General features: G+C 40.0%; 2 protein-coding genes and 1 long non-coding RNA gene across 9 annotated transcripts; 2 read left to right on the top strand and 1 right to left on the bottom strand.

Annotated features, from left to right (window-relative positions):
• Positions 1–74392: 74392 nt before the first annotated feature.
• kynu (kynureninase) lies at positions 74393–81471 on the bottom strand. 5 transcript variants are annotated; one of them, XM_038297497.1, is made up of 17 exons: positions 81317–81463; positions 80651–80709; positions 80571–80605; positions 80379–80452; positions 80097–80278; positions 79901–80021; positions 79748–79830; positions 79037–79098; positions 78882–78953; positions 78640–78714; positions 78406–78552; positions 78234–78332; positions 78093–78166; positions 75276–75328; positions 75019–75104; positions 74705–74935; positions 74393–74624 (listed from the first exon to the last, which is right to left on the bottom strand). In XM_038297497.1, exons 5-17 carry the CDS (start codon positions 80263–80265, stop codon positions 74505–74507), a joined length of 1392 nt encoding a protein of 463 aa, XP_038153425.1. In that variant the 5' UTR covers positions 80266–80278; positions 80379–80452; positions 80571–80605; positions 80651–80709; positions 81317–81463; the 3' UTR covers positions 74393–74504. The 5 variants fall into 5 exon arrangements, with proteins under 5 accessions (XP_038153425.1, XP_038153423.1, XP_038153424.1 ...); XM_038297495.1 differs by having other exon boundaries at positions 80571–80709; XM_038297496.1 differs by having other exon boundaries at positions 80379–80447; positions 80571–80709.
• A 432-nt stretch (positions 81472–81903) lies between these two features.
• LOC119791426 lies at positions 81904–85198 on the top strand. Its single transcript, XR_005281857.1, has 4 exons — positions 81904–81989; positions 84552–84611; positions 84790–84853; positions 84975–85198. It is a non-coding gene; the product is annotated as an uncharacterized LOC119791426 (long non-coding RNA).
• Positions 85199–95473: 10275 nt separating this feature from the next.
• On the top strand, positions 95474–141457 carry si:ch211-246m6.5 (von Willebrand factor D and EGF domain-containing protein). 3 transcript variants are annotated; one of them, XM_038297519.1, is made up of 33 exons: positions 95474–95726; positions 101539–101723; positions 103549–103777; positions 103863–103919; positions 104008–104240; positions 105066–105155; positions 105236–105377; positions 106766–106983; positions 107842–107915; positions 108000–108273; positions 108368–108570; positions 108691–109547; positions 109658–109794; positions 109873–110034; positions 110113–110217; positions 110748–110862; positions 113301–113566; positions 113636–113855; positions 113936–114073; positions 119419–119763; positions 122403–122573; positions 123245–123576; positions 123645–124101; positions 126440–126535; positions 126633–126728; positions 126860–126955; positions 136782–136877; positions 136946–137041; positions 137108–137203; positions 137292–137387; positions 140772–140867; positions 140956–141073; positions 141122–141457. In XM_038297519.1, the coding sequence occupies exons 1-33, from the start codon at positions 95639–95641 to the stop codon at positions 141177–141179; spliced, it is 6042 nt and encodes a 2013-aa protein (XP_038153447.1). In that variant the 5' UTR covers positions 95474–95638; the 3' UTR covers positions 141180–141457. The 3 variants fall into 3 exon arrangements, with proteins under 3 accessions (XP_038153447.1, XP_038153448.1, XP_038153446.1); XM_038297520.1 differs by having other exon boundaries at positions 103854–103919; positions 140956–141053; positions 141180–141457; XM_038297518.1 differs by having other exon boundaries at positions 103854–103919.
• The last annotated feature ends 2722 nt before the right edge of the window (positions 141458–144179 follow it).

Here is a 144179-nt window from a genome sequence, read left to right as displayed (position 1 = left end):
TTTATCAGCTTCTTTGCTAAAAATGTGCCAGAAAATGAATTGTTTTAGTGCAGCAGCAAAAAAATTACTACATCCATTAAATTAGAAAGAAATTATCAGATTGTTTTTAATCCGTTTTGTAAAAATTATGGGGATGATAATAACTATTTAAAACGAAAGCGTTTTAGATCCGAGCATCTAGAAACTTTGCATCGATAATTCAAGACTTCCTGTTTCGTTTCCCATTTACTCATCAAAGTGGGAAATATGAGAAAACATGTGGTGTAGTTAAGGTGCCAATGTTGATGTGCATAAGTCAGCTAAGAGCTGCAAGAAAACAGCTGTTTACCTACCAACACAAATGTAAACAAGGACTTTAACTATTTTACTTTGATTCTCTGAGTCCTTTTTTTAATCAGCTAAAACTAATAAGTGGTTGATGTTGGGTCTTTTTCTGGATTATTGATCTAAACGTCAGCAAAGGAATGACTCCCCTGATGTTAAACCTTACTGCTTCTTCCACAACCGAAATCTTGTCAAATTTAGATAGTTTAAAGGAGAAGTTCGGTTTTTAACACTTTTAGCCCATTTTCTGTAGTGTCCAGGATGAAATCGAATGATCGACACCAAAATTTTGACAATTGCTCCTGTCTCTGCTTTTTGGCTCATTTAGAATCCACCCCTGGCTGCTTTAGAATGGCTTCCATAGAGCATGTCCGATAATGTCCTTAAAACAACCTTAAACGTTCTTTTTTTTAAATATGCTACTCACCGGGTCGTCAGCGCTGTTCAATGGCGTTCCAAAAAAAGTTTCGTAAAGAAAAAACGTTCCTGTAGTGTTTTATTTAGCATTTTGTAAATCCCATTGAGTTCTGTAGGAATAGTCAATATTCCCCTGCCACCGGAAACGGAAATGGGGCCTGTTTACACAGTGGTAGTCTTTTCGCTTCACTCTGCGTACTCCGACGTCGAGGTGCTAACGTCTCTGTTAAACACTTTAAAAAACTCTGAAAATGGAATACGAAAGGTGGATTCTTGATTCTCGACGTCGGAGTACACAGAGTGAAGCGAAAAGACTACAACTGTGTAAACAGGCCCCATTTCCGTTTCCGGTGGCAGGGGAATATTGACTATTCCAACAGAACTCAATGGGATTTACAAAATGCTAAATAAAACACTACAGGAACGTTTTTTCTTTACGAAACTTTTTTTGGAACGTCATTGAACAGCGCTGACGACCCGGTGAGTAGCATATTTTAAAAAAAGAACGTTTAAGGTTGTTTTAAGGACATTATCTGACATGCACTATGGAAGCCATTCTGAAGCAGCCAGGGGTGGATTCTAAATGAGCCAAAAAGCAGAGACAGGACCAATTGTCAAAATGTTGGTGTCGATCATTCGATTTCATCCTGGACACTACAGAAAATGGGCTAAAAGTGTTAAAAACCGGAATTCTCCTTTAAATCTAAGAAAAACACAAATAATGTCAATAACTGTAAGGAATGTTTTGCTTCTTTACAGGAGGTTCTGATATACTTAAGGCGGGCTTGCACATTTTTTGCCATTTTCGGGGCGACTTTCCAGTCGTGCTAGAATTTTTCGATTTGCCCGACTTTCACCCTGATCGTGCGTTGTGTAGTGTATAGGGGGTAACGAGGGTAAACAAGGATTCTTCTTCTTTCTCTCAGATGAAAAGACCGAAGCATGGCGAAACCACAGGGTTTCGTTGTATGGTGTGAGCTGTAGCTGCGTGCAACGATTGAAAAAAATCGCACAGTGTATGGCCGTCTTTAGACCAGACGGAGCATTGCCTTTCCGTGGGGCAGCAGCTTCCCTATAAACATTAATATTAGGAAATAGTGGAAAACAAGGACTAGTTTTAATAAATTTTTACCGACTTATAAAGGGGAACGCTGTTTTATTTTTACATTAGGCCCTTGATTTTACTTTATTACATCTTGTCCTACTCACTCATATGAGTTTTGTCATTTGGAGCCGTTCTGAAGATATTCTGTTAGGTTATATCCAGTAACATCTTCCTATGGGCAACGAGTTGAAGGCCCAAACTAAACTGTTCATAATTTATTCTTTATGGTACGCCAGCATTCAGAACATGTAGGTGAATCACTGTCCCCCAGACATCCACTGTTATATTTTTTATATTAAAATTTTTTTAGAACAAAGCGGAGTGTGTATGACGTCATCAGTGCTCCAGACTGGAGTTGTGACAGGCAGCCCGGGCCACAGGCGGCTACGCTCTACCTCTTATATATTCTGCGAGCTAATCTGAATCCTTCAATTCCATTTGGAGAGCGAGATCATCTATGGTAGTAGCACTAGACATCTTCCAGGCATGTGAGTAAAACTAGCAGCAGTTCAGCAGACAGGAAGAATAAACGGTAGCTGACGTGTGCGGATGACGTCATACACACTCCGCTTTGTTTTAAAAAAATATAAATATAAAAAATATAACCGCGGATGTCTGGGAGATTCGCCTACATGTTATGGCGTACCATAAAGAACAAGTTATGAACAGTTTAGTTTGTGCCTTCAAGTCGTTGCCCATAGGAAGACGTTACCTGGATATAACCTAACTCAGGCATTCCCAAACTCGGTCCTCAAGGCCCCCTGTCCTGCAGGTTTTAGAGGTTTCTCTGCTTCAGCACAGCTGGTTATAATGATTGCAGTAAACCAAAAGCCTGTTAATCAGCTTTCAATTAAAATCAGCTGTGCTGGAGCAAGGAAACCTCTAACACTTGCAGGACAGGGAGCCTTGAGGACCGAGGTTGGGAATGCCTGACCTAACTGAATATCTTCAGAACAGCTCCAAATGATACAGAGCTAATACGGGTGAGTAGAACATGATATAAAAGCGTAAAATCAAGCACCCAATGTAAAAAACCGTAGCCAGCAGGGTGTGACCAGCAATCCGTGACCTCTGCTCTATAGTTTGCCTCACTGTTTTAGAATGTACCAATAACACTGCCACCTGTGGCCAAAAAAAAAAACTGCAACATTCTTCTCTTGGTTTTCTTAGATTGCACTTGTACTTGACAAAGTTTTTTATTTTTACTTTTTTCACCTTTTAATGATTTGCCATTGACATCTGAGTATATTACAATGATAAACATTGGGGTTCAGATCTCTCATCATTATGCTAGCATGGAAATAATCAATTTGAGATTTGAAAGATTGACATTGAGTACAGTGACTGAAAAAACAACCCACATAGAACAGAAATTAGGCTGAAAGAATCTTCAAATGATATAAGCATCCTTCTTTAAGATAAAAAAAAAAAACAAAAACAAAAAAAACGTATTTTTCTGTAAATATGCTCTAACGAAAACTAAGGTGGGATGTTGCAGTTTTATCACCTGGTTCAAATTCTGTAAAAATGATCTTACGCTGATTATTATCAGATAAATTGATCAAATAAAAACAGTATCGAAGCAGAAATAAGCAGTGGCTGTGGGCATTTTTACCTTAGCACAGCTAGAAAGATAACAGCAATTATCTGGATGCAAATATGTTGAGGATCGTAAAGACTTTGCTTCTTTTGATTATTTTAAGAAATATTTAAAATAACATTTCTTTGGGACAAAATGTAACCATGAAAAAAATCCAACGTATGACTTTAAAACCCTGTTGGGAAGCTGATTATTTTAAAAAAGTATTTCAGTTAGTTTTACTGAAGCCTTAAAACATATTTTATCCCCAATTATTAAAAGAGAAAACTGGACTCTGTCCAGTCGTCTGCAGCTGGACACGCAGCAGTCTGGGGTCAAATGTCTCACCCACGTTCGGCCGAGTAGGAGGAGGTTGAGTCGGAGACGGCGTCCTCATTGGAATGGAGAGGAAACGCTCCTCCCAAACACCACAAAGGCCAAAAGGGGCAGTTGACTGACAGCGGATTTGAATTTTACAAAGTAAAACATTTCAGCTCTAAGGAGAACCCGCTGACATCTTCTGACCTCCAGTGCTTCCAAACCTGCTCCTTAAAAAAAACAAATCCGCAAAAAGGTCATCTTGAAAACGGCAAATTAACTGGAGGAAAACATTTTCATCCAAATATGCAACCTGATGTATCAAAGACCAAGATTAGATGTTAGTTATTTGGTGTTGTGCATTAATGTAGCGATGCTTCGTGACCCTGAGCAGCAAAAGCCTGAATTTGCATCAATTTAGGGGAAAAGAAAATATTGTAAAAGAATTTCAACAGCAAACTTTATTTGATTAGAAGAGTTAAACTGACAATAACTGCTTTAAAAATTAAAAAATCCACTTTAAGTTGAAGGTTACAAGAAAACCAAAGAAGAATACAATTAGTTACTGCTTTATTATTTTGCGAACAAATTACTGAACTGATCTGAGCTAAAACTAAACAGAAGATGCCAGATATTAAAGTAGAAATAGCACAAAATATACCAATACACAGCGCAAAACACATACAGAAATAACGTTGAAATGGGAAAAAAATAGGATTGTGACACGATTACCATAGTATGGAAGTAAATCTGTGTTGCTGGGATTTGAATTAAAATTGCCATTGAAATTTAAATGTTGTATGTTTGTAATTACTGTTTCAATGTTAAAATATATTCAGAACAGAAAAATTTCATTTATTTTCTGTTCAAGCTAAAAATTCACATCACTATTTCAAAGTAATTACATTTTCAATATTTATTTTTTAGTGTTAAAAAAATCTGCATATAAAAAAATTCAACCTTTCAAAATTCAAACAATATTTTTAGCCTTCTGACATTCAACTGGCTCTATTTCACTGTCTTAAGTTCGGCGTCTAAATTCGGTAAGTTTATTACTTTCATTTTTCTGTAGTTAGCTAACGCTAACTCAATGGTGAGTTTATTACTTTCATTTTTCTGTAGTTAGCTAACGCTAACTCAACGGTGAGTTTATTACTTTAATTTTTCTGTAGTTAGCTAACGCTAACTCAACGGTGAGTTTATTACTTTCATTTTTCTGTAGTTAGCTAACGCTAACTCAACGGTGAGTTTATTACTTTCATTTTTCTGTAGTTGAGTTAGCGTTAGCTTGCATGACCGGCTCCGTCATGCTGGTTTTCCTTCAATATGAGCGCCGCAAGCGTCACGTCACGTGACTAAGAAACCGTAACGGGATTGGCTGGGTGTTGGACGCCACAATCCATTGCTAATATCTGTGACCTGAAGTAACCCCTTCCCTTTTTACACTGAATTTAGACGCCGAATTTAAGATGGCGAAATAGAGCCAATTGAATCTCAGGAGGCTGAAAATATTGAGTTTGAATTTTGAAAGGTTGAATTTTTTTATATGCATATTTTTGAAAAATAAGCATTGAAAATGTAATCACTTTGAAATAGTAATGTGAATTTTTAGCTTGAAGAGAAAATAAATAAAATTTCAACTGTGTAGAAATAATGACAATGAACTTCTTTTTAGGTCAAAAATGTGTTCTGAATATATTTTAACACTAAAACAGTAAGTACAAACATACAACATTTAAATTTCATAAATCCCAGAAATCCTAATTTTGTCCTTCAAATGGCTACAAAAACATTTGAAAGGATCAAGAAACAACACCAATAATTAACTTCAAATTATGTTCTGAATACATGCAACACATCAATGGCAACAAAAAGACTCAAAAAAGGCAAAAGAAAGACAAAATAAGGACAACTATGGCGAAAAAAAGGCACACATGACCACAGATTTCACACAATGGCTACAAACAGATACAAATTTGTCAAAAAAGTAAGAAAAATTGCTACAAAATCCACACATTGAGATAATAAAGGTGCAAAGAGCTTTACATTGATAAGATATAAAAAAAAATATCTAGAATGAATTGGGAATGAAAAAAAAAAAATCAAGTTACAATCATCACAATTGTACGGAGCCCGTAAAAGGACATGGAGGGGGGAGGGGGGGGGGGGGGGAGGACTTTTGCGAGATCCCGCAGTACTTTTGCGAGATCTCGCAAAAGTATTGCAGGATCTCGCAAAAGTATATTTTTTTGTGAGATCTCGCAAAAGTTAATTTTTCCTTCCATGTCCCTTTAAGGGCTCCGTAGAATTGCAATACTTTTCGCAATACTTTTGCGAGATACCGCAGTACTTTTGCGAGATCCCGCAAAAGTATTGCAGGATCTCGCAAAAGTATATTTTTTTGCGAGATCTCGCAAAAGTTAATTTTTTCCCTCCATGTCCCTTTAAGGGCCCCGTAGGAGTGCAAACTGACCTTGTCTGTTTTGGGACTTCTCTAGAAATTAAAAACCTCACCAAATCATCCTCCATGGTTGTAGCTTTACACATGGGCGTATTATCCTACCATAGCAGTACACTTTCCACCTCCACTGTTGTGCGTTTTGTTTTACTTACGGTTCGCCGACATGACATGAAGTTTTGCGAGATCTCGCATTAGCTTATTTTTTGCGAGATCTCACAAAACTATTGTGGGATCTCGCAAAGTTTATTTTTTCCTCCATGTCCCTTTAGGGGCTCAATACAAATGACTCCAAATGGTTGGAGAGATAGAAATTCACCACAAAAATATAAATAAAAACCCAAACGTAACGACTACATAAAAACAGGTTTCATCAATAAATAAGCCCTAAATCAGTTAAAATGCTCACAACATAAAGTTAGACATGAATTGTGCAAATAATTCCAGGGCATTTCTCATTTATCATCCTAAACGATGCTTGCATCTGTATTTCCCATAATCCTCAACCTGAAATCTCTAACATCATCCATGGTTTCACCGCCAGCACTGTGTCCGCTCTCCTTGTGCTGTCACCATGTTGGCGTTTCTGCTTCCTCCTCCCTGACACAAATTCCTGCTTTCTTAATGCCGCCTCTCCTTCCTAAAAGCTTCTCTCCCACTCAATTTGTTTTTATTCACTAAAATTAAGGGTTTGGTTTGTTTGAGAGGAGTTCAGCATCAATACGACTTCAATCAAGCAGTGGGGGATTTCGGGGCGCATCCAGGCAAGGTCGGCATCAAATCCCACTAATGTGTCTCGCAAACGGCCGTTATTGAGTGAAGGCTTGTAATTAAAGGCAGGTTCAAGTCGATGAATGTGGTTTATTTAGCTCAAAAGATAATTTCTGCTGATGCTTTACATAATCCTTAAAATATACAAGCTTCTCCTGAGGAGAAAATATAAATGAATTGAAAAGCTAATGGACACGTTGATGACATTTCAGGAAACCTAATAAGAATTGATTGGTGGTTGTGGGAACATTTTCATTCCTCAATCCTCCCCCTCTGCTTTCCATGCGTAATGAACCTGCCGCAGCATTGATCAAAAACAAAAATTGGAGGAGTAAATCTGCTTAAAAAGCTCGTCTCCCCCTTCATCTTCGCCGGGCTTTGTCCTGGCAGCAGGCTGGCCAGCACTTACCGAGGTGCTATATGTCTCTTAAATTACCAAATTGCCTGCCGGCCCCCATGCTTTTCTCCACCAGCGACGGTTTGCGGGCATTAGTCGAAAGTTTTTTCCCGCAAATATTTAATCCTCGCTTTGACTGACAATGTTGTCAGACCTCCGGACGGGTTTTTACGCCGTTATTACAAGTGCTCCTCCGTCCGTGGCGTTTTGGATTACTCAAGATTATGTTGTAATCCCTTTAATCCTCATTGCATTAAGATTTCAGTCAAAATATTGCAACAGTAAAGTAGCACTCAGAGGTCTTAAGCAGGCGTCATGATTGGGCAGCCGCCTTCATTTCCTCCCTGTGTCTCTTTATTTATCCTCCCGTCTCAGCCCGCATTGTCAATAAGCTCAGCAACAGATTTGCTTTTTAGACGCCACAATGGCTCGTTTTATGCAGTCAATCTCCAATCGCAGCAGAGGAAAACACATATTTACCAGTGTCAAGGCGAGGCAAACACAAACTGAGGGTGGGGTGTGTTCATAGGAGTTTGAATGTGGCAACTTTGCTGATGAAATATTTGTCTCTAGCTGTGCATCCAGCAGTTCCTGTTCCACTATTTCTCCCCCTGCTGCTCTATACAACCCTTATCTCTGCTCGCTTGACTTCCCACTGCATTTCCAGAGAGCTTCCAGCAGGCTCCTGTCTGTGTTTTCCGGCTACATGAATAAAACAATGTCCAGCTTTGAATCTATGCCTTTTATTGGTTGTCATGTGTCTTTATGCATCTGTAAAACAAGTAAGCTGCATCATGAATGCAAATGCACGCAAAGAGGGACGGTATGAAAACAAGATAAGGATGCATTGTTTGGAAATAATTGGAAAAGCATGTGGATGGTTATGGAAATGTTATCTCATTTTGCATTAAAGCTCGGTTCTTTGTGATATATTTAAGGAAAAATTGGCTTTAAAACAAAACATAAGACAATCTAAAATCTTTTAAACTCAATAAATAAAAAGTTCCAAAGAAAAACATCTATATAAAATATTTTAAATGTTGATAATCCCTTCAGTAGGAACAGAGGCGATGGTGTGTTTTGGTTGGTTGGTTCTGGGTTTATTGGTTGGTTCGTTGGTCTGTTGGTGAGTTGGTTCTAGGTTGGTTGGTTCTGGGTTTGTTGGTAGGTAGTCGTTTGGTTCTGGGTTGGTTGGTTCGTTGGTCTGTTGGTGAGTTGGTTCTAGGTTGGTTGGTTGGTTGGTTCTAGGTTGGTTGGTAGGTAGTCGTTTGGTTCTGAGTTGGTTTGTTGGTTCTGGGTTGGTCTGTTGGTGAGTTGGTTCTAGGTTGGTTGGTTCTGGCTTGGTTGGTAGGTAGTCATTTGGTTCTGGGTTAGTTGGTTGGTTGGTTTGTTGGTCTGTTGGTGAGTTGGTTCTAGGTTGGTTGTTTGGTTGGTTCTGGGTTGTTGGTAGGTATTCGTTTGGTTCTGGGTTGGTCGGTCGGTTGATTGGTTCTGAGCTGGATAGTTAGTCCTCGGTTGGTTGGTTGGTTGGTTGGTTGGTTGGTTAGTCAGTTCTGGGTTGGTTGGTTGGTCGGTTGATTGGTTCTGAGCTGGATGGTTAGTTCTGGGTTCGTCGGTCGGTTGGTTGGTTGGTTGTTTAAAACAGAATTTGTTTTATGGTTCTTGGGATAGCTTAGTTTATTGGTTGGTTGAACAGATAGTTTGTTTATTTTGTTCATTAATCACATAATTCCTCAATGGATCGGTAGTTTAATAGTTTAATACTAAGCTAATACTGATTAGTTTAGTATTATTTGATGGAGGATTTATTAACAGGGGAAGACTAATTTTGACTTCAATTAGAACTCTAACTTTTTTCTCAGAATTTAAATTTCAATCTCAGAAATTTGACTTTAGTCTAAAAATTCTCAGAAACTGGGTTTTATTTCACAGAATTCTGGCTTTTATCTAAGAATTATGACTTTAATATGAGAATTGTGATCCTCTTCTTAGAATTTGGATATAAATCTCAGAACTCTGACTTTCTGGACTTTATTCTGGGAATTCTGACAATGACTTAGGAATCAAAGTCAAAATCTTTACAGCTGTATCACCGAAGCCCAGGATTATCAATCCAAAAAAGTGGGAAATTACAGGTAGTCATAACTTTATGAGAATACTAAGGTTAAAGGGAGTTTTAGGAGATTAATGTCAGAATCCTGAGATTAACTTCAGAATTCTAAGATGAAAGTGAAAGTGAAAGCCCTTTGGGAAACTCCTCCAACTCCCATTGTCATTGTGACACAGCACACACAAGTGAACACTGCACACCATGAAATTGCATTTATGCCTCACCCGTGCAAGGGGGCAGCCCTCAATGGCGCCCCAAGGGAGCAGTGTGGCGGGACGGTACCATGCTCAGGGTACCTCAGTCATGGAGGAGGATGGGGGAGAGCGCTGGTTAATTACTCCCCCCACCAACCTGGCGGGTCAGGAGTCGAACCGGTAACCTTTGGGATCCAATTCTGACACCCTAACCGCTCACCCACGACTGCCCACATAGATAACTCTAAGAATTCATAGATTAAACTCGGAATTCAGAGATTAAAGTCAGAAACCAATAGCCTTTTATGTTCTGAGTGGCTCTTTGTTTTTTAATGGCCTTCACTCTTCTCTGTAAATCACAAACTATCAATTGCCATATAAAATATATGTTTTAAGAAACCTAAAAACAAAAAAAATTGTAAAAACTTAATTTGGAACACATTGTAGAAAAACATCTCCTAAAAGCTTTAGAAGTTGAAAAGAAACAATAACCTTCAATAACCACCAAACTGGGAGTTCAAGTTAAACCCAGAAAATCCAAGTGCTGTACAGAAAAATGAATAATATGAGCCAAAGGAAAGAAAGAAAAAACGTAATGCATCAGGGAGAAATAAAGGATTTTATAATTAAACAAAAAAGACCAAAGGACATGAGAAAATATGTGCTAACAAAAGGAAATCTAATCATCTTATCATTAGAAATGTTAGAATCAAAAACTATTTCTATTTCAATAATTTTCAATAATTTCTGTGAATCACGAAAAAAGTACGGAAACATCTCAAAAAATGAAGACATATTAAAACCAAAATATAACAAAACTGAAATAGGAAAATTTATATGTTTTATGTATAATTTCTCCCTTCCTAATGAATTACAAAGTGTGTAAAAGATCAACATCAGATCAAATTTGACCTTTCAGTAATTGTTTGTCATGAGTTTAATGTAGAGTAAAATTACTTCTGAAATGGTTTAGTTTAATAAATCTGCAATAATGTCAGTTTATAAATGCACCAAAGCTAATTTCTTTTCTTTATAAAAAAAATAATAAAAAAGAAAGAATTAGAAATGGCTGTGTTTGATCTTGAAAGCCTAATTGCTTTAATTAAAAGCCGGAGTTAAAAATGATACCATCAGGTCACTGTCCTCCATATTTATCTCCAACTAACCATTCGCTTCAAGCGCCTCAGATTCTCCCTTTTCCCCAGCTTTCATTTTTTATGGGTGCTGACATGTTTTCACTGATATAAAAAAGGCTTGAAGGCGAAGAGACAGAGCATGATCAGGTCTGAGGGAGATTTGGAGCAGCATCCTCCTTAATGTGGTCACTGATGCTCCTCTGATCCTCTCTGTCTGCTAAAAGAGACCAGCTCTGCCTCCCAGAGATTCTCTTTCTCTTCCTCGGCTCCTGATCCGCAGGACCATGTTGTTGTTTTGTTTTTCTTTGAGGGGGGAAAGAAGCTCGGAGGTGAACGGAAAAGTGGGTGTTCTCCACTTCAAACCCGATAAGATCTCAGACTCGCCTCAGAGTCGGACTTCAAACTGGCAGCGAGTCTTTGAGAGGAGACGAGATCTTGTTCATGGTGCTACGGGCCAATTTCATGTCTGCTTGTGTGTCCAGGATGTTGTTTCCCTCGACGTTTGCTGAAGCAGAGGTCAGCAGGCGCTGCAGCTCTACTGCTTCCAAAACTCTTCAACGTACTTTTAATTTGAAAAGAATAAAGGAAATCGGAGACTGAGTGGTCATTGAAATAAACAGGAAAATTATAATCATCGGAATTGGAATAATTTAAACCAGATTTATCAGATCGGTTCATGTATTCATGGACATTTTTAATGAAAAAAAAGAGCTGCAAATTCTTCACAAAGAGGAAATATGCATAAATCCACAATATGATGATCAAATAATGCAAAACAGATTAAACAATTAAAATGTCTAAGAAAAAAAAGACAAAATGCTGCAAATGACTTAAATGACAACAACTCAAAATGGCAACTAAGGCATGATGGCTACATAATGACTCGGTGATGATGAAACACAATGAAGCTAAAAAAACTTAACAAATTGGTAATAAAACCAAACACAAAGTCAATCAATAGAAAATTACCAAAAAAATGCTCATGCAGAGAAGAATGAGCTCATAAATAATACGAATTAAGCTGGTTATAAAAAAAACAAAAAAGGACCCAAAAAAAATAAAACACAAACTTCAAAAAGAAGTACAGAATTTTAATCATGACCTAGAGGGTCTAAAAATACAGAAATAAAACAGAGGAACTACAAAGTAAATAGAAAAGACAGATAGGATTTCAAATTAACTAAGAAGTGACATAATATGGTGACAAAATGAATGAAAGAAAAGGAATTTATTTCATACAATTTGCCAAAAAATAATAATAATGAATAAATCAATAAAAAAAATACTTCAAACAAATCACCAAATACACACAAAAAGAGACGGGCCAACACCCAACTAAACCAAATTCCAATTTCCAGCTAAATTTAAAATCACCCAAACATTAATAGAAACAAAATTTTCCAACATACAAACTTGTCAGTATATACAGCCAGAGAAATTACATTAAATCATGGAAATTGTCTGAGAAGGGGTATGAAAAACCTATTTTTCATTCCCCTTCTCACTCTAATTGCACTTAAAGTAACTTAAAATCAGAGATGGCAAAAGTACTCACTTTCCGTACTTGAGTAAAAGTACAGATACTTGTGTTAAAAAATACTCTGGTAAAAGTGGAAGTACTGATTTAACTTCTTTACTGAAGTAAAAGTAACAAAGTACAGGCTTGTAAATTTACTTAAAGTATAAAAAGTAAAAGTAGAAACCACTTTTTTCATGCCGTTGCCTACATTTTAAATGGATGTCAATAGGACTAGATCTCCGTTGTGTTCATTTTCAATCATCTCGTCGTCCATGCTACTATGCTAACGCCACCGCCACCAAGCTGCAATGATTTGCCGCCAATGAATACCGCCGAATCTGTCGATTCATCTTGTAGTGGTGCGTCAAATGCAACGTAGATTCCCATCCAATTAGATTGAATTTGGTATTGATGACGTGAAAAATAATAACGGTAACTCCATTGAAATGATTCAAAACTAAAGTAACGAGCCAATTTTTTAAAATGTAAGGAGTAGAAAGTACAGATATTTGTGTAAAAATGTAAGGAGTAGAAGTAAAAAGTCGCCATAAAAATAAGTAGAAAAGTAAAGTAAAAAATATCAGAAAAATCTACTTGAGTACAGTAATGAAGTACTTCGTTACTTCCCATCTCTGCTTAAAGTAACCTTCCAGTTAAACTTCTGTTTGTTAGCCTATATTCACAAATCACACATTCACTTCACCTCCTCATCATCACAAAATGACCCTAAATGGCGACTGTACAAGCAACTACAAAATGAAATACTGACAAAAAAGACAGAAAGTAACCATGGAGGTCAATAAACAGCTCAAAATTTAGCAGGTAATAAAAACATGGGACAGTGGGTGGAATCAATAGTAAATATCTACTTATGCTGAACACCTGAAAAGTACGGCCAATATAACATTCCTGAATTATGAAGCATGTGCTTCCAAATAACCAAGCGATTTATCGTTATAAATCACAGCTATGCCTCAAAGTTTGCATCTAAGCCTTCACTTCAGCCGTTAACAGTCCATACAAAGCACTGCACTGATGCCATTATGTATTTAAACGAGCCAGCTGATTACAGTTGTTTAATGGTTACCATTGGCAACCGCAGCCAAGACAGCAAAGAAGAAAAAGGTAGTTTCATCCAGGTGTTGGTGAGTGGGGTGGAAAGTCAGATAGATATCATTTGTAGACACAGTAAATAAAAGGAAATAATATTAATGAAATCTTAAGATTCTGATGGATAAATGGATGATGGATTAACAAAAACATCCGGGCAGCTATATGATTATCGCTGGCTTTGATAACTTAGATATTTGGATATATTTACTGAATGATTTTGTTCCTTTCAGACGGAGTCAATTAATTTATTTTGCTTAACACCAATTCAAAGTGGCACCAGACAATAGGGTCAGAGGTCAACAGCTGTAATAAATTATAAAACAAAACAAAAAAACAATATTTGGGGAAGCAGCACCAATTTGAGCGAAACTGGTTTCCTAATTTTTAATGGAGATTTTTTTGATTTTAATTAAGCTGAATGCAGCAGAGATTGTCGTCCATTTTTGTCACCAATTGTTTATTTTGTCTGTTTGTTTGGCTGTGACTCCATCCTGGAGAGAAATATCAGCTGTGCTGCTGCCATCAACACCTTTTTTTATAGATGTTGGAGATCAGCCTGTTTTCCAGTGTAGTCCTGTTTCTCTGACTGTAACTGCCTGGATGTTCTCTTCATCCCTGTGTGTTTCCTGGACACGCCTTTTACTGTTGCTTTTTCTATGTCTGCTTCTGTCTCCTTGAACCCCAGTCGGCCTCGGCAGACGGCCGCTCACACTGAGTCTGGTTCTGCTGGAGGTTTCTTTCTGTTAAAAGGTAGTTTTTCCTCTCCACTGTCGCTACAAGCATGCTTAGTGAGAGGGATGCAATCAGCTTGTTTTCCTTAGATAGAAAACTTTGAATCAATTCGACTGGATGATCTGTTTGAACTGGAAAGTGCCTTGAGATGACAAATTGTGAAATGGCGCTATATAAATAAACTGAATTGAATTGAATTAATTATATTTATCTTTGTTTCTTTGGAACCGTTCACGCAGCTATCCTTCTTTCTGGAGTGGAGATGTGCGCACTGACCTCCTCCTGTTGAACACTTGATGAACACAGGTGGCATCTGATCAGCTGATAACCATCATCATCATCCTAGGTCAGGAAACATCGGTAATTACTAAAAATGTCTGCCCTCCTAATTCTCCTGCATCCAAAGTCTGTGTCATGGTTCCATCATCCATCACACAACATAAGACATTCGACCGAATTTGAATGTTTACAGCAATCCCTGTGAATTCCTCACTCCTTGTTACATTTTTAAATGATAAGTGATCAGCAGGGAGAGGAACGTGACGGTGAGGAACTTCTTAGATATTTTCGAACCTTGATTTTCAATTTATGCTTTATTATGCTACTTTTAAATTTTTTTTGTAATGGAACCTGTCAGGGCCAACATAGGTTAAACTTTGGTTTCTTATCTGTTAATTTTATCTGTGATTAAAGCTTCATATAAATTGATAAAACATGTTTCAGAGAATCTATGATGCATTCTGGCTTCGGTTCCTCCAATCACCAGTTTTCCTTCTCTCCAAAATATGTCCGCCTGTCATATGGGTCAAAGTTTGAATGAGGGGCACATTTTCACACCAAGTTTGATTTTTATAAAAGAAAATAAAAGAACACAAAATATGTGATAAAAGAACACAAAATATCTACATAATGACACACACACCGACAACAACAATACAGCTATGTTAAAAAATAAAAATGACACATGGAAACAGTAACTTTACAGCAAAATAAGACAAATGAACTCTAAAACCTACCAAATGTTTAACAAGTGGTTTAAAAACCACAATAAATAAATAAAACTGACAAAGAGCAAAACCACAAAGATCAGAGACACATAGGACAGAACTAAGGAAGAGAAATATTCTCTACAGACTGAAAAGCTGATATTTGCTTCTATCACATATGTCAAAGTCAAGGATTGTTTATCCACGGCCTCCTGGATGATATTTAATTAATCCATTAGAATCGGCCCACAGGCCGCGGCCGCTGGTGCGCGCTGCTGTGACTTTGTGGGCTGCCGTTGCATTGTGGGGAATGTAGTGTTGCATGCATGAACAGTACATTCCCAGGGGAAAACATGATTGTTTTTCTTTTATTTAAATTTTTCGTTCTTATTTGCATGTCTGCATTGTTTTGGTTTTTGCTTTTGCCTCTTTAACAATCCAAGCTGGGCTGAAGTTGGTTGTAAAAGGAGGTGAAGCACACTAACTGCGCTCCGTAACTGATGCACGCAGGTGTCAGCAGAGGCTGATTGAAGCCAAAATTAAAGGAGCCTGGATGGAGGGAGGGAGGAGCTGATCGAGACAGAGCTCTACTTACAGGCTCCTTAGACATCCAGCTTCAGCCCAGCTTGGATTGTTAGATTAGATTAGATTAGATTAGATTAGATTAGATTAGATTAGATGAGCTTTATTTATCTCACTGATAAAGGGGGGAAATCAAAAACCAAAACAATCCAAACATATTTTAAAATGCACGCACTTTCATTTATGTATTTATCTTAATAAGTTTATAAATACAATAAAAGTTTATTAATAATATTGATATTAATATTTAGTTTTAAATAAACGATGTGTTAGGTCTTGGTTCAACAGGCTTTCTTCATTTCAATATGTTTTAATAAACATTTAACAAGTCCGGCCCTCTGCTTGTAGCAAAAAAATTTTTTTTTGGCCCTCCGTATATTTGAATTTGTCATCCCTGCCTTATATGGTGACTGATTTAATATGCCAAAAAATAAAAACATTCAATTTAAAAGATACAACAAACAATTAAAAGATTAAACCAGTCAGAAAACACCCAGCAAGTACTATAAATGCTGATAAGATTTTAAAAAATCCATCAGTTCCCCAAATCTGCAACAATTTGATCTAAAAACCTCGAAGTTTACAGATATTTAGAGATAAATAATAAAGCCGAACCCTGAAGAAACATATTTTATCTCTGCAGCTAAAATCCTTTTTTTCTGGAAACAGTTGAAGCAGGACGTCTCTGATTTGGAGCATAAATATGGATCATCTGATGGATCTGCTCTCATCATATAACCAGGGGGTGGTTTAACCTTAGGCAATACTAGGCAGCTGCCTAGGGCCCCAAGCTCCTGGGGGCCCCTTAAAACCTTGTTTAAATGTATGGTTAATACAACTATTCCTTATTTGTGCACATTAATTATGTTTTTGAAAAAAATCCTTTCACTAAAATGCCATCAGAACGCTGATAATATTAGGTGTGTTTTAGCCCCCCCTTCAGTGTCCACCATATTGGATCAGTCCATTTGCTGCACATGTTCAGAAAGGTCCAAACAGACAGCAGCAAACCATTTGAAAACAAACGATGCAAAGAGCAGTGTTGCCAACTTAGCACTTTAGTCGCTATATTTAGCCACTTTTCAGACCCCTCTAGCACTTTGATTTCTAAAAAGCTCCTAGCGCCAAATGTAGCGACTTTTTTCTGCTACTGGAGACTTTGGAGACAACATCTAAAAGCAGCGAACTCTGCTCTCCAGAGCAAGTAGATTGGTAACCCCGCCTCCTGCTCTCCTCTATCTTGTCTGCTGTCATGATTCATGCAGCTATTATTTCATCCAAATGACAAATGGAGAACAGAGAAGCAGATCATGGCTTGTCTACAGTGAAAAGAAGGACTGGGTTATTTACTTTTTTGGAAACACAGGAAGGAGCAATCAGCTAAGTGAGCTTAGTGCTTGGATCATTCATTCCTTTAGAGACCGCATGAAAAGTCAGCTGAGTACAAAACATAGAGAGGAAAACAAGAAGAAAAGGGACAAGAAGAGAGGGACAAAACCTAGAACAGATAATGGATGTCTATTCTACCAACATTTCTCTATCTGTAGAATGGGTCTGTTTTATGTGTTGTCTTCTCAATTCAAAGGGCCCCCTGTCTGTCTTTGCCTAGTGCCCAAAATTTCCTAAATCCGAACCTGCATATAACAGTAAATAAAGTTTAGGAGCAGTTTTGATCAGAACGACCTCTTTGGATTTGAGCCCCCGCTCTGGAAGCACCGAGGCACTTTGGAAAAAGCCCCAAAGTTTGCTACCTTCAGTCTTTTCAGCCTTTTGACTTTGCTGAACAGACACAGCATCAAAGCCGAGCTCCGTGACAGGACTTCCTGTTCTGTTTGTGGTGAATCTGGGTTAGACTTTGCTGTTAGGACATGTTGCTGACCCCTGGCTTGGATCCTGCTGCCCCCCCCGTCGTCATGCATGTCTCTCTGTGACGGCCTCTGGGACTCTGCTGCCGGTGTCAGAGTGCACGGCCAGCCTGGAGAAGCTATCACATGGTGGCAACACTCAAACCCTTGCCCGTGTTTTCCCCACGCTTGTCCCTGAACTCCACCGCGGCCATCGCGCTCGCTGATGTCCCGGTTCTGTCGCAGCGGATCCGCGGCGGTCGGAGATTCCCCGCCCCCCTTGGTTTTGCCTTCGGATTCCCCCCCACCCACCCCCCGCATCATGTTGACAAAGGAAATAGTGGCGATTGGAAGTAAGAGAAGCTGAAGTTGGGCTGAAACATGTCCCCATGTTGATGCTGCAGGTCCAAACTGACAGGAAGACGGTGGATGAATGCGTCTAACAGGATGCAGCAGTGACTCCAGGCTGAAAGCTCATTGTCTAATGTTTTATAGCACTTTACATACAGGCCTGAATCCTCACCCTGAATGCAAATTAAAGCTCAGTTATTCACCCTAATTATCAGCTCTGCTCGCCTGAAAACTTTGATGTCATACCCTCGGAAACTGCTAATTTAATGAAAATATTTCAATCAGTCTTCTTATTTTTTCCTTTTTCTAACTTTAATAGTTTTATTTGTAAAATCCTGCAGTTAATGGCTCTAACTTTTTAATCTGCTTCTCTAGAAGTTAAATAAAACGTTCTGCAGGATTTAATTTCTTCCAAAAAAACAGACATGGTAAATGCTTTCAATGAAGGTTTTTTTTTTTTTTCGGGCGAAATTTTTGAAATTCTGACATAAAAGATCAAACAATCACAAATCAAATGTTTCTGATCATTAGGTAAATTTTTAAATTTAAATCATCTGCACCCTGTGTGAATTTGTTGCAACTGGTATGCAGTTATGCATACTTCACGTCTGTCCGTATCAGATAGGTGGTTTGAAAGCTTAGCTAATAATGTTTTTTAACAGTTGCGCTGAACAATTAAATCTTAAATAGTTTTGGTAATTGAATCGGACTCCATTGTAGCCCTGATTTTTAACTACTTGTTGTCACTGTGGGGAGAATTTATCTCGCTCTGCCTGTTTAAAGTTATCCTACAAGCTCTTAGTTAGAATAAAGTTGTCTTTTATATTTTTATCTTCACTTTATTACCTGATGGTCTACCGTAAATCCTCTAATATAGGACGGGGGCCTTTATTTCACTCAGGTGCATCTTGGTCCAGGCCATTATTGGAATTAGGCCGGAATTAGAGGCAGGCCTCTATTTCTATTTGAACGAAACATTTGACTACAAGTGGAATGAATAAAAATGAGATTTTGTGTCTGTAGTACATACGCCAGGCCCTTTGGTGGCGCTGTTACATTTCCGCAGAACCACATCGAAACTGCTAACAAAAACACAGCATCAGTATAGGCTCATGTTTGGTCCTGAGGGAGGTTGAGCTCGTCTCCATTGTTTAAACGAAGATGCGGATGAAACATTAAAGCTGCGTTATCTGATGTCATCACTCTAAGACCCGGTTTCTAAAGTCGTTTTTTTAATGCTCTACAAAAAACGGCTGATCTGTTTAAAACGCAGCTTAAAAGACCAAATACCATTGTCTGCTCCAGGGTTTGGTCCAGGTTGTGCCGACGCTGCAAAGTCGCCCCACATCATCACACTACCACCACCGTGCCAAGGCTACTGGGATGATTTTCTGAATCTCTGTCAGTTTTACACCAACTGTAGAAGGTATAGTAGATCCACCACTTCTGGGAGCTCCACATTTGTGGATGATGTTTCTAATTGTTGTTCTGTTGCATTCCAAAGGATCAGGAGAGGCTCTGTGACTTAACCTGACTCCGCCAGATGGATTTGCTCCGCATATCCATCTGGAAACCTTCCGTTGAAGTAATTTTGGGAAGGGGCGAAAATACTGGTTAGCTGATTGGCCTATGTTGGTGATAGATGGGCCAAATAAACCAATCAGATCAACGAAGCATATGACGTACTAACAGAGCGACCACGAAGAGGAGCCAATTGATAGATCAAACTCTTGCCGAAACCAGTCGGGAGAAGAACAAAAACATCTTTTCCTCTGAGAAAAGCCTCCAGAGCAGTGTTTTGCTCTTCTTTCAGTGAAGAAATACTCTGTAATTCCGATAAAACTTGCTCGATAGCCACGCTGACGCTAGTTTCATCGGCTGAAGCCGCCACGTTCTTTAGACTGAACTGTTGCGCCTCAAAGCCAACACTGATTGGACGTTCGTTTGGTGAACGGCTCCAAATTTTCTTTAACGGAGAGTCTCCAGACTGATTAGCGAGTGAAACTTTGAAAGCTCGCGAGATCAGGATGGTCTCACGAGGCTATCTGTGACCCCCCTTAGACACAGATAACGTCTCTGTTTCTCCTCTGGTCCTGACTTCTTTGAGATCAGAGCTCGATCTGTTTCTTTTAGTGATCTATAATCCTACTTCGTGTTGACAGACAGGTTCTATTTAGGTGATTTGCTGTTTTTACAGCTCTAGCTGTTATATTAGTGACATCAACCTTAGTAAATAACTGACTAAAATGGGTCCATGCTGTTTTTTAAAGTTTCTGTCCCTTAATACACTGCAAAAACAGTCCAGAAATAAGTAAAAAATGGCTTAAATTAAGTATATTTAGCCTTAATTTGAGCAGGTAAATAAGATGATTTGCCAATGGAATGAGTATTTTCACTCTTAAAATAAGATAGTTAGATAATATTTACTTGAAATAAGACAATAAAATTGTTTTTTCTTATTTTAAAAGGAAATTGTCTTGTTCCATTGGCAAAGTGTCTTACTTACCTCCTCAAATCAAGGAAAAACGCACTTATTTTAAGAAAAAATAACTTATTGAGATTTCTAGTTTTTGCAGTGTAGAAGAACTTTTGTTAGGATTGTTTTTATCTGATCTAAATTATTTAGGAATCCATATCCATTCTTTTTTAATGGTTCTATATACTTATCTGTAAACCCACAAAGTCCAGATCATGTTATTCCCCATTTCCTTCTACATTAATAATACTTTATAGCCGTGTGGGTTTTTAAACGCAGCTTCAGAGCTGAAGTTGTCCGAGGCCTGCAGTAAAACGCAAGCGCGGCTCCTTAACATTTAAAGAGCCGCCTGGGGAGCAGTTGCATAAAAAAGTTCCTGCCAGGAGTCTCTTGTTTCTTTACTAGTTTATACGAGTCGCGACAGAGACCTGCCATAACACAGGACTATTTAGTAAAAAAAAGCATACACAGAGCACTGGGGGGGTCGTAGGAGCGCCGCTCCGGACTGTCCGGCGCTCTTAAGAGGTTGATTCTGGGCTAAAAACAATGAGCAGTAAAACTGTTTAAAAAACAGAAACACTCACAAGAGAAAAATAGACAGTTTTTCACCAAAGACCCCGGGGGGGAGGGGGGTGTTTACACAAGCTCAGCTGGATCTGCCGGACCCCACGTAGTGCCGACCTGTACCGTCGGTACAAATAAACAGGAAGGCCGCAGGCTGTTGGAGCGAGGCCACGCTCATAAGTCACATAAAGCCGTATATTTTTCTCAGGCCGCTGAGACGCTTCGGTCCGGCTGCAACAATACGAACAAACTGTTAATCCATTAGAAGGGAGGCTGGCTGCACCGCGCAGCCCTGTGGGGTCGTTCTGAAGCTCCACGGCCTTCTGAAGCAGCCCTCATGTTAACTAGACATGTACAACATGGAGGTCTGGGTTGTTCTCCAAGTCACAGACAGATTAAAGCTGCTGGACTTTTAATACTTCAAGGTTCCTGGATGTGTTCTGGGTTTTTTTTCTTCTTTTTTGCATAATTAATTTGGTGCAAACTGAATGAAGGCTGCAGATGATGTGTTTTTCTTTATTTAAATAGAGTTTAAATGGAACAGTAAGTAGTCGTATGTTTGTAACTTTGGCATTTTTTGCAGAGGTGGGCAGAGAACCTAGATATTCTTAACCCTTTATAGGGCAAGTTACCATTTTTGATCACTTGCATACCCCTTAGAAATGTCCCTCCATCCCTCAGTGAGGTCTAGAAGCACAAGATCTATATCATCATCTATATCATATCTACATGGCTGCACGTCTTATTTTGGCATTCGACCAATTAGATGAGCCATTGAAATATATATTACCTACTGGAAATTCAGAACGAAAAAAAGGTTAACAAGTCAAAAAAAAAGGGAAAAACTAAAGTTAAAAAGTTAATAAGCCTAGTTAGCAATTATATTTAGGTTTATAAACAAAATATATTGTCAGTACCAGTATCAGCATTAATGCCACTCAGAGTGTTTTTCATTAATTTCTTATAGAAGCACTTATTTTTGTTATTTTTCTTACTATATTCGGGCAACTTGGCCTTTCTTGTTATTATATTGACATTAATTTTTCCCATTAAAATGTTACAAAGGTAATAAGTTCTTGCCCTGGATTCCAATAACAATATTGTCTTGAAATTTGGATTTTTTTTAAAGGATTTCACTGAGTGTCCTATAAAGGGTTAAGTTAACGTAAGAAGGAGTCTTCAAAGAAATTACTCAGTCACAATAAAAACAACATTCTGACCATCAAAAGTGATGTAATTTGAGACTTTATGTGCAGGTAATGCTATCCTAAAGGGTAAAATACAGATAAATAACACAAATGAAAGTAAAAATAAAAAAATAAAAACTCCTGCAAGAAGGAATATTTTCAAGATTAAACTTTTAATCTTATATTTGTATTTATTTAGTTTTTCTTAACAGTGTCCTGTCTGGCGATGTGGCAATAAGAATAGTTGTCTTGATGCCAAAAAGAGCCCAAAAGATTTTATTTTCACAAGTGGAGCAGTACGGCTATCATCATAGTGTTCCGCTTGATTTATGCATATAAATAGCTTTATTATAATTATGCAGGGAGTTTTACAGATTATATGTAAGTAGAACAGGAAAGGAAAAACAGAAAGTAAAGGAGAAAAGATGAAAGAAAGAGGAGATAAAAGGGACAAAACATCTTCAGTCTGCTTCATCACCTGCAACGAGATATAAAAAGAACAGCATATAAGAGATACAATAAATAACAAACAATACAAAAACTTTAAATCTTAAACATATCAAATCATAGCTCAGGTAACTCACAGTGGAAGAGTAGAGATTCTTCAAGGATATTACTGAAGTAAAAGTAAGAATAGTGTAAAATGACTCAAGTAAGGCCTCTGCTACTTTAAGATACTTTTTCCATTTTCTACCACTTTCCTACATTTATAGGCCCAATATGTGGCCTACATGGAGCAATAAGGAGATAAGATCAGGTTAAATATGTGTTTTTATTTAGAGTCTTAGTGTCAGAGGTGAAGGGAAGCCCACGGCTGAGAGGACGGCATAAAGCTGCCTCTTACTGTACGGTGTGAGATTGAGAGCAGAAATGTGACGCCTCTGTCAGACGCTCTGATTGACAGAAACTCTTTATCTCTTTAGCGTAAAACAATAGCAGGAAATTGACTCTAAAGCTGCGGTTCTCCTGCCTCTTCAAGCTGCTTCCAAGCTGAGAGACTCACTGTTTTTTTATGTGACACAAAATGTAAAAAAAAAAAAAAAAAAAGGCGTCCAGCTCTTTTTCTGCTACACTTAAACGCTCAGATGTGCGCAGCCAACAAAAGAAAAGCAATCTTCAAAAGCCATCTTTATCCCCTCTGCAGTTTGAAGTGCCCAAATTAAAGTTGCATACGGACGCCGTCGAGATGCGAAGCCGCTCCGGAGATTAACGACAAGGCGAGGCATCTGTGAGATCCCCCCTCCCCTCCCCTCGACACACGCATGCTGATCACAACGCGATAATCTGAAATTGCCTCCTTTCACAGATCTCTAAATCCCAACTGGCTGACAGTGGAGAGTCACTGCAGCGGCGTCAGGCGGTCAGCGCAGCTGGAAACCCTGATCCATGGTGCCAGTCAGCATCAGCACCGAGTCAAAAGGCCCGGGAATTAATCTGAGTTTTCACAAACTCAGCTGATGCCTCGTAGATCAGAGATCGTTCAATTATCTGTGCGAGGGCTTTAGGAGTTTAAGCAATTTATCTCTGCTTCACATGTAAATAAGCGTTCAGAGATTTTACACGACTGCATATCACTGCTCCTCAGTTTAAAGTCCTCAGTTCTTTAGATGGATCAGATCTGCTCTGCTCTCAGACCACTGACATCATTTATCAGTTCTGACTGGGACCGAAAGGTCGAAAATACCAGCTTGTGTTAGTACTGGTGCAGGAAGTATCCACATATTGAGTGAAACGGGATTCCTCAAAAATATGGCATTGATTAACAGGATAGATGCTGTTTCTGTGTCAATATTCTGGCAGTTTTGGAACAATTTCCCTCCTAAAATATCTAATAATTTATTCAATAGAGATTTATGGAGTGAAATCTGTTCGCCTATTTTTGCAAATAATACATTTTGCGAATGGAAACTTGACGTCCTCTCAGTTTCTTAGATTTATTTTGCGTTTTTATTCGTCTGCATGAACGTTAGCGATGGTCAATTGTTAGCTTTTGGCTGGAAGTGAGGAAAAGGTGATCTGTAAAAAGTGATTAAAAATATCTGAAGAGAAATGAAAAAAGAAAATCTGAAGCAATTTTTTTTTTTTTTTAAATCAAAGATTTATAGAGATTTATGGAGTGAAATTTGTTCCACTGTTTTTGCAAAGAACACATTTTGCGAATGGAAACTTGATGTCCTCTCAGTTTCTTAGATTTATTTTGCGTTTTTATGCGTGTCCATGAACGTTAGCGATGGTCAATTGTTAGCATTTGGCTGGAAGTGAGGAAAATGTGATCTGTAAAAAGCGATTTAAAAAGATCTGAAGAGAAATGAAAAAAGAAAATCTGAAGCAAATTTTTTTTTTTATCAGAGATTTATAGAGCTTTATGGAGTGAAATTTGTTCCACTATTTTTGCAAAGAATGGAAACTTTATGTCCCCTCAATTTCTTAGATTTATTTTGCGTTTTTATTCGTCTGCATGAACGTTAGCGATGGTCAATTGTTAGCATTTGGCTGGAAGTGAGGAAAATGTGATCCGTAAAAAGTGATTAAAAAAGATCTGAAGAGAAATGAAAAAAGAAAATCTAAAGCAAAATGAAAAATAAAATAAGAAAAAAAAAGTTTTTTGTTTTTTTTAAATCAGAGATTTATGGAGTGAAATTTGTTCCACTATTTTTGCAAAGAACACATTTTGGGAATGGAAACTTGATGTCCTCTCAGTTTCTTAGATTTATTTTGCGTTTTTATGCGTGTCCATGAACGTTAGCGATGGTCAATTGTTAGCATTTGGCTGGAAGTGAGGAAAATGTGATCTGTAAAAAGCGATTTAAAAAGATCTGAAGAGAAATGAAAAAAGAAAATCTGAAGCAAATTTTTTTTTTTATCAGAGATTTATAGAGCTTTATGGAGTGAAATTTGTTCCACTATTTTTGCAAAGAATGGAAACTTTATGTCCCCTCAATTTCTTAGATTTATTTTGCGTTTTTATTCGTCTGCATGAACGTTAGCGATGGTCAATTGTTAGCATTTGGCTGGAAGTGAGGAAAATGTGATCCGTAAAAAGTGATTAAAAAAGATCTGAAGAGAAATGAAAAAAGAAAATCTAAAGCAAAATGAAAAATAAAATAAGAAAAAAAAAGTTTTTTGTTTTTTTTAAATCAGAGATTTATGGAGTGAAATTTGTTCCACTATTTTTGCAAAGAACACATTTTGGGAATGGAAACTTGATGTCCTCTCAGTTTCTTAGATTTATTTTGCGTTTTTATGCGTGTCCATGAACGTTAGCGATGGTCAATTGTTAGCATTTGGCTGGAAGTGAGGAAAATGTGATCTGTAAAAAGCGATTTAAAAAGATCTGAAGAGAAATGAAAAAAGAAAATCTGAAGCAAATTTTTTTTTTTATCAGAGATTTATAGAGCTTTATGGAGTGAAATTTGTTCCACTATTTTTGCAAAGAATGGAAACTTTATGTCCCCTCAATTTCTTAGATTTATTTTGCGTTTTTATTCGTCTGCATGAACGTTAGCGATGGTCAATTGTTAGCATTTGGCTGGAAGTGAGGAAAATGTGATCCGTAAAAAGTGATTAAAAAAGATCTGAAGAGAAATGAAAAAAGAAAATCTAAAGCAAAATGAAAAATAAAATAAGAAAAAAAAAGTTTTTTGTTTTTTTTAAATCAGAGATTTATGGAGTGAAATTTGTTCCACTATTTTTGCAAAGAACACATTTTGGGAATGGAAACTTGATGTCCTCTCAGTTTCTTAGATTTATTTTGCGTTTTTATGCGTGTCCATGAACGTTAGCGATGGTCAATTGTTAGCATTTGGCTGGAAGTGAGGAAAATGTGATCTGTAAAAAGCGATTTAAAAAGATCTGAAGAGAAATGAAAAAAGAAAATCTGAAGCAAATTTTTTTTTTTATCAGAGATTTATAGAGCTTTATGGAGTGAAATTTGTTCCACTATTTTTGCAAAGAATGGAAACTTTATGTCCCCTCAATTTCTTAGATTTATTTTGCGTTTTTATTCGTCTGCATGAACGTTAGCGATGGTCAATTGTTAGCATTTGGCTGGAAGTGAGGAAAATGTGATCCGTAAAAAGTGATTAAAAAAGATCTGAAGAGAAATGAAAAAAGAAAATCTAAAGCAAAATGAAAAATAAAATAAGAAAAAAAAAGTTTTTTGTTTTTTTTAAATCAGAGATTTATGGAGTGAAATTTGTTCCACTATTTTTGCAAAGAACACATTTTGGGAATGGAAACTTGATGTCCTCTCAGTTTCTTAGATTTATTTTGCGTTTTTATGCGTGTCCATGAACGTTAGCGATGGTCAATTGTTAGCATTTGGCTGGAAGTGAGGAAAATGTGATCTGTAAAAAGCGATTTAAAAAGATCTGAAGAGAAATGAAAAAAGAAAATCTGAAGCAAATTTTTTTTTTTATCAGAGATTTATAGAGCTTTATGGAGTGAAATTTGTTCCACTATTTTTGCAAAGAATGGAAACTTTATGTCCCCTCAATTTCTTAGATTTATTTTGCGTTTTTATTCGTCTGCATGAACGTTAGCGATGGTCAATTGTTAGCATTTGGCTGGAAGTGAGGAAAATGTGATCCGTAAAAAGTGATTAAAAAAGATCTGAAGAGAAATGAAAAAAGAAAATCTAAAGCAAAATGAAAAATAAAATAAGAAAAAAAAAGTTTTTTGTTTTTTTTAAATCAGAGATTTATGGAGTGAAATTTGTTCCACTATTTTTGCAAAGAACACATTTTGGGAATGGAAACTTGATGTCCTCTCAGTTTCTTAGATTTATTTTGCGTTTTTATGCGTCTGCATGAACGTTAGCAAAATCAATTGTTAGCATTTGGCTGGAAGTGAGGAAAATGTGATCCGTAAAAAGGGATTTAAAAAGATCTGAAAAGAAATGAAAAAAGAAAATCTGAAGCAAAATGAAAAAAATTAAATAAGAAAAAAAAAGTTTTTTGTTTTTTAAAATCAGAGGAAATGAGGCAAATTAACCAAACATATTTCGCATTACATATTTACTGTTGACCCTATAGAATGCAAGCTTACAACACAACAATACATGAAGAAGTAGAAATTTTTTTCAAAAAGTTTAAAATTTTCTTCATGTCATTCATTTATTTCTCTCCAAGAGCTTTTTACAATTGAAAGTGTCGATAGCTAAATCACCATATGTTTTCCTCTCCACTGTCACTACATGCATTCTCAACACGAACCACTGCTGAGGAGTCAACGAGTCGACATAATCGGCTGGTTTTCCTTAGATAGTAAATCTTAACAAATCTGTCTGTGTTACTTGCGAAGAAATCGAATTGAATAAAACTTTTCTAATTGCCCCTTTTATCCATGTGAGTCTGTCCAGGTTAAAATGCGTGTTTTTAATTCTAGTTCTAATGTTCAAAAAAAGAACATTAAAAATAATCCACTGGACTTTGTTTCTAAGTTCTAATAAAAACAACATATTTCACAGAGCTACTAGAATCTGGCAATAACTGAGCTCCGTATATTCCTTATTGATTCAGAATCCTTTAATGGTCATTTTAGCATCTTAACCAGATGTAAATTTGTATATATTTTTTACCAGTACTAGTATAATTATTTATATGCTGTATATTTATCTCTCAGAAAAATGAATACTTTTATTCTCCACCACTTTGGTTCTTTTATTGTTTTAATGAACCGTTTTGAGGAAAAACATTTAGCTACGACCTTTAGCATGAGGTTCTGGTCTATTAATCCTTTATTTATCACGTCATTAACCAGGGAATATATGGGTCCATTTCTTCAAGCAGCTCCTGAAAAAAGCAGGTAAACATGCAAAACAGGTCCAACTTATATAAACAAACAGTATAGCAATATTTGCATAATTTCAATATTAGATATTTCTATAATATTACAGTAAAATGAACCAACAGCATCACTGAACCTCCACTGTACTAACTAGAAGCCATAAGGTGATTTTACAAACATTTATCTTTTTTTTTTTGTACTCCAGTAACCGATGAAGTGTTTATTGCTAAGGATGTATATTTGTGACAGTTATTCTTTAGGCCAACATGCTTCTTTCAGACAGCGCTATATGCGGATGTCAACACTGGAAAAACGATCTAGAATTAAGTTAAAATTTCCTAAATTAAGTGTATTTAGCTTTAATTTGAGTCCGTAAATAAGATAGTTTGCCAATGGAATGAGTGTTTTTACTCTTAAAATAAGATAATTAGATAAAATGCACTTGAAATAAGACAATCCAATTGTTTTCTCTTATTTTAAGTGTAAATTGTCTTGTTCCATTAGCAAAAAGTCTCTTTTTCCTCCTCAATGCAAGAACAAATTCACCTATTTTAGCAAAAAATTACTTATCTAGATTTCAATTTTTTCCAGTGAAGGTGCTCAGGTTCCTACAGATAACCTTCTGTGGACAGATTTTAATGATAATAATTTAACTTTATTGATCTCACATGGGAAAATGAACCTCTGCATTTAACCCATCCCCTTGGGGAGCAGAGTGGAGTTAAGTGTTTTGCTCAGAGACCCCGAGTGGCAGTCTGTGGGAGTGGGGCTCAAACTCAGAACCTCAGGATTCCAAGCTCTATGCCCTGACCACGGGGCCGCCACTCCCCCAGAGGCGTAGCCAGAACATTTTTATAAGGGTGGCCAGGAAATAACCAATGAACGCTGAGAGGTGGCCGAAAGCAGATAGACACCATGTAACCACTAAACTCTTAACATTTCCCTGTGATGCTTATATTGTATATTATATGTTCTTTCTTATGTATTTGCCTGCCTAGGAACTACAGATGAAAACTAGCTTTGTAGCCATAATCCGGCATATTTACATTTGTTTTTACACTGATGTTCATTAATGTGCTTTTTCCCTATTCAAATACATAAATAAAATAAAATAGAACCTCAGGGTCCAGCCATATATAAGATTAACTATACTTTCCGTATAGTTATATATTGAAACATCCGTGCTTTCTAGATGAAAGGTGTAGTGGATAAAATTCTTTGAGGTTAGAGTTCTGGAGCGAATATCTTTTCCATTGTCATTACTTACCTACTTTTATCAATAATCATTCTGCATAAAATAGATAATTACAAGTACTAATATCTAGATAAATTGATTATTTAATACGTTTTTATTAAAATTGTTATTTATCTATGATTTGACTGAAGACTCAAAGATGACTTTCAGAGACACATTTTCTATTTACCTCATATAACACAAAATCTAGTTCTGAAAAAGAGCATGAATAACATTAGTATATTGGTGTGTACAATTAAGCACAGCGTTTTGGTTGTCAAGTAATTATTAATATATAAAAAATAGTAAGTAATAGGGATGCACGATATTGGGATTTTGGCCGATATCCGATATTTTATAACTCATGTAGCCGATAACCGATACCGATATTAAAGCTGGAGAAAAATAAGTAGTCATTGAAAATAGCAGTTTTGTTATCCATTTCTGACACTTTGAAAAATAAATATATTTTCATATGCTGATATCAAATAGATTTTTAAAAACGCGGTATCGATCTATTTTACTTTCAAAATCTCGTGAAATTTCATCGTTCTGTTACAAACTCTCGTGATATTTTTCAAATTCTTGTGAGATTTTGTTAGTAAAATAGATCGATACCGCGTCAATATATCAACATATAAAAATATGGCAACATTTCGTGAATTTTCGGGGGATTTCGTAGCATAACGATGACATATAGCAATATTTCATTAGTAAAAGAGATTGATATGGTGTTTTTAAATGGCAATATATCAGCATATGAAGATATTGGGATATTTTAATGTATCAATATTTTTTCCCTCGTCTTTAGAAGTTTTTAAGTCTGTAAAAAAGAAGTTTTTGAGGAAGAAGAAGAAGTAGTTTTTTTTTTTTAGACTTTAGAAACTCAGAAGCTGATCAAATATCGGGTTAAATATCGGTGGGGTGGCCGATGTCCGATATTCAGTTTTCAGGCCGATACCGATAGGGGGCCGATTATATCGTGCATCACTAGTAAGTAATGTATTAAAAATTAAAATGTTTTGAATATTCCCCTTCAGAGTATTACTGCTGCCACCGTCTGTTTTAGAGGGGAAAAAATGGTGGCAAATGATTGGCTAAAAGTGGCCATGGCCACCCCTGGCCACCCATCTAGCTCCGCCCCTGCACTCCCCCACATGCCACTGACATGCCAAAGCAGCAGAGATACCTGGATTGTTTCTGGTTTAAATAGAAAATATGTTTCATCGACACCACAGATACATGCACTGTTTCCTAGTTTTAAGACGTTTTGTTTCACATCCAGGAAACTGTTTCTATTGCCGAGATTTTACAGTTCTCCTAAGTGTGGTTTCAAATATCTGGTGATATAGATATATGAGGAAGGAATTTTCTTAAATTTTTCAAAACATCCATATTAATTCACTTAATGCAAACTGGAAAAAATCGAAATCTAGATAAGTAATTTTTTGCTAAAATAAGTGCATTTTTAATCTTAAAATCAAATCTTAGCTCAGGTAACTCATAGTGGAAGAGTAGCGATACTTCAAGGATATTACTTAAGTAAACGTTAGAATAGTGTAAAATGACATCCATTTTAATTCAGTTTATGCACACTGGAAAAAATCGAAATCTAGATAAGTAATTTTTTGCTAAAATAAGTGCATTTGTTCTTGCATTGAGGAGGAAAAAGAGACAAAAAAAAAAAAAAAATGTAAGTGCCAGTATCAGCATTAATGCCTCTAAGGTTATGTTGGACCCCCAAAAAAAAAAAAGTGTTCCTTCCCCTCTCAGAGTGCTTTACATGAATTTCTTATGGAATACAAAAAAATTTTTTGCCAATGGAACAAGACAATTCGCATTTAAAATAAGAAAACACTATTTCATTGTCTTATTTCAAGTGCATTTTATCTAATTATCTTATTTTAAGAGTAAAAATATTCATTCAATTGGCAAACTATCTCATTTACGGACTCAAATTAAAGGTAAATACACTTAATTTAGGAAATTTTAACTTAATTCTAGATCATTTTTCCAGTGCATGTAGCACCAGTTAAAAGAAAAATGCTACCTTAAGGCGTTTTACAAAGATAATTCAGTCGAGTTAAAACCAGCTTACTGCATCCAGTCCTTGACTTTGCAGGATTGGGTCCTCCTAAATGAGCCTGTGGCGGCAGCAGACTTTCACCTGCAATGTGTCGTTGACTCTGCAGCACACTGAGCGTGCATGCAGCGACAGTGGAGAGGAAAAACTCCCTTTTAACAGGAAGAAACCTTCAGCAGAACCAGAACCAACCTTCAACTGAGGCTAAAATGGAGTAAATGAAAATACCTGCTCCACAGGTGGCATCCTCTCCTGCTGCTCTCCTTTCAGAAACTCTTCTCAACTTAAAGATTAAAGTGTAGGTTATAAAACCAAACAGCATAAATTACATTAAAGGTTAGTGTTTTTCCATTCCTGATCTCGAAAACAATATTTCATTAGCCGTAAACCTGAAAGCTAAAGGAGGAAGCTTGGATATGAATTAGGACATACCACCCTCCACAGGAAATATTTCCTGATTAAATATACAGCAGGATGGGGGTAAGGGCCTTACAAAATACACCTCTTTTGCAATATAAACACAGTTTTAATCTAAATTGTGTACACAGTCGCAATAGTTCAGCTGGAGAGCCTCAGGTCTTAGCTCACTAATATGGCAAACAGCTTCGATGCAGATATCACTCACAGGAGCCCAAAGTAAATACAGCCCGGCCATTCTTCCAAGGTAACAATCGAGCTTGTGTACGATATGATGGAACGCACAATCCCCCACCATTAAACACTAGTTCAAATATTTAGATTTCCCCTCGGTGTAAATATAACAGAAAGTTTCACAGTTCTGGCATTGTTTGGAAGGCCGAGGAACACGTTCGCGTTATAAATGAGAGCTCAGTGACAGGTGGCCACGCAAAAATGAAGAGCGTCGAGGGCCTGGAGGTAAACAGAGCGCTGCAACAATACGGGCCAAAATGGTTTCTTTCTCCGTCTGCATACCGGAGGACACAGTTTCTAAAAGATCCCTTTTTCTGCTGCAGGACTGTACATCCAAACACCTCTAACAGGCCCTGTGGCTTTCTCCCTAACACACCTGGAGCTCACTGTAACCTGAAAACATCGGATTGAATGCAACTAAGCATTAAAACAATACCAGTTGAATAAAATGAGTAATAACTATGGAGGATAAAAAGTGCCAAAATTAAATAAATAAATACAGCATTAAATAAATAATTAAATGTGTCAATAATTAATTGAATGTGGAATTAAATAAATAAATGTGTCCTTCATTAATTAAAACCACGTCACTAATATAAAGTGCCACAATTAAATAAATAAATACAGCATCTGTCAAACTCACCCATCAAAGTTAGGGGGCGGGGTTAACGCAAATCGAGTTGCCACTTACTGTATCAGAGTATGTTCACAACCTGTGAATCACAGTCTCTGTAATCGATTTGCTTTGCCTTAATGTGCAGGGTGACCAATCAGGTGTTAGGTAACCGCCCCCTAACTTTGATGGATGAGTTTGACAGATTCTTTTAATGGTTTCATACTGCGACACAGGACCATTAAATAATTAAATGCACACTGACATAATTACATATTTTTTTTTTTATAAAATGAAGACGTATTTTATTAAATTAATGACACATTTATATATTTAATTCCTTATTTATTTAATGAATTGCACATTTAATTAATTGTTTATCGCTGTATTTATTTATTTAATTGTGGCACTTTATATTAGTGACGTGGGTTTTTTTTTTTTTTTTTTTTTTTTTTTAGTGACGTGGTTTTAATTAATGAATGACACATTTATTTATTTAATTCCACATTTAATTAATTATTGATACATTTAATTATTTATTTAATGCTGTATTTATTTATTTAATTTTGGCACTTTTTATCCTCCATAAATAACCATCTTCACCTTTCTTATGAATGAACCCCCTTCCTGTTGACCCCAGTATGAAAAACCTCAGCGCTTTATTATTAAATCCTAACAGGCTTCCATGGCTGATGACTGAGGTATCAAAGCCGGTTTATTTTCTTAGTTAAAAAACTCTGTCAGCACCTATCATAGCTAAATGAAGTGGGATTTAAATACAATAGGACATGTCCAGAGGCCACGAGGAGCGTCTCCTCCTCAGAGAAATGTGCTGATGCTGCAGAAAGTGTCTCCTTTTGATGCAAACAGCAGCACAATCAGCTTCAATCAAAGAAATAAGTAAAAAAAACTCACTGAAGAGCTTCATTAAGGTTTGATGTTCTCGGTTAATCAGGCTTACAGGGCTGGTGAGGATGAATTATTATTAGGAGGGAGGAAAGAGACCCGGCAGTATTAGCAGAGGAGCTAATTTGTAATGCAAAACTTTGATACTCCTGACTGAAGAGCTGAGGTGTAATGTCAGCTATCGATTGATCGACGCTCGGGTGTCTCGGTGTCAGGCCACATTGACATTCTCTCGTCTTACGATGAAGGGAACTTGTTAGATCTGTTTACGGCCACACGTATGTGCCAGGAACTCCTCGTCTCGCCGGCGGCTCGCGCCGCTACCCCACCCCCCCCACCCTTCTTTCTGGGAAGAAATCGTAACAGATCTTCCAGCGCGTTAGTCGTGTCTCAGGCTGTTGACTGTAAGTACCGAGGTAATTGATCACCTTCTTCTTCTGTGACACAAACTCTCATTTATAACCTGAGAACGCCCAGCTTTAACTCACTGCAGCAGATAAGAAGAAAAGACTGTTTTAATTTAATAAATGGCGCTTTTAAGATTTAATTGATAAAAACTACAACCTAATATGGAACCCCAACAATGCCACAAAAATAAATGAAATAGAAAAAGATAATTAAGCTCTGTATGGAACCACCTGAGTGCCAAAAAATTATAGTTTATTATAAATATATAGTAAAATATCCATTTTAAATTTTATGGAGGATAAAAAGTGCCAAAATTAAATAAATAAATACAGCATTAAATAAATAATTAAGTGTGTCAATAATTAATTAAATGTGGAATTAAATAAATAAATGTGTCATTCATTAATTAAAACCACGTCAATAATATAAAGTGCCACAATTAAATAAATAAATACAGCGATAAACAATTAATTAAATGTGTAATTCATTAAATAAATAAGGAATTAAATATATAACTGGTCATTGATTTAATAAAATACGTCTTCATTTTATTAAAAAAATATAATTATATTAGTGTGCATTTAATTATTTCATGGTTCTGTGTCGCAGTGCATCGAAACCATTAAAAGAATCTGTCAAACTCACCCATCAACGTTAGGGGGCGGGGTTAACGCAAATCAAGTCTCTGTAATCGATTTGCTTCGCCTTAATGTGCAGGGTGTCCAATCAGGTGTTAGATAATAATAATAAAAAATAATAAAAATATTTAAAAAAAATGTGTTGATATTAAAAACATTAAATTATACATAAGAATTCTTGTATACACTGGAAAAAATCTAAATCTAGATAAGTCATTTTTTCTTAAAATAAGTGCATTTGTTGTTGAATTGAGGAGGTAAAACAGACATTTTGCAAATGGAACAAAAAAATTTACATTTAAAATAAGAAAAAACAATTGCATTGTCTTATTTTAAGCGCATATTATCTAATTACTTATTTTAAAAGTAAAAATACTCATTCCATTGGCAAACTATTTAATTTACCTACTCAAATTAAGGTTAAATACACTTACTTGAAGACATTTTTTACTTATTTCTAGATCGTTTTTACAGTGTATGTCCTGTTTTAAGATTTAAGTTTTAATTTATAATGTTACTTTGATATCTATAAATAAACCTTAAAATAAGTATGTTTAGTTTATGTCTGTTTTTAATAATTTTGCATTATTAGTCACTTTTGTTTATACAAAATTTTATCTTTTTTCATTTGTGTGATTCTAATATGTTTAAGTATTTTTTTATTTATATTTTTGAGCGTTTACTAATCCTAGTTTTTTTAAAGAATTGTTGAAATTATCTTTTTTGTTCTAATATTTATTGATAATCTTGTTATTCTCTGTTTAGTGCAGTGATAGAAAGTTTCAATAAAACCATTTTGTTAAAAATTTTGACTAACCATGAAGATTTTCTCCTCAGTAACTCTTTTTAAAAGTTTATTTCATATGAAAGTTGCAGCAGTTTGTGTAAATTAAAAAGTTACCTCTAATGCATCACATGACATGGAGGAATCCTGACCACCATGTAATGATAGTTTGTCATTTTAATTTAAAAAAAAAGTTTAAAAAAAATGAATAAATTTAAAAATTTATTCATTAGTTCCACTTTTTTAGATAATTTTAAGGTGTTTTTTCCCAGAACTTTCATTAAAAATCTATTTGTACTATTAGTAGTTTTTTTTTTATATATTCCAAAAAACAGTTTTTGCTGTTTCTCAATTTAGTTCCTTCTTTTATGCGATTTTCTCTCTATTATTGTCTGTTCTTGTTTCTTCCTCCAGCGATTGATTTGCTTCACGCCTCGGGGGCCAACATGGTTTTACCTCCCAGCCCTCGTCGTTTCAGAATCAAACTCCATCCTTCCGCTAAGCTGCCCCCTCTAACCGTCCTCCTATTGTTTTATCTGTCCTCCTCCCTCGGTTTAAACGCTGACCTGCAGTTTATCTCCTCGCGTATCACACCTCCAGAACCCGCTCTTCATGCATGCATGCACTCCTGCACACGCCGCATATGTATTTTCTCAAAACAAACACGCAAACACCCGGAGCAAGCATGTGTTGTTAGGTGACAAGTCGGCGCCCGGGCCTCCTCCCCCCCTCCAGCTCCTTGTTTTCTATAAAAATAAAAACAGAGAGGAGGTGTGGCCCCCCGCTCCATCCCTCTTAGCAGGGGTTATCGATTGTGACGTGCGCTCGCAGTGCACCTTCCCAGTCGCCTGTCAGCCAGATGCATCCTGGCAGGTCTGGTCCTCCCTCCCCCTGTGACAGCTCCCGCGTGGCGGCGAGGTTGTAGGGGTGCCAGTGGTGTCAGAGGAGGTTGGGTGGGGGGCAGAGAGATAAGCAGCTAGCGGGGCTCTGGCCCTCGTTTCTGTCCCTTCGCGCTGCAGAAGGTGAACCTCGAGCTCCATCCGCCCCGCCTGGGTTTGCTGTTCAGCTGTCGTCGCTACAAGGTGAGGGCAGCTGCCTGTGCGGCTCAGCCTCCATGTGACGATACTCAGGTCTGTCACTGTGGATCTTCTCACCCCAAGAAGCCCCCTCAGGAGAGGGATGAACCGTTTCAGTCTGTGCTCCTCATTGCTTTTCACCGCCGCGTTTAACAGAACCCCCCCATCGCCCCTCCTGCACCTCCACCTGTTTAATGCCAGCGCCTCCAGAAGGTGCATCCTTTGTCGGCTCAGACAGGTAATGAGTTAGCTCGGGGGGTGCCGACATGACTGCACGCGTGTGAGAGTGTGAAATTACCTGACACGGCTTTCATCAGCGTCTGCGTGTGTTGGCGACTGTGGGGTTTGCACACAAATGTTCACACACACACACATTATGTGGAGGGAAGGGAAAGAGGTGGGAGAACACAACATATGCTGTTCAATGAACGCTTCACTCCAAGACGCCTAATGGCAACTTATTATGGCGGCATGAACGGACCCCATTCATCAAAGTAAGCCAACGTTTACCTCCGGCCTGATGTGCTGAGGTGACGGTGTTCATCATATCTCAGCTGGATCATGAGGTCACAGCAACGTTTGGAGTGTGTTTTAAGGTTGGGCTGTAGTGTAGAAGATGCCCTTTATTAGGACACCATTACCCCATTTACACTACCCTTGAAAAACCGTGCAGAGACCGGTCCGAGCTCAGTAACTGAGATAACTTATCGTGTGTAAATGGAAAGCAAACTGAACTGAACCGAGCTAGACACAACCGGACCGAGATAACTGCAGACCAGTTCCAGAGGTGGGCTCGGCTCGGTTTTTCCCCGGCTCGGTTCTCTGATAACAAGAGCGAATGAGCAGAACGCGTCATCTCCGTCTGGCTGCACATCGCGATTCACCCTCCATTCCAGTAGTTGGCGCTAATGCCCCTCCAGAAACAGAAGAAGAACAACTTCTTCCTCAACTATAAACAACTATCGAAATCTTCTCCACGCAACATTTTAAATAATGGCATTTGAAGTACAGCAATAATAATCAAGCATAACTTTCTGAATGTGACGGGCGCCGCCATTTTGATTTGCTTGATTCCCTGGCCGTTTCTCAACATGCGTTCTTGAGCGTTCTCGTGTGCTCGTGTACTCGTGATACGTCATCAGCCTTAGCCCGAGTACCGTTCCAATTCTCGAGAACGCCAGATCGAGAACGCATCAAATCCCCGGATGTTGTTCTCGCCCCGCCCTCTTTATCGAGCATGCATCAGAGCAGACTTGTGCGTTCTTCAGACTGACCGCTTCCCCAGAATGCCCCGCGGCCGCAGCTTGATTCGAGACAGCGCTCACAGTGTTAGGTTAAACATTCCCTTTTCTGCTGCTGTTGTTCTTCAAAAGTAAGTTTTGAAATTGTTTGAAGCGATAACATTATACATTTAAGCCTCCCTGTGTGGCCTGTTTACAGAGTTAGTGCGAAATTTTAAAAAAAAGTCCGACGTTGAGCGGACCAGAGTGACCAGCAGACCTCCGAGGGTAACCGCAGCCAGGGCTAAATTTACCCCGTCTGTAGTGCGCTTCTCTCGGTCTAGTTATGTGTGAACTACCGCTCGTTCTGATGGCGGTTTTTTGCGGTTCGGTAATTTTTTAAAATGTTTTTTAAGCTTTAGAAATTAAAAATATTGTTTTCAAAATGTTTTGTGCAGGGAATAAATAGCAGACTGTTAAAGAAATGCTAAAGAACGTTGCATGTGATGATGTCACGAGTACGCTTTTGTTCCAATACACATACGTGCTTGCGTGCTCGCGTTCTCGTCAAGTCCGATCTTCCTGCGTTCTCGCCAAGAACGGACTTCACGAGAACGCGAGTACGTACTCGCGTTCTCGTGAATTGAGAAACGCCCCCTCCTTCTTCGTTTTCTTCTTGTGTTTTATGGCGGTTAGCAAACATTTTTTGGTGCATTACCGCCACCAACTGCTTGATTTCCTCCTTCAATACTGGCAGTAATACCGCAGATCGTCACTAGGAGGCGAGGAGTCGAGGAACCGAGATAGCGTGATGTGTAAAAGGTCGTCAGAACCGAGCTCGGCCTGGTTAACTGATCTGAGCTCGGACCGGTCTCGGCATGGATCGGTTTTTCAAGGGTGGTGTAAATGGGGTACATGTCAGCTTAATGCAAAGTTATGTTGTTTAACACATCATCTCTGTAACTTTTAGCCACTAGGGGCGCTAGACCTGTAACTTCCATGTTAAGGCTGTCGCAGAGCATCAACCCTAACCCCTAAATCCCTCACCCACTGTATGGAGCGGGGACTATATACTAGATTTCATAGTAACCTCAGTTAACTGACCGTTCGGACAGGTGATCACTACTTTTCTCTCCTCGTTGATCACGTGGCTCCGCCTCCCCTCATATGGCCTGCACCATCTTTATTTGTAGCCGCAGTGGCAGTAGGTCGCTGTCACAATAAATCCCACAATGCTTTGTGAGGAGGGATCTCGCACAGCATTCGGGGTGTCGCTACCCGATCCGTCCCGTTCTGTTGCGCTATCAGGTCATTTGTGCATCTAGATATACATCTGGGTGGCCCTCGATTTTATTTCTGTTAAAAAAAGATCTAAATGGCATTTTCCCTCCCCAAATATAGTAAACGTACTCAAATATAACGTGTTAAAGGTTATTTAATGTATTTCCTGAGAAAATAAATGGCTTAAAATGTGTTCTGTTTTATCACTCTGTGTCCGATCTGCAGCGGAAATGGGATCCTACGCTACTTCCAGTCGCTAACCTTTTCGGCTTTAAACATAAATAGAGTCTTTTTGATTTTTATGTTTTCGTTTTGTTTTAACCTGATGGTTTATAGCGCATAATCTAAAGAAAAAACAACTAAAATGCAGATAAACATGGTTTAATCATATTTTGCCAGACTGCTCTGAGCATGTCTGATGACGACGTCAGAGAAGAGGTTTAACGAAGAAAATGTAAAACGCATCAAAATTGTCTCACAAAAGTCATACAACATTTTTTAAAGATGTGTACTAGTATTCTTTTGTGAGGTAAAGAAAATTTTAATAATTTTTCCAGTGTATATATATACATATATGGACTTCATGGGATAAGAAGTACATTAAGTTGAGGGTTGACCGCTGATTGTCACGGTCTTGGTCGTGTTAAGTTTTCTTTTAAGTATTCACTTTGATCCATGTTTTTCTTCATTTTCTAGTTTTATTGGTTAAATTCCTAATTTGTTGTGTTTTCTGGATATATTTGAGTTCTTAGGTATTTCTTTAGTGCCCTCTGTTAACCTCTTGTGTTGGTCTCCTTTTCCTTAGCTCTCCTCCTGTGTTCACACCTGCTCCCAATCAGCTCGTTAGTCCAGTCTTTGTTCAGTCTCCCTGTAGAGTTCCTCAGTGCTGGTTCCTCGTCTTTCCTGGTTCCCCACGTGAGTTTTTACCATGAAGTTGTCTTGTTTTTGGTTCCTTGTATTTTTTTGGGTTTTCTCCCTCAGTTATTCAATTAAATCTTTAAGAACTCCCCTCTGCATTTGGGTCCCCAAAACCTCAACCCAACCATGACAGTGATGGCTTAGGTATCATATGCACTGCCTGCCATTGGTTAGCTCTCACATTCAGCTCTGGCTCACATCTCTCAGTCAAAGACAGATCAAACCCGCTTAAATTACACTGAAGTGTTTTTAAAGTAAACTAAGCTCAACATGCACCAATGACAGTATGTCAACCTGAAAAAAAAACAAACATGTAGTTTATATCAAATGAAGCTGATAAGTTGGGTCAAAAGTTATGCAGTGTTGCTTTAAAATGTTTTTTTTTTATTTTTTTTTTATATAACATATAGATATTGATGTCAGAAATCAGATATCAGCCTAAAAGCGAGCATAGGAATGCAGCAGCCTGTTGCTAAAATCTTCATTATTATCCTGCTGATATCGGAGAAATCAGCCTCTAATTATAGTTAATGTTACCATAATTAATATCAGTTGCTCTCATACTTGTTGCTGTTGACTTTAGTTCTCTATTTGACATATATTACTTAAATGAGTATTTTTATTTTATGCTGATATATCGCGTCAATATGTAGATCAGTCGATACTTGTAACTGAAAGGAAAAAGTTGTGTTTGAAGAATAAATTTGCAGTTTTTGACCTGGAGGGGATATTTACACTTGAATATCTTAAATAATTTTGGCACAATGATTACTAGTGGTGCACAAATGCCATTTTTTGGCCTCGATACCGATACCTGGCTGTGCAGTATCGGCCGATATCGATACCATCTGAAAGTTGATGTGTGTGTGTGTATATATGAAGAACTGCATACTACTTGGATGGAAAATATTGGCTTTGTCAAGCTGCTGCCTACCTTTGTGAAGCAGGAAAAAGACGAATACAAAGTGATTCCAGTAGAACTTTTTATTGCCTACCTGGAATGGGTGACAATAGTTGAATAAAGTTTTGGCTCTCAAAATGGTATCGGTATTTGTTGCTACTCGCTGATACCGACACCACCATGTTAGTGCTGGATGGAGGCCCTGTCCGATACTGGTATCAGTATCTGTGAAACACTAATGAATACCAGAAAAGAGGTGCCACTATATGATGGTGTTGGTGGATTAAATAAATATGAGACTGAATGGTTTTAAAGCTTGACTGAAGCCGGTCAGCTGAGGAAACATAATACTGCAATGTAGGTGGTAGCTGGAGTTGTTTCTCTCCTTGTGGGGCTGTGAACCATCTGTAGATGATGACTTTACTGAAGAAGATGTTAATGTTGTCAGAATGGCTTCCACTTCACACCCAGGATGTTTTTAGGATCTGGCTGGATCCTGTCTGAGTGTGTCTGATGATGGAGACGGAACAGGTCTGTCATCAATCATTAGGTTTATTCTTCAAACTTTGCTCCTGGTTCAGTTACTTGGGTTCCTTGTTGGTTTTCAGAGAGTCATTACAAGGTTAAACATTTTTTTTGATCAAGAGAAGATCGTGGAATGTTGGAAAACATGTTTATGATCGTTAGGTTGATTAAAAAATAAGGGATAATTTCATGGAGATAAAGAATAAAATAGAATAGAACATTCCCTTATTGTCTCACAATGGGGAAAATTGTGGAAAAGAACCTTTGGAAAAGACCAAAGGTTCAGGAGAACTGTTGATCAAGAAAGTTTGTGACGGAGAAGCCGTCTGACAGACTCCATGTTGGTCTGAGGATCCCTTTATAAGCAGTGCATTACCCCCAGAGCTAAAGCTGAGCAGTGGAGCGAGAGTAATAACCAGCCCCCATCAGAAGAACCCAGAAACACCAAACGGATCATAAGTAATAATCAGCAAAGGGTTGCAGACAATAACCCCCCCTCCCCTCCCCGTTGCTATCTCCATCCATTCATCTTGGGAAAGGAAATTACTGAATCCAATACAGTTTGATAAGAATCTGGCTCGTCTGGACCTGCTGCTGCTGGGCGGGGGGGTTAATGCTGCCTGATAAAGGTGCTGGTTCTGGCTGCACGCCATCCGTCATCCCGGGGTCGCTCCACTGGTCAAGCTGTCCTCGCCACCGATAGATGGCTGCTCCGTGGCTCCATCCGTTAAGGTTAGGAAGTTTTTCAAACTCACTCTTCCTACAGACTCTGTTCTCCAGGCCTCCTTTCAGTCCGTTGATAAAATATTTAGTTTATTTATAGTTTAGTATACAATAAGATTTTTGTCCATGAATAAATATTTTTTTAAATTGATTGAAGCAGTTTTGTACTTAAGGAATCTTCTTGGTTGAGAATGTGGACATTTAGAAAAAAGGACCAATCAGAGTAAAACTTGTGTAGTTTGTACGATCCGTTCTGTCTGCTGCTGTTCTGGAGAATCCCTGGATTCAGTCACCAATCTATGGAGTGAATTTTGGTCCATTATTGCCATGAGTCTAGAACGCGTTTTGTACGTAAAAGTCTGGAAAAAAATGCAATCCACAAATAAAACTTTGAAAAACCTTCATAATCGGAAGAAGGCTTTTGAAAATCTGTTTTATCCGTTTTTACTTTAAATTTATTTTGTCTACAATTTTGTTTGTATTTTTTATTACTGATTTCATTCCTTCTAATTTCAGTTTTTCAAACTGAGTTTTACAAATTGCTTTCATTTTCCTCACTTATCTGCTTTTACGTTAGAAACTACTTTTTTTACTGTGCTTAAAGGAGAGAGAATGTGAATTTATTTCGTAAAACCCAATCTTAACAAAGAGGAATTTTAGGAATAAAATCAGTCAAGAAAAAGTATAAATAATAAACCGATTTGAAAAAAATGTAATCTAACATAAGAGCAAAGTTTTTGTAATTGTAAAATTTCAGAAAGTGTTCTTTCCTTGCCTCTTCCTCTATATTGATGTGGGTTATGTCCAAGCTTTTCCCTCCATTTTTAAAACAATAACTGCAATTGTGATTAATCAATTACTGGAATAATCATCAGCTAATTTAGTAATCGATTAATCATTAACTGGAGTATAGAGACTCTAAATCATGCCTTAAGCCGACAGAGAAACCAACTTAGAGCAGTAATTATACCAAGATTGTAAAAAAACAATATAAACATTTTGCATTTTAGAAAAAGAAATATATTTTGATCTTTCAATATGCTCTTTCCTAAGACGGAGTATTAAGGCCATTCTAGAGAATTTTTTTTTCTTCTATTTCGAGAATAAAGTCGTAACATTCTCGGTATAAATTTGTTAAATTATGAGAATAAAGTCGCAACAAGAATAGCAGAGATGGCAAAAGTACTCACTTTCCGTACTTGAGTAAAAGTACAGATACTTGTGTTAAAAAATACTCTGGTAAAAGTGGAAGTACTGATTAAACTTCTTTACTTGAGTAAAAATAACAAAGTACAGGCTTGTAAATTTACTTAAAGTATAAAAGTAAAAGTAGAAACCACTTTTTTCATGCGGTTGCCTACATTTTAAATGGATGTCTGCCAATAGGACTAGATCTCCGTTGTGTTCATTTTCAATCATCTCGTCGTCCATGCTACTATGCTAACGCCACCGCCACCAAGCTGCAATGATTTGCCGCCAATGAATACCGCCGAATCTGTCAATTCATCTTGTAGTAGTGCGTCAAATGCAACGTAGATTCCCATCCAATTAGATTGAATTTGGTATTGATGACGTGAAAAATAATAACGGTAACTCCATTGAAATGATTCAAAACTAAAGTAACGAGCCAATTTTTTTAAATGTAAGGAGTAGAAAGTACAGATATTTGTGTAAAAATGTAAGGAGTAGAAGTAAAAAGTCGCCATAAAAATAAGTAGTAAAGTAAAAATATCAGAAAAATCTACTTGAGTACAGTAACGAAGTATTTGTACTTCGTTACTTCCCATCTCTGAAGAATAGTCATAAAATTACGAGAATTTGGCCGTTAAAAAGTTTGGTGGAGCTGGTCGAAGCTCAATGCTTTGGCCCTCATACCAACCTCATGGAGTCTTTCTGAATTGGGTTGTTGTATAAAAGCTACATTCTCGTCATATTACAACTTTATTCTCGTAATGTTAAGACTTTTCGAATTATCGAAATAGAACAAAAAAATCTCTAGCCTGGCTCTAATACTCCTTACTACTTTCGAGAACTTTTTTGTTGTTTTGTAAAAAGTCTTTAAAGAATCTTTGGCTGTCTATTTATTAATCGAATAAATAATCAACAGATTAAATGATTTACAAAATAATCATTTGTTGTAGCCCTAGTTTTTTTAATTACTTTATGGGCCCTAAAGCTCTGGAAGTCATAGTTTATTAGGGGAGTAAGACATAGTTGTACAAAAGGTTGAAATATCCTCTTTCTTGCGAGTTTTCCTTGATAAATACATCTATTGTACTTTGTGGAGAAATTTTCCGCTGCTGCCAAATAGATCTGAGTCTCTCTACATTCACGACATTCCAATATAAAAGCTTCCAAATCGGTTCAACAGTTTGTACCTATAGAGATGGATAAATCACCCAGAATGAAGTAGGGACAGACCGCCGCAGCTTTCGCATTTAGTAGCCACCAAATTCAGAGTGATCCGCCTCCAGAGTCCTCTCCGGTCAGCCGTCCTCCCCTCTGAAGCCTGAATAATGCTCTCGTCTCGATTCGACCCACGTCTCTGCCACTGAATTTCAAAAGACACTTCATTTCACACTTGTTTACAGCTCTTTCCCCCCTGAGATCTAAAGTTCAGAATCGCTTGCATTTTTAATTCCAAATTAAGCCAAGGAAGGAGAAGTGGGAGGAGGGGATGTTCTGTGCTCACTTTGCCACATTTTGACAAACCTGACCTCCCCTTGCCGGGGTGGAGGATTACAGGGAACAAAAGTTGGCCCAATCGTTGCCGTACCACTGCTTAAGGCGGTCGGGGCGGCAGATTAGGATATCTTTCACCCTCTCGCAGAGATAAGAGAGACTCAACAGTCAGGAAACGGTGCAGAAACATAATGAACACGCATGTGTGAAGTTGGAATCATAAATCTTCAAAACAGTAATGCAGATTTATGGATTTTTTTTCATGCTGCTGCTGCATCTCTTAATGCTGATCAAAGGTCGGTGGAGTCTTCATGCTTTTTGTCTTTTCTTGCCTCCTCTGTGTTTGTTGCTGAATTTTCCTTCTTATTATCCCACGGTGGTACATGTCAACCCCAACCTGCTCTCAATTAGCTCCCGGTGCTCCCAGTTAATGGAACTTTTGATTGGGGGAAACTCCGGCTTCCTGGACGTCGGCTTTCCCTGTAGATGGGGGTGTGTGGGTGGGTTGACCTCGTCCTTATCTGCTGGTGCAGAAAGACGAGTCACTCTGCTGCTTTTAGGCGGTGGACCACCTAACCCTTTTGGAGTGAGACTTTTACTTTGGCATCTTTATAATAAGAGGAAGCTGGAGGATCATTGCTTTACTGAGCTTTGTTAAAGGCTTCAGTTTTAAACCTTTCTACGTTTAGTCGCAGAGTAACCTCTTTGGCTGCCTTTATTTAACTGTCCAGCTGATACAATGAAAATGCTCTACGTGGAGTTTGCTTTGAAAAGTCTTGATTATCTTCTCTTATCCTTAAAGGTGTGATTAACAGCAGTCCAATTATAAACAGAACTGACTTTAAATATCTATGAAATGTGAGCAACTCAAAAACTAACAAAAGTTTCACTTCGAGTTGGAAAACTCTGCAACGATCCTGTTTTCTAAATACAGCCAAGGTGATGAAAAACCACCTGAGTGGCTGTTTAAAGTTATTGGTTTTACAGCATTTTAATGTTTGAGGTTGCCAAACAAAAACCTGATTTACAACAATTGGCTGTTTTTGATTCATAAAAAACGTTGAGGCTCTTGTGATAGTGGTGAACAATCAGAAGAGTTTGCTGATCCCAGCCCAGCAGGTGGTCTTTATCGGCATGAACTTGAATTTGGTGTCCATGTTGGCCCGGCTGACAACATAGAAGACGGAGAAGATCCACTCCCCTGCCCCAACAATGGTTGAGACTGCCGGGGATGCTGGTGGTGGCCTCAGCTCTGAATCTACTGGGGCTGCTTCATCTACACCAGGGGTGTCAAACTGGTGCCAGAAAGGGCCGTGCGGCTGCAGGTTTTCTTTCCAACCAAGACTCCAGACTCCAGTCATCTCATCAAGTCATCATGTTAAGACTGGACTCACTGGACTCACTTGGTTGGAAAGAAAAACTGTAGCCACACGGCCCTTTCTGGTTTCTGGAACCAGTTTGACACCCCTGATCTACACCCCTTACAGAGGTGGTTCAAAGCCTCCACATTGGCCGCCAGTTGCACTTGCAGAACAGGGTTCTAGTATCTACCAGCTGTTCAGCTCCTCTGTCAGTAGCGAGACAGAGCGTATCTGCAGCAGGGAGTCCACATCGGTGTTTTTCCTGCAAAACATAGGTCACCCCTTGGATGGGGACTGATATGGCAGTGCAGGCCGGTCCTGGGTCTGTGGAGTTCCCAGGAGGGACTTTACACATCATTGTCCTGGACTTAAGGAAGATCTATGTGGCACAAAAATACTCTCAAGGGCAAGTATTTGCCCATCAGTACAAACGGCACCTCGAAGTGTTCCATGTTAACCACCAGGGGGGGACCAGATAACTGTATTTCCTTAGGAAGGTCACAGGCTATGGACCTGGGCATACCCTTGCTTTGCTCCTAAGAGGTCGGTGAGTGCCGTATTCCCTGTGACATGGCTGGCATTGTTTACTGCCACTGGCAGTCAGGAAGGAATGAGACAGAACTGACGTTACGTTGTAAGTATGGTTCTGTGAATTCCTGGATGACTGCTACTGTAACTGGTAACTCTGACCCAGTTTACCTACATTTCTATCCAGGTTCAGTTGCCAAACTCATTACTGCCAAACTTGTCTAATCAACAAATCACTTCGAACACATTCAGAGTACTGGTCCGGTACAAGAAAAAAAATTAATACTTTGATTTGGCCCACTGTACTTTCACACGGTTTTTTGGAAAGACCAAACGTTATCCTGTAGTTGCAACTAATTATTTAAGAGGGCATGATAGAGAAGAAAGGAAAGCATGAAGAAGAAACTCATTTTCAAGTTTTTTTTCTGTTACTGCTTTGGTTTAGCATCTGCTCCTCTTAACCTCCCCATCCAGCTCCCTCAGACATTTTTAGACAATTTTCTCTTTGGATTTGACCTGTTGACTTGGTTTTCTTCTACTACTAATAATGTGCTCCTCTTAAATGACATCCCCTCTTCCTGGTTTTTGGTACACAGGCGTTCATCCTGCACCCAAAGTGCCCTTAGGTCTAGATAAACCCTGCAGAAACCCATTCCAGAGTCAGAGATGGGTTCACATTGATGTGAGCCACTCTTTAAAACAGACTCTTGCATAATAAAAAGCAATCCAAAGGGTTTGTGCTGAAATCCCTGATAAATAGTACCTGTCAAAACAACATGAAGTATGCTAATTGGACATAAAAAGAAAAACCTCATTTCCCTGATTTTGAGAAAACCAACAGAGGAATGTTTCACTCCCTACTAGTTGATCTCCAATGTTGTTTGACTCCAGTATGAAGATCTACCTGCAGCTAACAGCACAGAATAGGTCTGAACCTCCTCAGGATTGGCTGGTCTACCTAAACTACTCCATGAGCTTATTAACAGCTCATCCAGGTCACAGATGGGTCCAGATGGTTTGGTTCAATCTAAAACAGAATAAAAATCCTTAAAAGATTTTACATTTACCCAAAGATGAGCAGAATTTTCTTTTTTGGTCAACAAGGTTCTACATTTACCTACCACAGGGCAGTACCTTTTAAGAATAAAACATCAAACGGAGCACTTTAGTTGTAAGGATATAGTTTGATGGATGGCTGACTGAGGATGGACCAACGGTCAGAGAATGAACATGGACACCAGAGTGGCCGGAATGCATCAAAGCGAGGAAGCGTTCTTCCTCTTCCTGTGGGCAGGAAGGTCAGTGAGATTACTGGACTCTACATCCTTCTGCACAAAACTCCTCTGGCACAACAAAACTCGCTATCAGAGGATGACACAAAACACCAGCCTGCCAGGCATCCTCCTCCTCCTCTTCCTCCCTCCTCGGCTGCTCTGGAGCAAACGCATCACTGAGTCTCAACGCAGCTTGTTTGCAGCCATGTTGGAGGGAAGGTGACAAGAGCAATACACAAGAAACATTCCTGTAATTTCCAAAGAGGAGCTTAAGGTGGAATTGTTCTCCAAAGGGGGAGGGGGGTGCTGCCACTTCTCCTCCCTCCTCCCCTCAGTTTACCTAACTATGCCAACAGAAGGGGATTGGGAGTAAACAACCCAAACAGCCCTCCTGAGGAATGGCTGGAGAAAGGGGAAGAAATGCGCCCTGACAATCTCTCCTTCCCTCCGGCGGCTGGATGCCAGAAACGAGTGCAGTTCCTTCAGAGATCTTTTACTGAAGATGCCAGGAATTAAGAAAGGAAGGACTGCAGGACACTGCTGTGTCACCTAGCATTAAACAGCCATAAACTCTCTGGTTATGAGATACTCTGTGCAAAATAGGTCAAAAATCACATGAAACTAAGAGCTTTGGATTCAAATCTGACCACCAACTTTCTGCTTGACTCCTCTGGCCTCTGGACTTTATCTCTTGGTTGGTGGTTGAATCCAGAACCATGAAGCTTTCAAACCTGGAAACAAACCTAATTAAGTCTTCAAAAAAACAATGAAAACTGATCTTTTCAGATAAAAAAAAAAAACAGTAATGAATTTATAGTTATTTTCAGTATTAATTGTAAATAACTTTTTTTCCAGCATCCATCAAGCTTTCTAATTTACTAAGATATAACAAATATTGTGGCAGAAAATCTTATTAAATCTTCAAATTTCCAAATGAGGACTGACTTCTGAAAACTCAATCATGTCTGTGTTTAAAACCTCTAAAAATCCCTTTATTATTTGAAAACATTTGTAACAGGAAACCGCTCATAATTCAATAAATTGAAGGTAGGTGTGGCTTTAATTGTGATTAAAGAACTGATCAGAGATTAGTAATAAGATTAATTTGATTGCATTTGTATTTCTATCCATTTACTTACTTTATCTTAAAACCTTTGTGGTGAAAAACGGCCTGCATTTTTATAGTATTGCAAAAAGAGTCGCGCAGATTTTTCGTGCCTCAGCAACTGAACAACCACAAATCGGTTTATCTATGTGCATTTTTTTCTTATGGAACTTTTTTCTTCCACTGAATTTTTTGTTTAAATGTTTGGCTCTCATTTTTTTTTTCAACCTTCTTTTCTGGATAGAGATCAGCAAACGGTTTGCTAAGGTAAATCATTTTAATTATATTACATGATAAAACCCATCTACACTTTCTCATGGAGCCTAGGCAGAAGTTCAACTGAATGAACTGATTACTCGCCTTCATCCACCTGCGACAGTCAATCAGCCAATCAGCTTTGAACCATGCCTCCACGAAAGCCAATCAGCATCCAAAGTTAATCTTGAAAGGCCTCCAATCGGCAACTCGTCTGCGCAGGTGGCGGTTGCACTGTGACGTCATTCAGATGACCTCGTTTTAACTCACCTCCATCCCCTCCTCCACCATCGTAGCTAAAGCTTCATCAGAGTGTTATTCCTCCTAGACTTACTGCATTCTGCGTCTCATTTCAACCGCCATGTTGAGCCTGGTTCTGCCAGAGGTGTCTTCCCAATGGGGAGTTTTTCCTCTCCACTGTTGCTTCATGCTTCCTCATCATGGACAGGTTCTCTCAACCTGTGTTATCCAACTGGACTTCAGTCTTCCAGGTCCCTGAGTGAAGCTCTAGTATCAGCTCACGCAGTCCACTGGATCTCCCCATAAAGCTCAGCAGACCGTCTCTCTAACCAGCAGTCTACAGACTGACCAACTCCACTCCACCACCGGTTTCAGGCCTGGGGGGTAAAGAGCCTAGCCTCGTGAGACCATCCTGATCTCGCGAGCTTTCAAGGTTTCACTCGCAGATCAGTCTGGAGACTCTCCGTTGAAGACAAATTGGAGCCGTTCACCAAACGAACGTCCGATCAGCGTTGGCTTTGAGGCGGGTTGAGGTGTGACGCAACGAGAAGCGCGACAGTTCAGTCTAAAGAACATGGCGGCTTCAGCCGATGAAACTAGCGTTAGCGTGGCTATTGAGCAAGTTTTATCGGAATTACAGAGTATTTCTTCACTGAAAGAAGAGCAAAACACTGCTCTGGAGGCTTTTCTCAGAGGAAAAGCTGTTTTTGCTCTTCTCCTGACTGGTTTCAGCAAGAGTAGCTGTTAGTACGTCATATGCTTCGTTGATCTGATTGGTTTATTTGGCCTATCACCAACATAGGCCAATCAGCTAACCAGTATTTTCACCCCTTCCCAAAATTACTTCAACGGAAGGTTTCCAGATGGATATGCGGAGCAAATCCATCTGGCGGAGTCAGGTTAGAAAGAGCCCTGTTCTATACTTCTGTTCATGCACATCTATCAAAATTCAGCGCTATGCTTCCTGCCGAGGTCTTAGCACAAAAAAACAAGTCATTGTATCAATAAATTTATCCTAAATGTCTTTTCTCTCTGAGTTTTTCAGATTGAACTTCTAATAAGCTTTCCATCAAAAACCCCTGCACTGGATAAACAATCTAGAAATACGTAAAAATTTCTTAAATTAAGTGTATTCACCCTTAATTGAGTAGGTAAATGAGATAGTTTGGCAATGGAATGAGTAATTTTACATTTAAAAAAAGATAATTGGATAAAATGCACTTGAAATAAGACAATGCTATTGTGTTTTCTTATTTTAATTGTAAATTGTCTTGTTCCATTGGCAAAATGTTTCTTTTTCCTCCTCAATTCAAGAAAAAAATGCACTTATTTTAAGATAAATACGTATCTAGATTTAGATTTTTTTTGCAGTGTGGATAAATAAGTTGATAACACCCCTTTTGGTTGATACGCTTTTTGGCTGTCTGCTGGATTATTTGTTTTTATAAGCTATAAGACATAATTTTCACTTTTTGTATCATTGATCTTTTTAATAATAGTTTTATTGCTAAAATGAATACATCTCAAGTGTTTTAAAGTTACTGAACTGCACCTTTGTGATGGTGACTCTAAGAAAATAGTCATATCCTTGTGTTCTCTTATTAATTTTCCTTTTTTTAGGATGATTTTATAGTTAAACTGTTTTTCTCAGAAGTTCTTAATGAGTCAAACTGCAACGATTCATTGATAAAGTTGTTTGTTTTAGTCTTTATAGAACATGTAGAGCTGTTTGAACTGGAACCAGGAGGGTCATCTCTAAAGTGATCTGAACCCCCCCCGATCCTCTTTTAAAGAAGCGTCTGTTCTCCTGCATTTGGAACCAAAAAGCAGCCCGAAGTTTCCTGTTGTCTTTGTCGCCTTTGCAAAGCTGCTCGGTAAGCTCTGAATAATTCAGCAGCCGTCTGCTCGAATGCAAACAAACGGAATAAAACATTGATGGTTATCAGGCACAAATATGAACAAACAGCATCCCAGAAAAAAAAAAAAAAGAAACTGAAGAAACTCTGAGCGTCCGGGCTGTTTGGAGCGACAGATGAGGACAGAGTGTTTGACTAGCTGGACGAAGCACACAAACATCTCCTTCACCCTCCTCCTCCTCCTCCTCTATAATGATGTGTGGCCTGTCAGAGAGGCAGAGCCAAATTACATTCAGGACTACAAAGCCCCCCGTCCAAGCTTTCCCCTCTCTGTGCAAAACAATAACTGGAATTCAGCAGCAGCAAATTGCACTAAAATTTCCCAGTCTCTTTCTGTGAATTATTAATGAGGAGCAAACCTAAAAAGACAAAAAAGATATCTGCAGCGTGGCCGAGCCGCGGAGAAGGCTATAAAACTGTAATTATGCCAGAGAGAGAATGAGGAATGCAGAGACTGAAACTAAGAGCTGGATATTTGGAGAAGTTTTATTGCGTTTGCAGAAAGAAGCAACAGCGTTAGCATCAGAGCTGCAGGTCGATGCAAACATCAACAAGTTAAAGGTTCAGAGTATAAATATTAGATATTTAACTACAGATTAAACAACTGGAGAAGAAATCCCAACTTAACATTTTACATCATTTTACCACCTTTACGCTTTCGTTTCCATATAAGTGAGTTTGAGCAATGATTAAACAGCTTAAATGTTAGTTATAAAACATATTTACTTCATTCCCCTCATCTATTACCTGATTTAGGGACAAAAAGAAATGTTTCTGGAGGTTTGGGCTCTTTTATTTTGATTATTTGGGCTCATTTTTTTCTACTTAAACTATTCCAAGCTACTAAAATGAAAAAAAAGCTCCAACTTTATTCTTTTAACTCTAATTATCTTCAAAGAAAAAACATTGTTCAGCTGAACATGTTGAAATGTCCATTTTTGGAGGATTAGAGATTTGAATTCTTCAAACAAATGAGATAAAAAAGCAAAGAAATAGAGTTTTTCTGATTGGAAATGTGTTCAAATAAATAAAAGTTTAAGGAGAAAACTGCCCTTTTTTTTGTCTCACCACTATTATGAGATCTTTTATCCCACACACTGCAAAAAATGGAAATCTTAAGTCATTTTTTTCTTAAATAAATGCATTTTTTCTTGGATTGAGGAGGTAAGTGAGACAATTTGCCAAAGGAACAAGACATTTTTGATTTAAATTAAGAAAAAACAATTGCAATGTCTTATCTCAAGTGCCTTTTATCTAATTATCTTATTTTAAGAGTAAAAATACTCATTCCATTGGCAAATCTTCTTACTTACCTACTCAAATTAAGGATAAATACACTTATTTCTAGATTGTTTTTGCAGTGCACTGCAAAAACAATCTAGAAATAAGCAAAAATGTCTTTAATTAAGTGTATTTATCCTTAATTTGAGGAAGTAAAAAGGTGATTTGTAATTGGAATTAGTATTTTTACTCTTAAACCAGGATAATTAGATAATATGCACTTAAATTAAACAATGTAGTTGTTTTTTCTTATTCTAAATGTAAATTATCTTGTGTTCCATTCCAATTGTCTCTCTTACCTCCTCAATTAAAGGAAAAAAGGCATTTATTTCAGGAAAAAAATGACTTATTTCGATTTAGATTTTTAGATTACAGTTGTTTGGTCAGTTTTGTTATGTTTAATATCCAGTGGTAAATGTGCCTAAAATTATAATTTCTAGAAATCTAAAATCTTTCACTGTTTCATCACCTTATTCAACTTTAGCTTGTTTAAATAGTCAGAAGAAATACATTTGAAACCTTCACTACTTTAGTTTCTATTCTATAAAATTGTATTTAATTTATTGAAGCGTCTTTATTTTGTTCTTTTACAAACTTTTGTTATAGTTTCCTTATTTTAATCAAACATTAACTACATCTAGTTTCTTATTTTTTTTTATTATAAGAGTTAATTTGGGTTTATTCAATATCTTTTCATCTATTTCAGGCAGATTCTCTGCATTTTAAACATCTATTTCTTCATAGTTTTATTCTTTAACATTAAATCACCTAAATTTAGATTAACAAGCTTCTGGCAGTTTAGTTTGATTTTTCTACAGCCGTAATAAATTCAAAAGTCAGTTTATTTTATTTCTTTAACTTTATTTAAAAGTAGTTTTTTTCTTTTGCATCTATAGAGACTCTGGTGTTTATTGACTTAATCAACCTGCTGTCAGTAGATTTATACGGAAAACATGTCAAACATGAAACATTTAAACTCAGATTTTTCCATTTAGTTTCATTTCAAATGTCAGTGCTCAACGTAAAAACCTTTAAAAAAAATTTTTATTATTTATTTATTGGTCAGAAATTTAACAGACAGTAGTTAAGAGGAAAAAAACTAGATTTCAAAATAAAATCTGACAATAAAAGTCAAAATAATTAAATTTTTAATGAATAAAGTTTTGAAGTAAACCTGATTTCTTGTCCTGCCTGCAAACATTTAATAATTTTTCATGACATATTAGATTTTTTTATTAAACACACACTGTTAGAGTGGGACTGAAGGTCTGGCCCGGTTCCCCTGCTCACAGGAGGCAGCCATGTTCCTCAGGGATCCAGAACCAACCGAATGACTCGGATGGTGGATCGGTGGCTGAGCGGCCCGCCTGCCCAGCTGGGCCCAGCGCTCTGCCGCTGTGTGTGAGGAAGAGGAGGATGGAGAGACTCCCAGCAGATGAAATGAGGTCGATCAGCTGATCTGCAGAGAGTCTCTACTGTATTTCTGCTCCATTTCCTCACCGATTGGATCCTGGATCAGCTGTTGCTGATCGGATCGGTGGATCAGACGTCCTTTAGCAGATCAGGTTCTTATTCGTTTGCTCAGTTGTCCATTTATTTTCTTTCTGGTAAATCTGCCAGAATTTTACAGGAAGGAACAACAAACTGAGCTAAATCTAAATTGAATGAATAATAATGATTAGTTTGTGCATCTATGAAGAGTCGGTTTGCTGCAGTTGTTCTTTAAGCTGCTTCAGCTCCTAAAAAGTGCTTCTCCTGGAGGTTAAAGGTCACCATGATCTCTGTCTGTCTCCCTGATGGAAGCTGCTGCTGCTCCTCATGTTTCCTGGTGTTGTTCTGCCCTCTAGTGGCTGCTGGCTGGAAATGCTGCACGTTCACTGTAAGCAGCTCTCTCTGTGTTTGAAATATTTTCAGGCATTTAAAGTTGATTTTAAAGGATTTTATTTATTTCTTCTCTGGTTTTACATGATTCTGCTAATATATCAGACATCCGGCTTTGCAAGGGTTCTACCCATCATTAACCTTTTTATGTTTTTGCTTCAGGAACAAGTTTATTTAGAATTATGTGAAAGGCCAATGCATTAGTGGATAACTTTAAAGTAGAAGAAAAATTAAAACATGTGGATGTCAAAATTAGAATAACCCCATTTCTGTGATGCCCCTAAATAAAATCCACTGTAGCTTGTTTCCTTCTATAATCATCACTTTATTTTCTAGCGGTAATTAGAGCTCAGTGCAGAGCAGAGGAAAGCATTGATACTGTAAGATAACTCTGGAGGAGCTGCTGAGATCCATGTCTCAGGTGGAAGAATCTGTTAACAGGACAGCTATGGATCCAATCTGTGAACTACGGAAGAGTGGCACTAAATAATCCCACTCATGAAAGGAAGCCAGGCGACTATGTGGATACAATAAAAAGTAGAGAAAGGAGCTTTGCTCAGAGAAGACAGGCTCTCTGTGTGGAGGAGAATAAACACCCTAAACTCACCCTCCCCAAGGTGAAATATAGTGGTGGCAGCATCATGCTGTGGGGAGGCTAATAAAGGAGAATCCTGGAAGCTGTAAACCGTCAGGAAGCTTAAACATGCATAAACATAAACAGGGTTTCCACAGGTCATTAAAAGTCACTAAATTATTATTTTATGAAATTATGGTCTTAATTGGCATTAAAATAAATTAAATGTGATTATCATGGCATTTAAAATGCTTATTTAATACAAAAAAAAAGTTTATATAAACAATTTCGTCACATATAACAAGTTCTGCTTGTTTGCTCGGAAAAGAAGCTCAAGGTGGAGAAAAAGCTGGAGAATAAGAAGGCAAATTTCCACAAAAGTGGCCAGAAAACAAGGAATCCGGGACATGGCTGCAGCCTGTCGACGGTACAGATGACAAAGATTTATATATATATATATATATATATATATATATATATATATATATATATATATATATATATATATATATATATATATATATGTATATATATATATATATATATATATATATATATATATATATATATATATATATGTATATATATATATATATATATATATGTATATGTGAGAGACAGAAAGAGAGAGGTTCTTGGGTACTTGTGGCATTAAAATAATTTCTAAGAGTATTAAAAGAGTATTAAAAAGCTTTCAATTAGAGTTACTCATTCCTGTCTAAACCCTGATAAAGCATACTGTAGGTATGTGTGAGAACGGCCTAGTCAAAGCCCACGCCCAGAGCGTTGAGGAAGAATTTTAAAAAGCAGTTCAGAGATTATCTCCATCCGACCTGAGATGGAGGAAAGAGGAAGAGTCATTTTTTCAGATTTTTACCCCAGTCTGACAGGAGTGGGCGGGGAAACATGATTGACAGCTTGCAGCAGCACTGGAGAGACGTCCCTTTCCACGTTACATTCATGGACTGTGGGAACTTTGTGAACACATTCTCTGCAACATCCTGTGAAAAATATTACTTTAAAGACATTTACACTGGAACAATGAATATTCATCATTCCAGAATGCGTTAATATATAAAAATAGACAGCTATTGTATAAACCACAAACCTTTCCATGACCGCATAGTAAATTTTGTGTCTGTTCAAGGAAAGATGGCGTCTGGACCAAGTGGTTCGAGCGGCACTGCTAATCAGGTAAGTTTAATCTTTCTTAAAAACTAGATTGTCACAGTCATAAATAAATGAAATGAAGATTAAAACTTTTAAAAGATGTTAACAAGGAAAATATTAATTGGCAAAACTTCCCACCTCTGCCATCCTGTTAGGATGTAGCCTAACTAGTACCTGTTGATAAAATGGGTACACCTGTCATGTCTGCCAGCGAATTACACTAATGCATTAACTTCCAATGACCAAAGTCTCAGATAATTGTCATTCTGCTTATAAATTAATGTTACATTTATCTTCATGTCAAGGTTCCACCACATGAGCAGAATTTCTCCGATCCGATGAAAATCTTGCTTGATCTGAAGTTCAAAATCTCTGTTTCCATGGACACAAAATAAAACGATCCAATCAGGACGTGTGTATTTATGTACCAAGCGTTCAATCAAATGAAATGATTTGAGCCTGTGCAGAACTGTCTAAGAGTTTAACTTCCACTCTATTGCCTCATTTACACTAGCGCTCTGAAACCGATTCGTGCAGAGTTTGGACCGATCAATTAACCCAGGGGCGGAGCTAGATGGGGGACCAGGGGTGGCCATGGCCATCCTTAGCCAATCATTCCCCTACCATTTTTACCTCTAATACAGATGGTGGCAGCAGTAATACTTAATTTAAATTACTGATTATATTACTTACTATTTCTTTATATTCATAATTACTTGGCAAAAACACTGTGGTTAATGATGCACATCAATATAGTAACATTAAAGGTGATAAGAACAGAATTCATGCTCTTTAGAACTAGATCTTGTGTTTTATGGGGTAAAGAGAAAATGTTGTTTCTCTGCAAGTCATCTAGGAGTCTTCAGTACAATCATAGATAAGAACAATTTTCATAAAAACATATTAAATTATTTATGTAGGTAGTAGTACTTATAAATATAAATTTAATGCATAATGATTATTGATAGACAATAGAAAAGATTTTCGGCCCAGAACTCAAACTTGAAAGAATTTTATCCACTATACCTTTTATCTAGAAAGTTTAAATATATGCGTAAATATATACTTTGTCTAATCTTTTGGTTTGACCCTGAGGTTCTGCCACCTATCCACTATCAGCCACCCCTCTGTGTTCATTGGTTATTGCCTGGCCACCCTTATAAACATTTTCTAGCTACGCCTCTGAGTTAACCGTGCCAAGCTTGGTTCTTACGAGCATTTATAACACTCTAGCATGGTTCTTCGCCTCCTACTGTGGTCGACAATACTATAGCCCTCAATGTGGGGAATTATGCAAACAAAAATGGTGGTGCCCTCAACATTCAGGAATTTATGTGCCTGCACTGGAAACTTTTTTTTTCTTCAAATAAGTGCATTTTGTCTTGAATTGAGGAGGTAAGTGAGATAATTTGCAAATGGAACCAAACGATTTACATTTAAAATAAGAAAATATAGATATAGCATTTTCTTATTTCAAGTGCATATTAGCTGATAATCTTATTTTATTAGTAGAAATACTCATTCCATTGGCAAATCATCTTATTTACCTACTCAAATTAAGGGTAAATAAACTTAATTTAAGAAATTGTGACTTATTGATCGCAAAAACGATTTCTTGATCGTTTTTGCAGTGTGGATAGCCTCCTATGGCCAAATTTCAATGAGAGCCTCTGTCTCTGCATCACCCTAGGTCGCACCATGCTCTTTTGATGCCATTTATTGTTAATAGGCCGAGAAGTTTAACAGTTGAAGAGATCAGTAAATTATAAAGCCAGACAAGGCGGAAAACCAGCAAAATGAGTCGGAGATGACGCGGTCTGCTCATCCGCTCTTTGTCATCAGAGAACCGAGCCACTAGTGCTAGATTTAGAGCGGTACGGGTGTGTCGGGCACGGTCCAGTTCAAGAACGACTCAAGAACTTCGGTTATTGAGTCATTTTATTTCTCCTCGATATATATTTTCTTTCCATTATGGACTTTTGTAGCATCATACTTTTGTTTTTGGCAGTCTAGTTAATAGGGGTGTAAATAATAATTGTTTTGTATCGATGCATCGATCCAACAGCCGTCGATCCGATGCATCATTGCACTCATTGCACTGATTTTCTGCAGTATTTTTTGATGCAACTTTTCTACTTCTGTTATTTGCTGTTTTTTCTAAAAAAAAAAAAAATACATAACGATATTACAGCTTTCATTGATTTATTTAAAATTTGAAACATTAGCTACGTTTACATGGACACAACTAATCGGATTGAAGGCCTGATCAGATCAAAAATGTTTCATGTAAACATGTCAGACTGAAGATTCTAATCCGATTCGGTCCGATCGGAAATAAATTTAATTCCGAAAGAGAGAGGTGGTTTTTGCCGATCGCCATTCTGATTGGCGTCCATGTAAACACCCATTCGGATCTTAAGAGTAAAATAATCTTCACTGCGCATGTGTGCGACGTCAGCGTGACGTTTTTCCGCCTTGTCAACAACAGGAAACCACCGGTCGCTCTCGCTCTCGCTGTGAACAACATGGCGGGAGGAGTCTAGGAACGCCGACTTATACACTCAAGTTCATTTAAAGCTGCAGGACGCAGGAATTTATCCTCCTCCTCTTCCTCTTTTCTCTCTCCACAGCCCACTCGCTCTCCCACGCCGGTTCAATCGCTCATTCTCTACATTTTCTCTCGGACATTTCGCTGCCAAGCGCTTTTTTCCTCCTCTCTCCGCTTTTCTTTCCACTCGCTCCGAGCGCATCGTTTGTCAGGCCTCCCAAAAACCAGACGCAGACAGAACTGCCAAGTTTGGCAGGAAGTTCTGCGCATGCTTAAAAGATTTCATCTGATCCAACGCTTGGTACATGTATACACACGTCATGATCGGATCATTTCATTTAGTGTCCATGTAAACGGAGATTTTGAATTTCCGATCAACCAAGGTTTGGATCGGATCGGGGAAATTTTGCGCATGTAAACGTAGCTACTGTCTAGCCTGTAAGATGTGTAAAAAAATAAAAAATTTACCAATTAATCAAATCGTATCGTGTTGATGAAGGTTCTCAGTCATCCAGGTCATAGTCATTCCGTAAAAATTCAAAAAATATCCACTGGACTTGGTTTTCAAGATTTGAAGACGTTTCGCCACCTCTCCAGGAAGCTTTCTCAATTCAAATGTCTGGATCCGCAGTGAGTTTGAGTCTCAAACTCACTCAATTCAAATGTCTCAAACTCACTGCGGATCCAGACATTTGAATTGAGAAAGCTTCCTGGAGAGGTGGCGAAACGTCTTCAAATCTTGAAAACCAAGTCCAGTGGATATTTTTTGAATTTTTACGGAACAAATCGTATCGTGTTGTATTCTTGAGTATTGAAAATGGTCGAATCGTTGGGTTAGGACATCGATACTGAATCGAATCGCCATCATGGATGTGATTTATACCCCTACTAGTTAAGGGCTCTGTGGTACAGTATGCTAATGCTCCTTTGCTACAGGGTTAGCAAAGTGCTAGCCTCGTGAGACCATCCTGATCTCGCGAGCTTTCAAGGTTTCACTCGCTAATCAGTCTGGAGACTCTCCGTTAAAGAAAATTTGGAGCCGTTCACCAAACGAACGTCCAATCAGCGTTGGCTTTGAGGCGGGTTGAGGTGTGACGCAACGAGAAGCGGGACAGTTCAGTCTAAAGAACATGGCGGCTTCAGCCGATGAAACTAGCGTTAGCGTGGCTATCGAGCAAGTTTTATCGGAATTACAGAGTATTTCTTCACTGAAAGAAGAGCAAAACACTGCTCTGGAGGCTTTTCTCAGAGGAAAATATGTTTTTGCTCTTCTCCCGACTGGTTTCGGCAAGAGTAGCCTGGCTTGTGGTTGTGTTTTCGTCGTCGCTCTGTTAGTACGTCATATGCTTCGTTGATCTGATTGGTTTATTTGGCCCGTCTATCACCAACATAGGCCAATCAGCTAACCAGTATTTCCGGCCCTTCCCAAAATTACTTCAACGGAAGGTTTCCAGATGGATATGCGGAGCAAATCCATCTGGCGGAGTCAGGTTAGGAAAGTGCCTCCAATTAGGACCAGGAGTCAGTGGGTGAAGATTCAGGATCTGATCCAGCCTTCAATCTGATTGTTTATGTCTATAAATGTAGCTACTATGATGATCTAACATCCCTACCTCTACAGTAGAGTCAAAGATTATCCGGAAATGTGTTTAAGACTATGAGAAACGACCCCTCCTCCTCGTTGGGGAGCTCAAGGTCACCACACGGCTATTTCCAGCTCGTCTTCGCTTTGATCCGTGTTGCAAAATGACAAGGTAACGCAACTCTGAGGGGGGGTCAGCTGGGTAACAGGACCGCTTCCACAGATCGGGAGAAAAAGGAAATCAATCCCGGCTGACAGTGTCTTCAGGATACTCTGACCTGACGCGCTCACATAAACTGCTGCTCTCACACAGATGTACACAAACAAACGCTCAGGATCCAAATATAGCTGCACAGGCTCAGTGCAGCTGTCCGCCCGTCTGTCAGCTCCGCTTTGTCTCATCAAGGTGCATCAGAGAGACACGGCGAACCCAGAACTTCCTCGCTCCAGTTTTTAATAACAGTTTCTGAACAATGAGGATTAAAGTTTTGGGCTGTTATGTTTATTTTCTTTCATCCTTTTACTTTTTTAAATCACCTCTAACATCTTTTTTTCCTCTTCTCCTCCTTAATTATTGTTTATTTTTATTAATTTCATCTCAGACGAGAGATTCAGTCTCAAATCACCAATTCGGTAATTTTCTACATGATTTTTTTTGTAGACTTTCATTCCCATTAACCCTCTTTAACTGGACGACTACTGGTATCCTGGTTTCATTCAGTCCCGCCTGATGTAGGAGGAGAGGGACGGTTCAGAAGGTCTCCACGAAATTAAACCAGAAAACAAAACCTGCTCCAAAACCATTGGTGAAGGTTGAAGAATAACTTTAATCCAGAATGTTCTGGCATTTTCAGTAAGATTTTCAATCCAGCTTAAAACTGGAGATTTATTCTTAAATGAAATCCTGGAGAAAAGAACTACAGCAGGCAGCTTTATGGATGTTATACGGGTTGCTAGAGATGCCACAAATGCGTAGCTGTAGTGTGGGTGATGGCCAAATGTTTCATAACAGAGCAACAATGTTTTACCTTAAATAATAATGGTGGTGGGTTTATAATTTTTTCTTCAAAGCGCTCGTATTTAGCAAAAGAAAATGAGTTTTTATATAACCTTTTCCATGACAGGCAATTGGTTCTTCTTTGCGTTTATTATTAAGGTTTAATTAATTTATCTTTAAAGCAGGTCCTCTTTTTGACACCCATATTTATTGACACTACTTTCCCAAAACATATTTCAATTCAGTTCAGTTTATTTCTATAGCTCCAATTCACCACACATGTCATCTCAAGGCTCTTTACAGTTCAACCAGATCATCCAGTCAGATTGATTCAAAGTTTTCTATCTAAGGAAAACCAGTTGATTGCATCCAATCATTGAATCTTCAGCAATTTCTCACACTAAGCATGCTTGCAGCGACAGTGGAGAGGAAAAACTCCCTTTTAACAGGAAGAAACCTCCAGCAGAACCAGGCTCAGTGTGAGCGGCCATCTGCCGAGGCCCACTGGGGTTCAAGGAGACAGAAGCAGAGATACAAAAAGCAGCTGTAAAAGGCGGCCCCGTCCAGAAATCACACAGCCAGGCAGACAAGCTCCGAGCCAGCTCCCATGCCAGAGGATGAAGAGAGAACATCCAGTCACAGTCAGAGAAACAGGACTACACTGAAAAACAGGCCGATCTCCAACATCTATAAACAAAGGTGTTGATGGCAGCAGCACAGCTGATGTTTCTCTCCAGGATGGAGTCACAGCCAAACAGGAACAGACCAGATGAAGCTACTATGAGAAAAAGCAGAGAGAGCAGAACGTTAGAGATTGAACTAACAGATTTTGCAGAGTGGAAGAATAGAGATAGAATGAAGCAGAATTATGAAATAGGGGTCCCTATGTCCTCCAGCAGTCTAAGCCTATAGCAGCAGAACTATAGAGATAGCTCAAGATAACCTGAGCCACTCTAACTATAAGCTTTATCAAAAAGGAAAGTTTTAAGCCTAGCCTTAAAAGTAGACAGGGTGTCTGCCTCACGGACTAAAACTGGTAGTTGGTTCCACAGGAGAGGAAGGGTTTTGGAGGACTAATACATTTGGCCAGATTCCTGGAAAGAAGAGCTGCACCATCCAAAGTGGGATTTGCCCACGACGGTCGACTGAAAATCAAACATGTTTGATTTTCTCCACCTCACGATACCTGATTGGGAGGTGGTCGTAAGAGGCTGATCGCCCCTCGTTACCCCCTTTACACTACAGGACGCATAATCAGGCTGAATGTTGGGCCGATCGAAAAATGTCTGGAAAGTCACCCTGAAAAAGGCAAAAAATGGCGGTATAAGCCTGGCATATTTCTGAGGAAGTACCCAGCCACCCAGTGGGGGAACGCTAATTTCAGCCGCTTGTATCAAGCATCTTGTTCTTTGGGTCAGGATCCAGATATCATGACCATAGATGAGGGAAATTGAGAGTGTCGCCTTTCGACTCAGCTCTCTCTTTGCCCTAACAGACCTGTGCAGCGTCCAGATTATAGCAGCAGTGATCTTTCTCATAAACAGGAAATCTCTCCTCCGACCTGAAGGGAACATGCCACCGTTTTCCAGTCGTGAACCATGGCCTCGGATTTGGCTGCGAACCACCCCAGCAGAACCTCATCCTGAACGCTGCTGGTTCTAACATTAACTCTTAATTTATTCTGACCAAAAAAATAAAGACACTAGAACTGGTGAGTTAAGACTGTCCCAATTCCCCTCCCAGTAAAACCAACACTGTTTTCACTCTGAGGAGTTAACGGACCTGGATCAGTAATAATTCGTAAACAGTCGGGTCGTCCTCGCCTCCTCCTGGCAGGAATCGGGGTGTCCGAGGAGGATGGGGAGAGAGTTGTGTAGAGGTCGAGGAGGGGTGGTGGGGGACTCATTTCTAAAAACATGCCTTCTTCATAATTATCCCGAAAGCAGCAGATGAAACATTAAACACAGACGGCTGATGACAATCAAAACATGCCATTTGTTGTCAATTATTCATAACTTTGAAGGTTCTGAAGGGCTCGTTAATATGGAAATAAGCTTTCAATGCTAACAAGGTTGTGGTATCTGATTCCACATCAGCTAAAGCAGAGCACACGTCCTCTTTCTTTTCCTTTTAGGTTGAAATTCAAATGTTGTTGTTTTTGGGTGGGTTTTTTGTCCTTTTTGCTCCACTGCTGTGATCATGAAGCCCGTTCTTCAAACAAACCAATTTTAGGTCCAAAAATGGCTGCTTTCAGCTACTTTAAACTCCATCTGATGAAAGTCTTTGATAGTTTCAACTCTGCCTTCAATGAAGCCAAACCACCCAAAACTAATCCAGTCCAGTTCTTATTTGACCGCTTCCACTCTGCACCTGACTTTATTATTAATGTTGTAGCCGACCTGCCAACAGAGCAGTCAGTGACGGTCCTGTCTGCAGCTTTTCACGCTTTGCTTCCCGTACGATTAATTAACGGGATGAAAAGTCCCGTGCAGCAGCTCGCCTCTGCAGCTACCTTTGCCAGCTGTCAAATCAGAAAGACATGAACTGGAAAAAGAAGCCCAAGGCTGGGGCTATTTGAAGTAATTAGTTCTGATTCATGCAGAATCCCTGCTACCTGTTAGCTGGTACCACTATGGACTGCCCACACTGTTTTTTACAGCTGCTCTTGAAGCCCCAGGAGTCTGCCAGGAATAGGCTCTGACCTGCAGTCATTGGCAGAAAGCAATCCTGTCAGTTAGTGTTCATTTTTATTCAATATATGGGATACCAGACATACAATGTGTTGCTTTTATTGAACAAATAAATAGTGTGTGATCTCAGTGTCACTTGACTAAAATATATATATGTATTTCATATGGAAGTTACTTCTAAAAAACAATATATAAATGTGTTTAAACAGAACATTTGTTCTGAGATCAGGTTTATGTATTTTGGTATAATTCCTCAAGAAGCATCAAAAATAAATAAATATTTGACTATTTTACTAACAGCAAGTAAGAAAAACATTACAAGAAAATGGTTATCACAGCACAAACTTTAGACGACTGGATTAAGATAAAATTTAACTTATATAAAATGAAAAAAATAAAAGCCTCTCTCAACCACAGGACTGAACAATTCTGTCAGTGGTGGCAGATTTGGGTAGACTATATAAAACTTAAAAGATCTGGTGAATTCACTTTCCTGATATGTTATAATTAATTCATTTGTTTTCTTTTTAGTTTTTTGTTCTTTTATTTCTAGGTTATAATCTTTATCGGGGAAGTGAAATCACTGCTTTGTTTGGTCTACTATAACGCAATGCCTTACTTGTTCACCTTATTTTCAAATGTTGGAGTTAATCCTGTGAAGTAGAGGCCTGTGTTTATGTAAATGATACTTTCCTAAAAATCAATAAAGATTGTACAAATCCAACTATTAATGTCAAAACAAAAATCTAAATTCTAAGCTGTTGTTCAACTCAATCATAAACACTTCGCCCTAATCACTATATAGTGGCTATGCCATTTTAGATTGGTGTCCCAATGTCTAGTGCAGGGATAACCAATTAAATATCAGCGGGGTCCGAATGAAGAAAACCATCAACCAGTAAAGGTCCGGAGACATTTTTAATTATAATTTGAGACTTTAAACAGAATTTAACACTGAAATAAAATGAGGTTTTTATGCATCTATACACCTGGTGGTCTAAAGGTGCAATAGCAATTTAAGGACATTCTCAGGTTTATCAGGGTTTTAGGAAACTTGGTAGAAAAACCTAAGAAACTTAAATAAATCCAGAACACACCAATAAATCTAGAAAACAAAGAAAAACCTGGATAAACTTGAAACTGAAAACTTAAGAAAAAACCAATAGAACCAAGATCGTTACAATCTGAGGAATAAACTTGAAAGGACTCAGAAAATGTCAGAACTCTTTTTTTAATTCAGTCAAATCTTGACAAACCAAGCTTTCTAAACTCATCATACATTCTCACAGACAAACATCCAACATCACCTCAGTTTTCATGATTCATTGTGAGTCAAACTGGATTGATGGAGCTTGGACAGAAACGATGGATGATGGTGGGAGAAATCGCGAATAAAAATGTATAAATTACTCTTTATACGTCCCAAAATAAACTTTGAAGATTATAAACTTTACAGACCTGAGGACACACAGTCTTATTATATATCTTATTTCATCCTAAAATGTTCACTATGCAAACTAGCATGTTTTAATATTGTAATGATTCTGTGTTTTGTTTTATTGGGGTCCATATGGTTATGTGTTTTCTGTTCCCTTCCTTATGTGTTTCCTTTGCCTGACTCTGCTGGCTCCTGCTCTCATGCGATAGGCCTGTTGGTTCGCGTGGGGGGGGGAGCTGGGAGAGCAGCGGTTCCAAGACCGGAAGTGTTAAGCGGGTTGAGAAGGCTAACTAGAGAGCTATCGTTGTTGGTGTATATGCTAGCCATGTTGTGAGGGGCGGGAGCTGTGGCCTCAGAAATAACAGCTCGTTTTGCTTAATAAACCTGTTGACGGCAATAGCTCGGCGTAACTGGCATCATTACACTGGTGTCAGAAGTAAACCATACGTGACCGGAACTACGGGACTGTGAGTTGTTTCTGCGCGCTAGCACCGTTAGCCGCTACGTTAGCGTCATGGACGGCGCGTTTTCCAACATTGGACTCAAGACAGAAGGGGAAGAAGAAGGTGAGGCTTGGAACGCGGAGCTGCAAAGGCTGGATAGAGCAAGAGCTTCTCTGCGTGGTTTCACAGTCGGGATGGCTGCTGAAGCGGGCCTGGCTGCCGGCGGGAAACCGCGGCCTGCAACGCTGTCGGCACCGGCGGAAGACTACGCCGGATATTATGGCGGGGGCGGCGGAAATAACGACGGCGGCGAACATAACATTGCTGTACCGCTGAAAACGCCCAAGTACACCGGTAGGTCGAACTGAGAGGCCTTCCATGCGCAGTTTGAACTGCTGGCTCAGGCAGGAAGATGGACATTAGAGCATAAAGCTTTGCAGCTAGCTCTCTGCTTACAAGATGATGCACTGGATTGCCTGTTGCTGTTGGGGTCGGAGGACAGGAAGGACTACAATGCTTTGGTTGGAGCACTAAAGAGGCGGTTTGGACAATGTGTACAGCCTGATGTCTTTAAAAATAAACTGTCCACCAGGAACAGGCTGGCAGGTGAACCTCTGCGAGTGTTAGCTAATGACATTGAGAGCCTTACACGCAGAGCGTATGCACACATGCCCTCAAGTGTACAGAATGAACTGGCAAAGGATCAGTTTATTCGAGCTCTGTCTCCCCCGGAGCTACGGATGCAAGTTCAGCTCATACACCCAGCCTCCCTACAGGAGGCGCTAGATTTAGCAATGGAGAGGGAGTGCCTCTGTGGAGCAACTGCAGGAGGTGATCAGAGCGGACAACCTCCAGCTTGCAGGGCTGCAAAACCGACACAACTGGACCAGGAGAAGCCTGCGTGGGTTTCAGAACTAACTGAGCTGGTTCGAGCAGTCTCCCTGCAGTCAGCACAGGGCTCATCTGCAACCCCTGCCCTGTGTTGGGGCTGTGGTCAACCGGGACATCTCCTCAGACGATGTCCTAAAGCATCCAGGAAGCAGGGAAACGACACAGGGGCCGCAGAGGGGAGGCGTCGCGGACCCCAGCTGTAGCCTCCACGTCTGAATCACCGTCTGACAGCCTCCGACAGCGCGGTCAGGGAACCCAGGCCCCAACGGCCCCAGGACTGGATGACTGCCACAGGGGGGTGGCCGTGGTTCCAGTGGTTGGCCGCACATGTGTCGGCGACTTTTGCTACGTCCCTGTCACGGTGGAAGGAGTCTCCTGCACTGCTCTGATTGACACTGGGTCCACAGTAACACTGGTGAGGCCCGATGTAGTGTCGGACTGGGCCCGGATTCAGCCCACTACGGTACAGCTGCGCACAGTTACCGGGGACATGGCACCTATGTTAGGGAGGGGGGCATTGACTGTGACTGTGGGGGGCAGATCCATCACCCATCCAGTGTGGGTAGCAGAGGTGCAAGACAGGTGTATCTTGGGGCTGGATTTCTTAAGGGCTGCAGGGTGCCAGCTGGACTTGGGAGGGGGGACATGGAAGTTTAAGGAAGGGCCCCTAATCCAGCTCGGTTCCACAGTCCCAGATCCAGTCTCACCGGGGCCTACAGCCTGTCAGTCAATGCTTCAGGGTGCAACAGAAGATGCATCACTGGACGTGGTGCGGAAGATCTGGGCAGAGAACTGTAGGGGTTTGGATACCCAACAACAAAAGCAACTGTGGCAGCTGCGCGTGGACTTTAAAGACAGCTTTGCCTTAAACGATGACCAGGTGGGGCGGACTCAGCTAGTGGAGCATGACATCTTGACGGGGGACGCCCCACCAATTAAATGTCGGCCCCGTCGTCTCCCCCTGGCCCGGCAAGACGCATGTGACAAGGCCGTGTTAAGTCTGTTGCAAACGGGCATTATTGAGCCGTCTGAGAGCCCCTGGGCAGCGGCTGTAGTCATGGTGCCCAAAAAGAATGGGGAGTGGCGCCTTTGTGTGGACTACAGGCCGCTGAACGGGGTGACAAAAAAAGACTCGTACCCGTTGCCTAGGGTGGACGAGTCGCTGGATCTGGTGTCTGGTTCCAGCTGGTTTTCCTCCCTGGATCTCCGCAGCGGCTATTATCAGGTTCCCCTCTCAGAGGGTGCCCGACCAAAGACTGCTTTTTGTACAGGGCGGGGACTCTGGCAGTTCAAAGTCCTCTCATTCGGACTGTGTAATGCACCAGCCACCTTTTCCAGGTTGATGGACCAGGTGTTGGCTGACATTCCCCGCCAAGAATGTCTAGTATATCTGGATGATATACTGGTCCACGGCACCTCTTTTGCAGCAGCCTTGGGCTCCCTTCGTCGGGTGCTGGAAAGAATTAGAGCCGCAGGCCTGAAGCTCAACCCAGATAAATGTCATTTCATGCAGCAGGAGGTGACATTTCTGGGCCACCAGATTGGGAGAGAGGGCATCAGCACCATGGTGGAGAAAGTGAAGATGGTGACAGATTGGCCCATTCCCACTACGCAGAGGGATCTTAAGAGTTTCCTGGGGTTAGCCTCTTATTACAGGAGGTTCGTGCGAGGATTTGCAAGCATAGCAGCCCCACTTTTCCAACTCCTCCAGAAGAACCAGGAGTATGCGTGGACAGAACAGTGCCAGGGGGCATTCGACTGCCTGCGGCAGGCTCTGACTGGAGCCCCAGTACTTGCTCCAGCTGACCCCACCCTCCCCTTCATTCTCGACACCGATGCAAGTGGATTGGGGGTCGGGGGCATCCTTGCCCAGGTGAGCCCCGAAGGAGAAAGAGTGGTGGGTTACTTCAGCAGGGCCTTTAACAAGGCAGAAAAACGTTACTGTGTTACAAGGCGGGAGCTGCTGGCGGTGATACTTTCGCTGCGGCATTTTAAGTACTACCTCTGCGGCCTGCCTTTCACTTTAAGGACCGATCACTCTGCTCTCCAGTGGCTGATGTCCTTTAAAGAACCCGAAGGCCAAGTGGCCCGGTGGCTGGAAGAGCTGCAAACCTTCAATTTTACGGTTGTCCATAGGGCTGGAACTAAGCATGCTAATGCTGACGCTCTCTCCAGGCGGCCCTGCGCTATGGAGGGATGCAGTTACTGTGACCGGAGGGAGAGGTTGGAGGAGGAGCAGCTGAACCTGAGCCAGCCAGTATCGTGTCAGAGTGGCTTGGTTTCCTGCAGAGAGCTGCAGGCTGTGGACACCGATACCTGGAGGCAGCAGCAGGATCCCGACATCCAGCCCGTGGTGCAGTGGTTGGAGAGACAGCTAAAGCCGCCATGGGAGGAGGTTGCCGGGCTTTCGCTAGCAACCAAAGGCCTGTGGTCCAAGTTTGAGGTGCTGCGCCTGGAGGAGGGGGTGCTGCAGAGGGCATGGAAGGAGCCTGCCACAGGAGAGGAGAGATGGCAGATCGTAGTCCCCAAAGGCCTGCAGGAGGTTGTCCTGCAAGCGATGCACGGAACCGCAGGGTCTGGACATTTTGGGGTCACAAAGACTCTCCGCCGCCTCCGGCAGGGTTTTTACTGGGGTCGGTGCAGGAGGGATGTAGAGGACTTCTGTCGTCACTGTGACCCCTGCACAGCCCGGAAGGGACCTCCAGGCCAGTCACATGCCCAGCTGCAACAGTTCGTAGTAGGGGCCCCTATGGAGAGGGTGGCGGTGGATGTCATGGGCCCACTACCACGCTCTGACAAAGGAAACCGCTATGTTCTGTCGGCTATTGACTATTTTACAAAATGGCCAGAGGCCTATGCCATCCCAGACCAGGAAGCAGAGACAGTGGCAGATGCCTTGGTAGGAGGGTTGATTAGCAGGTTTGGGGTACCGGACATTATTCACAGTGACCAGGGCAGAAATTTTGAGTCACGGGTGTTTTCTGTCATGTGCAGCCGTCTTGGCATTCAGAAAACAAGGACGACACCACTACGTCCCCAGAGTGACGGCCTGGTGGAAAGACTCCACCGCACCTTGGGACAGCAGCTGGCCATTCTCACAGCGGAGCATCAGCGGGACTGGGACGAGCACCTCCCACTGGTGCTGATGGCATGCCGCTCAGCTGTGCAGGACTCCACAGCCTGCACACCATCGCTCCTCATGTTGGGGAGGGAGCTGCGCACGCCAGCTGACCTATCTTTCGGGCGCCCCCCGGATGCGCCTGCTGCTCCAGCTGGTCCTGAGTATGCTAGAAAGATCCAGGACAGGTTGGAGACGGCACACGCGTTCGCTCGGAGGCAGCAGGAGGAAGCTGGTGTGCGTCAAAAAAGGAACTATGATGTGAGGGCAAAGGGCCGACACTTTACCCCAGGGGAACTGGTCTGGGTTTACAACCCCCAGAGGAAGAAGGGCCGCTGCCCAAAGTTGGACAGTAAGTGGGTTGGTCCCTGCCGGGTGTTGGAGCGTATGGGGGAGGTCGTCTACAGGGTGCAGATGTCCCTGAACAGGAGGAAACTAGCGCTGCACAGAGACAGACTGGCCCCCTACCGAAGCGGGGCTGCTCCACAGGCCCTGGGAAACCATCAGTTGGGGGTGGCAGTATCGCCACCAGCCTCCAAAGAAGCCACACAGCTGCTGCCGAGTGACGTCCCTGCGGTGCAGTCTGAAACATCGCAGGGGGGCCGCCTACGGCGGGCTAGAAGGGCCCCAAGACGGTTCGATGATTTTGTTTGTTCCCTCGTGGGCGAGGAACTCTGTAGTGGGGGGGTAGTGTAATGATTCTGTGTTTTGTTTTATTGGGGTCCATATGGTTATGTGTTTTCTGTTCCCTTCCTTATGTGTTTCCTTTGCCTGACTCTGCTGGCTCCTGCTCTCATGCGATAGGCCTGTTGGTTCGCGTGGGGGGGGAGCTGGGAGAGCAGCGGTTCCAAGACCGGAAGTGTTAAGCGGGTTGAGAAGGCTAACTAGAGAGCTATCGTTGTTGGTGTATATGCTAGCCATGTTGTGAGGGGCGTGAGCTGTGGCCTCAGAAATAACAGCTCGTTTTGCTTAATAAACCTGTTGACGGCAATAGCTCGGCGTAACTGGCATCATTACAATATTTTTAAGGTATATCTGGACCCTTTTGGGTCATTTGAACTAAACCCAAATGTAAAAACTCATTGACATAAGCCAACACACAAGTTTAGTTAAAGAATAAGGTTTATTTAATTGTGTTAATTCATGATTAGAATTAATTATGCATTTTTACATTTGAACACTGGAAAAAAGATTTAGAAATAAGTAAAAACGTCTTAAATTAAGTGTATTTACCCTTAATTTAAGTAGGTAAATAAGACAGTTTGCTATTGGAATGAGTAATTTTCCCTTAAAATAAGATATCCAGATAACATGCACTTGAACTAAGAAAATGCAATTGTTTTTTTCTTATTTTAAGTATAAATTGTCTTGTTCCGCTGCCAAAATGTCTCTTTTACCTCCTTAATCCAAGAACAAATGCACTTATTTTTAGAAGAAGAATTTTTTCCAGTGAATGTAGTAGGTTTTAGAGAATACAGATAGGCCAGATGAGGATTTATTAGTTGGTTATCATGGTTTAATTTTCACAAAATGTATGTAAAAGTCATAGAACGTCTAAAAAAGAGTGAATCAGACAAGGAAGTCACCATAAAGAGGACAATCACTATCCGAACAGTGAAGAGGACACATGAAGGAAAAGATAATAAAGCCTAAGAAAGAATTTGAAGCAAAAATAAACAGCAAATAAATCCTTAATGACTACAGAGAATTGAAATATGATTGGAAGTAGATGATTAAACTAGAGCAGAAATATTAAAAGACCAAAATGAGAGAATAAAAATGGAGTCCTAGGGGAAACCGAATAGCTTTAATATGAACTCATTAAAAAATAGGTAAATAACCAGAGAGACTGAGAAGCCTAATAACGTCAAAAAGTGCGTCACATTGTCTCTGCAGATACGACACTATCAAAAAGTTAAAACCAGCAGTTTGTTTGGTCTGTGTGACACCAGCAGAAACCAGCTGCCTCTTTGTGATTCTGTCTCCAGACGGTGTGAAATCACTGATCTCATTGTCATTATTAAGACAGTAAATCTGCATAATATTCATTTTTTTCCCTACTTTACTGTACAGCCTCTTTAAGCTGTGGTAGCCCCAGGAAAGACAATACCAGCCTCTTTTCAATTATTTATTCTCATATCAGCCCAGAAAAGATGACAAATGCTAATTCAGTACCATTCCCCAGCTGGGCGTTCAAACACTCATTAGTTTTAAAGAAGGTTAATCCATTTAGGTTTTGCATATTGATATGCCAATTATGTCTCATCGCAGAGCAGTCATCCGTCAAGGTAATAGTGCATAAACACAGGCAGGAGCATTAGGGAGAAGTCGGCGTTATAATGCAGTTGGTGTTAATTGGTCAGGGGAGGACGGCGGGGTAACTGGTGTGTGTAATGTGAGGTGGGGTCTGATCCGATTCATGCACCCCTTACCATGTCATTTTCAAAGCCCATGCTGTGAGCTTCTGGGGGTTTTGCAACCAAAACACTGAGAGAAGGGATGGAGAGGAAAGAAAAGTTTGTTAAAACAGGATCTTTCCGGATGGAGCTGCTTTTCAGCAGAATGCATGAGGTTAAAGAGGTAGCTTACAGCATTTACTGAGTGTCAGGTGGTAATAGAATCAAGCTAACAAATGTTAGCTTAGTGAGCTAACTGTTAAAATATGTATACCTACCCAGAATAAGGTGCTTAGCTAAAAGCTATAATGCTCCTAAAGGCCAGATTAGACTTCTGCACACATTAAATGTCGCTTGGGTCTGATTGCGAACGAGTTTTGCTGCTATGCACCGTCGGTTTGGAATTTCTAGGGACGCACAGCAGTTTCCCGCCAAAGCACAAGGGGGAGCCTATTCGAGAACTCACGAAAACTTGGTGGTCACGAGAACTTTGGCGGTGGCGGCGGGAGTGTTTATCTTCCAAAACAACAATGGCGCGTCTACAAGATATCACGGTCACGGAGTGAATAAAGTGAATGTGATTGGTCATTTATCAAGGGGGCGGGATTGTTGTGGCAATTTTGGTTGTGGCCGGTTTCTCAGAAGCATCTTGCTAACCAGTTAACATAGTGCTAGTAGGTTCCCAATGGGAAATTCCATTGGGACCAAGTAGCACTAAATTGGTGACTTAGAAACGACGCTGTCAAGGAACGCTATGGACAGAGGAAACATGCAAGAGGAGGAGAGTTTAGTGTCGGAGGTCGTGGATGAGTCTCCTCCGTCATCCATTTTTTATTTAGAGGAGGAAAGCGGGATGAAGATGTTGTGGAAGAGGACGCCAGGGCGGCAGAAGCTTGGTTTGGTGTAGAAGGCTTTCAGCCGTACATGTTTGAGCCCTTGCCTCGCAACGCCGCCAGTTCTGTTAGCTCTACGCCTGCAGAAGACACAGACGTCCATCCCCGTGAACACTGGGACGCAACTCAATGGGAAAGGAAAGGATTCTTATTTCAACCGTTGCGTATATTAGCTGCAACATATGAATCGGGTTGCTATGACTGAAAAAATGTGATTGACAGATGACCGTTGATATATGATTGACCGAATTTAGGTGTTCAAGCTGACGTATAACTAACTGGCCGGCATTAAAATAACAGGGGAAGAAACACAGATTTTAAAAATAGAAGTTTTCTAACTTTTGGGACAATATAGTCTGACAAAGAGTACATTTATAAACATGTTTAAGCCAGAATGATTTGATGTTTAAATATGACTCCCCTACGACTTTAAGTTAAAAGGCTTAAAATATATTTTATTAATTCAAATCTAAATTATGCTTATTTTTATTAAAAGTCTGGATGAAATATGTACTTTTTTAAAACAAGTGAGCAGCTATTAGTATTAAAATCCGTTTAAAAATGTTTGTTTTATTAAAAGAAAAAAAAAATGGTTTTAAGAATTTTCATTAGGAATTTAACAGTGAATGATGACCCTGCATAAAGGGTATAGACCAATAAACACTGAGTGCACAGGCACCAGGAAAATAACGAGCAAAACATCCATATTTTCTATATATAGACAAACTATACTTTCCTGCAGCCTTTGCTAACAAATACACATATATTTAAACATCCGTGCTTTCTAGATAAATTATATATAGTGGATAAAATTCTTTCAGGTTTGGGTCTTCCTTTGTCATTGCTTGCCTACTTTTATCAACAATTATTCTGCATAACATTTTTAAGTTTTTATAGTTATTTATCTATAATTTAATTGAAGACTCCTAAATGACTTTCAGAGACACATAATTTTCTCTTTACCCCATAAAACACAAAATCTAGTTCTGAAAAGAGCATGAATTCTGCATCTATCATCTTTAATGTTAGTATATTGATGTGCAGAATTAACTACAGTGTTTTTGTTCAGTTATTGTTAATATATGAAAAATTAAAATGTGTTGAATATTCCGCCATCTGTTTTAGAGGGTAGGGGTGGCCAATGATTGCCCTGGTCCCCCATCTAGGTCCGCCCCTGTATAGATCAATGAGTAAAATCTTGGCCAAAGATGAACATAGTTAATAAGAGGCACTTTATCATTCTTTAATGGGAATTTTCCTCTTTCATTGGTGGCATATTTGCAGGACTTTCAGCGCATGTAGGTCGATGAGGCAGTTTTCTTCATCAGCTCTAGGTGCTGCTGGCAGCCAGAGCTTTTCCCAGGGTTTCAATGAAGCGATGCACGTCTCTGAATGAGTTGTAGAGCGGCGCCGGTGCCACTCGCAGCACGCTGGGCTCCCTCATGTCACACTGCCACAGGAGATCACAAAAAGCACTCATTAGAAAATACGATTTCAATTCAGCTGCAGTGAGTATAAACCTGCGCTTACAGCCACTCCTCTCTTCTCCAGCTCCTGGAAGACTTTCTTGATGGGGACGGAGAAGGAGAGCGACAGCTGGCAGCCTCTGTGCTTGGGGTCAGAGGGCGTGATGATTTGGACGTAGGGTTTGTTAGGCTGGGCCGGCTCCTCTGTGTAGTAGTGCTTTATCAGGTACTCCAGGTACCCTGTTAGGAGTACTGACTTCCTCCGCAGCATCTGCATACTCGTCATATTGAACACCTGGGAAATATTACAACCATCTTTAAACTCATAGATTATTCCCCTAATTACAAAATATCTGATATTACTAATGAAATAGTTACCTCCAAACTAGCATGCAGGGAGCAGACAAGAAGAATGGGTTGATTAGAGAGACGGAAGCCGTTCACTCCGGGCTGCAGCTCCATCACTGGAAAAACATTAAAGTATGACAACATTAAGCTACTTTATAGCCTAAAAGATAAAGTGAAATGAATAGGAGAGTCTGGCTCTGCTCTTGTAATACCACAGAGGGCCACATGGTGGCAGCAAACAGCCAGTTTTTAGTCAGCCCTGGCTTCAGATAGAGGGGAATATTTACCGTTGGTCATTTGAAAACGAGTGTTCAGGTTATGTCCCCACCATCCTAACAACCTGAGGAGACAGAAGTTAAAGAGGTTTATATCAGTGACACAGATCATTCAGGAAAACCAAACCAAAACATCAATGGAAACATTTCTGATATAGTGCAGAAATGTACATTCAGCTACTATCTGACTGAGGACTTTAATTTTTTAAATGTTTTTTTTGATTTAATGTTTTGTTTTTATGAATCTTAGGACACGTTGTGTAAAAAAAAAAATTTAGAAAATACATCAAATCTGTTTATTGGGTGAAAATGTTTTGCAAAGAAAGGAAGGAAATCCATCGATTTTCACAAGTGCTTAATTGCAGAAACTTTTTCATTATAAATTAGTATTTAATGCTTTTTGCAGTTTTCAAGTTGTCATTAGTGGTGTCATTGATAAAATTTGCAAACTGTGCAGAAAGTTTTGCAATAGTAACTGCAAACATTTGCAAACAAAGGTGCACCAGACACTCTGGTCCAATCCGTCCCGTATGCACCATCAGCTCATTTGCGTATCTAGATATACATCCGAGTCGTCCTCCATTTTATTTTGTTAAAAATACCTAAATGATGTTTTCCCTCCCCAAAAATAGTAAACATACTAAAATATAATGTGTTTAAGGTTAATAATGTATTTCCTGAGAAAATAAATGCCTTAAAATCCTTTCAGTTTTACCAGTCTTCCCAATCTGCAACGGAAACGGGATGCTACGCTACTTCCGGGAGCTAACTTTTTCAGCTTTGGATTTAAACATAAATCTAGTCTTATTGAGTTTTATATTTTTGTATAATTTTAACCTTATGCTATATAGTGCGTAATCTAAAGAAAGAAACAGCTAAAATTCAGATAAACACGGTTTAATCATATTTTGCCGGCCTGCTCTGAGCATGATGATGTCAGAGACGAAGAAAATGTAAAAAGCATCTAAATTGTCTCATAAAAGTCATAGAACATTTTTAAAGATTTGTATTACTATACTTTACTGAGTTAAGGATAGAAATAAGTAGTTTTAGTACCATATTTACATTATTTATGGACACCTGGATGTATATCTGTTCGCGCATGCGCAGGATAGATCATGGTTCCAGGACAGATTGGATACACCTGTCCAAAATTATAGGTGAGTGCAGACAGGAGGTCAAATCTACATCCCTTCTCCACTATACGTATTTCCTGTGTGGTTCCTCACTCGCTTGTTTTGTTCTATGACCGCCATTGTGGAAAACGATTCGTTAGACCAGCTATTTAAAGGACATATTAAAATCTAATCATAATATAAAAAAAATAGGAATTAAAAATAAAAATCCTATCAGATTTGTAGTCCCCACACTGCAGATATATTAGAATCTGTCCTTAAAGTACAACCAAACCCATTTACACAGATAAAAAAGTTAAGATGAAGTTGGTTAATTCTGAAGAGATGCTGGTTTAGAGTTCAAAGGATCCTGAGTTCAACTCCTGGTTCATCTCTGAAATCCCAGAGAATTAAATAATAGAATCCCTATAAAGATTAAGTCATTTTATTGGCTTTCAAAGTGAAAATTGAATCAAAAAGATAAATCAGCTACGAGAAGAGGTTAAAGTGTGACAGGGGTGGTGTGATTGTTAAAGCATCGGCTCTGAAACTAGAAGCTCATGAGTTCAAAGCGAGGTGCGTGAGAACGCCGGGACCCTTTTTACACCTGGATCCCTGCTCTGTTTCGCCCTCATGTCTCTCCGTTATCACACAAACTTCCCCGCACTTCCTCCTCGGCCGTATCTAGACCCACAGCTAGTTCCTGATTGTCCCTCTTGCGTTGTGGCGTGGAATAACATAGCGCAGACTACGCTTCAATATTGGGCATAAATCAAGAAATACACACTGCTGCTGCGGAGGATAACCAGCCCATTACACCTTTTTTGTTTTTTTACATAATCATGTGATGACTGTATGATTTTATCTAGGGATGCACAATATAATCGCCCCCCTATCGGTATCAGCCTGTATCGGCCTTAAAACTGAATATCGGACATCGGCCAGCCCTCCGATATTTAACCCGATATTTGATCAGCTTCTGAGTTTCTAAAGGCTAAAAAAAAAAAAAATACTACTACTTCTTCTTTCTCAAAAACTTCTTTTTTACAGACTTAAAAACTTCTAAAGACGAGGGAAAAAATATTGATACATTAAAATATCACAATATCTTCATATGCTGATATATTGCCATTTAAAAACACCATATCAATCTCTTTTACTAATGAAATATTGCTATATGTCATCGTTATGCTACGAAATCCCCCGAAAATTCACGAAATGTTGCCATATTTTTATATGTTGATATATTGACGCGGTATCGATCTATTTTACTAACAAAATCTCACAAGAATTTGCAAAATATCACGAGTTTGTAACAGAACGATGAAATTTCACCAGATTTTGAAAGTAAAATGGATCGATACCGCGTTTTTAAAAATCAATTTGATATCAGCATATGAAAATATATTTGAGTATATTATTTTTCAAAGTGTCAGAAATGGATAACAAAACTGCTATTTTCAATGACTACTTATTTTTGTCCAGCTTTATCATCGGTATCGATATCGGTTATCGGCTACATGAGGTTTAAAATATCGGCATATCGGCCAAAATCCCAATATCGTGCATCCCTAGATTTTATCCCTATTATAGATATGTATATATGCTGCAGTTGTTGCAATAAAACATGGAGGAAATCCAGAGATTAAACCAAAGATCCAGTTATTTGTACAACGTTACGTAATTTGTCATGAGTCAGGTTTGCGTAACTCACGTGGGTTTGATGGTATCTTTGTGTTTTTCATGAATGAACGCCGCGGCCAGACCACCAGCTCCTGAATTCAAATACTTTAAACCAAACACAGGCGTCAGGAAGAGAGATGCGAGTCTGTCTCATGTCCTGCATTCATCTCACCTTGTAGGAGCACCAGCAGGCAAAGTCAACCTCCCAGTCATGCAGCTTTAGCTCAACATTTCCCACTGCATGGGCGCAGTCGAATCCAACAAAGCAGCCCTGATGAAACACAAAAAGCTGTTGGATTCTTCTTCTTCTTTTGAAAACCCACAACATGTGATGGTACAGGTACCTTTCTGTGGCCAGCCTTTGTGATGGCCTGCATGTCGAACAGCTGACCGGTGTAGAACTGAACCCCGCCAAACATCACCACAGCGATGGCGTCGCCTTCTTTCTCGATTACGTCCAGGATGTCTTCAGTTCTCAGGGTGTGTTCTCCCTGATCAGATGGGGAAAGAGATCAGATTTCTGGGAAGCAGCGATCGATGGGACAGAAGAGATGCGATGGATGATGTTCTGGACGCACCGGTCTGGGAGAGAGCAGCAGCATGCTGTCTGCAGGTTCAAATCCTCGCAGGCGGATCTGAGACTCTATGGCGTACTGAGGACAGTGGAGGAAAACTTACGATACAAAAAATGGCTCAAGAAACAGGAAAGTTTGGGATTTTTATCAAAAGAATTATTATTCAAATAAAGTGAAAAGGAACCATGCAGCATGCATTTAAAAAGGACATTATCGTCTGCATAGAGGGAAAGTTTGAGACATACGTGATCTGAAGGAAAGGCCTTGTCCTCCAGAAGGATTTTATGTCTAGTTGAAGTTGGTTTGTAGAAGGACAGCTGCAAAATGAGACAAATTAAATAAATTACATTTTTTTCTCTTAAAAAATGATTTACTTTTCAAATATTTATCCAGATGTTACCATTAGAAGGTGCAGATTAACCGTCAGGCCATTCATCAGTGCTACCTCCTCAGTTTTAGCTCCTGAAATTAAATAATCATCTTATTGGACCTTGAAATGTACTGATCATCTTACATATGAGATACAGATTAGAAAAAAGTTTTAAACACTTGATTAAAAAAAAGTAATCTGAAGTTGTTAAGCAGAAAATTGATGTGGAGTTCCTGAAAAGGAGAGGTTAATAAAGTGGTTTGAACTCATCAGTTCAGGGGGTTATCTGCTGTTGAACTTCAGACTCTACAGAAGCAGGATTGGAAAGAAGGAAACATGTGGAAATAACTGAACAACAGCTTTAAAAAACATCAAGCAGCCTGTTCTTTATTGTGCTTTTACTTTTTAACCTTAAAATTAGAAACTTGCAGATTAAAGTCTGACTTTGCTACTTTTCCTGCAGATAGTATCTGAAACCCACAGGTTACTTTAGGAGGTTATGTTTTAATGTTTGTTTTTAACAGCTTTGCCGTGATTTACGGTAACTTTACTGCTTATTTACTGGTTATATATTACAGTGTTTACGTTAGTTTTATGGATTAATCCAACGCATTGTGTTTGCTTAAGGTGTAAAAACAATCACATTGATGTTCTTTGTTTTATTGATGATTTATTGATGATTTTTTTTATGTCTTTCTGTCCATGTTCTTTAGGTGTTTTTGTATTTTTTTCCAAACTCACCAACAATTTTTGCCATCATGTCTTCAAGGTTGTTCTCAGCCCACGCCCAAGGCCTCGACCCGATGGTGTGACCATGGACAGCTCTGTTTAAAACAAAATTAATAAAATCAGACATCAGAAATGATTCATACACTAAACGTGACATGAACTGACAGTTTGGCCCAGTTGTCGAGCTCCTCTTCAAGATATTTCCGTGCGTTTTTAGGTTGGAGGCCCAGAGAGTTCCCGCACAGGTAGACGCATTCTTCGCTTCCATCCACCAGCGACAGATCAGCTGCAGAGATGGAAACTAAACCATCACACTCCGAGTTCATGTTGTCGCATCCTTAGAGCAACATTTTCTACTCACAGGGAGGCAGGTCGGCAATTTTGGGCACCAGGAAGTTCCCCCTGAGGTGTCGCAGTTTGTCGTTTTCATCAAAGTACTCGGCTACTTTCTCAGAGGTCGGACTGCAGCCCAGCAAGCCGGACACTTTTTTCACAGCCTCTGTGGGATCTAAGTCAAAAAGCTGATCCATGGGAGCAGAAAGCCTGCAGGGATAAACAAAGAGATGTAAAGATCTCCCATCTAGATAAACTGACCTTTGAATCCTCTTTTTAATGAAAGCTTCATGGCCTCTTCAATAATTACCTGCTAGATTTAAAGCTTTAAAAAGAAGTCGTGTTTGGGGATGGATTTACTTTAAGGGAATGTTCTGATCTGCTCTGAAACCAAAACAAATGTTATATTAAAGGTCACAACCTTTATTTTCTCTGACTGTGAGGTATTTCAATGCCTCACTAAATGTAATGTAGATGTAACCCAGGCTTTCCCTCTTTTAACCTGCAACTGGTGGAAGACACCCTATGGACTCTGCGTTGTGTTTTCTTTTGGGTGAAGGTGGGATGTGTTCCGTGCAGAAGGGGAATCAGACACAGGGCTCGTAGTTGTGGGGAGAACTTGGCGCGTTTATTCTGTCCACCTTACAGGAAGTAAAACACACTGTCAGCAACCGTTTTTCTTTCTTTTTTTACAAAATAATCAAACATCACCAGTACAAAATGTAATATGCAAACTAAACAAACAGAAATAGCACAGTATATTAGGATAATTTATATTTTACACCGGCTAGCAGAGCTGCTGCTTACCTTACAGGCAGTAAAACACACTGTGAGAAATACAGCAATTCCTGCACAAAAATCCCCTGAACTACGGTGTCCCCAACAGGACAAACATGTTAGAACTGCAGTAGTGCCAGTAATTACAGAAAGCAAAAGCAACATCCTTTGGAACATTTATGCACTGGGTTACATAGACATCATGGACTCAGACCTGAGCCGTAAGTAAATAAATAACTCCTGTCACTGCATTAAGGCTGGACTTTAATGCATTTAATGTCATTCATATCTATATAAGTTTTGCAACTGATTAAATGTATATTTCATGTTTTTCTAATTATTTTTAATTGATGTTCTCTTGTTTTAATTTGCCTAAAATGTCTGATTGACCCTTTCTCTGCTGCTGTGTCTCACTGTCTTCATGTCTGTCACTCTTTATAAAGTGAAAGTGTTGTGGAAGTGCTAACTTACAGTGGATCAGTCGGTTACAGACGCTTCCTCTCTGCTGACGGGACTCGGACAGACTGACTCCTCAGAGATGCTCTTTAACCCCTCAGTGTGCGATGGTTAATCATTGCATGGATGAACACACCTCCAGCTCCTGATAATGGCTGCACAGCTCAACTAAACCTACGGCTGAAATCACTCCTGTCATTGTTTAGTTTTTTGTTTTCCCAATACTTGGTTCCTCTTTTCTGTGGTTTCAGTTTCATGTGTGATGTTCAGATTAAACTGAAATGTGTTCAGATGGTCTCAGACAGCTGGGATTTGTTCCCATTTAGAAACCAGGGAAGGTGAAGACTGTAAAAAATAAAACAATTTGATTTTGGTTGATCAGTAAAAACTTTTTCCTGACTCTATAAATGTTACTGTAAAATCAAATGATTTAAGTGTAATTTCAAATAATCTCCATTACTCTCCCTGTCCACCAGGGGGCATAAAGAATATTCTGTTCATATTTATAGTACTTTATATGATTAATGTAAAGCATCTTGAAACATGATGCACATTTAAAAAGCAGCATTATTTGAAGCCTCCCCCCTCAATGGTTCAGTCCACCTCCCCTCTCTATAAATCAAAATGGATCCCTCCACTTCCTGTTTGTCAGTAGTCCTTTCACCTGGAGCACATGGAGCAAACATGGGTAAGAATCCTCCTCAGCTTTTATTTTTCTATTTCTGTCACTTGATTGTGATAGTTTTACTCTCTCTGGTTACATAAAATGCATTCCTTAATAAATCTGAATAATCTGGACGTTTCAATGCTGCTGAAGTTTTTGATGCATCAGAATTCAATAATTAACCCCATTGGATTATAATATCAAGGGCGTAGGTTTGTTTTCAACTTTGGTAGGGACACTATTCTTCAGTTTCATTGGTCCTTTGCAAAAATATGCATGCTCTTTTTTTATGCTTAATGTGAGCTTCAGGGCTCATTTTGTTTAAAGAGAACAGCAGCATTTCTTGCTACATTAATACAAATCTTATAAGCACTACATGGCATGCACTAGATGCTGTTTATCAGTATTTAAAGCATCACTGGCTCTGATGGATGTGGAATTAGGACTTTTTCCACTTTGAAAAGGATTGCATTTAAATTTACCTGCGACTAGGACAGTGTCTATTTAACCAAATATAGTCTAAATATGTCTGTAATATGTGGATTTATCCTGTGTTTTCTTCTGAAGATATAGAATTGTGCAGAGGTAAAGAGAGGTAAAACCCACTCTTATTTTTTTTTCTAATATGCTCTCTCTGGATCATGCAAAATAATACATTCAAGGGACGGTAAATAAATGTATTGTATTTACATGTGCACTGGAACTAGAAGAGGAACTGACACTGAGCATTTAAAATATTAATATTAGAAGTTGTACATCTGGGCTATAGTTACTCTGTGTAGCTAAATTCATGTATTTTATCTAGGGCTGAAACAATTAATCATATTAACAAATTATTTAAATAATCGTGAACTAATTTAGTAATTGATTAATCGTTAACTGGAATATAGGGCCACTTAAATGTGGCTTTAGCCGACAGAGCGACCCACATAGAGCAGGAATCATACCAAGATTGTAAAAAAAAATATGTAAACATTTTGCATTTAGGAAGTAAAACATTTTTGTCTGTCAATATTCTCCATCCAGAACTCTTCCAAAGGAAACGTTTAAACGTTTCTGTTTCACCTGGTTTCATTTCATAAAAGATCTTCTTTAATGAGCCTTTGGCTATCTGATTAAAAGATAAAATAAAAGAAATCCTAACGTTGTTAACTTACATTTCTCAAGTTCCAAAAATCAAAAAACTCTCTCCTGCTTCTTTACAGAACTCCAATCAGAAGCTTTTGCCTGTTTTAGCGTAGATAATATTAAGTTTTTTAATTTGACTAGTTTCTTGGCCCAATATTAATTTATTTTAGCGTCTTTTTTTTCGCGCTCCAAGCACCCGCACCCGCACACATACAGACTAGAAAACACGCAATCAGAAAGAGAGAAGGCGGAACTTAAGGCAGAATAATCAGAGAGTTAAACCGCGCAGCACAGTTGATGCGCTGCTGAAAGGGACAGGAAAGAGCAGGCAGCTGCAGCTACCAGGCAGAGGAGCTGGGAGAGGAAAAGAAGCGGCTGCTGTATAGTAAATTATAAACATGTTGTTCACATCCGATTATTGGTAGGGACAAATAGGTCCGTCCTAAATTTTGGTAGGGACATGTCCCTATGGTCCCTATGCAAACCTACGCCCATGTATAATATAATCACTCAAACTTAAACAGCAGATTTTCCTATTTACTTAAATGTTATATGAATAATAGTGCCGCATGCACATAGATCTAAAACACAGACATTATACTCAATACAGATATTTATTCACATGGCAAATCTACACAGGCTCTAGCACAGATTAGCTTAGTTTTAAAGGACAGCTCAGTTTATAAAAAGTAGTGAGGAAGCCAGGAGGAAAACACAGGAGAAAGAGGGGGGTTAGCCAATCATTATACACATCAATATACTAACATTAAAGATAAGTACAGAATTCATGCTCTTTTCAGAACTAGATTTTGTGTTTTATGGAGTAAAGAGAAAATGATTTGTCTCTGAAAGTCATCTAAGAATCTTGAGTGAAATCATATATTAATAACTATTTTAATGAAAATGTATTAAATAATTATGTAGATATTAATACTTGTAGATATATATTTTATGCAGAATGATAAAAAAGTAAAAGTAGGTAAGTAATGACAAAGGAAGAGATGTTTATCTTTTATCTAGAAAGCACGGATGTTTGACCCCCTCAGTGTACATTGGTTTTCACGGCTGTTTAAATATATAACTATACAGAAATAGCATATAAATAACTATACTAGTACTGGTCCAAAAAATGTATATATATATATATATATATACACAATATATTCACATTTTCTTTCTTCATTTCTCCTCAGACCTTTTTAAATAACTTTTTATGGATCACATTTTCCTCACTTCCTATTGCTAACAATTGACCAAAAACGCTAAATAAATCTAGCAAACTGAGAGGACGTCAATTTTCCATACGCAAAATGTGTTATGTGTCAACAATAGTGGAACAAATTTCACTCCACTTATTCAATCAATTATCAGATATTTTAGGAGAAAATTGCTCCAAAACTGCCATAATATCGTTCAGAGCTGATTGAAATGTGAATAACAAATGTTTTCTTTTCCCAGGTTTGCGTCCTCAGAAGGCCGATTAAGTCATAGACTCCAGATGCGCTCAAAGGGAAAAAGGTACTTTGATATACGGTAATACAAATATGTGAATAGTTCCATCCGTTTGATTTAGCTAAAAGTTTTTATCTGTTTGGCTGTAATTGAAGGACAGATTCTAATATATCTGCAGAATGGGGACTATAAATCTGATATGATTTTTTTTTTTTTCTTGTTTATTTTTGTTGTTGAATATCAGAGATTTGATCCAGTCGAGGTAGACCGCATCCTTGGAGGACGCTGCCCATGAATTTGAACACAGTGTGAGTTTGGTGATCCATCTTCCTGAACTTAAATCCTTTGTTTCTTGTCTTGTCCTTAATATAACTTTACTTTAATATATATATTTTGAAAAAGAAATAACATATCTTTTTTTTTTTCCAGGGGAGCTGCAACATGTGTGGTTAAGTGGTTTGCTAATAATCCAATTTTGGACCTGGTAAATCAGTGAAATTACTCAATAACTGCTACAGTAAAGGGGAGCCAGGATGCCAGGGAAGTGGGGATATGTGACTTTCCACCCTGACTGTACTTTTTGTTAACCTTGATTGTTTTCATTTTATGTAACAGGTAAATAAAAAGGATAAATAAAACAAAAAAGAAACTGAGTTTTTCTGCTTTTCCTTCTCTCTAAAAATATACCCGTTTTATCTCTATTAAGTTGAAATTGGAGGTTCCCAAAAGATAATACTGTTCTGTTTTCTTAGTCGCAATGAAACTTCTAAAAATGGTAAACTTTGACAAAGTATAACACTTGTTTCTTTTCAAAACATCAATAAATGTCATTTATAAACATGTAAAGTACATGTTACGTTGTAACATGTTACAAGTTACATGTAACGCATTACATTGTTACTTGTAACACAAGTAACTTGTAACTTTTTACATGTAACAAGTTACATGTGTTACAAGTAACAATTGTTACTTAACTTAATTGTTACTTAACACAATTACATGTGTTAAGTAACACATGTAACTTGTTACATGTGTCACTTGTAACTTGTTGTAACAAGTTAATGTAAGTTACATGTGTAACATGTAACACAAGTAAAGTGTTACAAGTGTTACACGTAACACGTTACTTGTGTTACATGTGTTACATGTAACGTGTTACAAGTGTTACATGTAAAAAAATGACTAAATAACATTTATCTTTGTTTTCACTTTACATGTAACACTTGTAACACATTTAACGTGTTACAAGTGTTACATGTAACAGTTGTAACACATTACACGTGTTACATGTAACACGTGTAACGTGTTACACGTAACACATGCAACACATGTAACGTGTTATGTGTAACACGTGTAACACATGTAACGTGTTACATGTGTTACATGTAACACATGTAACATGTGTTACAAGTGTTACAAGTGTTACACGTAACACATGTAACACGTTACATGTGTTACGTGTAAAAAAAAAAAATGAACCGACCCACCGCAGTGGGTAGTACCAGGCTACGTCAACCACAGATGGATTTGAACTCAGACTCTGCACCACTGGCGCCTTACGGTCGCAGACAATACCACTCTGCTATGACACCTGTCACACTTTGGACATTTCTCCGGGCGCATTTATCTTTTTACTTTCTCTTCCACCGTCTTGAAAACAGAAGATTGACTTCTAAGGGATTTGAACCCAACAGCTTCTAGTTTGGAACTCAACACTTTAACATCCATGACACAGGATGTGTCACACTTTGGACATTTCTTCAGGCGCATTTATCTTTGTTTTCTCTTCCACTGTTGTGAAAGCAGAACATCAACTTCTCAAGGATTTGAACCCACAAGCTTCTAATTTGGAAGTCAACGCTTTAACATCCATGACACAGGATCTGTCGAACGTTGGACATTTCTCCTGGCGCATTTATCTTTTTGTTTTCTCTTGCACCATCGTGAAAACAGAAGATTGACTTCTAAGGGATTTGAACCCAAGAGCTTCTAGTTTGGAACTCAACACTTTAACATTTATGACAAAGGATCTGTCACACTTTGGACATTTCTCCTGGCGCATTTATCTTTTTGTTTTCTCTTCCACCGTCTTGAAAACAGAACATCAACTTCTCAAGGATTTGAACCCACAAGCTTCTAGTTTGGAAGTCAACGCTTTAACATCCATGACACAGGATCTGTCAAACATTGGACATTTTTCCAGGCGCATTTATCTTTTTGTTTTCTCTTTCACCATCGTGAAAACAGAAGATTGACTTCCAAGGGATTTGAACCCAACAGATTCCAGTTTGGAAGTCAAGGCTTTAACATCCATGACACAGGATCTGTCACACTTCGGACATTTCTTCGGGCGCATTTATCTTTGTTTTCTCTTCCACCGTTGTGAAAGCAGAACATCAACTTCTCAAGGATTTGAACCCACAAGCTTCTAGTTTGGAAGTCAACACTTTAACATCCATGACAAAGGATCTGTCACACTTTGGACATTTCTCCTGGCGCATTTATCTTTTTGTTTTCTCTTCCACCGTCTTGAAAACAGAAGATTGACTTCTAAGGGATTTGAACCCAACAGTTTCCAGTTTGGAAGTCAACGCTTTAACATTCTTGACACAGGACCTGTCACACTCTAGACTTTTCTCCGGGCGCCTTTATCTTTTTGTTTTCTCTTCCACCATGGTGAAAACAGAACATCAACTTCTCAAGGGTTTGAACCCACGAGCTTCTAGTTTGGAAGTCAACACTTTAACATCCATGACAAAGAATTTGTCACACTCCAGACTTTTCTCCGGGCGCATTTATCTTTTTGTTTTCTCTTCCACCTAGTCAAAACAGAACATAAACGTCTCAAGAGTTTGAACCCACAAGCTTCTAGTTTGGAAGTCAATGCTTTAACATCCATGACAAAGAATCTGTCACACTCCAGACTTTTCTCCGGGCGCATTTATCTTTTTGTTTTCTCTTCCACCTAGTCAAAACAGAACATCAACTTCTCAAGAGTTTGAACCCACAAGCTTCTAGTTTGGAAGTCAATGCTTTAACATCCATGACTTGTTTTATCCTACAGTTATTAGATAAAGGCAAAAACTACTATAAGATTTGAACCCGTGAGATTCCAGTTTGGGGATGCTGCTGAAGGTTGCAGGTTTGATTCCCGGCACGGGGTCTTTCTGCATGGAGTTTGCATGTTCTCCCTGAGCATATGTGGGTTTTCTCTGGGTACTCCAGCTTCAAGTCCAAAAGCATGACTGTTAGGTCAATTGGCTTCTCTAAATTCTCCTTAGGTGTGTTCGTGAATGTTGTTTGTCTTTGTGTTGCCCTCTGATGCTGGTGACCTGTCCAGGGTAGACCCTGCCTCTCGCCTGTAGATAGCTGGAGATAGGCACCAGCACCCTGCTTCGGATAAGTGTGAAGGAAGGTGGATGGATGGGATACTTGTTCTATCTGCTGATATACAGGTGCTGGTCATAAAATTAGAATATCATGAAAAAATAGAGTGATTTCAGTAATTCCATTTAAAAAGTGAAACTTGTATATTATATTCATACATTACATACAAACTCATATATTTCAGATGTTTATTTTGTTTTATTTTGATGATTACAAATGACAACAAATGAAAATCTCAAATTCATCATATCAGAAAATTAGAATATTACTGAAGACCAATAAAAACAAAGGATTTATAGAAATGTTGGCCAACTGAAAAGTATGAACATGAAAAGTATGAGCATGTACAGCACTCAGTATTTAGTTGGGCCTCCTTTGGCCTGTATTACTGCAGCAATGCGGCGTGGCATGGAGTCGATCAGTCTGTGGCACTGCTCAGGTGTTATGATAGCCCAGGTTGCTCTAATAGTGGCTTTTAGCTCTTCTGAATTGTTGGGTCTGGTGTATTGCATCTTCTTCTTCACAATACCCCATAGATTTTCTATGGGGTTAAGGTCAGGAGAGTTTGCTGGCCAATTAAGAACAGGGATACCATGGTCCTTCAACCAGGTACTGGTAGCTTTGGCACTGTGTGCAGGTGCCAAGTCCTGTTGGAAAATGAAATCTGCATCTCCAAAAAGTTGGTCAGCTGCAGGAAGCATGAAGTGCTCTAAAACTTCCTGGTATGTGGCTGCGTTGACCCTGGACCTCAGAAAACACAATGGACCAACACCAGGAGATGACATGGCACCCCAAACCATCACTGACTGTGGAAACTTTACACTGGACTTCAAGCAACGTGGATGAAGTGCCTCTCTTCTTTTCCTCCAGACTCTGGGACCTTGATTTCCAAAGGAAATGCAAAATTTACTTTCATCAGAGAACATGACTTTGGACCACTCACCAGCAGTCCAGTCCTGTTTCTCTTTAGCCCAGGCAAGACGCTTCTGACGCTGTCTGTGGTTCAAGAGTGGCTTGACACAAGGAATGCGACAGCAGAAACCCATGTCTTTCATACGTCTGTGTGTGGTGGTTCTTGAAGCACTCACTCCAGCTGCAGTCCACTCTTTGTGAATCTCCCCCACATTTTTGAAGGGGTTTTGTTTCACAATCCTCTCCAGGGTGCGGTTATCTCTCTTTCTTGTACACTTTTTTCGACCACATCTTTTCCTTCCCTTCGCCTCTCTATTAATGTGCTTGCACACTGAGCTCTGTGAACAGCCAGCCTCTTTAGCGATGACCTTTTGTGTCTTGCCCTCCTTGTGCAAGGTGTCGATGGTCGTCTTTTGGACAACTGTCAAGTCAGCAGTCTTCCCCATGATTGTGTAGCCTATAGAACTAGACTGAAAGACCATTTAAAGGCTTTTGCAGGTGGTTTGAGTTAATTAGCTGATTAGAGTGTGGCACCAGGGGCCATCAATTTTCAACCTTTTCACAATATTCTAATTTTCTGATATGATGAATTTGAGATCTTCATTTGTTGTCATTTGTAATCATCAAAATTAAACAAAATAAACATCTGAAATATATGAGTTTGTATGTAATGTATGAATATAATATACAAGTTTCACTTTTTAAATGGAATTACTGAAATCAATCTACTTTTTCATGATATTCTAATTTTATGACCAGCACCTGTATATCTAAAATAGATATAAGAAAACCTCAGCAGAAGGAGGATGATTGCTTTGTTTTTCTGTGAGTAAGTGAAGGATCTCATCTTGATCCCTTTCAGAAGTTTTTGACGGACCTAAAGTAAAAAGGAAACTGCTTTCATTCATAAGACTTGGAATCCTAAGGTTCTGAGTTTTGAGCACCACTCCCACAGACTGCCACTCTGGGTCTCCGAACAAGACCGTTAACCCCATACTGCTCCCGGGGGCCGCACAATGGCAGCTCACTGCTCCTCAAGGGGATGTGTTAAATGTTGAGGGTAATTTCTCCCATGTTAGATCAATAAGGTTCAATTATCATTATCAATGCATTTCTTTTCAATAAGACATGGAATGGTGCAGTTCTAAAGTACATCCACTAGATGTCACTAAAGTCTAATCACTAGGCTGGTTTTAGATACTTCAGATAGTTTTAACCTCTCAGATGTGAAATATTGGATCTTCTTTGACTAAATTTACATGAAATCAAATATATTTTCCCCAGTTTATCATTTAAGCTCAAGTCCAAGGCATTTATTTCCCTCCAAAAAAAGCAACAAAAAACTGAAATGTTTTGTTCATCACAATGGTTTTATCACTGCTGCTTACCTGCATTTAAAAAAATGAAAGTCTCGAGAACTGTACTTAACAAAATTCACAAAATGTCTTTTTGTTTACACTTGTGTGTACAAAATGACAAAATAAAATCTAAGTCAAAGAGGCTAATCAGCCACTGATGCCTCAGAGACTTCAGTTAGGCCTTTTTTCACTCATAAATAATCCACTTTGGTGTTTTTGACCAGAACCACAGACAGTGACCACAGAACCTCTACAAACACTCTTACAGGACCCTAAAAAGAAAAAAAGGAAGCAGCTTATTGTGTTTCCATAGGCAAGCAGACATGTTGGGGGGGGACTGAAGGAACAATGTGGCTGCAAGATGTTAGTTGGCTCCCCAGCAGCTGACATGCCTCACGCATGCTCGCTCTTGTTCTCTCAGCAAAACGAGGATGTGGGACATCTGGAAGCAGTCAGGAGGCAACGCGGAGCTGCATCCCCTCCCGTGGCCATTTCTCACGCCGCTGAAATCAAAGCAGGAGGCAGATAATGTCCTGCTGCTTTCAGAGGAGGCAGGACAAGAAGGGACCATCCTGGATGAGATGGCAGACAGTCTGCAATGATAAAAACAACGAGAAAAGTGCAGAAGTGCAGAGAAAACACCTAAAACTGTTTATTCTGTTCCTGCTGTTTGTTTGATGAAGTTACATCATCTAAAATATCAGAAAACAGACAGCTTCAAATGTTGATAAATCATCTTAACGCTCTACATTCCCACAACACATGGCAAAATGAGCAGTGGTGCAAAGTGGCTGGGATTAATTAGATCTTCATTATAGAAAGGCTTAAACATTCATTTCATATTACCTTTAAAGGCAAGATAATGGAGCTGATGTGTGAGAAACATTTCCAAAAATATGCAAAAAAACAATTGTAAATAAGACAAGAAGCCCATAATCAATACATTTTTTAATTTTCAAATTAAAGCAGAAACAGTCACTCATGATTACTGGTTTTTAAACAACTCTACATGTTTTAATGAATATGACATATTTAATACTTAACTGCTATAAAGCAAGCTAATATATGCATGGTTATATGTTAACCATATGTAATTATGCTAATTTAATTAAGATTAAATTTGCTTCTCATTCCATCAATTACTTTTGAAACAAACATCAATGATAAACTATGATAGTTTGGTTTTTATCTGTCATTTCTTCAGTTTTAAGTTTCAGGGATCAGAAAGCTGAACCTGCAGAACTTTCTCACAGATTTGCGATGAAAAGGCGAGCGAAGAACACCTGCTGCTGCGCTGTGGTCTTTTATTTAGTGGAAAGGTATGTGGTTTTCTCCTCACTGGCCTCCAGCACTTGATTGTTACCCCGGTCAGCAGGTTAACCACCCCCCCCCCTGCAGTCACATGAAGAGCTCAGGGATGATTTCTAATTATCTCATAAATAGTTTAAGTTTGGAAACTCCGGCATTCTTCATGCTTTCTACTAAAACTCTACTAAAATTTGATTTAAACAAAAAAAACAAAAAACAACAACCAGTGTGATCCCTTTTCAATTCTTTTAGTAAAATTATTCCTGCTGTAGAACTCCTCTGGTTCTGGTTTCTCACAACCACAAATATTTCCAAACTGTTCCAGTTTTCTTTCATACAATCAAAATACAGGTTGAGTCAAGTTAAATCAGCCAGCTGCCCAGCAGTGTGCAGCCACTGGTCTGAGTCAGGCAGAGGAAACACTTATTCTGTATTTTTAAATCAGTTTTGAGGAGTTATAGCTGTTTTTATTTATTTTTACATTAGTATTTTACATTGTAGCATGCTTACTGTTGTGTTTTTTTTTAGGAAGACAATTTTAAGATCTGTCCAGGGACAGCAGATGAAAAATAGCCTTTTGCAGGAATGCTTTTTAATGTACACTGTCCCTGTCAAATAAATAAATAAAATAAAAACCCTGATCGCTCAGACACTTTGTAAGCTGATATAAAGCAGTTCAATGCATAAAGAATAGTGTTGCACCAATGCCATTTTTTGGCCCCTGATACCTGACTGTGAGTATTGGCCGATACCGTCTGTTTGAAATTGATCTGTGTGTATATATATGAAGAACTGCAAACTACTTGGATGTAAAATAATTGCAATCATGGCTTTGTCAAGCTGATACCTACCTTTGTGAAGCAGGGAAAAAAAAGACTAATACAAAATGAATCCAGTATAACTTTTTATTGCCTACCTGCTATCAGTTCAACACTAATAAAGACACTAAAATATCAGTATAGTTGACGACAGTTAGTCTGAATCTCAGCTAACCTCTTCCTCTGTCTCCTATATAACTCTGATAATCTTTTCTGATCCTGAATAAGGCTAGAACCTCCAAAGCATGATGCTGCCACCCCCACTTGGAAGGTTGATAGACCAGCAGGGTGTCTTTCTGCGACGGAAAATCTGAGCAGAGATGGTTAAAAAATCTATTTTTGTTCTTATACCATTAACCCTATAATGCCAAATGTATCATATTTGATATTTACGGTTTCTGAAATGTTTTGCGTCTGACACCTTTTGCATAATTTAATGGTAAAAACTTTGCTCTAAATCCTATTGTACACAATCAGATATACCTGATAACAGCCAGTAGAAGACTGCACAAAAAATAATCTTATTGCATAGTAATAAATTATTAATATCAAAAATGTATTTCTGTTTTTTCTTTTTACATATTTTGTTAAAAGAGCAAATAAGGAATTCAAACCAAAAACAGTTATTTTCTGTTTGGTTTTGTTCTTGGATCGGGCTTTAAAGGGTTAATGTCTTTAATTTACTCAAGTCATTTAAAGCTGAGTTGTGGTCTCCACATCAAAAATGAAAACATATATTTGCTTAAAATATTAATTTCTCCATTCTGATCATCGTTTAAAATAAATAGGTTTGAGAATCTGATGGAGAAAGAAAAAAGTCTGTCCTTGTTTGCTTTAATTATTTTTTCCTCTTTGTTTAGTGCAGCAATTAAAAGCAGATCATCTTTAGCCTCTGGCCTTTACCATAAAGTGCTCAGAACCTCTTAAAAATGGCTCCTAGACTTAGACAACTTTTATCGTCGTTTTGTATAAACAGAGTGTACACTAAACAAAGTTTTGTTTAATACAGCTTTCCAGACAGTAAATGAACATTTCCATTACATAAAAGTGCATCAGTGATCAAATGTAAACAGTGTGGGGGAAAAAATATGGTGCAAAAACAGCATTGGTATGGATGTTCAGAGCATTAAAGGAATAGTACACCCAAAACATGATTAGCCTTTATTTTCTACTCTCCCCCATGCTGAACAATACTCTGGAGTACTTTTTTGATATCTCGGAAACCGCGGCAGACCAAACCAGATGAAAGTGCGCATTCAGCGTCTGCTCTGCCGATAATGCAAGCGTAGAAGAAGAAATGTGCTGTTTACCTGTGCAAAGAAAGAAACAACGAAAGAAAAATATCTGAGGACTTCAGTGTTGAGGAAGAGCATGAGTTCTTTGCCGAGCTGAATGCGCTGGTTTGGCCTGCCGGCTTCCGTAAATTCGTGAACTCGCAGGCGCGCGCTTTTAGGAAATCCTATACACTTATGCTCTAAAAACATTCTAAATGACTTCGTTTCGAGTAAATTCTGGATGCTACCCACTCAGGACACTTGGAATACATTGGACGAGCAGTATGGAGGAATATTGACACGTTTTTTGTGGACTTTTATGGACCTTTCTGCCTCGGTCGCCATAGACCTCCATTATTTGAATGTCAGCAGACAGCAAGAAGCCTCCCAGATCTCCAGATGCATTTGAGATATCAAAAAAGTACTCCAGAGTGTTGTTCAGCATGGGGGTGAGTAGAAAATGAAGGCTAATCATGTTTTGGGTGTACTATTCCTTTAATATATATGGTGCAAATATGCAGTATTTTGGTTTGGTGTTATCAGTGTGATGCAGAGTCTATGACATCTTTTCAAAAGTTCAGCAGTTTGATGGCAGTGAATACCTGAAATCAGGTATGTCCTGTCACCATAATGAATGCTATTTTTAAGTCGTAGGGAAGTCATATTTGAATGTCAAATCATTCTGGCTTAAACATGTATATAAATGTACTCTTTATCAGACCATATTGTTTTGTTTTTTTCGTTATCTTATGCAGGCCAGTTAGTTATAAGTCAGCTTGTACACCTAAATTCAACCAATCATATATCAACGGTCATCTGTCAATCAAATTTTTTTCAGTCATAGTATCTTGATTCATATGTGGCAGCTAATATACACGACGGTTGAAATTAGAAATAAGAATAATGTCCTTTCCCATTGAGTTCCGTCCCAGTGTTCACGGGGATGGACGTCTGTGTCTTCTGCAGGCGTAGAGCTAACAGAACTGGCGGCGTTGCGAGGCAAGGGCTCAAACATGTACGGCTGGAAGCCTTCTACACCAAACCAAGCTTCTGCCGCCCTGGCGTCCTCTTCCACAACATCTTCGTCCCCGCTTTCCTCCTCTAAATAAAAAATGGATGACGGAGGAGACTCATCCATGACCTCCGACACTAAACTCTCCTCCTCTTGCGTGTTTCCGCTGTCCATAGCGTTCCTTGACAGCGTCGTTTCTAAGTCACCAATTTAGTGCTACTTGGTCCCAATGGAATTTCCCATTCAGAACCTACTAGCACTAAGTTGCTAACTGGTTAGTAAGATGCTTCCGACAAACCCGCCTCAAACAAACATGTAATCCCATCCCCTTGATAAACGACCAATTCCATTCACTTTATTCACTCGTGTAAAGTCGTGCACCAGTCGAGAGAATTTGGAACTGCAACCGTTGGAACAGCAGCTTCCCTGCGACTTTAAATACTGCAGGCAGTATGGAAGTAGCTACCATAGAGGCGCCCTGGGTGAAGAGCCACTCATGTCCACAGATGGACTTAATTAACTAATTACTAATCCTTTGAAGCCAAATGCTTCCAATGGATTTAACTGAGGGATGCTGAATGCCAAAGCAGCATTCTCTGAAACTGAGTTAGATGAAGTTTAGATGGATTTCAGAGTGTTTTGTGGGTGTCCAAAAAAATCCCAATAAAATTGTTAAAACTTATGAAACATAAACTTCAAGGGGAGTAAATAAAGCTGTGTGTCTGCGGCTCCATGGTCCTCGGATTCCTGAATTTCACAGAGAAACCAACTGAGCCTGGAAGAGCTGTTGTTCTCTGGATGTTCACACACAGGATCTCCAAAGACCCTCCTCCAGGACAAGCGCTGTCCTGCCTCCTCCTCCTCCTCTTTCATCTCTGAGCCGCTCTCCGTGGAGAGGGCTGCACATTACAGCCTGTTCTCTAATTAACAGAATAGTTTGCGCCACTTTTGCAACCTCTCCCTTCCACTTCCAATGGACCAGAGACACTGAGCGGATCCAGCTGCGTCAGGTCGCGCTGCACACATGGATTTTTGCGCATCTGCTTTGGTTTTCGGATGGTTACGCGTCGCGCTGCTGTGGGCTGTGCAGTTTGGAGCGCTGGCGCAACACGGTAGGTGCAGCAGAAAAAGATGCATGCAGAGGACGTGGGTCAGGACTGTGCTGAACACACACTCCTCTGATCAAATGGACGTTAATAGACGTAAAAAAGGTCAAATCAAAGAAACATTTGGAAATGTTTAATCAGGTTAAACCCAATCAAACTTTGAAGGACCTGCATTAGGTTCCAGAGGCAATTCTTTAAACAGCTGTAGATTAAATTTAATCTGTAAATACTTTTCTGATCCTTATAGGAAATATATCATTGTAGTCTAGTTTATTTTTATGAGCTAAAAAATAGAGGGTTGGTCTGAAGGAAGAAGCTTATTTTTGGGGGAAAGTGAAACTTCTCTGTTGAGCTGCTGTCAGAGGGTCAAAAGTCTGCAGAGCATCTCAGAGCAGCAAAGCTTAAAACAGTAAACTAAAGGGTGCTGGGGGTCTGGGGTCATAAAAAGAAGCCCTCAGGGGGCCTAATGCAGCTGAGCCAAAGAAAGGTTTGATGAAACTCTTGTCACACAGCTGAGCTGAGCTGGTTTAATTTTCCTTTGACCAGCAGGAAACTAGAGTCCATGAAGCTTAGTAGGAATGTTAAGGAAATTGAATCAGAAGACTCTTCTGAAGCTAGAAATGGGTTCAGACTGATATTTTGGACTGAAATCTGTTTACTTTCTACTCTTCAGTCATATTAACCCTTTACAGTGCAAGTTATAATTTTTGATCACTTGCATAGCCCTTTAAAATGGAGTCTAGAAGCGCAAGATCTATATCCAGCCATTCAGTAAAGATACAGCTGCACATCTTATTTTGGCATTTGACCAATTAGATGAGCCCTTGAAGGATATTATCTACTGTAAATTAAGTTGGGGAAAAAAAGTTAAGAAAAAAAAAAGGTAAAAAGCTAATTTAAAAGTTAATAAGCTTAGTTAACAACTATATTTAGGTCTATGAACTAAAAAGTGTAAGTGCCAGTATCAGCATTAATGCCTCTAAGGTTATGTTGGACCAAACAAATGTGCTGTTTTTCATGAATTTCTTATAGAAGCAGTTTTGTTATTTTTCTTAATATATTCGGACAAGTTGGTGTTTCTTGTTATTACATTGATATTCATTTTTGCCATCAAAATATCCATATTTTTTTAATGATGCAAAGGTAATAAGGTCTTGTCCTGGATTCCAATAACAAAATCGGCTTCAAATTTAGGTTTTAGTATTTTACTGAGAGCACTATAAAGGGTTAAAGCACAAAGCAGGTGTTTACTGATCATTTGATCAATTCAGATCAGTTAATAGTTATTAACCTTACTTTTTTTGGGGGGGGGGCACAGTGGGCTGACAGGAAAGGGGGTATGAGAGAGGGGGAGAGACATGCGGCAAAGGTCCACGGTTCAGAGTCGAACATTAGTCATGTGCACTAACTACTGCGCCACCAAAGCCCTAACCTTATATTTTAGTTTCATTTTCAACAGCCAGACCCAAGCCTGATTACCTTCTGTCCTGGAGAACCGAGTTATCACCTCTAGAGTACCCACATGACAACATGAAGTAGGCTAAACGATCTCAGTTAACATCATGCCTGAGCTAATGTCATACGTAAACAGAAAGAATAAATTGTATGTACCCATCAGAAAAGGATGCAATTAATTTGTAATGCTTTGGATCGTTAGTGAAGCACAGTGGGAACCATTATTTGGAACCCTCGGAGAACGCTTACAGGAAAGGCTGTCAACCCTAATTACTCCAGTGAAGACAAATCCAGGAGGTCTTTTAAAAAAATTATGTTTATAAAATGCCCACAAATAAAGGATTTCCCAGAATTTGGAAGTTTGTTTGGCTTCAATCAGACGTGGTTTCGTCTATTGAAGCTCCATCAAGTCCTTGGAGATTTATTGTCTGGTAAACTGCAGAATCTATTATTTTATCTCTTTATTTCTTGCTCTTAATGTATTATCAGAAAAGCAAAATTAGACAATTTATGTATTAGTTAATGTATGAGTGCACAAAAAGTTTTACTCTTAGTTCTTAACTGAGACTTTTTTAGTTGGACCATAAATTAACTCCAATAAAACTGTTTTAACACTTTTGTTTCACTCCTGAGAAACAGACCACATTATCTCTAACTAATCTGCTCTCCTGCACATCTGGGCCACCAGTGGCTCCCATCCAGTGTGGGATAGTTTCTCTCCCGGGGGCCCGGTTCATTAACTGCCTCCCCCCCTCCTGCCCCAATAAACCCATTAAGCCAGGGGTTTAGCCAGCCGCCCCAGTCTAGTCCACACTCATCCTCCCTGAAGACGTGGCTGTTTGGACAACCTGTGACCTCGCCTGTCTTCATGGGAGCTTCCAGACGGGTTGTGCACTCAGAGGGGCAACAACGTAAACGAGAGCATTTGCTTTAAAGAGGCTGTCAACGTGAGGAGTGGCCATGTTTGGGACTGGGATCATCGGCTGTAACTGTGTTCTGGGCTCAAGACATCCTGAATGTTTGTTTTTTCTTCACGTGTCTTTTACTCCAAGTCAAACAAAGGAAACAAGTCCTCTTGGCCAGAGTCTGTTTACCCGGTTTCACAACAAAGACCTCTGCTGATAGCTTAGACCCTTAAACTTAACGACTGCTGAATAACTGAAACCTCGACTCCACCTTCAAGCGTGGTTATTTAGGCCCCCTTTGGTACAAGCATCCTTTCCTGGGGCGATCCAAAAGAGGCTCATAGGAATGTCTGTTATTCCTGGGAACTCTAATCACCTCGAGGGGTTTAAAGGTCTTTCCTGTTCCTATAATCAACATCAATTTTTTCAAACCAGTAAGAACTAATCAAATCTTTAAAAAGGTGAAATGTTCAGTCGTTAGTTCTTTAACCCTTTAGCATTAAGGTATACGACTCATCTGGTGTTTCCAATAAAGGGAGTCTGCTTATGCTATATGACTAGATAATCCTCTAGTTATTGGAAAAAAGCCCATCCAGCTTCCCTTTAAGGGTAAGATTGAACCAAAGTAAGACGAGTCAGTAATTGAAGAGATAACTGAGTGAAGTGAGATTTGTTTTTGTGCCATTTTATTAGACATTTCCCTCGCTAGAGATGTTATTACTCAACTGTAAATTTGGTATGTTAACTTTATCGCAACGGTTTTCCATTTTGACTGTTTGGAAAAAACAGACTAGGTCTCTTTTTAAAAAATTCTAAAAAATGTCTTTTGCCTCAGGTGGAGCTCAGGTCTCTCAAAGCCTTGTTCCTAAGTGAAGCAGCTCTATCTTCAGAGCTTAGCAACCACACAACCAGACCACCCGGCGTAATGCAAACCCAGCAGGGTAAAGCAGCGTAATGCCATACAAGGATCCACTAAATGTGGAATGATTTTACATAAAGACTTAGAAGGCATCGCTCCTGTTTCAGATGGCATTTCTAGTCTGCATTTTGACCAAATTAGGTCCAGATTGGACCATGTCTGACCATTTTTATAAACAGTTTTTCTGAGAGTAAAGGACGTCAACTTTGTTGGACTGCGGAGGTTAGATTTAAAGGGATTTACTTCTACCATTCTCTCATTATTGTAGATATTTATGTGTTTACAGGCCAGAAGAGGATTAGTCCATACAGTTAGTTCAGGGTCCGTTCCAGTGAGATGTGGTAGGATGGAGGATGAGATGGATAAACACCATAGATGGGACTACGCCTACAGCAGAGGTTCCCAAGCTGGTCTTGGTGGGCCCAAATTTGACTTCAAACTTCTTAACAAATAAAAGTCAATTGCAGTAAAACACTTTAAACCATTAAATCCCCCTATTTCTTTGTTACACCTACAGTATATTAATCTGAGTGCTCCCCACCGTCAGAACTGAACAAGCCTCTTGGATGAGAGGCGAAACATCTACAATACTTTATGTCCAGTTGCCTAAACTGAATTTTTCAAGCTTGACCAATTGACCAATTACAAATTCTAAAGTGCCATTATTTCAAGTTAATTTCTTTTACAGTGTACATAATTCAACATTGCCATCAATGATTAAAAAACAAACACAAAACAGGTAATTTATTATAATGTTCACCTATTAGAAGCTTCCATTGCAGTTACACCAAATCCCTTCAGGGGGCGCACTTTGGAACTCTTTGGGAATTCCCAAAGTGTGCGGGAACCAATGATCTAATGTGAAGGAATGTTATTCCAAAAAAGTTTTTAAAAAACCCAATGGAAACATTTCGTTTCCCATCCAGGAAGCTTTTTCAATTCAAAATGTCAGAAATAGTTTTGAGGCTTTGTAGAGTGGACCACAACAAAGCCTAGTTTTGGCTTAGAAAACATCCAAATTGAACCAGACAAATGGCTCCGCCCCTTTATAGTAGGGTCGTTTGGTTTCTTTGTTAGCCTTTATTACCAGACACATGTCTATGTCTCTGAAAGGGGTCCATAAGGGAGTTGATTGTCTGGCTGAACAGGCGACGTGCTCTGGTCCCGTGTAATGGGGTGGGGCTACAATGATAGCGGGAAGGAATCAACTCAATAGCTGCATTGTAGGTTTTTTAAGGCTGAAATCCATCCCCTCCATCCCCTCCGTTTAAGGTTGGTTTTTCTCTCTTATCAATGGCTTCCCTTCCACCCCTCTCAAAACCACCGTCTTCTTTGTCCAAAATGTGAACATTCTGGACCTCAAAAGAATGTCCTTTGTCCATAAGGTCTAGATGTAATGCCAAGTCTTGTCCAGAGGAAGTCGCTCTTCTGTGGTTTGGTCTCTCTTGTTTTGGTCCATTCTATAAAGCCTTGAAATCACGCTATTTCATTTCGATATTTTGAATTAAAATAGCTTCCTAGATGGAAAGGGAAACGTCTTCAAACTTGAAAACCAAGTCCACTGGATTGTTTAACTTTTTTTGGAATGACTTTGACCTGGATGACTGAGATTCTTTACCAACATACAGTAATGTTAGCGCACCTCTAGTCTGTCTTAATAATTTGGTCACCATCAGATTAAATAAGAAGGTGATATAACATTGATTATTTTCAGGGAAAAAAATAATTTTTTCTTCTCAGGTGCTTTGTCATCTAATGGCCAAAACAGAAAACAGCTTTAAACTAAAATCCAAATGCATCTGAGACTCACTTAAGGGAGACCCCTGCAATGTGTTCAAAGGGTTTAAAGGGTTAGAACATTACCACAACCTTCCTGGTTCCCATTAAGCTAGGTCATCTTACTGTGATTTGGAACCAGTCTGATGGTTTAACTCGTGCCGCTGATTCTGCATCTGGTGGTTCTAATTGACCCTTTAAGACATTGTCTTCGTAATGTTGGTTTTATGGAATTTATATTACATTCTGGCACAACTTTGAGCAATCAAGTAAAGAATGCTCTGTTATTACTCATCTTATTTAGAATTTACATTTCACACAGTTGGTGATTTTTGTGGTCCAGTTGCTGAATGTGAAACATATCTGGGCTTTAATACTTTGAAGCACTGAGTTTCATCACACACTGGTTTTTTCCAACTTTCTCAGCAGGATTTAATATACCTTTCATTAAGAGGCCAGATGTTCAACCATTGAAACAAAATAACTGATAGAGAAGAAAAGTCTTGATAATGGCAGAAATCCATGCACTGATTCCCACATGTGCTGCTTTTGTTTTGTCTACGGTAATCAGCTCCGTTCTGTTGAAGCCAAACAGCCGGACTTCGCTGCAGATAAAAACCTAATCTAATTATGTTCACAGACTCTGGAGTCTGAAGAGCTCATGGAGGGGATTTGATGTGGAACGATTCAGATTCTTAAAACTCGCTTCTATGCCCATTTCAGCAGCGCCTCAGTTGCTCATTTTCACCATCCTCCTTCACAGCTCCAGAGTGTTATCCTGGAGGATATCGGATCCTACGGAGTCCATACCGCAGCGTCAACTTCGACTCCACCGAGATCCAGAACACGGCCATCCAAGACCTGATCTGTGACCACACACTGTCAGCTGGCTGGTACCGGTTCTGGATCAACAACAGGCCAGCGGAGATGCCAACCAGCTGCGTTGAGGTAGGGCATTAGTTACAGGTAATAACTCATTTTACATGTTTGTAAATTAAACATTTTTAAATATATGCTATGTGGACTGTACTCATACCATGCTTATCTAATCCCATCAGCTAAATATGTAGCTTTGTATACAACTTCATTATGAATCATTATCAATTTTGTATGTTACCTTCTGGATTATCTTCGAGTGTTTTTTTAAGGCGTCTTGAGCACATTAATGCAGAGACACACTTACTTAAAGGAATAGTACACCCAAAACATGATTAGCCTTCATTTTCTACTCACCCCCATGCTGAACAACACTCTGGAGTACTTTTTTGATATCTCAAATGCATCTGGAGATCTGGGAGGCTTCTTGCTGTCTGCTGACATTCAAATGATGGAGGTGCCCAGCGCCCGAGGCAGAAAGGTCCATAAAAGTCCACAAAAAACGTGTCAATATTCCTCCATACTGCTCGTCCAATGTATTCCAAGTGTCCTGAGTGGGTAGCGTCCAGAATTTACTCGAAACGAAGTCATTTAGAATGTTTTTAGAGCATAAACAGTAGTGTATAGGATTTCCTGAAAGCGCGTTCACGAGCCTACGGAAACCGCGGCAGACCAAACCAGATGAAAGTGCGCATTCAGCTCGGCAAAGAACTCATGCTCTTCCTCAACACTGAAGTCCTCAGACATTTTTCTTTCGTTGTTTCTTTCTTTGCACAGGTAAACAGCACATTTCTTCTTCTACGCTTGCATTATCGGCAGAGCAGACGCTGAATGCGCACTTTCATCTGGTTTGGTCTGCCGGCTTCCGTAGCGTCATGAATGCGCATGTGCGCGCTTTCAGGAAATCCTATACACTACTGTTTATGCTCTAAAAACATTCTAAATGACTTTGTTTCGAGTAAATTCTGGATGCTACCCACTCAGGACACTTGGAATACATTGGACGAGCAGTATGGAGGAATATTGACACGTTTTTTGTGGACTTTTATGGACCTTTCTGCCTCGGGCGCCATAGACCTCCATTATTTGAATGTCAGCAGACAGCAAGAAGCCTCCCAGATCTCCAGATGCATTTGAGATATCAAAAAAGTACTCCAGAGTGTTGTTCAGCATGGGGGTGAGTAGAAAATGAAGGCTAATCATGTTTTGGGTGTACTATTCCTTTAAATGGTTTCCTGCTTACAGAAAGGTATTTTTGGAGATGTAGCCTCAGCTGATGGGGTTTTAGGACGAAGTTGAGGCCTCTACCATCTGTGATTATTGAAAACATCAAGGTCTGTTTCTAAAGGAATCAAACCTGGATGTGTTTCTAGCTGGAGGCAGAAGTCTACTTTCAATCTCGATTTAGTAAAAGAAATAAAGCACCCAGCATTCATATTGATTTAAACAAACTGATCAATATAAACGTCTGATTGTCGTAATCCACCATTTGCATATAAGATCATTTCTGCTCAGACTAACATTATGAGTAGTGTTGCATCGATATATATTTATATGTATACACACACACATCAATTTCAAACAGATGGTATCGGTATGGTACCGGTATCGGACGATACTGCACAGCCAGGTATCAGGGCCAAAAAATGGCATCGGCGCAGCACTAGATATGAGGAAGAACTTTCCCGCGAATCGTGGTCAAAGTCAGGATTGTATAAAAGCCTCTATTTCTGAGCAGCTGCCATAGAAGGTTTGGATCGTTTCTCACCTCGACTTTGTCATGGTGCTTATTACCTTAGCAGACAGCTTTAATAAGCACCTTTAGCCCAGGTGCGGGGAATAACAAACTCCTGCAGATAATAACTGGTTCTGCTGATGCTCCTCTGACCTCTTGCAGATGAACCGCTGTGGTACCCAGGCTCCCATCTGGCTGTCGCTGAAGGACAGCTCTCTGCCTCGACCCGGCCAAACCCGCCAGCTCTCCGCCTGCGCCACCTGGCAGTTCTTCCAAGGCAGCACCAAAGACTGCTGCCTTTTCCGCATCCCCATCACGGTGAGGAACTGCGGCGAGTTCCTGGTCTACTATCTGCAGCCGACGCAGGGCTGCATGGGATACTGTGCTAAAGGTGAAAATTGTTTTTATATTTCTAACAATGTTGATGATGAAAATTTATCCAGTTAAACTCTCTCTAAATGTCTCAGTTGCTCCAGAGTTAGGATCTAGAGCCTGTTTACCAGGAGAAGCAGACGTTAATGGCCAATGCAAAGGTATCACTTTTGGAAATTTAGAACAAAATCATTTGCAAAACATTTGCATTTCATATAAAATCCCTAAACTATGCATGCACATTCCCAGCTCTGGTCCCTTCCTTACCTTCCCGACCGGTGATCACAGCAGAACTCATTGGACACAGCGTCCACCTCCGGTGCTCCTTTGTCCCGCCGCCCTGGAGCCAGACTCTGGGCTTCCAGGTGGTTTGGGCCAGACACATCAGTAACAAGATGAAGGTCGAGATCAGGCAGGAATCCACGCTGAAGCACTTCTCCCTGGTGGAGATGGATGGCGTTCACTTCCGGCTGGGAGAAACGGTAATTTTCAACAGACTGTGTTGGGATTATTGGAGGGAGGGGAGCACATGTGGAAGGCCTCAGCCTTCGAACTGCAGCATGAGATATGGATCACACTGAACTAGTTTATGTTTTGTGCCGGGCTCAGTCCGAGAAAGTAAAAGCAGACAGTTAATGTTTTTTCAGACTGAGAACAAAGCAAGTGGAAGGTGGAGAAGTGAAATCAAATGCAGGTTAGGAAAAGCCTTGATGCACGTGGGTTTCATTTACTTACACCACAATCTTTACAGTGGATTCCAGCTACACATTGACACAGGTTGATGGGGCTGAACACCAAGTGGAATGAATATTCAAAAAAAAACAAGAGGCGCAATTAGACAGGAAATAAAATAAAAATGGAAAAGGGCTGAAAGTTCAGGAAAAGGAAATGAAGACGGCTCACACCTTCACAGCTTTTAAGTGAATGAGCCCAGAAACACCAGCGAGGGAAACGCAGGGACATCTGGACGTAGTCCATCTATCCATCCATCCATCCATAGAAGAGGATAAGGCAAGGAAATATAAAAAGAAATGTAAACAAATTTAGCCAGGAAGTTTTAACATACAAAGGAAAATAAAAGTTTGCCTATTTTCTCCTGCATTTGGTCGACTCATTTTGCTTCTAACTTAAACGGAAGCATTTAAACAATCAGGCAGCTGAGGACACCTCTATAGGACAGAACCATTAGCCACTTTTGAAGTTCTGTTTTATGTAGACCTCGTTCTGAACAGAAAGGAGAAAGGATATAGATTAGACAGGGATTTCTCCCTCAGTGATCTTACAAATCTTTGTTTCTTTCTTTGCAGTTCTCATGCAGTGTGACGACATTCAAAGTCAACTCCAACAACACCAGATCCTCCATAAGAGAAAGTGAAAGCTTCTACGCCGGGTTAAAGGTCATACTTAGGTTTCTATCATGATCTTAATGATTAAAACCAATTTCCTTCACCAGCTTAACTTATTTTTCCCTCCACAGTTTTCTCCCGACTCTCTTCATATAGCAGAGAACAACAAGGAGCATGAGGTAACCGTCCAAAGCACGGTCCCCATTCCATGCTTCAACTCTGACCTCGGCCAGCAGTGTGGAGTCCCTCTGGCTCTGAGCGTCCATGACCCAGGTCAGATCTGTGAGGATAAATCCGTTAACAGCTGCTTCATCTGTTTTTATTACCAAATAAAGGAGGCAGATGGAAGCAAATAATGTAATATCCACATTTTTAACAGATAATAATGGCTTCATTGCTGCATCGTTGCTGACTTTTTAAAGCAATTGGAGGTCTCTAGACAAGCTCACATGCAGTTAAGTCAGTATTTTGTTAATTAATGGATGAAGGGCTCTAATGGGTTAAATTGGAATCATGTTCCAGGAGAACCTCACAGCACTATGGCACTTGAGAATAATATGCAAATTAGGACCCCCTACTTTAAAGTAAAACTATTGTCATCTTTTAACATCCCCATAGCTTCCTGCATGGACACTGGTCTAACAGAACATCCCTATTTAGTCTTCCTTTATGCAGATGATATCCCATTCGCAGATTATAGATATGCAATATTAAAACATGAACATAATGGCAGAAATCCATGACCTTATTCCCACATGTGCTACTTTTGTTTCGTCAGCAGTAATCAGCTCTGTTCTTTTGAAGCCAAACAGCGGGACTTTGCTGCAGATAAAAACCTGATCGGATTATTCACTGGAATAACCAGTGATCACCTTTTGCCAAAAGGTGTCAAGTATTTCATACTTACTATAAAGCAAAGATTTATACAAGTACTCTTGATCTCTGGTTACCAAAAATGAAAGAAATTAGTATCTGGAACAAAAACATCAGGGATCTTTGTTCCCAGACAATGCAACACTTCAAGGAAAAACTCTCCAACTGTGATACAACTAATGGCAATATCCAAAGCTCAGTGATGACCCACAATGAAGATGCATTAGCAAGTCATATAATGTACTTGAACTGATGAGGGAAGACTTTCACAAATGAACCCCAATTTTGAGAAAAAAAGAAAGAAAAGAGGGATCATGCCTCAAAAAGGGCCAAAGACAAATACCATCATGGCACCTCAATGGTAACACATGGAACAACAGATTGGCAGTACTAGGGAACAAACATGAGAGCGAATTGTAGCTTTAAAGACTCCTGTCTCTAGACTAAACAAATAGCAACAACTCAAGCTTAAATACAGGCATCATGTCCGGGTTAACTGAAGTGTGAAGGTCTTGTGTAGTCTATAAAAGTTACTGTGAAATCTTCAAAATGTGAAGGTCTTGTGTGGACAGTGCATTGGTGATAATGTAAGCCTTAAGCTAAGACTTAATAATTTCATAAAGGATTAGTATGAAGGTTATAAAGTCCTCTGCTGGAATCTGTGTTTTTGTTTTTCTGACAATCCTGTAAATCATCACATCAAAGCCTGCTGAGAAGTTATCATTATAGTTCAGTAGACATCTGTGCCATCTGTTAATGTTAACTAAACACCTTGTTGACATCCACAGACAGCCTTAGGCATGAGGTCCCCAATGTGGTGCTGTCTGCCTGCCAGGTGGAGATGCATCCGAAACCCTGCAGTGATGGCGCCTGTGGAAGCGCAACGTTTGTCCTCACTGCTGTGACAGATTTCACACGTGATGGAAATAGACTGAGCTTGGTCTCTGCTTTGCCTGGACCCGGTGCACCAAGACTCTGGAGGAGCTATACCCCAACATCTATGAAGGTGGGCCTTCATAGGGAGAGATTCATGCAGTGGATTAAATTACCACTGACAAAATTTTTGGTTTGGAGATTGGACTTTTTGGATATTTTTCCCATCATGCCCTCAGCTTCTTTCAGCAGTAGAAAAATACATTTTCCTGCAAAATTGGTCATTCTAAAATTACTAGATGTACAAATCCTCCCCACCCACCTGAGTCAGAGAAACCTGGGTTAAGCCGGCTTCGCTTGCACAGATCTTCCAGGATCTTTCAGGATTATTTCATGAAATAATACCGCTGTGTGCAATTTATTAAAAGTGATCTTGTCTGCTACCAAAAAAAGCTCAGGTCTCAATTCAATAATATCTGACATGTTGGGTTGTCCTACCCGAATATTGTACCATATGTGGCGTTAGGAGCAAACTGTTCAATTTGATGTGTGGCCAATCAGAAAGGGTTTTCTTGGGAGGAAAAATAGAAAACTGGTCTGGTTGCTTTGATTATATTAATTTGATTAAGGGTCCGAGTTCTGAATTCTGCATTCCTTGAGACCATGTCTACCAAAAGGGATTATAAAAACATATTTATAGTTATTGTCCATCTTTTAATTTTGTTGGAGGATATAAAAGATTTTATCATACATCCTATCTTTTAATCTAAACTATTAAATAGCAGCAGTACATACTAACATTGCTGACAGAAGGGAGGTTTGATCACCCTTATTTAAACCTTATACATTAAAGTCTGTTTATTTTATAAGTAGGGTCATCAAACATTAATGACACCTAATTTTAGCTCCAAACAATTATCTGAACTTTTTACATCTTTAACTGAAATTGAAAAAGCCAGATGTGTCCCCCTAACCTGTGCCCTTCTTCCAGGTCATTGTTCAGGACATTCCCACTTCCATCTGTTACTCTTTGACTGACCCACATGTCCTCACATTTGATCGCAGGTAATTAATACCTCAAAATTGGTTCCATAGAAACAGATCAACTGTATTAAAACCATGATATTGTCTTGAATCTGCTATTTCTAGGCGTTATGAGAACCACCAGACGGGCACATTTGTTCTGTATCGAAGTCTTGCCAGGAGGTTTGAGGTCCATTCTCGCCAGTGGGACTGTGGAAGCAGACACTACTCAGTGGCCTGCAATTGTGGCGTCGCTGTGCAGGAGGGGAATGACATAGCAGTCCTTGACATGTGCAATGGCCAGCTTCAAGAAACTCGACCTCAACTTATTTTGAAGAACCTTGGAGATGAGGGTAGTCGGGTCAGGGTCCTGGAATCCCATCAGGGAAAGAAGGTCACCGTAGGTATCTGAAAATTTTACCACAAAGTTTTTGCTTCATTTGTGCTTAGATGATGGATATTTACTTCCACCAATATTAACTCCCATGTTGTAGTTCATCTTTCCCTCCGGGGCCTTTGTCAGGGCGGATGTCAGTGACTGGGGGATTAGCTTGTCCGTGAGAGCCCCAAGCATCGACTTCCACAACACTCAGGGACTGTGTGGAACATTTGACCGCAACAGCAGCAATGACTTCCATGGTTCAAACAGTGGCTTTTATGCTACTGAACAGGTGGATCACTTCATTGAGGACTGGAGGTCAGCAAGTTAAACTTAAGAGAAGGTCTTTGCTTAAGACCTGATTCAATTGAAGTTCCTGATTCTCTGATGCATCTTCACAGTTCCTTGATGTAATGGTTTTCATTTCTTTTGTGTTAGGATAGCTCCTGGGGAGAGTTTATTTGACAGTACACCCCATGTGATCACTCAAAAGGTCAGGCAGCCTTTTTGTCAGTGCCACAAGGAGTATACCCCCTCTCAACAATATAGTAGAGGGATGGTACACAGTTATTCGGGTCACTCTGACTGCACTGCATACGATAATGTGGATTACACATCGGTTTTTCCTTCCATGGATACAACAGTGGAATACATTAAGAGCCCCAAAAGTCCCCTGCATGACCTTTGGATTAAAGGGGAGAAAAAACAACATGGCGACAATTTTGGACTGGACGAGGAGTTGAGGGAAGATCTGCTGCTTTCAGTAGATAGACCAAAGAGACAGGCTGTATTCGAATTTCAGCCAGTCTTTGTCGCTCAAAGCCTGAGCCAAGCAGATTTGGAAGGTCTTTCCTATTTTTTCCCTGAAGATCACCTGGCAGAAGCTAGACCAAAAGTTCAGCCTGAGTGGCCTACACCGACGGGGCTGACGTCAGCCAAAGCCCTGGAGGTATGCAAGCTGGCCTTGGTCAACTCCACTGTTGGTACCATGTGTGGGAGTCTGCTGGGACGCCATCTTGACGAGGCGGTGGATCTCTGTATGATGGACCTACAGCTGAAGGATGACTTGGGCTGGGAGGAAGCCCTCCTGCCCTTCCTGGAGAACGAGTGTGAAAGACAGCTGCTGGAGAATAGGACCCAGCGGGCCATGGAGGCTCATACTTCACCAGGTACCTCTGCTGAAGTGCTGATGGCACTGCGTTGCCCAAACTTGTGCAATGGTAATGGAGAGTGCACCGAGTGGGGTTGCCAGTGTTATTCCAGTTACAGCAACCATGACTGCCGCCTTGCCATCAGTAAGTATCTGTGAATAATCCTTGAACATTTTCTAGAATCGGTGAATTGTGTTAATGGCATTACAGAAGTGTCAGTTTGAAATCTAGTGAACAAACAACTCTTCCAACAGGTCAGCCAATTGAGATAACCGATTTGGAAAATGGTGGACTATGCGACATCCGAACCTTTGACTGTCGCAGTGTTCGAGTCTTTGGCCTGGGCTTCATTGATTCTGCGGACCTGAGCTGCCTCGCCACAAGACTGAAGGTGAGTAAAGGCAAAGTTGGGCTAAGAAGCCTTAAGACAAAAGCATTGTTGCAGTTTCTTTCTCAACTTCCTCTACAGTACATTAACAACGGTTGGATTCCAGGGGAACAGCACAAGACAAAGGCAACTTTCCTCAGCTCCAAGACTTTGAACTGTGTTGTTCCCTCACTTAGCAGCACCGCCATCAATACAGAAGACTTCATGATGATCAACAAACCATACGCACGCTGGGACATCAAGGTACTATATTTACCTGTAGTTTTTTGGTCGTTTTCTAAAAGGTACATATTTATTTTGGTGCTTTATCTTGGTTTTTAGGTGACCAATGATGACTCCCAGTACAGCCAGGAAAAGATTCTGACGATTTATGATGGCGCTTGCCAGGTCTGCGAGGCATCAAACTCAGGGCTCTGTAAATTAAAGGTAACCGCTTTGTCATAGGGGATCAGTGTTGTTATCCATTTCACCTCACGAAAATACAACAGAATATGACAGCAATATGCCTCCAGAGGATTTATTGAAGCTTTCCCTAATGCTATGGAACCTTTTCATGTGATTTCAGGGGTGTTCAGTGGAAGAGGTTTTGCTCATAGTCTACATGGGTCTAACTGAAAGCAGTCAGTCATTTTATGCTTCTTGCTAAACAGCTGTTTTATTTAGAGACTACACTCCTATAAAATAGTACAGAGGGGTCTTTTTATCATTGCTGGGAACCATCGTTTATATGTCTGCAAATAGGCAAACAAACTAGAGTGAAAACAGACGCACAAACAGCCGCAAAGATGAGTCAAAAAGATGTGCAGATGTTTAAAAACGATGTGAGGAGCAAGAAGCGCATGATAGTTATATGAAGCATTAATTCAATATTAGAGCTGATTTCTTACTACTAACATATAGTTTGTTGCAAAAAGAAGATTGTTAACGTTTTCTGTTTCCTTCATCTTTGGTTCTAGGAGAACTCTTGTAACATTGATGGGATGTGTTTTGCAGCCGGAAGCATCAATCCCAGCAGCCCTTGCTTTATCTGTCAACCAGACACCTCCAAATTCACCTGGTCTTTAAACCAAGGTATGAAAATCATTTAACTGAAAAATAAAAATTAACAGCAGCTGATGTAAAGTGAGGTAGAACTGCATGAAACTGCGTATATTAGCAGGATTCCTGGCTGGCTAATGCTGTAGTGGGAGTCCAGCTGGGATCCTGTTTGTCTCCATTAGCAGATAAAAGGAGCTTTCCCAGCATGTTCTGACCTGTCGTTTAACCACTGCTGGGGTAGGAGTGGGGGTAAATCACATGTTTGATCCACACAGCAGCACAGAGGGACTATCATACTGGGAGAAGTGAGGCTACCCTGCAGTAAATGTCTAACTGAATCAAGTGTTATTCCCATAATCAGCCCCTGATCTGGACCAAAACACAAAGCACCACCAGGACCCAAGTACTTTATCTTGACAAGTTAAAGTCCTCACAGGTTTCAGAGATATGATTAAACCAGAAAATGGCATTAATCATTTCTCTCACTGACATTAAATCAGACGTTTTTCTTTTTTGAGTCGGTCAGGATTAGCAAAAGTATTGTTTTGCACCAACATCAGCTTGTGGCTTTTAGTGAACCTGGTAATTTCTATAAAGATGAATACACCAAACAAAAACGGCATTTTGGAGAATTTTGCTTTTGATCAGAAACTCAAATACAGTCCTTCCCAGTGATCAGTCCTGGTCTGCTTTCCTGGTTCGGGTAAAATGTTTGTTGGAAGAGGATTGGAGTAAGAACACGCCTCTGGGGGGCGCTGTTCCCGATCAATAACGCAGCTGGATTACGCTTCGACCTGGATCATCTCAGCTAGAGATGATTAGCAGAGATTTGGACATTTCATATTAATCAGCCATTGAGGTAAAAGGAGTCTCAAACTGAAAGAGTAATTGTTCTGGGACACAGAGTTACCAAATATGGATGAATTCATCCTTCTGCTATCAGTAACATTAATACTAAAAAGTGTTTTAACAGGTGATCATTTAAAATCAAAGCAGTTTAAAAAAAAAAACATGAGATGCTTTAAGAAATCCAACATCCCAAAGTATTTTAGACATACAGGAGGCTCTCGCTGCTTTTAAATAAGAATGTTGATGTTTGACGAATCAGAAAGAGGTAGAACAAGTTTAACATCTGTGGAATATTTGCACCAAATAAACATCTGCTCTCTGAGGTCAGACTGAAGTTTCCCCAAATAGAAAGCAAACAAAAACCTGGGGTGCCATTTATCAAAGACTTTGCAGGATCCATATTAAAAATGTGTGTACGCCCAGGAGGTGGAAATAACGTAAGCAAAATATGCTTTAAATGTATTAAACTAGGCACAAAAAAACTACATTTGCTAGAAAAGTCCCGGCTGCACAGAAACAAGGCTCCACCTTCTGTTGGTCCCTCTACATGCTGACATTAAACCATCAAAGATCCATGCAAAGCAAAGCACATCCAAAATCTGCGCACTCATGAATAAATAGTGCGAGAAACCTCATATTTTCAAACCAACTTTGTTTTTGATATATCACAACCTTCTATTTTGAACATATATAAGCTTGATAAATTAAGTCAATATAGTTTATTTCTATAGCGCCAATTCTCAACACGTCATCTGCAGTCAAATTGATTCAAAGTTTTCTATCCAGGGAAAACCAATTGATTCCATTGACTAATTTACTCGGAGGCAATCCCTCTCACTAAGCATACTTGTAGTGACAGTGGAGAGGAAAAACTCCCTTTTAACAGGAAGAAACCTCCAGCAGAACCAGGCTCAGTGTGAGGGGCCATCTGCCGAGGCCGACTGGGGTTTAAGACAGAAGCAGAGATACAAAAAGCAGCTGTAAAAGGCGACTCCGTCCAGCAAACACACAGCCAGGCAGACGAGCTCTGAGCCAGCTCCCATGTCAGAGGATGAAGAGAGCACATCCAGCCAATCACAGTCAGAGAAACAGGACTACACTGAAAAACAGGCCAACCTCCACCATCTACATACAAAGGTGGCAGCAGCACAGTTGATATTTCTCTCCAGGATGGAGTCATCCAATGCTGTAGCAGCAGATGTCTTTATAAACTTTGAAATATCAGATAAACAGCGTAGACTAGTGTAATGTTATGGCTGAAAAGGCATTTAATGAGATTAAACATTAGAATTCAGTGAGTTGCAGGAGAGCAGAGCCACTTTGGAGATGAAAATGTCAAATCTCCAGGGTTGGTTCATGCTCCTCTGCTGTAAGCCAAGCAGTATTAGAAGTATGATCCCTGTACAGGAAGCTAACTGATCTTGGATGCTGCAGCTGGAGACATGAGCATGCCTGTTTACAGTGACTCATCCAGGAAAGGCCTGGTCGTAAAGAGTCTCCCTGAGCACAGGAAGCCTCTGTCATCAAATATCAGAAGGTGCAGAAGAGTAAATGAGAAGGTGGGGATAACCAGAGGTGTTGCTTTGATATACCACCGGATAACAGTCGTTTCCGTTTTCCAGTCAACGAGCCTCCATCCTTCCACCCGCCTCAGAGCGGTTTGCGCACGTTCACCGGAGAGAATTTCGTCTTCCAGTTTGCGGCGTCTGACCCTGAGGGGTCAGCTCTGCTTTTTCAGCTGGAGGAGGGGCCAGAGAAGGCGGTGCTCTCTCCAGCCGGCCTCCTCATCTGGAGGGTCCCATCAGTTCAGCTGAAGGAGGTGGTTCAGCAGACATTCACTTTCACTCTCTCTGATGAGTGCAATGCTCAGAGCGCCTTTACAGTGGAGGTAAAGTTAAATAAAGCAGCAGGGTTGATACAGTCAAGGCTTCATCAGCTAATTTTGTGCATCGCTTAGGTTGATGTGGTGCCATGCGGTTGCCTGAATGGAGGGACATGCGTGACAGATGTCAGTTTTCCTGCTGGCAGTGGAAAGTACTTATGCGTTTGTCCTGAGGGCAAACAGGGCGAGTTCTGCGGAGAGGAGGTAGATCAGTGTTTGTCGTCTCCATGTGCAGCCGGCAGGTGCATCAGCACAGCCAGCGGGTACAGATGCGACTGTCCCGTCGGGCTGGGAGGTAAGAACAGACGGGTTTTATCACCAGACATGATTACAGAATCTCTCTGTGACATCATCGGCTTTTGCTTTTGTTTGCAGGCCTAACATGCCAGGAGGACATCGATGAGTGTGACAGGAATCCATGTTTTCCAGGAGTCCGGTGCTTCAACAGCATCGGCTCCTTCAGCTGTGGTCCATGCCCCAAAGGCATGCTGGGAAACGGGACTACTTGTACAGGTACGATTGGAGTAACTCAGTTTTCTCACCAATAATTACAGTTTTCATGATTTTTCTAATTTTAATTATAGGTCTTCCTTATAAATCAGGAATAATCAAATTAACTAGAAGTAAAGATATTTCCCTTTATGTGGCACAGTTCTAGATCGTTCAAGTTTATATTTCTACACTGCAAAAACGACCTAGAAATAAGTACAAAAATACTTAAATTAAGGGAATTTACTCTTAAGTTGAGCAGGTAAATAAGATCGTTTGCCAATGGAATGAGTATTTTTACTCTTAGAACAAGATAATTAGATAATATGCATTTGAAATAAGACAATGCAGTTATTTTTTCTTATTTTAAATGTAGATTTTCTTGTTCCATTGGCAAAGTGTCTCACTTACCTCCACAATTCAAGAAAAAAATTACTTATTTTAAGAAAAAAATACTTTAGATTTACATTTTTTGCAGTGTATAAGTGACATTTCCCTTAAAATATTTAGAACTCTTACAAATATCTCTAGTTCTTCATGTTCTTTTCTGCAGATTTTTTTTCTCCCATGATAAGATAACCCTAAACGGGACCTAACTTACGGACGGGCAAAAGTATTTAGTCAGGAAAGTTTTCTGTAATGTCCGTTTTTTCTCATACACTTTAGCGATGTGAGACAAAATTAGTTTCAGCAGTAAAATAATGTTTTTTTTTTAGCAGTAATCAACAAAACAAAGCATATTCATACTGTCTTTTGTTGTTTATTGCCAATACTTATTTTCCACCATAACTTAAAAATCAATGTTTTAAAAATCAATCCTAGAATTATTTCCTGGATTTATTTTTCTCATTTTGTCTCTCATAGTTGAAGTGTACCTAAAAAGAAAATGTAACAGACTTTTTTCACCGTTCTAAGTAGGAACACTTAGACTAAATACGTTTAACTTGTTCTCATTGTTTAGCGCTCACTTAAATACCTTCAAACGATTCAAGAACGACTCAAGATTTACTGTCCTACAGATTTTAGATGCATCCCTGCTTCAACACAGCTGAATCAAATGAATGGCTTGAAAAAGTAATCAATCATTTGATTCAGCTGTGTTGAAGCAGGGATGCATCTAAAATCTGTAGGACAGTAGATCTTGAGGACCAGGGTTGGAGACCACTGATCTAAACCATAACGCGACGCCCTCCATGCCAAACTGTTGCAAAGGTCAAAACAGTTTGACTCATTTGTGCCGCCTAAATTCACAGCAAATCCAAAACTAAATGTTTAATCAATACCCGGAGTTTGCATGTTCTCCTTGAGCATGCGGGGGTTCTCTCTGGGTACTCCGGCTTCCTCCCACAGTCCAAAAACATGACTGTTAGGTTAATTAGCTTCTCTGTCCAGGGTGTACCCCGCCTCTCACCCATTGACAGCTGGAGATGGGTACCAGCACCCCTTGCGACCCCAATTGGGACAAGCGTGTCAGATAATGGATGGATGACCAATACCCGAATATACAGAATCCAGCCTTTAACTGCAGCAATTGCAGCAATTCAGTCTAAAACAGCTTTCTTCTTTTTAGCTTTCGTAAAATACTAAATGAGCTATACTTCAATAGTGCTTCATCAAGTTTGAGGACGTTACACTACATTCAGTCCTGCATACATTCACTAGCTGATGATGAGATGTAAAGCAGGACGGCATGCCACCACTTCAAAGTCACATGCAGGCAAGCAAGAAGATGGATGAGACCCATTTGCCTTCAGCACTTTTTGTCTCCAACATTCTTCAGTTCCCTGAACTCAAATTGACCCACAGAGTTTTTGATCCTTTTCCATCTCTTAATCAAATTAGGAGAGGAAATCGCTACCCAACACGGTTTCATGTGTCCGGAAATAGAATCAGTGGAGAACAACTGTAAACATACAAGCCCCCCCCCGCCCGCCCCGCTTTATGGCCACAATCATGGAGCCGATCAACAGCAATATTCGATAATGCTATCCAGGAGGATTTCAGGAACCAATCAGAGGCCAGATTGCACATAAAATCATTTGCATTTGAGTGACTGATGTTGGTTCAAACAGGTTTCCCTGATTTTATTTTTATTTCCATAAAATGGAAAAAACAGTTTGTTTGCTGAATGAAGAGGAAGCTTCAGGTACTTCTGCTCTGCAGAGCCTCTGAGGAGCACTCAGCAGGGATGGAGCGCTTTCAGTAAATGGAAAGCAGATGCCTGATTGTGGCAGAAACACGTTTTCATCCATGTTCCTCGCTTGCTTCCAGCTAAGTTTAGTCAGTCTTCATGTTTACAGTGCTGGGAAAAGCCTTTGCGACACTTTAATGTTTCACATGTTCAAACAATTATCAACATCAGACAAAGATAACCAAGGCAAATTAAAGGAATAGTACACCCAAAACATGATTAGCCTTCATTTTCTACTCACCCCCATGCTGAACAACACTCTGGAGTACTTTTTTGATATCTCAAATGCATCTGGAGATCTGGGAGGCTTCTTGCTGTCTGCTGACATTCAAATAATGGAGGTCTATGGTGCCCGAGACAGAAAGGTCCATAAAAGTCCACAAAAAACGTGTCAATATTCCTCCAGACTGCTCGTCCAATGTATTCCAAGTGTCCTGAGTGGGTAGCGTCCAGAATTTACTCGAAACGAAGTCATTTAGAATGTTTTTAGAGCATAAACAGTAGTGTATAGGATTTCCTGAAAGCGTGCACATGCGCGCTCATGACGCTACAGAAGCCGGCAGACCAAACCAGATGAAAGTGCGCATTCAGCGTCTGCTCTGCCAATAATGCAAGCGTAGAAGAAGAAATGAGCTGTTTACCTGTGCAAAGAAAGAAACAACGAAAGAAAAATGTCTGAGGACTTCAGTGTTGAGGAAGAGCATGAGTTCTTTGCCGAGCTGAATGCGCTGGTTTGGTCTGCCGGCTTCCGTAGCGTCGTGAACGCGCATGTGCGCGCTTTCAGGAAATCCTATACACTACTGTTTATGCTCTAAAAACATTCTAAATGACTTCGTTTCGAGTAAATTATGGACGCTACCCACTCAGGACACTTGGAATACATTGGACGAGCAGTATGGAGGAATAGTGACACGTTTTTTGTGGACTTTTATGGACCTTTCTGCCTCGGGCGCCATAGACCTCCATTATTTGAATGTCAGCAGACAGCAAGAAGCCTCCCAGATCTCCAGATGCATTTGAGATATCAAAAAAGTACTCCAGAGTGTTGTTCAGCATGGGGGTGAGTAGAAAATGAAGGCTAATCATGTTTTGGGTGTACTATTCCTTTAAAAAAAGGCTTTTTAAAAGATTTTTAACGTAAAACAAAAAGGGACTCAAACCAATATGACTTAAGGGGAAAAGTAACGACCATCAGTTGAGCGGCTATAGAACACACTAAAAAAAACACTATCAGACAGAACCTACCTGACTGCACGAAGTAGGCTCATGATCTGAGGAAGCAACAAATCATGCCCCTATGGAAAATAAGAAAAAAATATATCAATTTGAAAATGGTTACCAAGTCATTTCTAAAGACGTCAGTGATCCAAATGTTATCCTTATATGAAGATGAAATCTGAAGCTAATTAATGGTCACTAATGAGAAGGAAACGCTTTGATGAGAATTGGCTTTGATGTGAATTGGGAAATGGAGCAAAGCTAAACTGAGCCCAGGATTGATGGATGTACGAAAAGTGGATGCAAAAATAACGTTGAAAGAGAGGCAAAATTTTATGTAAGCTAGGGTGACCAAACGTCCGTATTTCCCGGGACATATCCGTATTTCACGTCCTGTCCCGGGCGTCCCGGGTTTTTTTTTTGAAAGTGAGGAAATGTCCTGATTTTTAAATTACCTTCATTGGACCATTAAATTTACAGGCACTAGGGCACTGCGCACGGCGCTGCGTGTGACGTAACCCCTGAGCCGCGTCAGTGCGGGCAGTCCTGTTCTTAATCAGAATATAGATAGTTTGGCTGTCAGTACGCCAACAACATGCAAAAGCGCAAATGTATGTTTACCGACGATTTACAAAAGAGTTTTCCCGCTTTCAGACCGGGTCGAGACAAATGGGAGGCCTTGTGCACAGTGTGCAGAGCAGGCATGTGTGTCTCAGTGTCCAATGGAGGTGCAAGGAATCTGAAAAGCCACCTGGACTCGGAAAGTAAAGATAGTCTATTGATATGTTTGTTCGTTTTTGATACATTTTGGTACGTTTTTGATACACAAGAGGTATTTTTTGTTAATTAGCTCATTTGTTAATTTATTTTTTCCAATAGCCTACAGAACAGACATTTTGTTCATAACTGAGGCTGAGTATCATCTGTTATTGGGAGTTGAGTTATTGTTAACTTTTATTGTTAAGTGAGGGATGTTTAGATGAGACATTTCTTTCATTGTGCTTTTCATTTATTACAGGAATTGTTAAGTATTTTTTTTAATAAATACATTTTGAATAAAATTATTATTATTGTATTTATTGCTGTTGACTTTTACTGAAAAGCATTTTTAATAAAAATCAACTGTAAATATGTTATTGTAGGCCTATGTTGAGTGAGTGCATGTCACAGACATCTCTATGCATGGGAACAAAGAATCCCATCGCTCCAAGTTGCCTAACGTAGGAAAACAAAGAAAAAAAAAAAAAAATCAAGAGTTGCATTGTTTGCCGTAAGTGTAAACACACCTTAAGGCAGGGGAGTCAAACTGGTTCCAGAAAGGGCGGCGTTGCAGCAGGTTTTCTTTCCAACCAAACAATAGGACACCAGACTCCATCTCATCACGTCATCATGTTCAGATTTGACTCTCTTGATGAAATGACTGGACTCTTTCTTATTACATCAGTGTCAAAATTAAGTATTACAAGAAAAAAACTTAAATTTTTACTTGCCTTGAGGGCTTTTCAATACATAAATGTCCCAGTCATACTTTTGCATATAACCCCCTTTTTGTTGCATTTTGTAAATTTTAAGATCAGAACTGCACTGAAAAAGGTATGAAAAACAACATGAATACAGAAATGTTCCGTCAGAAATCTTCCATGTTGAAAAGTCCCCTAGTCTGCAGTCTGCTTTCCTTTCCTGGGGTTAACCAAAGGTTTATGCAGAGCTAGAGAAGGATTAATCACATTTAGAGGTGCTGCCTTGTGTAAAATCCGACATCCTAAATCCGCTTTAGCCATAAAGAAATCATCATGCCTCTTTATAAACAAACTGCTTCCTCTCTACAGCTCTGACCTGTCAAATGTTTTTTCTCTTAGTATTTTACTTCCCTATCTGTGCAAACTGTCTAGAATAAGTGGCATACAACAGGTCTTCCAAAGTAACTAAAGTTTACCACTTGGCTTTTTATTCCCAAAAGCTGCAGTCTTTGGACCGAACATCATCATCACAACACCTTTTCCACATATGAAGGGCGAGGACATTTTAAGACATGTCCCCAAAACAGAGTCAACCTCTTGGAGGAATAATCCAGGATTTACTTCCAGCTTAAGACTCAGGATGGAAGAGACCAAAAAAGGTCTGGCAGCAGCTGGTCAGCCAATAAAACCAAAAGTTTATCCAAATTCATCCAAGTCCACCAGCGACCGTTTGGAGGACGGCCTGGAGACATCAGTGAAGACAGAAGTACCGGACCGATCTACAGCCAGGACTGAAGTGGGGGTTACTTCCAATAAGACATCAGGAAATGGAAGATCATCAGCAGGTAAACTAAACATTAAAAAATATATAGATTAGTAATATAGACTTAGTCTATATTACGAAACTTCAGCAAACTTGATCCTCTTTAATGGGAGGTTTTTAAGAAACGAGAGCATCCAAGTCTATGTTGAGAAAGATCCTTTTCAAAATATCAATGAGATCTAGTTAAAGAGCTTAAACCTTGGATAAAGGCATCTTTATGAAAGTTTAACACAAAATGTAAAGAAAAATTGAAACAGATCTTAACTGCAAGAAAAGACGGTTGAGATCCTCAGGGTTGTCTCCAGGGGAAATGGGGAAGAGTTAACCAAGAGTTTTTATTTGTACATTTAGACAGAAATACCAGCGACTTCATAGCATCATGACAGAAAGCGCTGATATTCCATTTCATAGTTACGGAATAAGGCGTGATGTATAATAAATGCAAAGATCATTGGGAGAACGTACCACTTAAAACTGCTGAGAAATTTTAAATTCTATGGTCAACCATCATGGATGAGTTTTATGAGGCTCTAAGATGTTCTGCCAGGCTTCTTTCCTGCTGTTTTTATAGAATAATGTTTCAGATTCAACAGTTGATAAAGCAGCTATAACACAGTAAGGAGTTTCATTTGCTTTCCTACTATTTGTACCGAAAGAGTAATGCAGGACTTGGGAGCAATATTTTGAGAGGAAAGGTATTTTGAGATGTTTTTGGGGTTGTTTTTAATGGAGACTATTAATTGATTAGCCTCTATTGACCAACCACTGTCCAGGTATTAAAAACCAGCCAATGACAGGTGTGTGGATGTAGGTAAAGAAGGTCTGATCATTTCTGAATATGCTGAGATCACGGAAGCTGATGCTTTACCAACTAATGAGTTAACAGAAAACTAACTGCAGTTGTGTAAATGGAAATTCCTTAAAGGGGTCATAGAATGATTCTATAGGGTACCTGGTCCTTAAGGTCTCTGAATAGGGTGTCTAACATTGGTTGGGCTCAAAATGGCATATTTGCTGTTCTATGAGCCCTAATGCAGCCTGGTTAAAAGCCCTAGAATGAAACGACAGGTTTTATCCTTTTATGGTATGCTCGTGAATATTTAGATGAGCAGAGTGCTGATTGGTTGGTTTACAATGACTAAAGCTGCTGAGCTAAGACGCATCATAGCAACAAGCACTCACTCACTTATACATCAAATTGTTGATATGGTAGAGTGACCAGACGACCAGAATTGTGAGATTTGCAGAGAAATGTGGTGTCGATGGGGTTTGAACTTCTCTGTACGTACATATTTCACCCACTGAACTATCGTTATTCATCTATGACAATGGGAACTAGGTTTTGCATTCTGTAACCCCTTTAATGACGTCAGAGGTCAGAGCAGAAAGACTGGCTTGAGACTAAAGAAAGGCAAGAATAGCTTAAATAACCTCCCTTCTTCAGAGGATCAGACTATAGGAGGTATTGTGATTGTGGAAAGTATTGCTATGTCATGATTTGGCTATGGTTAGTTGACCTAAAAGCAGAGGCAGGGAGGCAGAGGTGAATCTCTTGTGGATTTAATAATGAGTTTACAGAAAACAGAGGCAGTTTATCCAAAAATCCAAATATGAAAACAGAGTCCTAATAAACAGGAAACCAGGAGTCCAAAATCCAAAAAGAAAACAAAGTCCAAACAAACATGAAACCAGGAGTCCAAAAATCAAAACATGAAAACTAGTCAAAACGTACCAGAAACCATGGAGACATCAGGGGAATCGCTATCATAAGGAGGAAGGCTCAGAGAGAAGGAGTTGAAGCATGTTTTACAGTGTTTGAAAGAGAGGGGCTAATGAGGAAACTGGGAGCAGGTGTGCACAGAACAAGAGAGGGAAAGAGCTAGGGAAAAAGGAGAACACAAGAGGGCAGCAGAGGGCAACAAATAGAAACCTGGAGGACTGGAAATAACAAAAACAATAAACTACTAGGACTATAAAACATGTAGAAAGGAAAACTAAACACAAACACTAGAAAACAAGGAGTAAAGCATGACTGAACACTAAAAAGAAAATATAACAGAACCAAGACTAAGACAGTAACTGAGAAAAAAACCAAAGAACTCAATAAACTAAGAATTAACCCACTAAAACTAGAAAACAAGGAGTAAAGCAAAACTGGATACTCTAAAGAAAAACATAACAGAAACAGAAACCTGACATGCTATGGGCAAACATCACTGTAGAAACAGAATCAGCTAACCTGATTCCTATTAATGACCATGATCATGGCTTTGAAATCATTGTCACACAACTTCCAGACTGCACAGCTAAATCATCTGAATGTTATTTCCTGAAAACAAATTAAATCTATTCGAGTGGCTTCAAACAACCAGACCAGATTGACATCATTCCTGTGCAGCTGATGATCCTCCAGCAGCTGCATGATGCAATTATTTCAATGTGAAACAAAATCCGACACCTTCTTGAAACTATTCCATAAAGATTTAAGGCTAGTAAGCTTTACACAATAAAGCAGTGAATAGATGTAGGACATCCGGTCGTGAATTGCGCAGTATTAATGCAGATAATATGGAATCAGGCAAGCGATCGTGCAAGTTTAGCTAAAATAACCGACTACATTTAGGCAGACTTTCTCCTGACCACTCTGTCTGAATCCTCCAGGATCGGTTCAGTCTCCTGCTGTCCGTGTCTCAGCAACATGTGCCAGCAGGCCCTGCTTCCCTGGAGTTCAATGCATCAACCGTAGACCTCCACACGTCGGCTACGTCTGCGGCCGCTGCCCCCCTGGACTTTATGGCAATGGTCGGGTCTGCATGAAGACCCCCAAGGAAGGTAGAGTATCATTTACCTCAAGTTTCCACATTAATCCAATTATTAGTGATAAATTTCCCTTTTACTTCAACTTATTGTAAAACTTTGACATTTAAGTAATCTGAATCCTTACAGAAGTTATGTGCTGCTCTTGTTTTTTATATTTTTCCCCCTCGATATTCAGTGTTCTTTTATTGGAAAATATTGCAGCGTATAAATCAGTGTGAGTGGTTAGAGATGGCCTTAATGCATTAACCACTCGAACATAAAGTTAGCAGAAGATTGTTTCATGTTGTTGCTCATGAGAGAGACCAGAAAACTCATAGGAGACAGTTTGAATCCAGCTTTAATCCCTTTGCTGTGGGTCTTGTTTGTCTGGAAAGTCTCAAAGCAATGGTGGGCGTTCTGCAGATGCCTTAAACATTGCATAAATGGCTTGAATGGTTTTGATTTCAATGTTTTTATGCCAGCACTGATCATTTACAACATCTGGTTTGGAAATATTCATGGTTTTAAAGCTTGATGGATTTAAAATGGATTAAATGGATTGCTTTTGCAAACCCTTCTAACAAGTCTGTGTTTCATGGAACGGTAGTTTTTTAGTGTTTTTTTGATACTTTATCGCAGGAACAGGGGAGGAAATGAGGACGATTTGTAAAACGGCACTGATTTGACTTCCTGTCTTTCCTTAGCATCCAATTTTCTCCCTCAGCAGCAGACGTCTGGAAAATTCAGCCGATATTTGCAGGGAAAAAAAGCCAAAACGTCCCACCTCCACCTGCCAAACTTTCCATTCAGGCAATCAATCAAGCGTCCGCCTTCATCATTTGCTACGCAAGACGAGCCATCAGCTCAGGATCTGGCATCGCAGAGAGCTGGTGGAACAGGACGAAGGGAAGCCGTCACATCTTCCTCTAGAGACGCCACAAAGACAACACCCAGCGCCGTATCCAATCCCCTCTCCTCTCAGGAAATTTCCTTCACCAGATCCGTCAGCAGATCAAGAAGTGTAACGGGTTCCACGGTGAGTTAAAATGTTTTGTACCGATTAGCTGCTATGATTCCAAACAATAATGGCTCCAGTGCCTTTAGGTTTCCCAGACGTCTGAGCGAGTGCTGACCGGTGCTACAACCGTTAAGGCGACGTCATCAAAGGGAGTCCAGCCTCAGCTTAACCACCACCCATCACCCAAATCCTGGACCCCTCAGAGACCAGCTCTTCCTCTCACTGCCGCCCTCACAGTGCTGTCCTATTCTCTGTCTGAATCAGAGTTCTCCGCAGATGGAGACCATCTTGATTTCAGCCTAGAGGATGCCCAAACTCAACCGGAACCAACTCCAACTGCTCTTGTTAGGATGATCTCCAGCTCACCACTGCAAAGACCTACTTTCACTCAAGTCAGAAACGACACAGCAGCCAATGGACATGCGAGAACCTGCTCCGACAAGGCTTGCTTTCCTGGAGTCCAGTGTGAGCCAGCCGTGGGCGGAGGATCGCGCTGTGGGAGGTGTCCCGCAGGATACACCGGAGACGGACACAACTGTCGGGGTACGGCTAACCCACCGAGCCATATTTATTGATAAAATATTGACATGAAAGCGTCATTTTCTGTCTCAACAAGTAAAAAAAAACAAGACCTCAATGTGTGTGTCTATGCTGAAGAGGTTCAAAAAAGCCTGACTGAGCCAAACTGGTCTTTAGGCCTGAATTGACTAATGCAATTAGTACATTTTCTAATAGTAAACCTTGAATAGTTGCATCCAGAGGCAGTAAGTACAGCTGTCAATACAACTTTTGAGCCAAGCCTGACATGATTAGTATAGAGACAAGCATCCCTACTTGCAAACTGCAGTTAGGGCCAAATTAAAATATTTACTGATTCATAGAGTCTCAAAAACCAGACTCCTACCAAACCAAATTATCGACAAATATTTAAACCAGGGGTCTGCATCCTTCAGCTCTTTGGACCCTCAATTCAAAGAAGGTACTAAATGGCTCTAGTAGCTTAAAATTACATAAATAACAAATGCACTATAGTAACATACCAGTATGAGAAGCCTTAGTGATTGTTATAAAGAATATTTTAATATAGGTTTTTACAACAGAGCGACACAAAGAACTGGAAATGTGTTTTTTTATAGCAAAATTTTCTTTTTATTGACTTGAAAATTATGTTTTTTATCACCTAAGAATACAATTTAACTGTTTGTTGTTAAAGATGGCAGCAGGTTTTTATGGCAGATAAACAAAAATAAAATGTTGCATTTTTTTAAAAAGTCATGCAATATTTTGTGGCTCTAAACATAATTTTTTTTATCCAGACTCTGGACAAAATAGCTCATTGGGTATGAAGGATTGTGAATTGTATTTCCCACCTCCTGTTCCTTGCTCCTATCTTTTGTGGGGTCAACAGTAAGAAGGTCACAGTAGGAGAGGAGCTCCAAAATGAATTCAAACATCCTGTCGCCTTACAGACGTCATTAAGTGACGGACACCATTACTACATAAAACCCAAAACACTTAAAGGTGTTTAGAATAGCATGCGTCATACAGAGTATATAGAAAGAAAACATTTATTTTGTTAAACGCTGTGCTTTTACGTTCCGTTGACGCAAAGAATTATGGGAAACCTACCTCCTTATACTTAAAGTCGTAGGGAAGCGGCTGTTCCAACAGCTGCAGTTCCGAATTCTCCTGAGTGGTGCACGACTTTACACGAGTGAATTAAGTGAATGTGATTGGTTGATTATCAAAGGCGGGATCGTTGTGGCAGAAAGACCTAAAACATTTTGATTGTAGCCGGTGTCTCGAAGCATCTTGCTAACCAGTTAGCAACTTAGTGCTAGTAGTTTCCCAATGGGAAATTCCATTGGGACCAAGAAGCACTAAATTGGTGACTTAGAAACGACGCTGTCAAGGAACGCTATGGACAGAGGAAACATGCAAGAGGAGGAGAGTTTAGTGTCGGAGGTCGTCGATGAGTCTCCTCCGTCATACATTTTTTATTTAGAGAAGGAAAGTGGGACGAAGTTGTTGTGGAAGAGGACGCCAGGGCGACAGAAGCTTGGTTTGGTGTCGAAGGCTTACAGCCGTAAATGTTTGAGCCCTTGCCTCACAACGCTGCCAGTTCTGTTAGCTCTACGCCTGCTGAAGACACAGACGTCCATCCCTGTGAACACTGGGGAGCAACTCAATGGGAAAGGAAATGATTATTTCAACCGTTGCGTAAATTAACTGCGACATATGAATCAAGATGCTATTACCGAAAATATTCGATTGACAGATGACCGTTGATATATGATTGGCTGAATTTAGGTGTTCAGGCTGACGTTTAACTAACTGGCTTGCATAAGATAACGAAAAAAGAACGGATTTTAAGACAGGATTTTTTTTAAATAGAAATTTTCTAAATTTTGGGACAATTTGGTCTGATAAAGAAGAGTACATTTATTTACATGTTTAAGCCAGAATGATTTGACATTTAAATATGACTTCCCTACGACTTTAAGAAACACCAAGAATGGACTACCTGTAAGGGGCGGGGTCAAATGTGGATTTGGATAAACCTAGTTCATGAAATCTGGATGCCCAATGACAATCCATCATCAAATTAAAAAAGTGGACTTTTTATTTATAGCTAAAGCCCGGTGTAAGAATATCCAACATGGACAGTTTGTTCATCAAAAGGGGATAAATCTGCAGTATGAACATCGAAGATGGTTCCTGGAAGCATATTTTGCAGTAAATTCCATAATACCTGGTTAGCAGCTTGTGTTACACCACATGGAACAGCTCAGGCGATTGTGGCACCATCACCTAGATCTGAGCTTTAAGAAAAACTGTGTTGAATTGATTCATCAGCGTTGCTTCCTGTTTGTTGTTTAAGCTGTATGCAGGCACCTGTGTGGCAGAAACATGGAGTGTGCTGCACCCAACACATGCCGTTGCAAACCGGGCTACAATGGATCAAATTGCCAGACAGGTAGGAGGTTTAAAAAAAAAAAAACTGTCGAAGAACTAAAGCAGTTGTCTTCAGGTCTAATGCGTTATAACTTTGTTGTTTCTAAATTTCCCATCAGCGATTTGCGACCCGAAATGCATCAATGGCGGGGTTTGCATTGCTCCAGGCGTGTGTCAGTGTCCCACAGGTTTCCATGGAGAAACATGTCAACAAGGTGAGCATTTAGGCAGCGTTTAAACTATCCATGCATCTTCAAAAAGGATGATAGTTTCCTGAGTGATCAGATACGTCGGCAGAGGGTTTAATGACATTTCTAAAACAGGTAAGAACTGGATGTCTTTGCAGCTCTGTGCAGGTTACCGTGTGAAAATGGAGGCAGCTGTGTGGGACTGCAGACCTGCTCCTGTCCTTATGGGTTTGTTGGTCCTCGGTGTGAAACAAGTAAGTCCAAAGTGTTCATGAACTTTGTCCATGTTGTTTCATGAGAGATTTGGTAACAGTTAATATTTAATATTTTTTTTAAAAGGGTTCCAGTTTAATCAGAATGCATTCCAACAAGATTCGTCCATCTTTTTTACTCTTCTGACTCATCTTATATTCCGTCTCTTCTGGTTTTCCTAGCCTCGTGAGACCATCCTGATCTCGCGAGCTTTCACTCACTAATCAGTCTGGAGACTCTCCGTTGAAGAAAATTTGGAGCCGTTCACCAAACGAACGTCCAATCAGCGTTGGCTTTGAGGCGGGTTGAGGTGTGACGCAACGAGAAGCGCGACAGTTCAGTCTAAAAAACATGGCGGCTTCAGCCGATGAAACTAGCATTAGCGTGGCTATCGAGCAAGTTTTATCGGAATTACAGAGTATTTCTTCACTGAAAGAAGAGCAAAACACTGCTCTGGAGGCTTCTGTAACGCTTGTTAAAGGCTAATGACAAGGAACTGACTATATAGATGTAGAAAGATGTTACCAGAAGAGGGTTCGTTGAGGAGCCCGAGGTGTGAATAATCACAGAGACAAAAATAAGGTTTAACTAGTTTTGTATTAAAGTGGCCAAGACACACACAAAAAAAAAAACAACAAACACACAAACATTAATAACAAAACAGTTTTTGATTAATTGTCCCCAAGGTTCAGTTAGGTTAGATTGTTAGTCCATACGCTATGGTAATCCAGGGTTGGGAAGAGAATAGTTTTTATCCTTATAGGAAAGAAGAGTCTGTATCCTACCGCACAGGTAGAGGTCTTAGCTCGCCATCTTCAGTTGAATTAGAAGAAAAAAAAGTTGTTGTGAACCAGATTGTAGTGAGGGTGATGTCCTTTTTCTGGCATAAAAAAAAAACCTGACCGTTGAAGGGATGACAAGTTGATCTCCGTCTGTGTAGTGGTATTAATGAAAGACAACATGAGCGGTTTGGCCCAAGTTGTGAGAGAGAAGCGAGTCCAAAAGACAGCTTATAATATTAGATCTTTAGGAAGATCCAGTAGCTTTTTTTTTAAACGAGACGCCAACAGAGCATGCAACAGCCACAGGTGGGGAATGGAGGAGGGAGTGGCACTCTGACTCCGCAGGTAAATAGAGTTGGGGTGATGTCGCACAGGGCGTGGCCCGTCAAATTAAAAGGACTTAGGAGCTGAGGGCTACACGTTCCCCCCCTGAACTCATGTACGGCCCTGTACATGCAGCGGGCTGACGGCAGACGGCTTGTTTACTGGTAAGGGAAGGTTGGACCTCATCAATTTCAACAACATAATTAAAGGCGGTGCTTAGTCCATGGAACAAAGATTGGATACTTTGGAGCAGTGGATGGCCCAGCCTGGAGTATTGGAACCGCTCAGGAGGACGACGTGTTCGGATAGGTCGATGGCCTGGTGGTTCGGACCCGGGACTGGACAATTCAAGCTCAGAGGGTGAGTCAGATTCAGAGACAATGCTGACGGGGTCTGGAGTTTCCGGATCAGAGGAAGCGCTTTCTTCAGGCTCCAGGTTAGCAGCAGGTCTTAAGTCTAAGTGAGTATTTACAGCTTCAGCTAAGTGGTCAATGGTTTCTTGTGACGATTCAGATTCCGGTTCACTCTCAATCACACGAGGCCCCACTTCCATCAGAGGTTCTTCAGTCCGGGCAGACTGTGGTTGCTGGCCAGGCGGGACCACAGCTGACTCAGCCGGATGAGCAGAAGTGGGCAATTCGATTATGGATGTGAATCTGACTGGTTCTGAGATGGAGAGAGGTTTAACAGGAATCAGTTCTTCTTCCGACAGGATATCTTCACCACCATCATCAGGAGGATTGAGAGGTGTGCTTTCTGACGGTAGGGAATGTGTCACTTTCTGTTTGATTTGTTTGGCAGGGGCTGAGAGGAAACCACAGGGTAATAGCAGGTCTCGATGGAGTGTACGTACAGGACGGTCCTTGTTTTCTGGCTTCACGGTGTAGACTGGAAGTGGACTGGCTCTTTTGATGACTGTGTACACATCTGGCTCCCACCGATCAGCAATTTTGTGTTTTCCCCTTATTCTCACATTTCTCACCAGCACACGATCTCCCACCGACAACTCTGAAGGAGTGATGTTCTTGTCGAAACGGGTTTTGTTTTTCAGCATCAGCTTCTCAGAGTTCTCAATGGCAATTTGGTAGCTTTCTTCGAGGTGGGCTTTCAGCTTTTCAATGTACTGAGAGTGAGAGGAGTGCGTTTTCTCTCCCAATGGCAGTCCGAAAGCGAGATCTATTGGGAGGCGTGGCTGACGTCCAAACATAAGCTCATAAGGGGAGAATCCTGTGACATCGCTCCGGGTACAGTTGTACGCATGCACCAGTGGTTTTACAAAATCTCTCCAGTGTGTCTTGTCGTGATCATTCAAAGTTCCCAGCATGTCCAGAAGGGTGCGATTAAACCGTTCTACTGGATTACCCCGAGGATGGTATGGGGTGGTACGGATCTTGCTGATTTCTGCCATTGCACAGAGTTCTTTGATAATACGGCTCTCAAAATCAGGTCCTTGGTCACTATGGAGCTTCTCAGGGATGCCGTAATGTACCAGGAAGTTGTCCCATAAGCACTTTGCTACGGTCTTCGCTTTTTGGTTTGGCGTGGGAACAGCGACTGCATACTTTGTGAAGTGGTCAGTTATCACGAGTATGTCTTTGGTATTGCTCCGATCAGGTTCCAACGACAAGAAATCCATGCATACCAGTTCCAAAGGTCTTGACGTTTTGATGTTAACCAGCGGAGCTGCTTTGTCTGGCAGTGTTTTCCGTCGGACACATCTTTCACAGTTCTTTATTTTGTTGTGGACATCTGCAGACATACGAGGCCAGTAAAACCGGGATCTTGCAAGGTCAAGCGTTCTCTCAATGCCCAAGTGTCCCATCTGATCATGCAGCTGGTATAATGCTTCAGAGCGACATTCTTCAGGTAGCACAAGCTGGTATGTGGTTTCACTCCCAATCTGCCTTCTCCGTACAAGAACATTGTTGTGGAGCTCCAGTTTTGTTAGTTCTCGCAGGAGTAAAGGTAAGTCTGGAAGTTCGTCCCTCAGAGAAGTAGGTGGACTTTCTCCTCTTTCCAACTGTGCAACAACATGCTGTATGACGGGATCGGTGTGCTGTTTGGCTGCAATTTCATCAGGAGAGAATGCAGGTATGACGGGTGAGGCAAACTGTATGTCATCAACAAAACTGTCTGGCAGACTTCCTGGATCAGTGGTGAGTGTCTGGACCAGAGCAAGAACTTGGTCTTCAGCAGTGGAACCATACACAAGCTGTCGGTCACAAATGGCATGGACTGTGTGCTGGTCTATGGAGACAGGTGAGGAATCTTGTAGGTGATGTTGGGTGAACCTTAAAATTCTCTCACGCTCTTTTTGTGTCAGGTGGTCATCTGGCAACACCTCATGCGGTCGACGAGAGAGACCATCTGCGTCAGCATTTTGCTTTCCTGCTCTGTAAATAATCTTGAATGAGTAGGTGGAAAGGGCAGAGAGCCACCTGTAGCTCGTTGCATCCAGCTTTGCAGAGGTAAGGAGGTAGGTCAAAGGGTTACTGTCTGTGACCACTGTAAAAGGTGTGCCGTACAAATAGTCATTAAACTTTTCGGTCACCGCCCACTTCAATGCTAGGAATTCCAGCTTGTGTGCAGAGTATCTGGCTTCACTCCGAGACAGGCCCCTGCTGGCATAAGCAACCACTCTGTTCTTGCCGTCGTGTTCTTGGTATAAAACAGCACCAAGTCCTGTGCAGCTGGCATCTGTATGCAGGGTGTACGACTTGCTAGGATCGGCAAAGGCGAGAACAGGCGCTGAAGTGAGCTTTTGAATGATGGTCTCAAAGGCAGTCTGACATGCAGGGGACCAGCGGCCACCGAAAGGCTCTTTTGGGTTCAGGTAGGTCTGGGATTTTATCAATGGTTTTCGTTTTTTCTGGTTTGGTGGATAGCCTGAGGTCAGCTCATTCAGTGGTTTGACGATGGATGAGTAGTCTTTCACAAAGCGTCGGTAATAACCGGCAAATCCGAGGAATGAGCGAAGTTCCTTGAGGTTCTGTGGGACTGGCCAAGATGTTAGGGTGGCAATTTTCTCTGGGTCTGTCTCAACTCCATTCCTCGACACCACATGTCCGAGATACCGCACAGATGGCTGGAAAAAGACACACTTCTCCACAGACAACTTCAGGCCAAACTCCTTTAACCGCAGCAAAACCCTCATCAGCCGCTCTTCGTGCTCTTCCAGCGTCGGAGCGAACACGATTAAATCATCGATGAAGACGAGTGCTTCTTTGAGGTTTAAATCGCTCATGCACTTCTCCATCAACCGCTGAAAAGTGGAGGGCGCATTTGTAACTCCTTGCGGCAAGCGGTTAAACTCCCAGAAGCCTAGAGGACAGACGAAGGCGGTTTTGCATTTATCAGATTCCTCCATCTCGATTTGATAGTAGCCGGACTTCAAATCTAGGACGGAAAACCATTTTGATCCGGACAGGGCCGTAAAGGTGTCTTCTAGCTTTGGCAGAGGATATGCATCTTTGATGGTTTGAGTGTTTAACTTTCTGTAGTCTATGCAGAGTCTTACGCTGCCATTCTTTTTGCGCACCACAACGATGGGGGAAGCAAATGGTGAGTCTGATTCACGTATTATGCCAGACTCCAACAGCTCTTGCAAATGTTGTTTGACAGCATCCAGGTCTTGTGGGTGGATGGGCCTGGGTCTTTGCTTAAAAGGTGTTGGGTCTGCAAGTTTGATCTGGTGCTTTACTTTGTCAGTGCAACCAAAATCAAGGTCATGGTGAGCAAAGACTTCAGGAATGCTATCGAGCTTGGAAATAATACGTTGCTTCCACTCTGGGGAGATGGGTGAATCAGCAAAATTGTAGTTCAGCTTTGACTCTGATGACTTTAGGCTGTCTTGCTGGCACACACTCTGTTGCTTGTGGAGGACTGACTGGAAGGCACACAGCTCTGCGATAGCAGCACGGGCTGGAAGGATGACATCGTGGTCAGACTCATTTGTGATGACAACTGGGAGATGGCACGGTTGGACTGAGGGAAGATCCACCAGGCATGACTGGACCATCAGGCCGCCGGGCAGGGAGAAAGATGTTGGATGCTGGATAACAACAGACTTCTCACCTTGTAACACTGGAGCGATGGATATAGCATCCATGACAATGGTTTTTCCAGCTGCGAAGGTCTGTGGACTGTTGGTCTGTAGCTTTAAAATGCCATGGTGATCATCAGTGGCAAGCTTGTGTCTTAGCTCTAGGATCTTCAGCACAGCTCTATGCCCATATGGTACTGGTTGGAATTCGGAGTCTTTGATCTCAGAGTGTTTCTCATACACCACATCCAGTGTGCTGGTACCAATGAGGACTGAGGGCTGTGATGATCTGAAGTCAGGTACCACCAATGCCAGAGTGTTCACATTCACTGACTGTCCCAGGAACTCAGCAGGAAAGGTAATGTCCAACTCCACAAATCCTAAGTAGGGCACAGCTTGTCCGTTTGCACCTTCCACCTCCAGCAGGTTATTTAGGGGCTTGATCTCGTGGTCGGACAAATATGTGTTATAGAAGGAGTGAGTGACAGTGGTAACCTGGGATCCGGTGTCAAACAAGCAATGAAAGTTTGAGCCTTTTATCTTGACCTGTCCTATACTTTTTGTTCCAATTAATCCTTTGGGAAAGGAGTTTCGTGGTGTAAAACGTTGATTTTGGGGACACAATTCAGTAGCAGCTTCCACCTGTCCCTCCGAAGAAGCTGCATTTAGTTTAACTGTTTGGAGTTCTTAGCGTCCCATGCTTGCTGCTTCTGTTTCAGCTGTCGGCGCTTTTGTTCAACAAGGCTGGAGTTGGCTAAATTTGTGCAGGCAGGAACAATATGTCCATCTTCGCCGCACTTGAAGCAAAACCAAGGCTTGGGCCTGGTGGAGACATTGACTTTTGGCTTTAACTTACTCTGCCGGTAATCTGGTGCAGAGGCGGGAATTTTCTTCGCCAGCAAAGCAGACATCTGATTTTGCAGTTTTACCATTTGTTGTTTCAGTTCATCAATGGCGCTGGTGTCCGTGCGGCCACAGACACAGGAGGATGCACTCTGAGACTGCAGGTTGGCACGATGTTTCGAGGATGTAATGTGTTTCTTCATTAAGGACTCTTTGGCCAACTGCCTGTCCTCTTCGGTCCGGAGCAGGAACAAAAGTTCGGAGAAGGTAGGTGGATTGTCTTTTTTTTGCTCAAGCTGTAATTTTGTAATGACAACATTGTCCCAGCATCCTCTGCAGAACTGTTTCAATAGATGCTTGTCAGTGTCTCTTGCTGGGATTCCGCCCCGCTTCACAACTGTGCTCAGTGTCAGTTGCAGTCTTTGCAGGAAGGAAGACCCTCGCTCTCCGTGGTCCTGAAGAGTGTTTAGGAACTGAGCGAAGAGCTCTTCTCCATCCTGGACAGTGGCAAAGGCTGAGTCGAGCACTTGGGTGAACATGATTGGTAAAGAGTTGGGCCCCAAGCTTTTAACAAGGTCGGCAGCTGGAGGGAGCAGGCTTTCTAGAATGCGCCTTGTAACGTGCAGTGGCGACAAGGTAGGGTCAGCTCGCAAGAGTTCAATATGGGAACGCCATGAGTCGTAATCTGCCTCATTACTTGGTTTAGGAATCCTTCCAGAAAATGTTCGTAGGCGCAGTGGGGACAAGGATTGGAGGCTCATGTCGTCCTTTCTCACAATGTGCTCCACGACAACCCTCTGTACTTCTGGGGGATTCAAGTCGTGTCCAGAAAGAGAAATCAGCTGTCCTGGATTGGCAGCTGTATTGACTAGAGGAGGGTCTGCTGATTGGCCAGTGGAAGAATGACCCACCGACTGAGAAGTTGATGGCATCTGAGACACAAGGGTTGAACCTGACATGGTCTGCCCCGTCTCCAGTACATCAACTGTAGTCTCTTGTCTCTCCTCATCTTCATCATCATCATCATTTCCTCCGACTTCTGCCAGATGTCCACTTATTTGATCCATTACCTCTTTAATAACTTCTTCAAAGGGTTTTCCACATCGGTAAGCAATGCGTTTGAGCTCATGGAGGTAATCAGTGGAAGGTACAGTGGGGGCAGGAATGATGGCAGTACTCCCCCCTGTGGCTGTGGCATAAAGTTCATCCGCAAGTAGTTTTATTTCACAGACTAAACCAGACTTGCTCTGTGATTCAAATTTATATGGCAAAAGAGGCTTCAATTTATTCAAAGCTGCGTATGTATCATATTCAACAATCAGGTTTTTGTAAAAAGAACTGTCAGAATCTGTAACAGTAAATGCCATTTTTAAATCCCCATAAGTACGCAAATAATCAATCAACTCATCATCTGCTTGAGTGTTAGTCACACCGGTAGCAAAAACACAATGGGAAACCTCAACCCCTGTTTTTTCAATGAAATCCATTTCAGACACTTCTGATGCAAGTTTAGTCAAAAAACAAAAAACAATCTCAGTAATTCACAATGAATATTCACACATCAGACTCCTGGCTAGCTCGCCAAATGTAACGCTTGTTAAAGGCTAATGACAAGGAACTGACTATATAGATGTAGAAAGATGTTACCAGAAGAGGGTTTGTTGAGGAGCCCGAGGTGTGAATAATCACAGAGACAAAAATAAGGTTTAACTAGTTTTGTATTAAAGTGGCCAAGACACACACAAAAAAAAAACAACAAACACACAAACATTAATAACAAAACAGTTTTTGATTAATTGTCCCCAAGGTTCAGTTAGGTTAGATTGTTAGTCCATACGCTATGGTAATCCAGGGTTGGGAAGAGAATAGTTTTTATCCTTATAGGAAAGAAGAGTCTGTATCCTACCGCACAGGTAGAGGTCTTAGCTCGCCATCTTCAGTTGAATTAGAAGAAAAAAAAGTTGTTGTGAACCAGATTGTAGTGAGGGTGATGTCCTTTTTCTGGCATAAAAAAAAAACCTGACCGTTGAAGGGATGACAAGTTGATCTCCGTCTGTGTAGTGGTATTAATGAAAGACAACATGAGCGGTTTGGCCCAAGTTGTGAGAGAGAAGCGAGTCCAAAAGACAGCTTATAATATTAGATCTTTAGGAAGATCCAGTAGCTTTTTTTTTTTGAAACGAGACGCCAACAGAGCATGCAACAGCCACAGGTGGGGAATGGAGGAGGGAGTGGCACTCTGACTCCGCAGGTAAATAGAGTTGGGGTGATGTCGCACAGGGCGTGGCCCGTCAAATTAAAAGGACTTAGGAGCTGAGGGCTACACTTCTCTCAGAGGAAAAGATGGTTTTGCTCTTCTCCCGACTGGTTTCGGCAAGAGTAGCCTGGCTGTTAGTACGTCATATGCTTCGTTGATCTGATTGGTTTATTTGGCCCGTCTATCACCAACATAGGCCAATCAGCTAACCAGTATTTTCGCCCCTTCCCAAAATTACTTCAACCGAAGGTTTCCAGATGGATATGCGGAGCAAATCCATCTGGCGGAGTCAGGTTATGGTTTTCCTGCTTCAGATAATTACCCTTTTTATTTTGTGTGACATGGCCGCTCACACTGAGCCTGGTTCTGATGGAGGTTTCTTCCTGTTAAAGGGGAGTTTTTCCTCTCCACTGTCGCTACAAGCATGCTTAGTGTGAGGGATTGCCTTCAAGTCAATGAGTCGATGCAATCAACTGGTTTTCCTTAGATAGAAAACTTTGAATCAGTTTGACTGGATGATGAACTGTAAAGTGAATTGGCGCTATAGAAATAAACTGTCTTAAAATCTTAATTTTATTTCTTTATATTAAAAAGATTTATCTGAAAACATGATAATTGTATCTACCTGAGCTGAAGATGGACTGATCACAGTTTACAATAGAAGCATATATGATGATATCGGGGAAAGAAACTGTTTTTTTTAAACAGACCAAGTTATTTGGAGTTCACATTTGAAGTGTTGTTTTTTTATCATATCACAATTAATTAGCATAGCTACCATAACAAAAAGGTCAGAGATTATAGATCTTTACCTTTACTCTGTGTCACATTTTTTACTCGATTGTCTGTTCCTTCAAAATCTGGGTAAGAGCTGAAAAGAAAAGCAAAGAGAAATGTTAAAATATGATTTGAATTCTCTAGCCATGTGTTTAAATCCTTCCTTTCCTTGTAACCTTTCCTTCTTTCCTTTCTCTAATGCTTCCTTCTTCATCACCCCATTTTTCCTCTTCATTTCTTCCTACAGTTTTTATGTCCTTTCTTTGTCTCCTCTTTCCATCATATCCTGTTGTTCCTTTCTACCCAAACTGTAAAATCTTGCACTTTAAAATGAAGCCAAAGGACCGAGTTCACTGAATGTTGGTAGGAACCCTGAGTTTTTACTGAACTAAATGGACCGGATTTAAAAGAGCATCTTAACTTTAGCACATTTGGCCTTCCTATTATCTGCTGAAAGCCTTGTTCTCTTTCACAGCCTGAGTAAATTGCAGACATTTCTCATCATGTGGAAGTTTAATAGATCTGAATAAAAATATGGTTGATCTGACTTCAGTTCATACACCTTCCACACTGAAGAGAGTTATTATGCCCACCTGATAGCACATAGACAACGGATTCCAAATCCTGCAAATCATTGTATAGAATATTTTAAGAACACGGTTGTTTGATCGTTATTATTTAGGAAATAGAAACAGATAAAACAGTAAAAAAAAAAAAAAACGTTTTTTTACTGTGAAGTACAGTAGAGGAAGTGTGATGCTGTGGTTCTTGATAACCGGGTCCGTTTCTGTTGTTGGCCACAGTGGTCTGCAGCCGTCACTGCCACAACGGGGGCCGGTGTTCGTCCCCAGACGAGTGCACGTGTCCTCCAGGCTGGACCGGACCGTCCTGTGAGAGCGGTGAGTGATTTCCGCTTTAGGGACCAAACCCGAGAGGTTTCAGTGAGGCAACTGTCCGTTTCCCTCAGCTCTGTGCTCCCCCGTCTGTCTGAACGGAGGAGTGTGCGCTCGGCCGAATGCCTGCGAGTGTCCTCACGGTTTCTACGGAGCTCAGTGTCAGAACGGTAAATAAAAACATCTCAGACACATTTAACTTTGCAGTTTATGGTATAACGATCTTCCTCTTAAAGCCGTTTGCAGTCCTCCCTGTAAAAACGGCGGCATGTGCATGAGGAACAACATCTGCTCCTGCCTGCAGGGATACTCTGGAGGACGCTGCGAGAAAAGTCAGTCCTCTACTTCTTGGTTCAAAGCAGTTCAACTCCTTATTTCTCATGTAGGTTTAAGATAATTTACCTTCCTACCGTCTGCCAGGTGTGTGTGACCCCATGTGCATGAACGGCGGCAGGTGTGTGGGCCCTGATGTGTGCGACTGTCCATCTGGTTGGCGAGGGAAGAGATGCGACAAACGTAAGGGAACCTCCTCCTTATAAACTCCCATCGATGATCCACATCAACTGCAGACAGAGAAACATTCTGATTAAATGAGAATCAACCTTTCAAGTTTCCCATCAATTAAAATGAGCAAAAAGATCCATTTACCAGACGCCGCAATAAGAAGAGCTTTGATTCCCTTCTTCAATTTCTATTCCAGCTTCTGGAATTATTAATGGAACCACATTGACTCCATAATAAGTTTAAAGAAGTAAAAACGTAAAATAATGTTTGCTTTACTGCGTCTTCCCCTAGATCAGGGGCCGCATGCGACTCTTTAATGACCCCCTTGATGCTCCCTGAAGCTTTTTCAAAAATGTATTGAAATGGAAAAAGATGGATTTTTTATTTTGTATTTTAATATGATGTGCAGGAGGCCAAACAAACATGTTTTCAATCCCGTAAAAAAAATAAATAAATAAAATTGTATAGTAAATACATTTAAACAATAAATTTTAGCCTGCGACACACGTTTCAGCGCAGCGCCAGGCAGGTGGCTCTTGTAAACAAAGCGGCAGGTGTGTCTTGGGCCATGGATCCCAAAGGGGAAAAAAAGGAAGAGAACAAAGGGTTCAAATAAGAATGGAGAGAATCTTTTGCTTTCATTACCAATGCGGAAGGACTGGCTGAATGTTTGCTTTGGAATGAGAAGTTGTCAAATATTAAATAGATTCATTTGGAAAGTCATCCAGGGAAGGCATGCTAAATATGCAGCCAAACACCAAGTTGGGATTAAGAGATGAAAGTGCGATTGCAGAACTTCTGAAAAATTAAAAGAGAGCAAATATAGATTAAAGAAGAGGATTGCATCTCCAAACTCCACAACTGCGGCTAGTTTTGTTGCAAGCATGGAAAACCGTTCACAGATCGAACAGGTAGCGCTCTGATGCACTGATGGGAACTTCCATCCATATTTCACCATAAATCCAAAAAAATGAAAATATCACCAAAAATCTGATTTCTTTATCTCTCTATAATTTCATCAATGCAACAAAAACAAATACATTAATATTATAATGGAATTTATACTTAAAGAACCAAACATCGTACAGCAGAGTAGGCATTGATGTGACATTTACTCCAGCATAAGCATTTAAGCATGAGTGTGTAACCTCGGTACACGCTTTCATATAGTGTGGTTCGATTCTGCGTTGTGTTAATGATGGCCAAGAGACAGAGTGAGTTGAAATGTTTATCTGTGCAGAACAGAATAATAATCAGCGATCAGGCTCATCTCAGCCGGTACAGCACCTTACAAGGAACAGTATTACATGTTAGCATCAAGCTAACACAGTTTTACTGGAGTGTTAAGCTCAGTGAACCTACCTCGCGCCCATCACTCATGAACTGGCAACGAGATGTCCGAGTTCACTATACTTAACGTGACCAACCACCAGAAGGGGGTGCTGTTTCACCCTTAAGCGATGAACCAAAACTTGGGAATGCTGACAAGTGGAATTCTATAACACATTAACTGTTGCAAATGCTTATTATATATTTAAGCCCACATATCTTATAGTGGGCTAATATGTTGCCATACGAGGCATTTTTGCGACACCAGACAGATTAAAAAAAAAAAAGTTTTTGGTCCAATCTCTCTTTGAACAGTTTGCCGACCCCTTCCCTAAACAAACACAAAGCTAGTGATGTTATGAGTAGTTTCAGCTGTAAGAGATGGACTTCCAATCCATCAGATGGTTGTTCAAGACCCCATGACTCAAAAGTTTCAATAAAACAAGTATTTTGGCTAATGTGACTCATTTGCGTTCGTTGCCCTAAATATATTGGTAAAAACACAAAAAATTAGATTGGTGGGTTTAACTAAAAGATGGTTGAACAAATAACTTCCAACCTGATTAAAACCAAAAACTTTGGAAAAACTATAATGTTTTAATAAAAATGACCTTACAATCACCTTACATTTTCTCATCATTGACCAATTTGCACAAAGACTTTCACTGTCTGCATCAGTTATTTCACTAAAATGGCAGAAAAACAGTAAACCTAAAATGATTTTTCTCCAAGACATTTTCCACCCAAAAAAAAAAAAAAACTTAAAGATTTTATTATACTGACTAAACATTAACAATTTCAAATGAATTTATATGGGGGAAAAAATGAAAAATATTGCAAAAAAAAAAAATCTCAATTATATTATTAACTATAGCTCTCTACTACACAAGTTGATCGTTGAAGCAATTTGGCCAAACGGTTCAAATGCCTCATGAGGCTTCATCTCACCATCCCTACCTGGACCAATGGCGACTCCCCACCTTGGAAACCTTTAAGCTGGTTCCTGGATGACTGGAATGTAAAGGAGAAGGGAAGCACCACCTGCTGCAGCTTTGACTCATTAGTGTGATGCTTCACACCTGAGCAGCTGCCAGGCATGAGCAACAATCATCTGCTCTGGGTTCCTTCACCACGGAGAAAAACATGTGTTGTCTGAGAATGACGGGAAAAAACAGATAATTATCCTGTTGATCTAAAGCGTCGCTTTAAGCCATGATAGATCCTTTGGAACAAAGTTTATAATGAGATGTCCACCTCTAATATATTGAAACCTAAATGAAACTGGAAAAAGAGGAAATTTGGTTAATTTGTTGAAATCTGACCTGAATTAATTAACGATATTCAGCTAAGCTGTTCATAATTAAACTGAACTGAATAGAACTGGCTGCTATTGGCGAGTTTGTAAATGGATATAATTGTATTCCTGCATAATATGAATAAACTTTATCGTCTGACTAAAGTGGAACCGACTGGAAACTGGCTGTAGCTGCGTGCAACATATGCCCAGATGGAGAAAATCAACTGAGCTAAAACTGATTAAACTGAATTAGGGATTAAATGAAGTGTATAAGCGGTTCTCTGTTTAATTGGACTCCAGTGGGAAGAGGAACAGACTGTAAATCAATACATATGCATCAAATTGGACTTTTGGAAAGTATTTAGGAAAAAAAAAAAAAAAAAAAACATTAAGAAAATGAAAATATATTGGATTGAATTGCACCTGGACTGGATTAGACTGGACTAAAACAAATCAAAAGGGGGGTTTATATTTATTCATTAGAGCTGAATTAGTTCAAACCTGATCAGAACTGGAATCTACAGATTAGATTTGAGATTAAACTTAAACTGTAAAAGTAGTGGAAGTCATAAATGAGTTTTTAGATGCCCATCTGGTTCTAATGGTACTGAATTTCATTTTATTTTATTTAATAGAATCAAGCCGGGTCAAGTTTCAGTGAATTAGAATAAATTATTAAAAGTCTATTTTCACTTGATGATGAATCCAATTAGAAACAAATCTCCATTAAGATCCCCTAAAATGTAAATATAGTTGATGTCTCCTCTCAGCCAGCTGTCTGCAGAGGTGTCTGAACGGAGGAGAATGCGTCGGTCCAAACACCTGCCACTGTCCGCCGGACTGGCAGGGCCTGCTGTGCCAGAACCGTGAGTTTGAAACCGCCTCTGTTACTTCGTGCTCTGCAGACGTTCCTTCTGCTTCTGAATAAAAGCTTCAAAACTTTTCCATCCTCAGCTCGCTGTGAGCAGAGATGTCTGTACGGCAGCCGCTGCGTTCGTCCAAACGTCTGCGCCTGCAGGAGCGGATTCTCTGGATCTCGGTGTTCCCAGAGGGTAAGGAGGACCACATGCAGAGCATCATCTAAAAAATTTAAAACAATGACTATGTGACTATAGTGCTTAGATTATGGATTGTTTTTCTGTCTTCATACATGTGAATATTTCTCTGTCATGTTTTAGCTCCCCATCGCTCAAGGCTGAAGACGAAGTTTTGATGCAAAGGTGGAAAAAAAGGAAGGCTCCCATTGGACGGGAACCTTTTATCCAACCAAACTCATAACAATGTCCCGACTACTGTAAATACCTCCATGTTCAGGTTCCTCGCCTATAATCCAAACTCCTTTATGACTATTTATTTATGTGGATGTTTTATATTGTCATATATTCCTCGATGTATATTTCTTAATCACTTTGTAATCATTTGGTTGTTTTGTAAGAGAATAAAAAAAAATATTTTATAGGCATTTCTCATTGGATTGATTTCCTGAAACAAAAGTTTGAGTTAAAATGTCAAGAATAAAGCTAAGATTTTATTTAAAAATAAGAAACTGTTGTACAGTACATGCTGTATGTTGGGTTATCACCAGAGGGGGCTCCGGATTTCCTATTTCATTTTAGGCCCAATACGTTGCAGAATTTAACCAATGTTTGAAAATATAGGCTCATTAAATTATTAGATTCACTGTTTTATGAAGTAGTTTTCCTCCAATATATGAAAAACATTCAAACGCATGATGTGGAAATAGAAAAAAAATACTAAAACACTAATTCAAAAAGCTAAATAAAATGTTCTTTAGCCTCCTACAAGACAAGCCATTTTTACTAGAAGAGTCAAAGTGTTTTTTTTTTTGCTCAAAAAGCATTTAGCTGAAGTAAAGCAAAATCAAAATTTTATTTTGGGGGGGGGGGGGGGGGATTTTTTTAACACAATAAAAACTAAAAAAAAATGCTATTCATCATATATATATAAATAAAAGCACTATATATATATATGAAAAGGACATTAATCAATACATTTTCAGTTAACCACAAAGTAAAGACATTTGTCAGCAATGTTTTTGCATAAGGCTTCAAAAAATGTTTCCAGTTGGTCTGTATTTTTTCTTTTTTGCAATATGTGCTAAAAACCATTATCATAAAAACAGTGTTTTTGCTGCAGGTCCTGAGCTTGGAAAGTAATTACAGGGACTTTCCCGCCCTCTAGTGGCAACAATTATAGAAGTATAAAAAAAGGAGAAAAATCACTAAACCACTTAATTATAAAATGTTCAATGAGAACTTCCTGATAACCCCTCATTATTTATTAGATATTTGATGAAACTTAAGTATGAGCAGAAATTAAAAAAATTAAATAAAATAAACAAATGGCAGATATGTGTGGAAACGTAGAAGAAACTGACATCCTGACCGTGGGTTTGAGCTTCAACAGCAGCCCACAGGAGGAAGATATTTATATCCGTCCCCAAAGATGGCCCTGGAGGGTACCGACAGACTGCAGGCTGCTTCCACCTGGACTGTTCACTCAGTGGGAGCTCAGAGTCCACGGCCAAGGGTGGCACACTTTTCCTGCAGTCCCTGGATCACATCAGACAAACAAACAAACACTCCAGGATGAATGTCTCATACCAAGAGACAAACTCTTAGGTGTAGATGTCTTTTCAAACCAAATGATAAGCAGACTATATTGGAGTACAAACAGTTTAGAAAGGACTGATTAATCCCCTTCTTAACGTGGCTTTGGGGGAGTCAAGGTGAGGCTTTCAACATTAGAGTGGCACCATAATGGTCAGGGATGGTTTAGGTGTCTGTGTTGCAGGTTTATAGAAAACAATTGATGCAATAAAATTCAGCTTTGGGTTATACACGGGGTTTAGAGTTTACATACAGAACGCCTTCATAGATATGCCTTTAGCAGACTGTAGGAACACAGTCACTGCATGAATCCACCTCCACCATGCTTTTCAAGCTTATGGTCTTGTCTGACCCAAAAACCTGTTTCTGAAGTATTTTTTTTTTTACCAGGTGGCTTAAAGATCTCCCCACAGCCGCTTAGAAAGCAGTGAAATAGAGGGTTTGAAGGTGAAACTAAAGTAAGACCTCGAGGTGCGGGTGTTCTGCAACCTTCAGATGCATCTCTGCTCCATCAAACCCGACTGCAACATGGGCTCATTAGCAGACCCTACCTGTTAGCAGACAAGCTTGACTGTTTGATTCAGGTGTATAGTGCAAAGGATCTAAAAGTTTGATATTGGCACAAGGTGGAAGATGAACCTAAGACTGGTGTTGCACCAATACCGATACCAGTATCGGACGGGCCCTGATCCAGCACTAAAGCGGTGGTATCTGTACCAACGGCGAGTACCAACAAATAGGGCACCAATACCACTCTGAGAGCCAAAAGTTTATTCAACTATTGTCACTCACTCCAGGTAGGCAATAAAAAGTTCTACTGGATCCACTTTGTTTTAGTATTTTTCCTGCTTCACAAAGGTAGGCAGCAGCTTGACAAAGCCATGATGGTAATTATTGTACATCCAAGTAGTATGCAGTTCTCACATCAATTTCAAATAGAAGGCATCTTCCAATACTGCACAGCCAGGTATTGGTGCCAAAAAACGGCATCAGTGCAACACTACCCAAGACCCAGATTAACAGGTTCTCCCCTGCAATGTCCTTCATTTAGCTTCATTAACTAGATTAGCCATTCTGCTTCTGCCAACTGTCCCACAGCATGACACTACCACCTCCGTGTTTCACATCCCCCAATAGGTTGGTTCTAATTAGTAGGCTGAAATGTGTTTCTGTAAAGGCCAATGCATGCTTTTGACGCATAGCCTCTGCAACCGTCAAATCTGTCTCTGTGCACGAGCACCAACCCCCCCCCCCCCCCCCCCCCCCCCCACATAGAGGTTCTGCAACCAACGTCGCGCCCCTCAAAAAAAATCCTGACTATGCGTCGGACGGTCGTAATTAATTATGTTATTTAATAATAACATAAAAATTCATTTAATGTGGATATTAGTAGATTTAGAGATTAGTAGAATGATTATTGATAAAAGTAGGTAACGAAAATTGAAATATGTTCGCCCCAGAACTCAAACCTGAAAGAATTTTGTCCAATATACCTTTTATTTCCACAGCATAGATGTTTAAATATATGCATCTATTTGTTAGCAAAGG

Source organism: Cyprinodon tularosa, unplaced genomic scaffold (assembly GCF_016077235.1).
Source record: "Cyprinodon tularosa strain WSP-4 unplaced genomic scaffold, ASM1607723v1 ctg39, whole genome shotgun sequence".
Taxonomy (NCBI): domain Eukaryota; kingdom Metazoa; phylum Chordata; class Actinopteri; order Cyprinodontiformes; family Cyprinodontidae; genus Cyprinodon; species Cyprinodon tularosa.
Note: the sequence above shows the minus strand (reverse complement) of the source record. Positions and strands in the feature narration are given on the sequence as shown.

What these genes read in the sequence shown, in the direction of transcription:
- kynu (XM_038297499.1), bottom strand. Translation starts at nt 80,265, where the DNA reads ATGGATCAGCTTTTTGACTTAGATCCCACAGAGGCTGTGAAAAAAGTG. An exon ending in CCTGCTGGTGCTCCTACAAG is followed by an intron (nt 78,167 to 78,233) that starts GTGAGATGAATG and finishes TTTGGTTTAAAG; the next exon opens with TATTTGAATTCAGGAGCTGG. An exon ending in TGGAGAAGAGAGGAGTGGCT is followed by an intron (nt 74,625 to 74,704) that starts GTAAGCGCAGGT and finishes CTCCTGTGGCAG; the next exon opens with TGTGACATGAGGGAGCCCAG.
- si:ch211-246m6.5 (XM_038297518.1), top strand. Translation starts at nt 95,639, where the DNA reads ATGGATTTTTGCGCATCTGCTTTGGTTTTCGGATGGTTACGCGTCGCG. An exon ending in TGGAGCGCTGGCGCAACACG is followed by an intron (nt 95,727 to 101,538) that starts GTAGGTGCAGCA and finishes CCTCCTTCACAG; the next exon opens with CTCCAGAGTGTTATCCTGGA. An exon ending in CATGAAGACCCCCAAGGAAG is followed by an intron (nt 122,574 to 123,244) that starts GTAGAGTATCAT and finishes GTCTTTCCTTAG; the next exon opens with CATCCAATTTTCTCCCTCAG.